General features: G+C 52.6%; 7 protein-coding genes and 1 long non-coding RNA gene across 13 annotated transcripts; 5 read left to right on the forward strand and 3 right to left on the reverse strand.

Annotated features, from left to right (window-relative positions):
• Window positions 1–1,137: 1,137 nt before the first annotated feature.
• On the forward strand, window positions 1,138–5,381 carry LOC103286018 (uroplakin-3b-like protein 1). Its single transcript, XM_008141451.3, has 6 exons — window positions 1,138–1,225; window positions 2,691–2,843; window positions 3,137–3,356; window positions 3,882–3,958; window positions 4,205–4,325; window positions 5,165–5,381. Exons 1-6 carry the CDS (start codon window positions 1,144–1,146, stop codon window positions 5,271–5,273), a joined length of 762 nt encoding a protein of 253 aa, XP_008139673.2. The 5' UTR covers window positions 1,138–1,143; the 3' UTR covers window positions 5,274–5,381.
• A 16,033-nt stretch (window positions 5,382–21,414) lies between these two features.
• Window positions 21,415–45,629, forward strand: RASA4B (RAS p21 protein activator 4B). Its single transcript, XM_008141449.3, has 21 exons — window positions 21,415–21,587; window positions 26,537–26,593; window positions 28,019–28,132; window positions 28,590–28,651; window positions 29,747–29,876; window positions 31,747–31,828; window positions 32,396–32,527; window positions 32,736–32,827; window positions 34,021–34,138; window positions 34,389–34,539; window positions 34,826–34,890; window positions 35,176–35,288; window positions 35,537–35,729; window positions 35,967–36,104; window positions 36,647–36,791; window positions 37,039–37,208; window positions 39,171–39,308; window positions 40,436–40,571; window positions 41,527–41,647; window positions 44,750–44,814; window positions 44,977–45,629. The coding sequence occupies exons 1-21, from the start codon at window positions 21,523–21,525 to the stop codon at window positions 45,096–45,098; spliced, it is 2,409 nt and encodes an 802-aa protein (XP_008139671.2). The 5' UTR covers window positions 21,415–21,522; the 3' UTR covers window positions 45,099–45,629.
• Window positions 45,630–49,067: 3,438 nt separating this feature from the next.
• Window positions 49,068–53,288, forward strand: POLR2J (RNA polymerase II subunit J). Its single transcript, XM_008141448.3, has 4 exons — window positions 49,068–49,214; window positions 50,436–50,525; window positions 52,165–52,339; window positions 53,061–53,288. Exons 1-4 carry the CDS (start codon window positions 49,162–49,164, stop codon window positions 53,094–53,096), a joined length of 354 nt encoding a protein of 117 aa, XP_008139670.1. The 5' UTR covers window positions 49,068–49,161; the 3' UTR covers window positions 53,097–53,288.
• Window positions 53,289–53,625: 337 nt separating this feature from the next.
• Window positions 53,626–60,346, reverse strand: LRWD1 (leucine rich repeats and WD repeat domain containing 1). Of its 2 annotated transcripts, XM_028145291.2 has the most exons (15): window positions 60,144–60,346; window positions 59,451–59,685; window positions 59,239–59,355; window positions 58,630–58,770; window positions 58,283–58,387; window positions 57,908–58,030; window positions 57,713–57,827; window positions 57,387–57,496; window positions 56,999–57,206; window positions 56,471–56,543; window positions 56,232–56,372; window positions 54,528–54,619; window positions 54,190–54,348; window positions 53,995–54,107; window positions 53,626–53,896 (listed from the first exon to the last, which is right to left on the reverse strand). In XM_028145291.2, the coding sequence occupies exons 1-15, from the start codon at window positions 60,221–60,223 to the stop codon at window positions 53,756–53,758; spliced, it is 1,953 nt and encodes a 650-aa protein (XP_028001092.2). In that variant the 5' UTR covers window positions 60,224–60,346; the 3' UTR covers window positions 53,626–53,755. The 2 variants fall into 2 exon arrangements, with proteins under 2 accessions (XP_028001092.2, XP_054570837.1); XM_054714862.1 differs by lacking the exons at window positions 59,239–59,355; window positions 59,451–59,685; window positions 60,144–60,346 and adding an exon at window positions 59,161–59,202.
• A 9-nt stretch (window positions 60,347–60,355) lies between these two features.
• On the forward strand, window positions 60,356–68,598 carry ALKBH4 (alkB homolog 4, lysine demethylase). Of its 2 annotated transcripts, none has more exons than XM_008141445.3 (3): window positions 60,356–60,588; window positions 64,054–64,251; window positions 67,687–68,598. In XM_008141445.3, the coding sequence occupies exons 1-3, from the start codon at window positions 60,466–60,468 to the stop codon at window positions 68,269–68,271; spliced, it is 906 nt and encodes a 301-aa protein (XP_008139667.1). In that variant the 5' UTR covers window positions 60,356–60,465; the 3' UTR covers window positions 68,272–68,598. The 2 variants fall into 2 exon arrangements, with proteins under 2 accessions (XP_008139667.1, XP_054570838.1); XM_054714863.1 differs by lacking the exon at window positions 60,356–60,588 and adding an exon at window positions 63,481–63,841.
• On the reverse strand, window positions 62,713–108,096 carry PRKRIP1 (PRKR interacting protein 1). 3 transcript variants are annotated; one of them, XM_054714865.1, is made up of 7 exons: window positions 107,917–108,096; window positions 106,928–107,006; window positions 106,039–106,139; window positions 103,694–103,779; window positions 102,491–102,558; window positions 93,620–93,701; window positions 92,644–92,725 (listed from the first exon to the last, which is right to left on the reverse strand). In XM_054714865.1, exons 1-6 carry the CDS (start codon window positions 108,040–108,042, stop codon window positions 93,625–93,627), a joined length of 537 nt encoding a protein of 178 aa, XP_054570840.1. In that variant the 5' UTR covers window positions 108,043–108,096; the 3' UTR covers window positions 92,644–92,725; window positions 93,620–93,624. The 3 variants fall into 3 exon arrangements, with proteins under 3 accessions (XP_054570841.1, XP_008139664.2, XP_054570840.1); XM_054714866.1 differs by lacking the exons at window positions 92,644–92,725; window positions 93,620–93,701 and adding an exon at window positions 62,713–62,788; XM_008141442.3 differs by lacking the exon at window positions 93,620–93,701 and having other exon boundaries at window positions 92,295–92,725.
• Window positions 73,820–84,242, reverse strand: ORAI2 (ORAI calcium release-activated calcium modulator 2). Of its 2 annotated transcripts, none has more exons than XM_028145294.2 (3): window positions 84,096–84,242; window positions 79,157–79,394; window positions 73,820–74,546 (listed from the first exon to the last, which is right to left on the reverse strand). In XM_028145294.2, the coding sequence occupies exons 2-3, from the start codon at window positions 79,382–79,384 to the stop codon at window positions 74,007–74,009; spliced, it is 768 nt and encodes a 255-aa protein (XP_028001095.1). In that variant the 5' UTR covers window positions 79,385–79,394; window positions 84,096–84,242; the 3' UTR covers window positions 73,820–74,006. The 2 variants fall into 2 exon arrangements, with proteins under 2 accessions (XP_028001095.1, XP_028001096.1); XM_028145295.2 differs by lacking the exon at window positions 84,096–84,242 and adding an exon at window positions 77,236–77,363 and having other exon boundaries at window positions 79,157–79,243.
• Window positions 84,729–97,422, forward strand: LOC129148815 (uncharacterized). Its single transcript, XR_008555784.1, has 3 exons — window positions 84,729–84,806; window positions 95,654–95,827; window positions 97,053–97,422. It is a non-coding gene; the product is annotated as an uncharacterized LOC129148815 (long non-coding RNA).
• Window positions 108,097–120,332: the final 12,236 nt, after the last annotated feature.

The following is a 120,332-nucleotide window of genomic DNA, read 5'->3' on the forward strand; positions in this document are numbered from 1 at the left end:
CCTCCCAGTAAGGCCCAGGTTCTGCCTTCAGGGAGCCTTCAGCGGGAGGAGGCACAGGTGCGCTTGATGTAGCAATACCCGGTTACAGTGATTAGAAAGGGGAGCCCAGCCCGCCTGGCTCAGTGGTTGAGCATCGACCTATGAACCAGGAGGTCATGGTTCAATTCCCAGTCAGGACACATGCCTGAGTTGTGGGCTCAATCAGGAGGCAGCTGATCATCTCATCATTGATGCTTTTATCTCTCTCCCCCTCTGCCTTTCTCTCTGAAAACAATAAAAATAGAGTTAAAGGAGTGAAAATGCATTATAATAGCTAGAAAATATTTATAATGGTTAAATATATTTTTTATTTTTACTATTCCTAAAAGGAGATTGAGTTTGGGGAGGGTATCTCTGGCCAGGTGCAGACACCCGGCTGAGAGGGGCTAGTGCCCGAGGCCGGAAACCCATGTGGAACGGCCGCTCCTGTCCAGGTGCGATGGGGTCCATCCATGCTCTTCCCACCCGCCTGGGCCCTATTCAGTAATCTGTGCTGTCCCGCCTGGGCAGTGGCCACAGTTGGAGAGAGGGCAGGTCATCTGGATGAGGAGAGGAGGGAGGGTGATGTCAGGGAGCCCCCTGTGAGCTTGCCTCTGGGTGTGATCCTCTAACTGGGGCTCTGCCTGGCTGGTTGGATGATCTTGGACACAGCTCCTTCCCCTCTCTATGCTTCATCTTGGAAACAGGGGGCGGGGGGACCCCTTTCTGCACAGGAGGGCTGTGGAGAGCTCTCGCTGCCAGGTTGGGGGCTGTTTGCATGAGAAGATTTCATAGGGTGTGGCAGGACTCTCACGGGGCTGCCTCCTCGCTCCACGGCCCCTCCCTGGCCCTCCTAGATTTGGGGTGAGGGTGTTCAGGCTTGTCTTGGCAGCAGCAACTGATTGTTCTCTTCAGACCCCTCCCTAGCAATGCCAAGTCCATGGGGCCAGCAGATTCTGCCCCAAAACCTGTCCAACCAGTTGTTTGGGAGGAGGGGGCACCTGGGAGGGGCAGCAGGAGGTGCCAGCAGCAGCCTCCCCCAGCCCAGCCCAGCCCAGCCCAGGAGCTCAGAGCTCTGGACGCTGCAGACAGACCCTCTGACAAACAGTTGGACTTGGCCGGGCCATGGGGCTCAGTGGGGGACAGTCTGGGCTGCTGATGCCACCGTTGCTGCTGCTGATCTGCCTGCAGCTGGGGACAGGCCTGGGTGAGTGAGAGGGGAGGTGGGGCAGGGGTGCCCACTGTGCCTCAGGCTTCAGGACAGACCTCACCTCCATGCCTCACGGCTGGGGACCGGGTCTTGGGTGGGTCAGGAGAGACAACCCACCAAAGAGGTCACAAGGAAGACCCTATCCCCCACGCCAAGATAGGGGAGTGAGCAATGCCTCCTCTCTCTCTGGGTTTCATCTCTATGCACCCTGAGCCCACACCCCATTTCTCACCAAATGATCCCCCTTCTCCCCTCCTTGCCCCCCTTCCTGTCCTGAGCAAAGGTTAAAAGAAGTCTACAAGGACAACCCCAAGGAAGCTCTCCGAGGGCGGCTGCAGGCATTGGTCACTGTGAGCTCTCAAACCAGAGGGGCTTAGAGACGCAGCCTCCCCGCCTTTTCCCTCATTAAGCAGCATGAAGTCCTTGCTGTGTGCACTGTGCACTGTGCACTGGGCCTGAGACAGAACTGGGAGCTCAGAGAAAGGAGGGTGCTAGCTCTGAACCTGGGGAGTTAACTGGAATAAAATAGAAATGAATTTAATTGAACCGAATTGAACCAAAATGGGGGGAGAGGGTCCTGGAGACTTGCATAGAAGCTCACCTCATTTCTCTGCGGCTCTCCGGTATTTGGGGCTGAAGAGAGGAGGAGCACTGCTCTCAAGGGGCCCAGGGAGGAGTTAGGGGTTCCGAGCTCCCCCAGCAGCAGGGCTGGACACGGGCATGGAGCCCAGGCTTCTTGTCCTTCTCAGCCACCCCTGCTTTTCCCAGATGAGACTGTGAGGGGCCAAGTTCCAGAGGGAAAGTGCCTGAGGGCGGGACGGGTGGTGGCAGAGCGCTGGGTGGGGAGGAGAGGGTGTCCTAGGCTCTGAGCCAGGACATAGCCCCCTTCTTGGTGGCCCACATCCAGGCTGAGGTCTTGGAGTGGAATTTCCTCTGTCACTGTCCCTGCCCCTCCTGCACCCCAGCCATTCATTTCTCTCATCAAGCAAAGCAATCTGGACCATGTGGGTGGAGCTGGAGGGAACTCACTGGGCACCAGAGGGTTCAGGCTCCCTCAAATCTGAGTGTCACCCTAAAAAAGCCTATGATCCCTTCCCCAGAAGAACTTCCTGCAGCTGGGAGGAGGGGCCTCCTGTCCCCTTCCCTGGACTCTGTCCATCACACAGAGGCCCCAGGCAGGGCAGGGCCAGGTGGGCCTCCCTGACCTCCCAGAGCCCGTCCCTCCGAGGCGCCCAAGGCAGGGCCAGGGCTGGACTCGTGGGCACAGAGCTGCCAGGCCCCTCCTGCCGAAAGCCTGAACAAAGCTCCCAGGAAAAGCCCCCAGTCTCCCTCAGACTCGGGCCCCCAGGGCGGGGCCGTGCCTCTCCCTCAGACTGGGCTCCTGGCTCCCGTCCTCCCCTCAGTCTGGGCTGTGGGAGCTTGGTTTTCTGGCTGAGCCTCTTCTCTGACCCACCGGCCCCAGAGCGCATCCACTATGTGCCCCAGCTCTCAAGTGCCACGCTCGCGGGGACACTCACGCAGTCCACCTTCACGCTGGAGCAGCCGCGAGGCCAGTTCAGTCGCCTCAACATCTCCGACTTCGACCCCATCTGGCTGGTGGTGGCCCACAGCAACGGTGGGTGCCCCTGGGGCGGGCCTTGGTTCTCCCTCTGTGAGATGGACGGGGCGTTGGAGGAGCAGCAGGGGTGGAGGGAGTGGAGAGGGTGCTGCCGGGGATGTGGCCAGGGGCTGCCTGGCCTGGTGGGATGGGCTGGAGCCCTGCCCATGTGTCCCCGCTACCATATGGGGCCAGGTGAGCAGGTCAAACACTAGGCCTGGGGACCTGCAGGCTCCTGAGGACTGGGGGTGGGCCAGCCCCTATTGTCAGAGCCATCATTCCCCTCCCTCTGACCTGAATGCCATCCTCAGCCTCCCAGAACTTCATCGCCCCACGGAGGGTGGAGGACACCCCAGTCCCTGCCGACTTCCCCCGGAAGGGCTACTACCTCACGCTGATGGCCAACCGGGCGCTCTATCCGGGGAGCCAGCCTGGCAACCAGCTCCGGGTCCTCCGAGTGGGCAATGACACTGGCTGCTCCCCAACCACAAGGGGCTGCAACCACCCCCTGCCAGGCCCAGGTCCCTACCGGTGAGCAGCTCTGCCTGTGCCCAAACCTGAGCTGGGGCAGCTCCCCGCTGGTGCCTGGGTTCCCTGCCCTAGTGCTGCAAGTGGGAGGAGGCCTGGGTGAATTCTCCTGTCTTTCTGGAGCAGAGGGACCCTGACTTGAGCCCCTCCCCTACGGGCAATTTGGATCCCTCAGGTGGAGTCTCCCCATCCAGGCAGGGTGCCCCTGGGAGGGATGGTCCCTCAAGCCATCTCCCCTCACTCAGGGCGTGACTCACTGATGTTCAGTGCTGGGGGATCTAGTCCGCTCCACACACATTTCCCAAGTGAGGACACCGAGGCCCAGAGAGGGTGAGGGACGGTGCACACAAGGCCACACAGCTGGGAAATGTCACCGCTGTCCTTGGAGTCCAAGGCTATGCTTTCAGCCTTAGTCCCCCTCCCCCACCCACCAGGACCTGGGCGTCAAGGGGGCAGACTGATAGGCACCAGGGTCCAAAAGTCCAGGACCCAGGGACCCTCACCCCCAATGCTGGGCCTTCTGTTCAGAGTGAAGTTCCTGGTGATGAGTGACAGAGGACCCGTGGCTGAGACAGAGTGGTCCAGTGACACCCGTCTGCAGCAAGGTATGGGGCCAGATGAGCAGATCACACACTAGGGAGATCCTGTCCTGAGGACTGGGTGTGGGCCAGCCCCCGCACGTCAGAGCCACCGTTACCATTATGCTGTCGGCAGGTACCCCTCCCCCAACCTGGGTGTGGGGTGGTTGATCTGGAGGCTGTTCCAGGCCCCCCTTCTCAGGTCAGATCGTATCTCTTTCCTCCCTGCATGGCCTGCCCTGCCTGCCTGTGGGGTCCCCTCATGCCCCTCAGCTGAGGCACTCCAGACTACCCCAGGGCTCCAGAGCGCGGGTACAGTGGTCATCATTGCCATCCTGTCAGTCCTGCTGGCTGTCCTCCTCACGGCCCTCCTTGGCCTGCTCATCTACACCTGGTAAGTGGACAGGGCCCCTGGGATGAGGTCCCTGACCTGGACCACCTTTATCCCCTTCACCCTCCCTCGATTCTTCCGTAGAAGCCCCCAGCCCAGCTCCCCCTTGCTAGGCTTGCTGGAGTGGCTTTCCCTGAAGGCCAGACATGGGTAACAATTATTGAGCAAGGAATCCCCAAGGTTCCAGAACCTCTTAACCTCTCCCTCCCTTGTCTCTCCCCGCTACCTGCCCAAGGGGTTCACCATTTCCAAGTGGGCGCCACTGCCCCCTGGTGGCAATAACTGGAATTGTGCATGGGGGTAGGCAGCGGACTCCAGTCGGGAGTCACCCAGGTGAATTGCTTTTAGGCCAAGTGCTAATCGTTGCCTCAAGCTTTTCATTCAGAGTTCAGATGGGGGCCTGGGGACGAAGGGGTGTCCAAATAGCCCTAGAGGAGAGGGGAAGCCTATCCCCGGGGAGGATTTGGGGAGGAGAGAGAGGGGGAAGTGCTGGGGCTGGAGGGTTGCGGGCAGCCAGGCAAGGGAATGGCTGTATCCTGAAGGCCGGAGGAAGCCAGTGGTGGGTTTTGATTAGGGGAGACAGGCATCCTGGGGTGTGGGGAGTGGAAGAGGAGGGCATGGGGGCTGGGTGCTGACAAAGGCCGGGGAGGGGAGAGCTGGCTTTGTGACGTGTGGAGGAATAGTCTGGTTTCCTTTGGTTAGTCCAGCCTGGCCAGTGGAGCCTCAGTTTCTCCGGCTCCTGTGCCTAGAACTCCAAGCTCTAGTCTAGGCAACAGTCAGGGGGCCTCAGGCCCTATGTTCATCATTCTCTCTCCTTCTCTCCTCCCTGTCCCCCGCCCAAGCTATGACACCTGTGGGAGCACCCCCATTTCGGGACCAGGGGAGTTGGCGTTCATGAGAAGATATAACCCCCACCACATGTTCAGCCGTCCAGCTGTGGGGGGCTCCTGAGTGGCTCCAAGGGGCTCCCCTCTATCCCTCAACCTCCTCCCTGGTCCAGGCTGCAGAGCCCGGGCTGGGAGCATGTCCTGCAGCTTCTGGACCTCAGAAATAAATGTCCCTGGCACTCCCCTGTACATCTGTGTCGTTGTGTACTCGTACCTGCATGTTTCCCAACCCGCTGCCCCCAGATCCTCGGGGGTGAGGGTCTTAGGAGGATGTAGTGCCAGGGCTGAGGCCCAGGGTCCCAGGCCAGCTCACCCATCTAGGGCAGAGCAAGCCCCTCTTCCGGCCTCGGTGTCCCGATGGGGATCTGTAAAATGGGGATGATCACACTGCCCACTGGGCCGAGGTGAGTCCAAACCAAGGAGGTGGATGGGCTGCCCCGGCTCTGCGTGTTTGACACTTGCTCCCCTCACCCCCAGCATCCTCCTGTGGCCCCTCTCTCCTGCTGGCCTCGCCTCCTGGCTGGAGGGCTGAGGGCCCTTCACCTCCCCGTTCTCCAGTTCCTGTACAAGAGGTGCAGCGTCTAAGCTTCACCCAGCCCTGTGCTTGCTCTGGGCCCGGGGACCGGAAGTAAATGTGAAACTCGGCTCCCAGAGAAGCCTGGGCTCAGCCCACGGCAAACTCCAGCCCTGAACCTAATCCCGGCACCCAGCATTCCCATGATCAGCTCCACGCCGGGTGGGCCCTGAGGGTGGAGATGACTCGAGCAAGGTTCCGCCCTCCTTGGGAAGGAGGAGAGGGGCTTATTACCACGCACAGTGATGGAGGGAAACAGGCACGGAGGCTCGAGGAGGCTTCCTAAGCAGGTGTGGCCTCGGGGAAGGGGCAGCACTGTCCCAGGTGGGCACGGGAAGGGTGCCCAGGCGAGAGCAACAGCATGTGCAAAGGCCTGGAAGTAGTTGGGGACTGCTGGGTGGGCAGGTTGGGGGCAGCTAGAGAGTGGGGTGGGGTGGGGAACATCCGGAGGCACCCCATGCCAGGTGGAGGGCCTCACCCACTGGGGCAGGGGATCGGGAAGGAGGGCGCTGGCTGGCTTTGCAGCTGCCTATCTCTGGGAGGTGCACATGGCCCTAATTGCTTTATTAGCCGGTGCAGACACATCCTGCTCCTGCTGTTGCAGGAAATGCTCACTTGGCCCTGGGGGAGCCAGGCGGGGAGAGGCAGGCAGGGGAGGAAACAAACAGACCTCCAACTTGTCCTCATCTTTCCACAGCCTTTCCAGAGCTACCATGAGCCCCACCCCTGGGGCTGGTGACCCTGGACAGACCACTCACCCTCTCTGGGCCTCAGTGTCCCTTGCTGTTAAAAGCGAAGGTTGAACTAGGTGACCCTAAGGCCTTGCACTCCACAAACCTACGCCTTGTGTGGGTTGGCCCTGGCAGGAAACAGATGGCATGCCTCTAGCGGGGCAATTGAGAGAGTTTACAGAGGTGTGGGCAGCGTTAGGGAACCAACAGGAGAGGGTGACCTAAGGCACTGATGGGGCCATAAGCACACCTAACCCGAAGGCTGACGTGAGGGGAGGGCGTGGTGTTTCAGAGCCAGTGAATAGGAGCCATGGGCAGGGTCCACAGGCAGAAGTGGGGGCTGCAGGGTGAGGGGCGCAGCCACTGGAGGGAGCTGGTGAGTACATACCCCTGCCTCTCTCCTGCCTTCTGATCGCATACTGGTGCCTCCACGGACCACACCAGACCAGAAGCAAGAGGGCAGAGGGGTTGGACGGTGTGGCCCATGGTCCATGGCCCAGCCTCCAGGGCCCATAGCAGGACAGAGAAGGGCCAACAAGGAACTGAGAGGGTCTGCAATCTGCTTTTACTCACAGCACTTCTGACACCAGATGTGTGGGGGTTTTCACACCAACTAGTTCTCCACCTCTCCAGACACCAACGGGGTGTCCTATAATTAAACTCACTCTGACACTCACTGCCTGGAGTCAGTGCAGACCCTACAGCTAAAGGGCCCAGTCCCACAAGACCGCCCCCTCTTCAGAGTAGTTGCAAGCAGTGCGTGCCCGGGGTACGCACACTTCCGTCCAGCTTGTTTATAGATCGGGGATTCCCATGACCACCTCCTCAGTTCTGATGGTTTGCTGGAACGCGCGCAGAACTCAGGAGAAACAGTTTACTGAGCATTACCGGTTTATGACAAAGGATGCAGCTTGGAATAGCATCCTAGGAGGGGTGCACGGGGCTGGGTCTGAAGGGGTTGAGCAGAGCTTCGTGCCCTCCTGGAGGGTGCCACCCTCCCACACCTCTATGTGTTCTGCGGCCTAGAAGCTCTCTGAACCCCATTGTCTGGTGTTGTTTTTTTCTATGGAGGTTCCACTACCAGGCATGATGGATGAAAGCACTGGCCATTGGTGACTGAACTCATTCTCCAACCCCTCTCCCCTCCCTGGACATCATTGGGATGGGGGTGGGGCTGAAAGTTCCAACCCCCTAATCCCATGGCTGGTTCCTCTGGTGACCAGCCTGCACCCTAAAGCTGTCTAGGGCTCACCCCATGAAGCATAACCTCAGGTAGGGCTCATTATGAACAGCAAAAGATGCTCCTCTCACCCGTACCTCTCAACATTCCCAGGGTTTTAGGAGCTCTGTGCCAGGAACCAGGGACAAAGACCAAAGACATGGGTACACCCGCCCCCCCTTATCCACAGGGCATATGCTCCAAGACTCTACCGGATGCCTGAAAACTCAGATGGTATCGAATCCTATATGCACTGTTTCCCCCATACATACTTACTTATGATAAAATTTAATTTACAACTAGGCACAGGAAAAGATTAACAGCGATGACTAATAATCAAATAGGACAGTCGCTCTGATAAGTGAGATGGCTACTAAGTGCTGAAGGAGTGAGGAGCAGAAGCAGGGAGGACACGCTGGACAAAGGATGAGTCATGTCCCAAGCAGGACAGAGCAGGACTGAATAATGCCACTCAGAACGCGGCACACTTTAAAACGTATAAGTTGTTTATTTCTGGAATTTTCCATGTCATATATTTGGGCCACCGTTGACTGCGGGTAACTGAACCTGTGAATAAGGGGGGACTACAGTGTTTCTTACGGTGTCACAGGGACATGGCTGTCTTTGTGCCGGTCCTGTGGCCTCAGACCCTCCCCTCGTGGTCTCCAGACTGGGGAGGGGTGGACAGATGACCACACAGTCCTGTCCCGGACAGAGGGCTGCCCGAGGCCTGGGAGGGGACCCTGCAGGAGCTGATCCCAGCGTGTTAGAGGACAGGGATCCTGGCTGCCTCTGACTGGATATCCCAGAGACCCCTCAGGCCGCCATGCCTCCCCACAGCCAAACCTAGAGCTGCCCCGGCCTGCACCTCCTGGTTCTGTGGTCCTCCAGCCCCCAGGCCGAATGCTGGAGAAGACCCCCATGAACCTCGCTCCCTGACCACATGCCCGCCCCCCTCCCCCGGGGACACGTGATAGACACAGCCTGGCCACAAAGACTTAAACCACTTTCTTGGGACCTGCCCGTGCTGAGTCCAGAACCCAACCTCAGGGGCTGGGGGAGGCCAGCGTGGTATGGGTGGTATTCTCCCCACCCCCGAATTCCCGCGGGGACCTGGCCATACCAGGGCTTGCTTCTCTAGGGGCCTGGAGCGCGAGCCGGTGGAGTGACACTGACCACGAGGTGTGGCTGCCACAACCCGCTCGGCCCTCCGGCCCTCAGGGGCACAAACCTGGGGAAACAGGCTCAGTGACAATGGTCTTGAGCCATGAGGTGACGTCCAGTGGGCCACATGTCACCTGATATCCGCCTGATACATGGACACATGCATGGGGCGGGGACCTGCTGCAGCCCTCGCTGCCTCCTTCTGCCCCTCTGTCTTCCTGGCTGTCTGTCTCTCTGTGTCCCCTTCTCCTATGTTTCTTTGCCTGTTTCTCACTGTCTCCTGCCTCTATTTTTAACTCGGACAAGCCATGAGAACTCACTTCCTGGGGGGAAGCCGTCTGAGCTGGCCCAGAGCTGGGCACAGCCCTTTCCCAATAAACACAAAATGAAATCAGAAGGCTGGTTACAGGTTTGGGCTCAGTAGGGAAAGGGGCAAAAATAGAGCAGAAAGAAGAAGAAAGAAAGAGAATGTATGTCAGGGACGGGACCATTCACAACCCATCACCCCAAACTGGTGATACAGAGGGGGTCACCCCATGCCCCTTTCCTGTTGGCCCGGCCCCCAATGCCCTTTGCAGCCACTAGTCCTCCTGTGCTGTCTCCATGCCCTGGCCCCTTCCCCAGACACCCCTGTGTCCCCTGCAGCAGGAGCCTAGGTGGCCAAGGGGACTGTTGTAGGAAATTAGGCAGCTCTGCTCCCCACACATGTGTATTTGCACCCCTTCTTTGGCATGGGACCCGGGGCTCTCCTGGGAATGCTGGCTCACAAAGAGGGGCTCTGAGGCCCCAGAGAGGAAGGAATCAGCTGGTCCTGGAGTCTGGGGGATGGGCTGCTTCTGGGGCTGACCCCATCAGCTCCCTGGGGGATGTGGCTACCTCAGGGCACAACGATGCAAAGGGCCTGACCCAAGAGAGCCACCCCGTTGGAGGCACCTCCCTAGGGGAACATTTCAGGCCAAGATGCAGGATATTTCTGGGGTCCCCCTAGGGACTTGCAGGATGCTGGGGACATGGTGTTACAGCGTCTGGAATTCCTGCTTGCTGGGAGGTTTGAGCTGCCCAGAGTCAGGCCCTGTGTTGTTAGGGTGATGGCCCAAGGGCTCACACATGTTCTTTTTTGCCCCACATTCCATCCCTTTTCTGGGGCCCAAATCCTCCTGGTCCTTCACGCCCAGCTCATATGTCACCTCCTTGTGGCCACCTGTGACCCCTTGCACTGCAAGTTACTGGTCCCCTGGGAGACTCAAGGACCCCAAGACCATCTCCTATCTGCCCACAAAGCTGGCTCTCCCTTGTCAGCCTCCTTGGTCACTCTCAACCCAACCCAGAGAAGGCCACACACAGAAGGACATGGTGACTCAGAAGTGGGGCTGACCCCTGTACAACACGTACTGGACACCAGGCACTGGCCTGAACAATTCACATGTGTGAACCCCAAAATCCTTGGGGCAATCCCATGATTAGCCTTATTTGCAGATGAAAAAATAGAGGCTTGATATGTGCCACCAGGGCAGAAAACACAGGGGATGGGGACCCAGCTGGGGGGTCAGGGAGGGGTCTCAGAGCTTGGCTAGAGGGGCAGGGCTGGAGGAGAGGGGGCTGCAGGGGTGCCCAGTTCTCTGACCCCTGCCCCGGATCTGGGCACAAGCCCAGGGTGGCCCCCTTACCGCCCCCCACTCCCACCCCCAGTTTCCTCTGTGGGAGGATGAGGCAGGGCGTTTCCACTCCTTTCTGGAAGGTTCAGAAGGTTAATGAGGGCAAAGCACGAAACTCCATTCAGGGGGATGAACTTCTGGGAAGAGAGGAACCTGGGTCTGGGCTGAGGGCCAAGGGCGCGGTGGGCGAGAGCACCGATGGACCCGGAGCTGACTGCCCACTGTCCCAGGGCCACAGCCCGGCCTCTCTGACCAGCCCCCGGCCCCAGGTGTCTGAGAACGTCCCAGACATTGAGCGAGGGAGGCCTTCTCTGTCTTGACAGGGCAGGAGACCCCTTTCCTTCCACTGGGGACCTGCTCCAGCCTGGGCTGTTGGGGGAGGTGTGGCCGATGTGGCCTTGGTCGTCCCCAAGTGGCCTGCTTTGAGTGTAAGGCCAGGGTGAGGGGAAGAAAGGATTCTGAATCCCACATGGACCCTGAAGGGACCCCAGGCCGGAGCTAAGGCCCTAAGAAGTCAAAAGCTGCCCCTGTGCTCAGGGAGACGGCCTTGAGCCGACATCTCCAGGCTCAGTCCCCAACGGGGGGCATTTGTCTATGGGCTATTCCTCCGCGCGCCCCCCCCCCTGCTCCCCGCTTCCCTTTCTGTGAGTCCTAGCTGCCTGCTGTCTTCCCCGGGCTTTGAGCTGTCCCTGTCCTATGAGGGGAAGGTGGCTAGGACACCAGGACATGCCCAGGTGACAGTCCCGAAGGGCCATGAGAGCAGGCCTCAGCCTCCAGGAAGAAAGTTCTGTGTCTCTTGGTTGACCAAGCCAGTTGGCCCTTCAGCTGGGAGAGGGAGGCCTGGCCCACAGGAGCGGCAGGAGCAAGGTCAAGACGGCTGTGTGGCTGAGGAATCTGGAGTTTCCGCTCCTCGGCTCCTGGAGGGGAAGGGAGGAGACCAGGTGGGCCACTGGTGAGGTGGAGGGGGCAGGTGTGAAACGCTGGGGGCGGGTGATAAGAATTGACCTGCTTAGGACTCAGCCAAGGACCCAGCAGCTCTGCTCATATGTTCCCCTGAGAGGACTGAGTCGCCTGTCCCCTGGAAGACTCACACTCAAGAATGTTAGCAGCCTTCTTCCTAACAGCCCCAAACCGGACACGGTACAGATGTCCATTCAGGATGAAGGGCCCAGCAGCTACGGAGGGAGCTGCCTCCACGCTGTAGCATACGCTCAGCAATGAGGACGAATGGACTGTTGCTACCTACCGTCACGTGGGGATGTCCTGGTCATTCTTACGCTACGGAGGAGAAGCTTGGCACGGAGGGACACACAGGCCTAGCTCGCTTTATGGCACCGATATGCGTTTTTTACAACTTGAAGGTTTCTGGCAGCCCTGCGTCAGGCAAGTCCATCCGCACCTTTCACCCACAGGCTCGGATGATGGTTGGCATCCTTTCGCACCAGGAGCTGTGGGAGTGGAGAAGGGGACGGCAGCTGGGGAGCCCTGCCAGAGGGGCTGTTGGATGTGAAGGGTGTACAAGAGCTGTGTGAGCAGGAGTCAGGCTGGGGACCGGGAGCCACTTCCACCTCCCATTCCCCCTCCCACCTCCTGTGGCTCCAACTTTCACCCCAAGGCTCTGGTTCCTGTCACCCCGGCCGGGTCCTGTCTGGAGCTGGAGCAGGGAGGCTGTGGCGCCAGAAGCCACCGCAGGTTTATGTTCCGGCTGCAGCTGCACTGGCCCCCGGCCAAGTCCCCTGTCTGGCACACGTACATCCTCTCCCCTTCGAGCCGGAGAGGCTCAGCATGTGCACGCGCCTCCTGAGGTCTGGTGACATCGACATGCTCTATTCACAGCTACTCGGGGTGGTGGGTGATGCAGCCGCCATTGCCCCACTTCACAGAGGAAGCAGACGGGGCCCAGAGAGACGGAGTGACTTGCTTGCAGCCACACAGCAGGCTCTATTGCAATAGAGGAGCCAGGATTTAAACGCAGGGGGCTGGTTCCAGGGCTCCCACTCTTCACTGTGGGCCTCGGTTTTAAAGTTGTATTTAATCCTGTCTGTCTAAATGGGACAGGGAGGGGTGTCAAGATTGGCAGGGCCGGGGGCAGCTGGGCACAGAATGCCCCTCAGCCTGCCCTCTCCAGGCTTCTCACAATTGCTGAGTCCAGACCTGTTGGCACACCGCTGTCGCTCAGCCCGGGGCCTGCCAGGGCTCCCTGTGGCGTTGAGTTCAGTGCAGCCTCCTGTGCCCAGCATTTGCAGGTCCATAGCTGGGCCCTCTGACCTTGGTGTGAGGGCTGCCATCGAGGCTTGGCACGGGCAGCCGCCGTCTGACAGGGAAGGGTGGAAGGAGGCCACGAGGAGGCCTTCCCTCTGGGCAGGGACAGTTCCCCCATGGGCATGGGCTTCCAGCTCAGGAAAATCCTTGAGAAGGGAAGCATTGGATCCAAAATATTAAAACCACAAAATGTTTAAAAATAGTCCGTGTTTACTTAAATACCTTCTAAATGTAGCACCATGTCGGCTTCATCCACGGTGAAGTTGAGTATTTTAAAGCGTGTCACTGTGCGTGAAAACAATTTGTAGGTCACATTTTCTCACTCGGTAAGAATCCCCAAGTTCCCAAGAATGCCTGATGTTTGCAGAGAAATCAAGGCCAGCAGTAAATCAAACTAGTTGCTTGTACTCAACCAGCTTCAAAAGCTAAGTTATAAAAATCTCTTCGAATATTTTTACAGCAAAAAAAAACAAAACAAAAACCCATATAAAGTTGGGATGTATTTGCATTTTGGGGGGTAAAAAATACATAATATAAAATTTACCATCTTAACCATTTTCAAGTGTACAGTTCAGCAGTGTTATCCATATGCACATGGTTGCGCAACAGATCTCCAGAACTTTCTCATCTTGCAAACTGAAACCCGATGCCCATTAAATAACAATTCTCCATCCTCCCTCCCTCAGGCGGGAACCCTGGCAACCACCACTCTACTTCCTATTCCTATGAGTTTTATTACTCTAGGGGTCACAGATAAGTGGAATCGGGCAGCATTTGTCTTTTTGTGGACAGCTTATTTCACTTAGCATGATGTCCTCAAGGTTAATTCATGTTGTAGCATGAACCAGGATTTCCTTCTTTTTTAAAGCTGGGTAGTAGTCTCTATTATATAGATGTGTGTATATCCCACATTTTCTTTACCCTTTCTATCTCTTGGCAACTGTGAAAAACATGCTGCAATGAATATGAGTGTGCAAATATCTCTTTGAGACCCTGTTTTGCATATATACTCAGAAGTGGGATTTATAATTGTATTTTTAATCTTTTGAGGAACCTAATACGAGTGCATGTTTATTTATTTCTACTTTTATTGAGATATAATTAATGCATAACATTGTGTTAGTTTCAGGTGCACAACATAATTTGGTATATGAATATTGTGAAATGAATACCACAAGTTTAGGTAATGTCCATGACCTCATACAGTCACTTTTTTTTTTCTTGTGATGAGAACTTTTAAGATCTACTCTCTTAGCAACTTTCAAATATACATTACAGTATTGTTAACTATAGTCACCAAGCTGTACATCACATCTCCAGGACTTATCTTTTAGCTGAAAGTTTATAACTTTTTAAAATATGTATATTTTATTGATTTTTTATAGAGAGGAAGGGAGAGGGAGAGAGAGTTAAAAACATCGATGAGAAAGAAACATTGATCAGCTGCCTCCTGCACACCCCCAACTGGGGATGTGCCCGCAACCAAGGTACATGCCCTTGACCGGAATCGAACCTGGGACCCATGAGTCCACAGGCCGACACTCTATCCACTGAGCCAAACCGGTTATGGCTGAAAGTTTATAACTTTTAAGCTTTTTTTTTATTTTTATTTTTTATTTTTTCAGAGAGGAAGGGAGAGGGAGAGAGAGATGGAAACATCAATGATGACAGGGAATCATTGATTGGCCTCCTGCATGCCCCACACTGGGGACTGAGCCTGCAACCCAGGCATGTGTCCCAACTGGGACTCAAACTGTGACCTCCCGGTTCACAGGTCGACGCTCAACCACTGAGCCATGCCGGCAGGGCTGGAAGCTTGTAACTTTTGACCCCCGTCATCCATTTCACCTCCTCCCCCCGAGCAGTGGTGCATTTTTAAATGTTTATTGGGGTATGGAGTGGAGCTCTTGCTGATGGGCAAGGCCTACAGTGTACAAGTTCAGGAGTTCCCAGGGTAAAACTTTATTTTTCTATCATTCACTGTAGTCTGTATTTATTTATTTATTTATTTATTTATTTCATTAAAGTTATTGGGGTGACATTGGTCAGCATGAACATACAGGTTTCAGGGTGTGGGGTCCTATGTTACAAGATCTGTATATTGCACCATGTGCCCACCACCGAAAGTCAAATATTCTGTCACCATATATTAGGGCCCCCTTCCCCCTCCACCCACTTCCCTCTGGCAACCACCACACTGCTGTTTGTGTTCAGGAGTTTCAGTTTTATATCCTGCATGTGAGTGAAATCATATGATTCTTAGCTTTTCCGGACTGACTTATTTCACTTAGCATAATATTCTCAAGGTCCAGCCATGTTGTTGCAAATGGCGCTATTTCATCCTTTCTTATGGCTGAGTAGTACTCCATTGTGTATATGGACCACGTCTTCTTTACCCAGTCCTCTATCGCAGGACACTTTGATTGTTTCCTGCACAGCAAAAGAAGCTGACAGCAAAACAAAGAGGCAGCCAACCAGATGGGAGGTAATATTTGCAAACAGTAGTTCTGACAAAGGTTTAATTTCCAAAATATATGAAGAACTCATAGGTCCAGCCGAAGTGGCTCAGTGATTGAGCATTGACCTATGAACCAGGAGGTCACAATTCAATTCCTGGTTAGGGCATAAGCCGGAGTTGAGGGCTCAATCCCCAGTGTGTGGCATGCAGGAGTCAACCAATCAATGATTCTCTCTCATCATTGATATTTCTATCTCTCTCTCCCTCTCCCTCCCTCTCTGAAATCAATAAAAAATATATTTTTAAAAAAGAATAGAGCTACCATATGACCCAACAATTCCTCTCATGAGTATATATCAGAAAAACTAGAAATCATGTATTCCCAAAGATATATGCACTCCTATGTTCGTTGCAGCATTATTCATGGTGGCCAAGACGTGGAAACATTCTATGTAATCTTGATTGAATCTTCATTTCTCATCTCAGGCAATATGGCATCTGACCCCCTTCCTGGAGTAGTACCCAGGGGACTCCCTCTTGTCTAAGGCTCTTCCCTGCCCCTGATGGAGGCTGGCGTGGTAGGTAACTAGTGCTTCCCACGCTCCTCCGATGCTCAGAGACCCAGACTCTGCAACTCAAACACAGTCTTCTTTCTGCGTTGCTAATCTGCTGTGTTGAAACTCAAGAGCTGCTCCCGTCCTGTGCCGGGGAGCATTATGATTTTCATGAGCCCCAGGCACTTTAGATTAGTGTGAATCAAGATATTAAATTTATATTTTACAACTACTCTGATATAAAGACGAATACAATCCAGGATGGGTTCATTGTTACATATTCATTACTATTATACTCATTTTCCTTTCTGATTCTAAAAGAAATGAAAACATATTTGTGGGTCCCCAAAAATATCATACGAGAAGGGATATTCCAGTCCATTGACCACATGGGTGAGGGGCACAGCATGTTCAGGGCGGGAAGGAGACCCATATGCTAACACTTCAAAATGCCAAGTCACTGCATTCCCAGCACCCAAGTCCATCCAGGTCACTCCTCTGCTCGAACCCTGGGCAGGAAAACATCCAAGCTCTTTCCTGGCAGTCAAGGTCCTTCATTGCTGGTTCCTATCTGTTTTTACCGTCTCATGTACCACAGGCTTTCGACACCTCCCTCTTGGATGTTTCAGAACACCCAGCCTTCATCACACCTGCACATTTCTGCCCAGGCTGCTCCCACCTCGACCACCGCATGCATATGTGCCACATCAGCTCAGATGTCACCGGCTCTCTCTCTCCTCTACATTCCTCACTCATGTCTCTGCTCTAGCACTTCAACACCCTGCTGCCTCCATCTCTTCCCTTCAACTACGATCCCCTTGAGGGCAGGAACCATAGTGAGTTTTTCTCTGGATCCCCAGTGCCTAGCACAGGGCCTGGCACACAGCAGTACTCAATGGATGCAGAATACATAAGCAGATGACTGAATTATGAATGAGGAGATAGAAAAAGAGGGCAGTGGTCTGCTGAGCAAAAGGATCCCTTCTGTTTACCTCCTCCCCCTCTCCCCCGCAACAAATGGAGGGGCTAGGCCGATGGTGGAGCCAGGGCTGAGCTCTCCTCCAGACCTGCCCTCTGACTCTCCCCCTCCCCAGAGGCTGGTTTCTGGGAACGTGCTGGCCGCTTGGCTCGCCTCCTGGCTGAATCCTCGGTGCTGACTATGTTCTGCCCCAGAAGTCCCCATGTTTAGAGGCTGTGCTTCCAAGCCACAGGGCCAGGGGTGAGCAATGCAGAGGTAAGGACCTCAGGTGTCACGGGGATGAGGTGGGGGCAGCAGCCTGAGACCCACCAGCAGCCTCCCTTCCTTCTAAAGTGGAGTTCAGTGCAGGATGCTGGGCACATCACAGGAATCTCAAGGAACTGGGATGACAGCACCTACCTCACAGGTTGTCATAAGAACCAACTGAGAAAACTATGTGGGTGCCTGGAGTCCAGGTGGCATCGAGTAGGTGCTAGACAAATGTCATCTGGGGTGCAACGGGGTGAAATTCAAGACCCTGCAGAGAATACTGTCCCTCTGGAATGCCCAGCACCTCAACCCCTTTCCTCCGCCCAGGTCTCCTCCCTTTCCTCCACCTGACCTCTGAGGGAGACCCTCCCACAGAACTGGCAATGCTGTCCCAGCCTCCCCGGGATGAGGAGTCCAGCAGTTGTAGGCAGCACCTGGTGTCCAGTGCTGGTGTGAGGTGAGGGGTCTGTGGCCAGGGCTGGCACCAAGCCACTTCTGGCATATGATTTGGGGCATTGTTTGTGGCCGGGTGTGGCCTTTGGCTGGTTCTTTGGCCCTACCAGAGAATCCCGATAGCCTTCTAATGAACCTCTTTCTGTTTAAATTAGTTGGAGCTGGTTTCTGTGTTTTAGAACCAGAAACAGGGAAGTGTGACCCAACAAAGCTAAGGGGATTGTGGGTATCACTGAAGGTCTAGTGCCCAGAAGAAGACAGGGTTTGATCTGTTCGTATCTGCTCCGTACAGCCCAAAGCACAGCAGGGAGGCCCAGCCCCCAGCCTCACTCCGGAAGCTACTACACTCCAGAAGGGAACATGACAAAGTAGAGGCTCCCTAGGGGACAACGACCCGGTCAGTGTGGGGTCTAGAACTCACGGCAGGGCAGGGAAAAGGGACATGGAGCTTGGAGCTGAGTAGGCTGAAGGCTTTGGAAGAACAGCCATGGTTCTTTGGTGTCGGCTCCAAGAGCCACTCTGGAAGGTCAGTGGGAGAGCGAACTTAGCAAAATGACGTGGGAGTCCAGGCCTTGCTCACAGCTGGGATAGTCAGAGGATAGACAGAGTTGCCTTTGGAGGAGGTAAGCTCGCCAGCACTGGAGATAAGCAAGACCTGCATCCTGAAGCAGACAGAAGAAACCCAGTCTGGGCTTCCCTGGCTTGGCCTTGGGTTGGGGGGGGGTGTCTCCAGGCCAGGTGAAGGGATAAGCCTGCAGCAACACCTGAACACACTAGTTTCTCGCAGAGGCCCTCCCTGCCCACCGTCCGCCTCATTCTTAGTCCACAGTGGGTGGAGTGAGCTCTCAATCTACAGAAGCTAAAAAGTTTCTTAATCCCCTGGTGGCCTGGCCCAAACCCAAAGGTTGGGGGGTGGGGTGAAAGAAGAACATACCTGAAGGACAACGAGGCAGAGGGCCAAATCTCAGTAACCAAGAATGACTGATAATGGCTCTGATAAAACACCTAAACAATTGCCCTAAGTACCCTGAGCAACCTTTATTTTCCCATCGCTTGGATGATGATCAGAGATTGGTGAGGACATGGGGGAAGGGGGTGCTGGCACACGCCTGTATATCGGTGGCTGTGTACAATCACTGTCGCAGGAAATTTGGCAAATCCTACAGAAGTCCCCCGCACACGTCTTCTGGCCCAGGGATTCCATTTCCTGGAATTTATCCTTTGCCTGCCCTCACTTACGTGCAAAATGATGTGTGAGCTGTGTGGTTTGGTGGAAGCAAATGATGACAACAACCTACCCATCCACTAACTGGGGACCCATCAAGTGACGATGGTACTGCCCTGGCTGGTGTGGCTCAGTTGGTTGGGTGTAGTCTCGTGCCCTGAAAGGTTACTGGTTGGATTCCCAGTCAGGGCACATGCCCAGGCTGCCATGATCCCTGGGAGGGGGTGTGCAGGAGGCAGCTGATCAATGTTTCACTCTCACATCGTTTCTCTCTCTCTCCCTCTCTCTCTAAAAATCAATTTAAAAAATCTTTAAAAAAAAGAAAGATGATGGTACGTCCACATGATGGAAAACTTGGCAAGTGGCAAAGAGCATGAGGGAATTATTTAAAAATTTTTTTTAATTGATTTTTAGAGAGAGAAGAAGGGAGAAGGAGAGAAAGATAGAAACATTGATGAGGGAGAAACCTCAACATTGATCAGCTGCTTCTGCACACCCCCTGCTGGGGACTGAGCCCGTAACCTGGGCATGTGCCTTGACTGAGAATTGAACCGGTGACCTCTAGGTGCATGGGTCGATGCTCAACCACTGAATCGCACTGGCTGGGCGAGGGTACTTTTTACGTATCGACATGCACCGCTCTCCAAGATAAAATAAGTGAAACCATAAGTGCAACCAGTAAGCTACTATCCTATATAATAAAAGGGTAATATGCAAATTGGCCCTAATGGAGGAACGACCGGTCGCTATGACATGCACTGACTACCAGGGGGCAGACACTCAACGCAGGAGCTGCCCCCTAGTGGACAGTGCGCTTCCACAGGGGGAGCTCCACTCAGCCACAAGCCGGGCTGAGGGCTGCAAGTGCAGCAGCAGGTGGCAGGAGCCTCTCCTGCCTCCTTGGCAGCACTAAGGATGTCCGACTGCAGCTTAAGTCATCAGTCAGACATCCCCCGAGGGCTCCTGGGCTGCCAGAGGGATGTCTGACTGCCAGCTTGGGCCCAATCCCCCGGGGAGTGGGCCTAAGCTGGCAGGTGGACATCCCCCAAGGGGTCCCGGACTGCTAGAGGGCACAGACTGGGCTGAGGGATCTCCCCCCCCCCAAGTGCACAAATTTTCATGCACCGGGCCTCTAGTCCTATATAATAAAAGGCTAACATGAAATCGACTGAACAGTGGAATGACCAGTCGCTATGATGCACACTGACCACCAGGGGGCAGCCGCTCAGCCAGAAGCTGGCAAGCCCAGCAGCGGTGGCAGACATCCCCTGAGGGCTGCTGGACTGTGAGAGGGTGCAAGTTGGGCTGAGGGAACCCCCTGAGTGCACGAATTTTGTGCACCAGGTCTCTAGTTTGTGTATAAAAGAAAAAAAAAAAAGTCTACTGAGGCCTTTGTAGACAGTCTGTCTCCAGGAGGCACAGGAACCAGGAATAGTGGGTGCCACAGGAAAGGGAATTTGTGTGGCTGGGAGAGAAGAGAAACTTGACTTCATTTTTTCATTGCAAACCATCAATATCTTGAATTTGGTAAAGTGTGCATGTGGAGTATAAGTAACAAAATAGGGAGAGAAAACTGAATGTAACAGAAAACAGAACTGTGCCAGCCGTCAGCACCCACCTCAGTGTCCCCTGGTATCTGTCTTTACAGGTGTCTGTGCTCCCTCTTTGCAGGGGGTGGGATGGAACCAGCTCACGGACCTTCAGGAAGCCTTCCAGCATCACTCAGCAGGGGAGTGGCAGAGCTGGGTCTGGGACCCAAGTGTGCCCAGCGCCATTTGCCCCTGTGCCAGCCCTAGGACTGTGATCTCTAAGTGTAGGAGGGAACCGCGAAGGGGGACAATTCTAGAAACTCAGCTCTGGACACAGTCTGGGAGAAGGATCGTGCCCCAGTGAAAAGACCGAGGTCGAGGTCATGGAGCACCGGGAAGGCCAAGCCTGGCCCAAGCCGTGACTCCAGCAGGTGATTTTCCCTTTGGACCTGAGCGCCTCCTCCAGGTTCTCCCCGCGGGGGATGCAGGAGGTGTAGCTGAGATGGTAACTGAGAAAGCCCCCACCTCTGAAGGGGGCTCTCAAAAATAATCCAGGTCTTTCAGGCTCAAATGCCCCAAAGGCTTGGTCCCCAAATCTCTGGGCTGCCCTTGCTCTCGCAGCCTCCTTTTGGGCCCAGGAGGCTCTGACCCAAACACGCATATTGTTTGCTAAATTCGTCCGACTGTTCATTGACCGGGCACCTATGCAGGGCCTCCCACGCGCCAGCCTCGGGTGGCCAGGGCGGTCCTCCTCCACGCCACCGTCCCGCGGGTCCCCACACAGGCCCACACCTCCGAACACACACTAGGTCCCACAGCCCCCGCGCGCCTGGGACTGGCACTCGGGCCACGCCCGCCGCCCACGCGGATCCGTGGCGCAGGCCGCCGGGCGCGGATCATCGCCGCCAGCCTGGAGGGGCACCCCTCGCCCCACCGCGCCCGCCGGGCGTCAATGCCTCGCTGAGGCCCCTCCCTACCCCGCCCCAGGCGGCCAATAAGCGCCGCCGCCCGAACCAGCCCCAGCAGCTGATTGGCCCGCCTGTGTGCAGTGTCCCCCGCACGTGGGGCGGGGGCGGGGGTGAATGAAGTGGAAGCGATTCCTCCGCCCCCGCGTTAACAGCCCCCCCCCCTGTCCCCCACGGGCCGACGCGGCCCGCCCCCTGGGCGCCCAGTCCAGCTCTTGCCCGCCCGCCGGCTGCGCGCTGCACCGGACCCTGGCGTCCGACTCCCCCCGGCCGGGACCCCGAGTCGCGGACCCACGATGGCCAAGCGCAGTTCGCTGTCCATCCGCATCGTGGAAGGGAAGAACCTGCCCGCCAAGGACATGTGAGCGCGGCCGGGGGTGGGAACCCCAACTTTCCGGGGAGGGGCGTTGCCCCTTATGCCTGACCTTTCCGGGGTCTCCACGCCCGCCCACAAGTAGAGCAGAAGCGAGGGTGTGGCGAGCGGGTCCGCAGGGGGAGACTGGCCGGGAAATGGGGACAGTGAGATTTGCTGCGAGCAGTCTTCAGGGGGGGACAGGGAAGGGCCGTGGGTTGGGGAGGGGGCGGGGTCTGTAAGGGGCCTCCGTGAACCCGGAGCGAACGGCGGCTCTAGAGGGGAAGGGGCTTTGATAGGACAGGAGCTGGGCGTGGGGCGACATCACAGGGGGGACGTTTCGGTGGGCTACCAAGGTCTCCGTCAACTGCCGGGGGCGTGGCCGGCGGGGATGAAAGCGCCCCCCTAGAAATGAGTTTTCCTTGGTAGTTTCTGAACACTTAGTACCTGGGAGTGTGCATCTGAAACACTCCTGGGACCCAGGGGCTGTCCTGGGGCTCCCTGCTGTGCACTTGGGCTTGAAGAGTTGACAGATAGGGCAGGAGGCCAGGACCCTTGCAAGATGGAGTGGCTGCAGAGTAGCTGTTGCTTGTGCCCTACGCTTTCCTGGAGCCGTCACTTCTAATCCTCACAAGCACCGGCAAGGCAGTTCTCATCATAACATTTACAGACGAGGAAAGGAGGCTCGGAGGCAGGAAACGCTGGCTCCAAGAGCAGAGCCAAGTCTTGGGTCTCGGGCCCCTAAGAGGCTCAGGCACCTAGGCTTTCCCGGTCCCTGGCCAGATCTGAGGAGATTTCAGGAGCCCCTTGTCCTGTCTTTCTCAGTAGGTTCCAGAGTTAAGCTGCTCCATTTGATCCCTGGTTCCTTTGTATGCAGCCTTAGGCTGCTTCCTGTCCCCTAAGCCTCAGAGATATGAGCTGTGGAAAGCACAAAGAAATCTCTCAGATATGAGCTGTGGGAAGCTCCGGGGGCTCTGGAGGAGGGGGCAGAGGAAAGGGAGCCCCGCCGGACGCAGCATAGGGTCCAAAGTCTGCTGGGCTGGAGCCTCCCCACACCCAGGCTCTTCATCTGGCTCCTGGATGCAGCCAGGTGGCTAGATGGGGAGGGGCAGGGGGGTGCAGGACAGGAGGAAGGGGCCGGCATCTCTCTTACATGGACAGTGGCCCATAAGAGTTTCCCAGTACACTCAGCGCCAGTTCCAGTTCAAGGCCTCCTGGGCCTGATGAGGCCAGGCTCAGCAGTTGCCATGGCAATGGGTGAGGGAGGGTAGTGGGGGACCATCTCAAGGTGGGTTTCTGTTTGTGGGGGGAGGCGGGGTGGGAGCTGGGATGGTGGTTTCTGGGGTGAGAAGGCAGATGATCTCTGAGAAGGGTCTCAGCCTCCAGACCCAGCCACGAAGCACCCCCCACGCGGGCACCAGTAACTAGGTCAGCTTGGCCTCCTCTGGCTGGTGGCAGCTGGGAGGAGCAGCTGGGAGGAGCGGCCCCTCTGTCTGTTGCCTCCCTCCCCATCCCCGAAGCGCTTGCCTCGTGCCTGGCTCCAGGCTCTCACCAGCGCAGGGAGCCAAGGTGCCCGGTTTCCTGCACAGCCCTGCCTCTGCACAGCTGAGGGCCTCTGGGCAAGGTGCCTTCATTCCCAGGGGTGGGGCCACCAAATCCTGTCGGTTCTGCCGTTGAAATCTTTTTCCTTGCCTTGCCCCCCTTCCTGCCCTACTCACCTCCTCTCCTCAGCCTTTCCTATAGTGGCTGGTGTACACAATTCTAACCTGTCAACTATCTTTTAAATCCAGCTGTGACCCCCCTCCCCCAGCCGCTCACCTTTGGGCTACTGCCCTTCACAGCCCTGCTTCTGCATGCATTTGGGGCCTTCTGCTTTCAAGCACTCCCCTTCAGAGTCCTCCAGAAAACTCCTATTCATCCTTCAGGACACTGCTCAGCTCTCTCGCCAGGGCTTTTACTGGTGCCCTTGTGCAGGCTTCATCGTCCCTGTTCTGCACCCTTCGGGACTTTGCGTCATCTGGAGTTAGGGCAGAGCCCTTGCTAGCAATCTCTCTTTCCTGGGTCGCGTGTGTCACGTGACTGTGAGGCTAGGAACCACGACTCATTTGACCTGACATTCTGGGTAGCCTGAGGGACACCTGGTCCACAGTGGAGGGCAGTAAGAGGTGTTGAGGACCTTCTCATTAGCCCTATAATATGCTCAGTTTGAAGACAGGGAAACTGAGGCTCAGGATGTGGAAGTCACTTGCCAAGGCCACATCGGTAGGTAGAGAAGCCAAGATTCAAGCCCACTCTGCTGCTGACAGGCTGCGTCCTAGCAGGACGAACGCTGCAAGCTTGCTGTGGGGCTCAGTGGGGAGAGCCTCACAAACGCCATGCTCCAGGGTGGCAGGCGCGTGGCTATCACAGGAAGCCCTCCCTGGATGCTGGAGGCAGGCGTGGTGGCGAGCCTACCTCACTGTGCCTCCTCAGCCTCCAGCCTGTCTCCTGAGCAGCAGCCCTTCCAGCAGGGCTTACACCTTTCTGAGGACAAGGAGCTCACCGCCTATCGTAGTGGCCCACCTTCACCGAGACAGTTCTGAGGAGGGAAGCCCTTCGGACAGAGCTGCTCCCTGCCTCCCTGCCACTTCACTCATGGGTTTTTGGTTCTCTTAAGGTTCCTCTCAGGGCCTGCCTGTTTCTGCCATGTTCCCTCCCGCTGTCTCCCATCCTTGGGTGCCTGGGTCAGACAGACAGGAGCTGAGTCTCATGGTGACCGGTGACCCACTGGCTCCCACGCCCAGTGACCCTGGGGACAGGCCCGGGGCTATTTCAGGGTTTGCCCTGATCCTTCCTCTTCCACAGCCTGGAAACTGCCAAGGCCCTAAATATAGAGGCCCTGCAAGTAGCCAGGCTGGGCCAGAGCCGGCAAGTGGCTTGGGGAAGGAGAAGTAGAGGAGGGGATCTGCCCTGGGGCCTCAGCAGGGCAGCGGCCACTAGGCAGGGCACAGGTCCCAACAGCTGGCCAGGGACCACGATTCGGTCCAGGTCCTTACGTCTGGCCTCAGACCCCTTGACCCAGCCACCTAGAGCATCGCTGTCCCTGCACACAGGGTCTGTTCCTGCCGCTGGGTCTCTGCCCACCTCCGTGGCCCTGACTACAACATGAGCCCCAAACCTCACTGGGCGCTCACAGTTCATCCATTGAGTGAGAGCTGAGCAGAGGGTAGTGCTGGGCTCACGGGGGTACACAAGATGTTCCCTGCCCCCCGAACCCTCAGGGCAGGAGGCAGAAGCAGGGAGAGAGGGACCTGAGGTGGGGGCAGCCGCAGAGGGCTAGCCCACACTGACCTGCCCCTGGTTTCTCCAGGCTTCTTGTTCAAACACTTGTGCAGCTCCTGGGCCCAATCCAGCATCTGGGGAACACAGGGACCTATTATGTAAGGCCTGGGGTCCCCTTGCCGTGGTGTGGGTGGGATGCAACCTGGGGTGTTCCCAAGGGGCTGAGGAGTGAGCTCTTAAATGCTGGGGGTGGGGGTTGCGGGTAGAGGAGCAAGGAGTCTAGGGCGGGGCTAACTTGGACTCCACACCTCCATGGCCTGGCCTTCACCTGTGTCGGGGACCAGGGCAACTACCAGGGAGCTGGGGGGAAGCTGAGTCTTGGCAGTCATTTTCTGTTGGCGTCTGAGAGCCTTTGGAGACGTTTGTGCCGAGTGGTTTCCTCAAAAGAAGAGCCTATTTGGAGAAGGGAAGCAGGGCTTGGAATTCCCCAACCTCCAACACGAAAATACACTTCCTTTTCTTTTTTAAAAATTATTATTTTTAAATCCTCACCTGAGGGTTTGTTTTTGTTGATTTTAGAGAGAGAGGAAGGGAGAGGGAGAGGGGGAGAGAGAAACAGTGATGTGAGAGAGAAGCATCAGTCAGCTGCCTCACGTACTGGCCCTGACCAGGGGATCCAGCCCACAACCTGGGTTATGTGCTCTGACCGGGAACTGAACCAATGACCCTTCTGTGCACAGGACGGCGCTCCAACCAACTGAGTCACACCAGCCAGGGCTACACTTCCGTTTTATGGATGCCAGGCCTGAAGGGCATTTCTGGAGACAGTCTTCAGCCCCTTCTTGCCCAGTACCAGCCCTGGGCCTGGCTGGGGCTGCCCTCAACCCCATAAATCCCCCACCAATGAGACAGGTGGGACTGGGCAGGCCCAGGTTTGCCTTCCTGGCCCTTTGTTCCCAGATGGCTGGGAGCTTGAGGACAGATGGTTATATTTGTTCATTCATTCAGCAAACACTCACAGGACTCTGTCTTATGGCAAGATTTGTCCTGGGCCCTGGGGACACAGAATGGTCCCTAACCTCAGGTCACTCAGTCAGGCGGGGGAAGCAACTGATGGGACATCACTAGCTTCCTGGGATGGAGAGAAACCTACTGAGGAGGGGCCAGCAGTGGGGTCACAGGGGAGACCTCACTCCCTGCCCCTGGGACAGAGAGGGCTCTTAGAGAAGGGGCTGAGGCTGGGAGGATGGGAGGGCAGTCAGGCAGGGGAGCAACAAGAGCAAAGGCTCAGCAGAGAGACGGAGAGAAGACAGGGCTGCCTGTGGTGTTGAGGGGAGGGGTGTCAGGGAGCTGGCCTGGGGCTGTTGTGACTTGTGACTGTTGAACCAAGGACCCTTACCCTTCAGTGCACAGGAAGGCACTGGCCTGGTGCTTCTGTCTTCCCTGAGGTGGCGCAGGGGTGGGGCCGAGAGCCCAGGTGCAGGTTCCTGCCTTCCCTAACCAACACCCCATCCCAGACTGAGGCTGAGGACACAGGTTTTGGCCCCAGCCCAGGACCCAGTGCCTCAGCCTTGACTGTCTTTTCCGGGGTCACTGAGGGCCCCTGGCAGAGGGATGGGAGCTGCCTGGGAGGCCCCGCCCTGACCCCACCTGCAGCATCACCTGCCAGCCCCTCCACTCGCCTGTTTGTCTTGCAGCAACGGCAGCAGCGACCCCTACTGCATCGTGAAGGTGGACAATGAGCCTATCATCAGGTACCGCCCCCAGCCCCAGCCCCAGCCCCTTTCAGCACACAAACCTCCGAAGGGTGTGGAATTGTGTGGAGATGGGCTCCACCACGCCCTGACACACCTACTAGGAGGTGGGAAAGATCCTCTCCTCTTGCTAATTACACCTTAACACCAGCATCTGCCAGAGGCCCCCTCTCACCGATTGTTCTGTAGTCTTTACAGCCCCCAGGAGTGACATGGTGATGATTTGTAACAAGACTGTCACTTATGGGAGAGCTGTCTCCTCCATACTAAACGAGTTTAGCTCATCTAATACTTACGATGAGCTACATATGATATTCAACCCCATTTATGGATAAAAACAAAAACTGAGGCTCTGAGAGACTAAGTGACTTGCCTAAAATCTCATACTTGGTGGTAAAGCCAGACTGGAACCCAAGTCTGGCTCACCCCAAAGCCTGAGCTCCTTCTCCCCTCCCTGGTCCTTGCTCTGACTTGGGGACCCCTCTCCCCTAGAGAGCCCCACAGTGGTTATTCCCCCAGAAAAACTGCTCCTCTCCAGGCTGAGGGTCCCCAGTCTGCACCCAAAAGGCCCAGTTCCCCTGGACCTCCCTTTCCCCATGGGCTTCAAGATTCTGGGCAGGGCCTTGGCTGTCCAGTCCCCTCCCTCACCCCAGCCTCTGCCTCCAGCTTCATGGCCAGAGCTGCTCCGCGGTTCTGTCCAGCTGAGTGCCCGCGGCTGGCGGCTGGCCAAGCTGCCTGACTTGTGGGACTGGGTTCATCCCCCAGCGAGCAGGGCCCATCTCTTTTCCAGACTCTCTCCCAACCACAGACAGCAAGTGAAGAGAGGGCGTGATGGCTCTGATGGTCTCAGTGACAGACAGGGAGGCAAGGTCCCCGAGTTCAGTACCCTCTCTGAGAAGTGGTTGGGTGAAGGTGGTCCCCTGAGCCTTAATCTGGGTCCTTGCGGCTTCAGCTTCCCCCATGCAATCCCTGCTGAGTCCCATGTGTTGAAGGCTCTGATCCGGGGGAGGGGGGTTGGCCAGAGCTGGGTGAGGCCCTGGGACCTTGGCTCCCAGGCCCCTCAGGAGGACGGTCTGGCTCCAGAGCCAGCTTGGCCATTACCCTGCTTCCACCCAGCAAGTCCGTTCAGCATCAAGAGCCGGGGAGTCCTGCTGTGTGACCTGAGTGCTGCCACCTGTGTTCTCAGTTTCCCCAAGTGTAAAGTGGCCTGAAGCGGCAGCCCTGTGCCCACCCAGGCAGAGAGGGAGACCAGGAGGGAGTGGCTGATGGTGGACAGGGGTTCTGGGATGTCATCAAACAGCAGGGCAGTTGTTTCTGGGAGTGGAAGGGGGTGTGGGGAAAGGTAGGCTCAAGTCACACAGCCCCACCTTGCCTCAGCCGGGGGCCAGCAGGCGGCTGGGCAGGTCTGAGGGTCCTCTCCTACAGGACAGCCACCGTGTGGAAAACCCTGTGCCCCTTCTGGGGTGAGGAGTATCAGGTGCACCTGCCGCCCACCTTCCATGCGGTGGCCTTCTATGTCATGGACGAGGATGCCCTCAGGTAACGTGGGCCCCACTCTTCAGCTGGGGCCTGGACCCCACCCCCTGCCCCTCCCTGGCCCGTCTCACTGCGGGGACTGCTGGCCACTCTGCATCCTCTTTATAGTCTGGAGGGTGGGGGACCCCAGAGGGGTCTGGAAGGGTGTGAGGTGCGTGCTGCGTGGATTCACCGTGCTTGTGCCATGTCATATGTGTGCACGTGTGGGAATCAGGCATAGGTGCGCTGTGTGAGTGTAGGGATGTGAGGTAGGAAATGGCACCCAGGGAGCATCTTGGCATATATGTGGGCACACAGGTTGGTCCATGTGCAGAAAGGTCGTGGGTCCTACTCAGAGAGGCCCCTGAAGTGACCCGTGTCAACCTCCCCGTTCCTCACAGGGGCCCTAAACTGGGTGGGAGGGGGGTCCTGGGCTCCCCGCAGAGCACTGCCCAGCTCTGGCTCTCTCTCCATCCTCCAGCCGGGATGACGTTATCGGGAAGGTCTGCCTCACCAAGGACACCCTGGCTGCTCACCCTAAAGGTAAGGTCCCCAGGAGGGAGCCCACTCCTGCTCCCCTCCTCTGGCCTTCCTCCTCTCTCTCCTCACTGGTCTCCCCAGTCCCAGCCTCCCCCCTACTCAGAGACCCTTGCTCTAGGCTCCTGCGGGCCCGATGCTCAGGGAAAGCCATTTCTACCCTCCCCAGAAGGGCCGCACACCCACCTCTGTGCCCTGGGCCCCATTCTGCCTCCAGGTTGGACCGCATCCCCCAGAGCAAAAGGGCTGCTAGTGATGGGATCTGAGGCCTCTGCCAGCAGCGCAAGGGGCCTCCTCAAGCTCCACTGCTGAGATGCAGGGCCCCCCAACACAGCTGGCTCCTCCGCCCCCGCTGAGGCCCTCTCAGCCTGGCCCCAGTGCCTCTCTGCCCTAAGTCTGAGCCGCTGGCCTCGAGCTGGGCTAGGCTGGAGACCCCTTGGATGGTTCCTAGGATGCTGACATGGCTTTGGGGGCCGGCCCTGTCGCGGCCTTGCTGTGTGCCCTGCGGCAGGTGTTGCTTCTCTGGGCTGAGTCCCCATCTGCCCATGAGTGTTCAGACCGGAAGCTCTTAGATGCTTCAGCTCTGCCAGCCCGAGCCCCTGCAACGAACGCTCAGGGGCCTCCCAGGCACACACCTGCTCCTGTCTGTGTGGCTGGGGCCGGCATGCGGAGGTGGGGGGAATCTGCTGACTCATGGAGCCTCTTGGCCCCTGGCAGGCCAGAGGCCTCTCCTGCCGGAGGCCAGCCCCTCGGGGTTCAGTGACCCCAATGATGCGATTCTCTAGTCGCTTCCCCTTCTGGGCCCTCCTTCCAGCATCCCTAGGCAAGAGCCATTCTCCCCCTGTTTTAAGACGGGGAAACTGAGGACAGAGGGCAGTGCCATGGTGTCTTTGGGTCAGAGCCACCCTGACACAATAGTGAGGATACAGGGGTCACAAGCCTGAGCCTCAGTTTCCCCATCTATCACTGGGGACAACAGCCCCTGCCTCACAGGAGCTGGAGAAGATTCTGAGAGGATGAAGGAGGGGCCACGTGGTGCCTGGGGGGTGAAGGGCGTGGGATGGAAAGAGCCAGGCCGCTGGCTGACCTGCAGCCTCACAGGTTTTAGTGGATGGGCCCACCTGACGGAGGTCGACCCTGATGAGGAGGTGCAGGGCGAGATCCACCTGCGGCTGGAGTTGGTGCCGGGGACCCGTGCCGGCCGGCTGCGCTGCTCCGTGCTGGAGGCCAGGTGAGATGTGGCGGGTGGGGAGCAGGGCCTGGGCCCCAAGAAACTAGAGAAACCCACTGTGGGTGCTGGGCCTCCTCTCCCCCATCCACCTCCTGGCCCCGGGCCTCCTCCCATCAAAGCCTGCTCTCAGGCTGGCGGGAGAGGTTCCCGGGGTGACCCCACTCAGGAGGGTATGACTGGCAGGGGAAGAGGTGATGTTCTAATGTGGAACTTCAGGCATCATAGACCAGCTGGGGGGTGAGGGGGTACCCTGAACCATGATCATACAGCCCCGGTGCCAAGACTGGCCTTCCCCTGGATCTAACACCAATATGCACTTGATCTGGAATGTGGTGATGGGGGGGTGCTTGGTGTGGTGGCTGGCGCGTGTGTGTGTGTGTGTGTGTGTGTGTGTGTGTGTGTGTGAAAGAGGTTGCTGAAAATCTCCAGTGGGAAGGGGGGGGAATGTCCTCGGAGTGACTGTGACTTGGGGAAGGTGGGCCTGAGTCACCTGTGACAGGGAACCCCCCACCCTGCGTATTTTTAGCTGCAGCCTGAGTGTGAGTCACACTCCATGAGAATCGCCTTCCTTTCTGGCTCCAGCCCACCTCCACCGGGTCCTTGCCTGCCTCTGGGCGGGAGGGCAGCCCCGGCCTATGGGAGCACCCCCCCCACCCCCCACACCCACCCCCACCCACCCCCCACCCGTCGCGGAGCGGTGGCCTCTCTGGGAGGAAGATCTCTCTCCTGAGAATGAGAACTGTGGCTTCCCTGGCTTTATTTTCTGTCCTGGGCTGGAATGTGGAAGAGGCACAGCCAGACGGAAAGTGATGGTGATGGACAGCCACAGTCCCGCCCCTCATGCTCAGTCATTCTCTCACACGACACCCACCCCTTGCCTCACCCACTTCCTTCTTCCTCAGCCTCACGGGCACCAGGCTTTCTGTGGCACAAGTGTGCATGCGTGCACACACACACACACACACACACACTCACACGCTGCCCAGACTGCTGGGGACACGGTGCCTGGGCCAGCCTGGCCTCCTCTTAGCAAGTCCCCCGATGGGGGAGTGGTCTGTCCGGGTCTCCCCTTGGAGTGTGGGGACTCGTCCCCCTGTCCTCAGCTCAGGCCCTGCTGGCGTTTGGAGACCGCACAAGAAGCTGCCTGTGCCGGGGAGGCAGAAAGAACATCTCCTCCTCTTTCTGGGCAGATTCTCAAGACCAACCTCTGGAATTCCAGTAGATGATTCTGATGTAGAAAGAAAAGCAGGCATGAGAGGCCCCAAACTCCAACTCTGGAAAGAGCAGGAAATAGTATTTGCAGCAAAGGAAGAGGGGTGGGCTTTGTTCTTCCACACGTCGCCATGCGGGGTGCCTGGGCCAGATTTGGGCTTCGGAATGGACCATCTGTGGAGAGAGGAAGGTCGGCTGAGCTGCTTACCAAGACCCCCTCACGTGGGGGGGTGTCAGAGCAAGCCTTCTAAAAGCTCAGTTCCTCAGTCATGGGGTTTGTCCTCGTCTTTTTCCTGATGAGGAAACCGCCGCTCCGAGAGGCAGCGCCTGCTCAGGGCTGCCCTGGGAGCAGAGGCGCGGGGACCGCGGCCCGGCTGCTTCACTGCCCCCCCCCCCCCCCGCCCCGCCCGCTCCTTCGCCCCAGTAGGTGCAGCTGCCTGGTCAGGGGCTGGGGCTCCAACCTGGGGCGTCCTGAGCCTGGTGTGGGGGCCCCTGTGGTGATCACTGTGGGAATTAGGGTCCAGAAAAGGGGGGGATGCTGCTCACAGTCACCCAGCTGGCCAGGGGCAGGGTGAGCTCAGGCCTCCCCAGCCTGGTGCGGTGACCCCCCAGCCGGGGCAGCTGAGTGACAGGGGATGCTTCGCTCCCCCCTCCCCAGGGACCTAGCCCCCAAGGACCGGAATGGTGCATCTGACCCCTTTGTCCGTGTGCGCTACAATGGCCGGACACAGGAGACCTCGGTGAGGAGGCCTGGGGCTGGGGAGGGGGCAGGGAGGCTGAGGGCCCCACCCATGCCCCTCACGGCCTCACCACCTCCTCGCCGCCACCTGGGAGGTGAGGCGAGGCTGCCCTCTTACAGAGGAGGCTCAGAAAAGCAGGGTGACCTCTCTGCGGACACGCGGCGGGTCCGGCCCTTCTGGCACCCACCCCTGTCGCCTCAGCCGTGTTTCCCTCCTGGCCCGGCCGGACCCAGACCAGCGGCAAAGCCAGCAGCTGCCTCCAGTGCCCTCCTCGCCTCCGGGAACCGCCAGGGGGCGGGCCCAGCCCTGCGGGGGAGGGTGCGAAGACCTGGCTCTTCCGTGCAATCTAGTGCTTTTTAGTTGAGTGGCCTTGGGCAAGTGCCTACTGCCAGGCCTCAGTTTCCCCACTTGAGAAATGGGTGGGGACTTGGGCAGGAAGTGTTTACCTCTGCTATTGCAGGGCCTCCGCCTGGACCCTGCAGGGAACCCAGGGGAGCTGTTTGGGGCGGCTCTGCCCTTGGCCGGGTGCGGGAAGCCCATGGAGTCAGCCCCCTGCTTTCCGGGCAGATTGTGAAGAAGTCATGCTACCCACGCTGGAATGAGACATTCGAGTTTGAGTTGGAGGAGGGGGCCACAGAGGCACTGTGCGTGGAGGCCTGGGACTGGGACCTGGTCAGCCGCAATGACTTCCTGGGCAAGGTGAGCACCCTGCCCCTCCAGGCTGTACCTGCCACCTTCACACCTGTCCTCCCAGCCACCCGTCCCCCCAACCTCCCCAGAGAAGGCACTCAGGAGACCTGGGGCTCCCCAGAACCAGCAACTCCCTGTCCCCAACTATCCCCGGTGCCCAGGGACCCTCCGAAAGCACAGTCCAGTGTGGCCCCGCCTGTCTCTGCCCTGCCCCCAGGTGGTGGTCAACGTCCAGAGCCTGTGGGCGGCCCAGCAGGAGGAGGGCTGGTTCCAGCTGCAGCCCCACCTGTCCAAGAGGCGGAGGGAAGAGTGAGTTTCTGGGACTTGGTGGCTGGGAAGGTGGGCTCTGGGCCTGGGGGAGGCTGAGCGTGGGCTCCTGCAGGCAGGCAGGTGGGCCGGTCAGGGGTAGGTGACGCAGCCCCAGGCTTCTTTCAGCTCGTACCCACCCCATCCCTCCCTCAGTCCTGGTCTCCGCTCAGTCCTCTGAGCTCCGAGGCAGCGCAGGTCTCCTCCTTTCTGGCATCTGAAAGTTTCGGGAACAAGCCTTCAGACCCTTTCCCTTTAAGAGTTTCTCTGCAGACCTCAGACTAGAGTTCAAGTCCTCAGGACCAGAGCTCTGGCTTGCCCCAAAATTCTCTGGGCATAAGGTTGCCAGATAAAATACAAGATGTCCAGTTAGAACCAAACTTCAGATAAGCAGTGAATAATTTTTTAGTGTAAGTATGTCCATGACATATTTGAAACAAACTTATACTAAACTTTGAGATTTAACTGAGTGTCTTGTATTTTCATTTTGCTAAATCTGGCAGCCCTATCTAGGGAGCCCTCTGGGGGAGGCTGAGGTGGCAGGTACAGCCTTGGATGGTTCAGCCATGTCTCTCTGCTGAAGGCCCCAGACCCCCATCCTCACCCTCAACGGGGCAGGGCAGAGCGACGGCTGTACCCTGCGCCCAGGCACCTTTGTCTTCCGGCGCCTGCGGCAGGCGAGGCCGCCGAGCAGCATCACTGTGGACTGTGCTGTGCTGCGGGCGGTGGGGCCTCAGAGACTGTTAAGCTCTGCTTGTGCCCCCAGTGGGAGGGGAGCTTGGAACTTAGATCTAATGGGGCAAGTTGCTGACCTGCTGGAGCCTCAGGGCCCTTGGCAGGTTGTGATGCAGGTTGGGGACTTGCTTCCGGTGTAAAGGGTATACGCGAAGGAACTGTTCTCCAGGAGTTTACCACAGGGAGCCCAACAAGTCCTGTGGGTCAAGCCCGAGTCCACAGGAGTCTAGAGGTGGCAGGGAGCCAGGCCTTGAGGACAGATGGAGTTCCCATGAGCACAGAGGCAGGAAGGGCTCTCCAAACAGACCAAACCACTCGGGCAAAGAATGGGAGGTGTGGCAGTGCGAGGAACCAAGGTGGAGGGGTCAGTGGAGAGACTGGGAGGCTGGCCCCACGCAGGGAAGATGGAGGGGGCACGGCCCAGGGTCCCTGGTGGAGAGGTCACATGCTGCCCATTCCAGGGGCAACCTGGGCTCCTTGCAGCTGGAGGTGCGACTGCGGGACGAGACGGTGCTGCCCTCTGGCTGCTACCAGCCCCTGGTGCAGCTGCTGTGCCGAGAGGTGAAGCTGGGCACCCAGGTGAGGGGGGCCCCCAGGGAAGGAGGGAGGGTCCAGGGATGGTAGGCCTGGCCTTCCTGTCCATCTAAACCCCCTCTGAGGAGCCAGAACCAGTTCTCAGGATGGCAGGGAACTAGCTGGTGTCCAGGGGCCCCTGCCATCTCTTGGGAAAACTCCCTCACCTCCCTGTGGCCCTCTAAGGTCCTCGGAGTGAAGGGTTTGGGTTCCCTCATGCACCTGCAGCCCCGCCTCTCCTTGCTGCCTCCCGCAGGGCCCAGCACAGCTGATCCCACTCATCGAGGAGATGACCAGCACCGAGTGCCGCCAGGAAGTAGCCACCAACCTGCTCAAGCTCTTCCTGGGCCAGGGACTAGCCAAAGGCTTTCTGGACCTGCTCTTCCAGCTGGAGCTGAGTCGCACCAGTGAGGCCCGGGAGGGAGTGGCCTGTCTGAGGGTGTTGCAGGGAGCCGAGGAGATGCTGGGATGGGAGAAATCTAGGAGGTCCTCCTGTAGGAGGTAGATGGATTCGGGTAGGGGAAAAGGGTCAGGTTAGGAAGCAAGGGAAAAAGCAAAAGGCAGAGGTGAGGCGATAGGTTTAGACATGGCAAGGAGGCTCTTTACTAAAGGGCCTTCTTAGCACCCCAGGGTCCTCTTCCCCAAAGCGTGTCCCTCTCCCAGCCCTCTCCCCACTGGAATTTCTAATTATAGGTGAGGCCAACACCCTGTTCCGGAGCAACTCTCTGGCCACAAAGTCCATGGAGTCTTTTCTGAAGGTGAGGTTGCATGGTATCTTGTTTTTGTTTTATAGATGAGGAGACTAAGGTTCAGAGAGGCCAAGAGACATAACTTAAATTCAAGGCTTCTGTTAGTTGTTCCTTCATTGATTGATTGATTGATTCATTCATTCATTCATGTAGCAACAGTTTGAGCTGCATTCCTTATGTGCCTGGCCAGTCCTGAGTGGATACAACAGGCAGAGGGTGCACAGGGTGGCTGGGAGGCCAACGGCGGGGTGATAGCCAGGAGACAGGACCAATGCTGCTCTCGGTCGCCCCCAGGTGGCTGGGATGCGGTATCTGCACAGCATCCTGGGCCCCATCATCGACCGGGTATTTGAGGAGAAGAAGTACGTGGAGCTGGACCCCAGTAAAGTGGAGGTCAAGGATGTAGGGTGAGATGGGGGGTGGGGAATCCTTGGGCAGGGGGACAAGGGGTTGGAGATGGGGGTCAGCGATGTCTGCAAGTATATGTTTATGACTCTTTTTGCCTGGATCTACCTTTCGTCTACCTGCTCACCCGTGTGTTGTCTCTGTGTCCCTCTCTCTGTTGATGGCCTTTGTATCTCTGGGAGTCCCTGCCTGTTACGTGTGCAGACGCTGACTCCGACCCTCTCTGACCGTCCGCATTCGGCCCACGCAGGTGCTCTGGGCTGCACCGCCCACAGACTGAGGCTGAGGTGCTGCAGCAGAGCGCACAGACGCTGCGCGCCCACCTGGGGGCGCTGCTGAGTGCGCTCTGTCGCTCCGTGCGAGCCTGCCCGGCCGTGGTCCGCGCCACCTTCCGCCAGCTCTTCCTGCGCGTGCGGGAGCGCTTCCCCAGCGCCCAGCACGAGGTGCGCCCCCTGCAGGCAGGGCTGGGAGAGAGAAGAAAGCGGTAGGGAACGGGGAGCGGTGGGGCCCCAAGGCCCAGTGGAGAGGGGTGGCAGGCGTGGCGGTGGTGGAGTTAGTAGCCACGGGCAGGAAGAGGGGCAGGGTCATGGGGAGAGACAGAGACAGCCTGGAAGGGAAAGGGGCTATCAGGAGCTCAGGCTTGGGGGAGTCCAGCCCACGGCTCTTCCGCACCCCTCCAGAACGTGCCGTTCATCGCCGTCACCAGCTTCCTGTGCCTGCGCTTCGTCTCTCCCGCCATCATGGCACCCAAGCTCTTCCACCTGCGGGAGCGGCACGCAGACGCCCGCACCAGCCGCACTCTGCTGCTGCTGGCCAAGGTGAGACTGCAGGCGGGATGCCCAGCTGGGTCCTCGCCTGGACTGCACTGTTCCCACCTGGCTCCAGGGAGTCCTTGTGACCAGGCTACTGAGACTCTCACGTGGCACTGCCCGGTTTACAAAGCTTTTCCACGGCTACCCAACCTCATGGATAAGGAAACAGGCCTGCGAGGGGAAGGAGGTTGCCCAAGGCCACACAGCCTGTTGGTGGTGAATCCTGGGCCTGTCAGCCCCATGTCTGCTTACTCCCAGGCTATGTGTCCAGCACTGGGCTGGGGCCGGCATACCCCGTGGGGCAGAGTCTGATATAAGACGTGCGAAGGAAGGGCAATAGGTTGGGCCTAGGTAGCATCAACTATCAGGCCCTAAATGTCTCACACTTAGTGATCTGTTTACCCTTGGTCCCCGGTGGGGTTGGAGTGGGCCTGAGAGCAGTGCCTATGCTGACTCTGCCTCGTTTCTGTTGTGGGAGTAGCACAGACTGGGGTGGGGGGGGGGGTGTTGTCGGTGGTTTGGGCCCCTGACCCTGCTGGCATCTCCAGGCCATCCAGAATGTGGGCAACATGGACACGCCGGCCTCCAGGGCCAAGGAGGCTTGGATGGAGCCGCTGCAGCCCACTGTGCGCCAGGGCGTGGCCCAGCTGAAGGACTTCATCACCAAGCTGGTGGACATCGAAGAGAAGGAAGGTGAGCCCTTCTTGGAGGCCCCACCCACAGGACCCTGTTTGCATTTGACCTGCCACCAGTCCCGTGGCCCCATCCACCTCTGTGCCTCTGGCTGCACCCACAGCTGCTAATCACGTTTGCTCTGCCCCATCCGTCAGTCCCGTGGCCCTGCCCCTGCCTGTGCCTCCGGAAGCTCCACCTACAGCCTGCTGGTGTTGCTAGGGACCCCACTGAGCTCACTTTTTGCCCTACGTTCCCTGCCTGGCAGAACTGGACCTGCAGAGGGCGCTAAGTTTGCAGATGCCGCCAGTGAAGGAGGGGCCACTCTTCATCCACAGGACCAAGGGCAAGGGCCCCCTCATGTCCTCCTCTTTCAAGAAGCTCCACTTCTCCCTCACCACGGAGGCCCTCAGCTTTGCCAAGACACCTAGCTCCAAGGTGAGTGAGGAGAGAGGCAGGCAGGTGGGGCTCTGAGGGGTTGTATCACCCTGGAGGCACCTGTCCCTTCCTCAGAGCCCGTCCCAGGGTCCACTAGGATCAGAGAAGAAAGCCAGGCAGGACTAGCCTTCTGGTGGCAGCTACAAAATCAGTTAAGACCTGTGAGAGCCCAGCCGGTGTGGCATCAACCCATGAACCAAGAGGTCGCTGGTTCGATTCCCAGTCAGGGCACAGGCCCTGGTTGTGGGCTTGATCCGCAATAGGGGGCATGCAGGAGGCAGCCGATCAATGGCGGAGATGTTTCTGTCTCTCTATCCTTCTCCCTTCCCCTCTCTCTAAAATCAATAAAAGTGTATTTTTTTTTTGTTTTTTTTTTGGGGGGGTGGTGGTGGTGGAGAGACCCATGAGAAAGAAGCTCCTCAGTGAAGGGGGAAGGGGACAGGTAGCTGATATGGTATCCAGCTCTGGCTTCTAGGTCAGGTGCATCCGTGGGATAGGAGGCTGAGAGGAGCATCAGTGGGAGAGCAGGGAAGCAGAGAGGGGCTAAGGGGAGTCCTGGGTTTCAGCCCTGTGTACCTAGGGGAAGTGTCTCCGCCTCTCGGGGCCTCGGTGTCTTGGCTGTAATTGGAGACAGTGGTCCCTACTTAACAGGTTTTTAAGGATCAGATGAGATGATCTTTCTCCAGGTGCAGAGCCAGGATCTGGCTCAGAGCAGGACCCAGATCAGTGGTATTGCTAAAGACACTGTGACCCTGGGCTGGCCTCCTTGGTGCACTTTTCTCCCAAGAAGGGCTTAGTGTACACTTTCTGGGTGGACCTGTTGAACCCCTGCTGGGCCAACCTGACCCCCAGTCAGCCAGGCTCTGGGGATGGCCAGCCAGGGGTGCCCAACCCAGCCCTGAGCAGCCAGGGAATACTGAGGGGGTGAAGGAGCTCCCTGGGGTGACCCCTCAGCGTGGGCCTCCCACTTTCTAGCTTTTTTTGCTCTGGGCAACTGCCCAGCCCTGGCTCCCCTCAACATTTTCTGTAGCCTCAGCAAAGCCTGGCTGCCTGGCAGGGCCCCCCCTCATCCTACTCTGGGCCCCTTTCTGGTCCTTGGAGATGCCTTTCTGTGGGCGAATCCTGTGTATCCCCTGTGCAGTGCCACCCTCCACTGCCTCCCTCCCGCCTCCTCTCTAGCAGGCCTGGCACCACACCCTCTGGGCTGTCCCTTCTGTCCTTTCGGTGGCCCCAACCTGAGACCGCTCAGACATGTGTCTGCAGGGCTCCCCACTCCTCCAAGGGATGGCACTGCCCCTCTCTGCTTGTCATGGAAGCCAGTGGCGGGGGCCGGGGCTTAGACGCCAGGCTGGGAGTGTGGGCATTCCCCCAAGGACCATGGGAACTGGTCATTTGGGTGGTGTGGGGCCTGGTGATTTCTGATGGGAGGGTGTTCCAGAGGCAAGGAGAGCAGGGTCTGGGACTAGTAGTGGCAGAGACTCGGCTTGAGCAGATTGGAGCTGTCTCAGGGAGTGGACATTCTACATCCAGAGCTTTTCTCTGTCCCATTTGTATCTCATTCGATTCTGTGATGGCGGGAGGGGTGTTAGGAGGTGGAATGTGACTTTTAGAGCTTGGGAAAATAAAGGTGAGCTGGGAAATTAATGACTGCAAAGGCACATGGCCTGGTCCATGGCAGGCATTACCTTCCAGCCCCGGGGAATGCTGGGTGTCTAGAAACTTTTCCAAAATTCACACCTCCCAGGACTGCAGGGAGCCTCTGGGAGGCTGGGCACTTGAGCCCCATCTGTCTGCGTTCTGTCCCGGCTGAGGTCACTCACAGAGCAGGCTCCTGGAGAGATGGGCACTCTGGGCCCCCCACGCCAACCCCTGGTGCTGCAGAAGGGGAAACTGAGGCCCAAAGATAGGAGCTGGAATGGCCTCAACGAAGACCCTGAGCCTCCCTTCCTCTCCCCTTCCCAGAAAAGTGCCCTGATCAAGCTAGCCAACATCCGGGCAGCAGAAAAGGTGGAGGAGAAGAGCTTTGGCAGTTCACACGTCATGCAGGTCATCTACACGGACGACACAGGCAGGCCTCAGACCGCCTACCTGCAATGCAAGGTGTGGCCACGGGGTGGGGGCCCCCCGGGGGAGGGATGCTGTGGGTGGCCCCTGGGTGGGCTGGAATGAATGAATCTCCCAGCCACATCGGGCACAGCAAGGTATGTGAGATGTGATGTGAGTGCGGTGCGTGTCTCTCCGTGGGCCGGCCTAGGCACCCCCATGTAGGTCCGGCTGCACATGGCACACATCTGTGGGAAACTGTACTTCCAAGTGTCTGAGTTGGTTGGTGCCTCTGTGTTTCTGTGTACATGCATATCGACACATAACAATCATGTCTATGCATGTGCGTGGCTCTGGGTGCATGCTCTCACATCCCCTTCTCTGTCCATGTGTTCTCTTTTCTGTTCATGGATTAACTCATGCATTCATTCATTCATTCATTCATTTTAAAAGTACTCATTGAGCACCTGCTAGGTTCCAGGCACTGTTCTAGGTGGTGGGCACAGGGCAGCAGACAAAACAAAGCCCTTGCCCTAATGGACCTTATATTCCAGGGAAGAAGATGGGCTGATAAATAATAAATACTTACAATGGCAAATAGTGCCTTGAAGGGAACCAATGGAGACTAAGAGAGATAGGGAAGGGCCAAGTGGGGTGCCGCAGGGAGGGGTGCTGTTCGTTAAGGGTGGTCAGGAGGGCCTCTGATTGGCATTTGAGAAGGGACAGGTGGAGGATGGAGCTTTAGGGGACGAACACATGGAGGAAGCTGGAGGGGCCTGGCTTTCCCAGGGAGTGACAGTCCTGGCAGGTGTTAGGTGGTCACAGACCTGTCTCATAGGCCCTGCCCACTACGGGCTCCCTGTTGGGTCAGACTGCAGAGCCACAGGGAAAACGTGGTGACAACAGGGCCACCGCATATGGTTGGCAGGTTGTGGACTACCCAAGTGCATGGCCATGGGGCAGTGGCAGCTGAAATCCAGCCCATGCTCTGTTCATCAAGCCAGGCGCTCAGGTGTGGGCTGGGCCCACTGGGAGAGGGCAGTCTTTCCTCATTCACTCAAAGCTGCTGAGTGTGCTAGCGGGGAACATGTCGTCCTGTGTGGCACAGGAGCTGCAGTGGGGAGGGCTTCCTGGAGGGGGTGGCCTCTGACCAGCCCCATTCCGCCCACCTCTGGTCCCTGCAGTGTGTGAACGAGCTGAACCAGTGGCTGTCTGCACTGCGGAAGGTGAGCATCAACAACACCGGCCTGCTGGGCTCCTACCACCCTGGAGTCTTCCGCGGGGACAAGTGGAGCTGCTGCCACCAGAAGGACAAGACAGGTGGGAGTGAAGGCCTGGGCCCTGCCGGGCTGCATCTGTCCACGGCGGGCAGCCTGTCACTGGAGCTGGTGCTGGGGACCCTGGGCCTTGGGCACTAGAGGGATGGCACAGAGGAGCTTCTACTAAATTGTCTGTGATGACGGAAACGGTGTGTATCTGTACCTCAAGCACAAGTGGCTGTTGAGCACTTGAACTGGGGTTAGTGCAGCCAACGAACTGAATTTTAAGTACTTTTAAATTTTATTTAATTTTAATTAAATGTAAACAGCTTTACTTTAGTGTGGCTAGAGGCCATTGCAACCTGACCCACCTGCACAAGCCCAGTCCTGGATCTGAGGCTGAACAGGGGGTGGAAACTGGCAGCTGTTTGTGAGGGTGTCTCTTGCTGGTTGGCCTTGCCTGCAGCCTCTGACTATCCCCATCCCAGTGATAACCCTGGTTGTTGGGAAGTGGGGCTCCCCAGGGCACTATGAGGCAGAGCCGGGAAGCCCCATTTTATGGAGGAGGAAACCGAGGCATAGCGAGGGCAGGTGCCTCTACCAAGGTGGTTAGGCCAGCAAGTGGTCGGCAGCTCATTCCAAAGCACAAACCCTGCTGGTTCCCTCACCATGATATTACCTTCCAGGTGCTCTCAGCTTGCTTCCAGGCAGGCGCTTCTAGAAAGTGGTCCAGCTCCCTAAGTGGTATCCTGGGCAACTCCCACGCTCTGCAGTCAGGCACCCCGTGGCTCAGGAGTGAACCGGGGAGAGGAGCTACCACCCTGGGAGTGTGGGGAGCCATGGGGAGGCCCTGGGCCAGACTTTCCAGACTGTGCTCCCAGCCCGGCCTGCACTGGGGCCCCCTGAGTCCGTCCCTTTCCCTCTCTAGGCCTAGTTCTCCCATCTGAACTGCCAGGAAGTTGGACAGGAGCACTCACAATGCCTGCCTGAAACTCGACCTTCTCTCCGCCCCCCAGGTCTGGGCTGTGATAAGACCCGGTCACGGGTGACCCTGCAGGAATGGAATGACCCTCTCGACCATGACCTGGAGGCCCAACTCATCTACCGGCACCTGCTGGGCATGGAGGCTGCACTGCGGTGAGGCAGCCTGTGCAGGGGCAGTGAGCCCCAAATGGGAGAGCTCGTGCCACCCCGAGATGTGCCAGGGAGGGGGCAGAGCTGGGGTTCAGGCTTAGGACTGCTCCACGGTGGCTGGTCACCTCCCTTCTAATCATGCCAGCACCTTTTGGCTTTGGCAGCCACACCTGGGGATGAGGGTCTCTACAACATGAGGCCAGCTCACGTCAGGATGAGGGCCCCAAGGGCAGGCTGACCAGACTCCCCATCTGTCCAGCCTTCTCGTGGTGCCCTCAGAGCACAGCATTGTCCTCAGCCAACTCCCCGAGTCCCACGGCCATCTCGGTTCATTCAGTGGTTCTCCACCCTGGCTACCGTGTAGGAAAAACAGGATGCTTTTCAAAAACGACTTGAAAACAGGATGCCCTGGCCCTGCCCCATGACTCGGACTCTCTGGGGGTCCAGCGTGGGGCTGGTGTAAAGAGGTGCAGTGCTTCCTGGTATCACTGCTTCCCGGGCAGGCTTGTCCCCTGCACTCCTACACCTGGGCCTGGAGCGGGGTGGCTGTCCTTTTCCTCATCTACTCCTCCAGGATTTACCTCTTCAACATCCTTCAAAGCCACGCAGTCAGACTAGACCCACTCACTTCCCTGTGAACTGCAGTCCCCAGTGGCCTCCAGGTCACTCTGCAGCCACCTCCTTTCTGACCCGGCTTTCTCTCCACCCCTGTTCTGGCCCCTTTGCTCCCCGACTTCATCCTCCACCCAAGGACGCAGCCACCACCCTGTCGCTCTGTTCCTGAGCTCCACACTCCAGAGACCTAACTCTTTCACCCACCTGGACCCTCACTCCTGTGACTACACCCTACAGCCTCTCCTGCCTCCTCCTCCTTCGCATCACATCATCATCGTCTAGGCTCCACTGAATTTCACTTTATGTCTAAACGCATTTAATATTCACAACCACTGAACCAAGTAGGTACTCTTATTATTATGCCCATTTAAGCCAGGAAGCAGTGGAGCTAAGATTTGAACCCAAGCCACCTTGGGTTCAGGTGGGTCCCACCATAGGACCAGCGCCCATGGTTCTAACCACCACCCTCTGCCTTAGGGGCCTCCCCACCTCCGGGACCACTCGGCCACCCCTCCCCTCATTCCAACTCACTTTCTCTGGTGCCCTTCTGCCCACCAGGACCTCAGACCCACTGACCCAACCACCTGCTGTATTAGTTTCCTGTGGCTGCTGTAACAAATTACCACACCCTTGGTGGCTTAAAACAACTCAGATTTAGTCTCTTCCAGTTCTAGAGATCGGAAGTCAGAACTCAGTCTCAATGGCTAACAGCCAAAGGGGCTCTGGCCCCTTCCTTCATCATCAAAGTGCATCATTCTAGACTCTGCTTCCATCAATACATCGCCACCTTCCTCCTTTGACCTTCTTGTCTCCCTCTGATTACAGTGGGCCCTCTTTCCTCACTTTCCCCAGCCCCACACCCAGCCCTTCAGCAAGCCCCGCCCCTTGTCTTTACTTTCAGAATGAGGCCAGATCCGCCCCTTCTTGTGTCTACGCTGTGACTCTCCCTGTCCGAGCCGCACATCTTCCATCGTAGGGATGACATAGGAGCCTGCTAACTGGCCGTTCTGCCTTTGCTCCTGCCTTGCTAGGATCTCTTCTCCACACGGCCCCCAGAGTGATCTTCTCAAACATAAGACAGATCAGCCCTAACCGGTTTGGCTCAGTGGATAGAGCGTCGGCCTGCGGACTCAAGGGTCCCAGGTTCGATTCCGGTCAAGGGCATGTACCTTGGTTGCGGGCACATCCCCAGTAGGGGGTGTGCAAGAGGCAGCTGATCGATGTTTCTCTCTCATCGATGTTTCTAACTCTCTACCCCTCTCTCTTCCTCTCTGTAAAAAAAAAAAAAAAAAAAAAGACAGATCACACCACTCCCCCGCTTAAAACCCCCACTGGCTTTCTACATCCTTAAAATCCAGTCTTTGTCCTGGCTGCAGTGCCCCAGTGCCCTGGCTGACCTGCTTCTAAGCCTCATCCACCATCAGGCCCTCTGTGCTAAGCTTGCTGATGCTGTCCTTGCCATCTTGCTGGCTCTGGGCCTCTCCACCACAGGACCTTTGCACTTGCTGTGTCTTTGCCTGAAGGCTGTTCCCCAGCTATTCACATGGCTTATTCCCTCACCTGATCCGGGCCTCTGCTCAAATGCCACCTGTCAGAGATGCCTTCCCTGACCACTGTTACTCTAGAACGTTATGGAACTCATCAGCACGTGTGGTTTACTCATATCCTTCCTGTCGCAGTTACACTGAGCTTGCTGAGGGCAGGCCTGTGGTGTTCACTGCTCTAATGCCAGTACTGAGAACAGTGCCTTTCACGTTTCAGCCCCACCATAAATGTGAATAAGAACACGAGAGGAGGAGCGAGGGAATGACGGTTGAGCCGGTCTGTGAGGCTTGAAGGGTCTCGTAGAGAGTGAAGCAGGGAAGGGCATTCTGGGCAGTGGGGGCAGCGTGGGCAAAGGCCAAGGTGACTGCCCTGAGAGGAGCAGGAGAGCAGGTGTCTGAGGAGGAGGAAGTCTGTTAGACCTTGGCAGAGGGAAACATCTCTCCCAAAATAGGTCGGGGAGACCGTCATAAGGGCTGAGCCAGAAGAATTCCTAAATAAGGAACTTCCAAGTATGGGGTCCATGCGGCCGCTCGCCCTCCCTCCACGTAGGCACACAGAGGATCAGACCTGACAGGACTGGGGACAGCCGGTTAGGAACTGTGCTTAAATGCCACGCTCTCCATGCCAGTTAACTCATTCCATGGCCAGTTAATACTGGAGGAATTGCAGGCGCCAACTGGCTCTTTCCCCAAGGGCCCTCCCAATCAGGAGCGACGTGGTCAAACTCGGTTTCCAAAGTGCCTTCTGTCGAGGCGCAGGGGGGAGGGTGGGGGACCAGAGGAGGAGGCTGGAAGAGGGAAGGCAGGAGGTGACCAGCGGCCAAGACCTGGGCCCAGGTTTCTTCCCCTTAGATTGAAAGAGTCAGCCCCTGGGGCCCAGGAGGCCCACCCTGGGTCACCCGGCCTTCCCAGCAAGGGCAACAAGAGCCCCTCTGTCCTCCCACAGGGAGAAGCACCGGGAGCTGAGTGCGGGCACAGGGGCAGGCTCCACGCGCACGGGCCCCGGTGAAGGTAGGTCCTTTCCATCTGGACTCCCTCGGTGGTTTGAGCCCCATTCAGGGATGCTGTACGTGGGGCTCCTGAGGCCCACTCCCAGGGGCCCTCTGACCCTTGAGACAAGCACTGGGAGGCGAGGCCCAGCCTGCTCTGCCCTCAAACTGCACCTGCCTTCAGCACCAGAGGACCCACTGGCCCAGCTGCTGCAGGTGCTGCAGGACCTCCGGGAGGCGCACAGCTGCGGCCCCGCCAGCTCCCCGCCCTCAGAGCCCAGCTGCCTCCTGGAGCTGCAGACGTGAGGCCTGGCCTGCGTTCCCTCACCGAGCCCCCTGCCGGTGCCCGGACACCCCCGGTGCACTCTCCGCCCTTCACCTCAGGCCCTCTCCTTGGGGTGCAGGGCCTGGGTCTCTCCTGGGCTGGGTGAGCTTGGTAGCCGGGGACCAGGGGATCCAGAAGTCCAAAGCTGACGGCGTTGGCCCATCATCACCCACATGGGGGACCGGGGCTCCTGCTCCTCGGAGAGGCCTGGCTGCTTCCTGCGGTCCCTGCAGCTGTCACCGCCACTAGCCCAGACTCTCCGGGGACCTCCACTCCTGCCCAGGGCAGACCCTGCCAGGAACTCCTCCTGAGATGGTCCACACCCAAGTGGACTGGCACTTCCTTACGCAGAGAGGTGGGAGGGAACACGGAGCCCAGGAGGGCAGGCCTTGACCTCAGCACCCACTTGGCTCTTGGCCACCAGTCCACCTGCTCTCCTCACAGCCGCTGGCCGCGCCCCTGGGAGAGCAGCGCAGTGCTCTGTCGCCAACAATAAACCTGCTGTAACTGTGTCTCTGGGGTCTCATGTGGGGGCCAGAGGAAGGAGTGGGCCTGGGGACCCAAACAGCTGCTGGGGTGCTGGGCAGGGGGTGGCCACGGACTGGAACCCCAAGAGCCTCTGCCGCCCCATCCCTTCTTTTTTGCTTCCCTCCCTCCCAGGGGGCTCCCTTGTTCTCCAGCTGCTGTCCTCACCATGCCCCTGGGTTCCACGCCTCCATCCCCACACGCCACATAGCCTGCCCTGGCTCGCCCGCTGTCCTCTCCTTGCAGCCCCAGCAGGCTTCAAGTGTCCTGAAGACTCATAATGCCGACGCACGCGGCCTGGCCCTGCCAGCGTTCCTTCAGCCAACCCCTTTCTTCAAAGCAAGGCTCCCTCTGGTCATCACCTCCCTGCCCTCATCCCGACCCATCTCTAGGTACACAGTAACCTCCAACATAATGAACAAGATGGGGAAGGGGCAGGAGCTTCCAATGCATTCTCTCAAACTCTTATCCCACCAAGCTCGGAGCCTTGCCTGTGGGTCCTAGGCGAGGGCAGTCCGCAGCTGACCAGCAGGGCCTGGGACAGGGCCGCCCGGGCGGGCTGCATACTGGGCTCTTGGAGGGGTGGTAGAGGAAGCCAAGGGGAAATGAAGGAACAGGGGCTGCCTCCTCCCCTCTGCCCTGTGGCTTTGGGGGCCATGCTGACCTTTTCTCCTGGCCACGGCCTTGATGGGGACAGTGGGCCTTCCGGGAAGCCCACCAGCCCACCCCCTTGGATGTTCATTGCCTCTTGGTTGCGATGCTGCCATCTATGGACCGCATGAGCCTCTTTGCAGGGCGAGGTGACCCTTCTCCCTTCCTGGCTCAAGGCGTGGGTCCAGGGGTGGCTGAGCTTGCTCTGCCCCTACCCCATCATGAACACCTGGTTCTCTGGCTACTTCCTGAGTGCCCCACACAAATCCTCATGCCTGTTGGATCTTCGTTGGTTTCAAGGACCTCGTGGTCAGGAAATATGGACCCCGGGTCTCCTAAGCCCTAGGGCAGGGAATGAAGGGGAGAGGTGTGCACGGGTTGGGGCTGCAACAAGTGGAATTCTGGATTTTAAGTGCACACATACAGCCAGCTCCCGGCAACACCCAGCGCCCTCTCCGTTAGTGGATCCTGGTACGGACATGGCCACCTCAGCCAGAAGGGGAGATAAAATGAATAAATGCCTGGCACTGTCCCCACCGTGTATGTACCCCCGCCCCGAGGGTCTCCTCTCAGCTCTGAGCAGAGCTGCCTACAGTACCATGTTCTTTTTTGAAGCCACTTGAGAAAAAGGAGAGGCACAGAAGAGACGCCTGTCTGCCCACGACCCAGGGAAATGCCAGAGGTCACACTTTCCCCGCCCAGGGATTCTACACCAACACCACACCCCATCAGGGTCGCCAGGCCTGTTATATCCCCGGGGTCCGGGGCAGGTCCCCCCGATGTCGCGAGGCCTGCAGCCCAGGGAGCTGGCAGTCGGCACAGGGCAGGCACCCTGGGAAGCCCTGAGTGGGTCCAGCAAACACAGAACATGCATCTTCCATCCCCTGGGCAAATTCTCACCAACTTCCTTTTGGAAATTCCTGTCAAAGTATAGTTTTCAAGTATATTTAAAAAATGACTCACACAAATACAGAACGAACATGTATCAAAGATTTATTACACGAGGAAATGAGTGTTCAGCAAAGCTGGCTCATAGAGCATTTTGAGAAGCTAGGTACATATTAGTAAGCATTCTGAGAAAAGAATGCTAGAATAAAATTGTGATGTTCTCTGTGGGATAGAAACGTACAAGTTCATAAATAACTTCAGTGTCTGGGTTCTAATAGAATAATACCAAAGTCAAACCCAAGTCCATTCCCCAAGATTAGGGATTGGCCAACTTTCTGAAAAGACCCAGGCGTGCAAGTTTTGGTCACAATTATTCTCAGAGCACAAAAGTAGCCACAGACAATGAGTAAACAAATGGGCTTAGCTTAGTCCAATTAAACTTGACTTATAAAAACAGGTGACAGGCTTGACTTGGTCTGCAAGCCCTCACAGGTTCTGTGCCCTAGACATTAAACAACCCTTGGTCAGGCCTGTTCAACAATGCCGCAGTCTGACACTGGCAGAACACGCCCCCTTCGCCTATTTCTGAGGTTGGATAATGTTTCTTAACACCCCTAGTCCCAGCAGCCCCTTTCACAATTGTGCCGGGCAGGCCTATCTTATCAGAAGATGGGGATGGTCACTTGGCCTCCTCTTGGGTCACACCAAAATCGAGCCTCTGAAGACTCGGGGGGCTTACAGCTTCTGGAGCCTAGGATCTCGTGTTGATTCGGGAATCAAAGGGCAAGTGTGAGCAGAACTCCCCAAGACAGGGCATACTTCCACAGGGGCAAGGAGGGTGGAGCCCCTGCTGGCTGACACTCCTCTCCCCACCCTAGCTCAGTTAAGGGCAGCCAGTCTTGACCTATCCAGGCCTCTGCAACCCTGGCAAAGGTAGCATCCTTGGCCCAAAGTTTGCCAGGATGACTCAGAAGAGAGGATTACAACCTCAGGGCATCATGACCTGAGGTTAATTGCTTTCTATTCCTCAGCAGTTACAGAGGTGCCCACCAGCTTGAGGTGGAGGGTCAAGGTGTTGGTGGGGGACTCGCCCCAGGGCTGGAGGCTCAAGTAGGAAATGGCCCTTCACAAAAAATGGCCGTGGAAGCTCAGATTTCCTTTGGGACTTCTTGGCTGCTGCCCAGACCTAGAGAAACAGCTGGGAAGCTGTTAGGGCTCTAGTAGCTAACCTGAGACTCCAGTCCCTGTGGCTTCAAACAGCTCAGGTAGGGCCTTTATACTAAACTGTAGTCTGCGGAATATCAACCAATCAAAACAGGGACAGATGCACTTATCCCTCCCAGAGTCTCTCACACCTATATACATACCTGCCTCCTGCCCAGCCCTCACCAACTGTACCCCTAACAAGAAGCTCACTAGGTCACAAGGCCACTTGGCAAACCAGTTACAACATAGCCACGGGTCTTGTAGCAATCTGCCCAGGCAGCTCTGGCAGGGGGCTTATCCATACACAGCCGTCAGGTTCACGGGATGGACGCTCGCGAGCCCCTGAGGCTTCTTCCGCCCTCTCCGGCCACACCCACCCATAACCCAGAGCTCCATTCATCCAGGGGCCTCTTGCTGTGTACTCCAAGGGCACATTTCCAAAGACGGATCAAGGGGTGTGGGGAGCAAAGAAAGGTCGAACTCAGGGTTGCCCCTCAGCCTAGACAAGGACATCGCAATACGCAGAGTAGCTCCCAGCTCTCCGAATGCGCTACGAAGCGAACCCACGCCTCCCTACGTCCCTCCCTTGAGTTCTAGCGCCTGCGCAAGGTCCTCCGTTCCGCTAGGGGGCAATGAGCCAGTCTTCACACGGGCTTGGCACCGTCGGCCAACTCCGGAAGAGGTAGCAGCCGCTGACCCGGAAGAGGTTGCGTTCAAGTGCTCTGGAGGCTGTGGTGGGGCCGCGGAGACTTTGGAGGCGGCTGCGACGCTAGGATGAACGCCCCTCCTGCCTTCGAGTCGTTCTTGTTGTTCGAAGGCGAGAAGAAGTAAGTGGAGGGAGGGAGAAGGGGCCAGCCGGGGCGTGGGAGGGTCGGGCGAGGGCTCGAGCCCTCAGCTGCCTGTGGGCAGCTCCTGCAGATTCTGGGGCTTCCTCTGCCCTCCTCTTCCGGGGGAGCGGCGGGGAGAGATGGGGGCGGGGATTGGAAAGCAGCTTTTGCTTGGGCGTCCGCTCACAAAGCATTTCGCACCTGTGTCTGCCAAACGTAAGGTAGTCCTTCGAGGCGGTGAGTCTCCCCTGTGCAGATGAGCACCCTGAGACTCAGAGGTAAGTAGCTTCCGGGCACCGGGGAGCGGTGGGTCTGTTTTGGAACCCGGAGTGCCTGCTCTGGCAGCCTTCTCCCTCGTCTCCTGGGCCGCCACCGTTATCCTCCTTGCTGCATCCAGAGGGATGTTTCTTAGACTCATATCCGATCTCCATCCGCCCGTGTAAAACCTTCAGACTCCTCATCGCTTGCGGGGCGAAGGGAAACGTAGTCTAGTGGTCAGAGAGCTTGGGCTTGGCTCCTGCACCCCCCACTGAAGGACTGTGTGGTATGTCTTTGGGCAAGTGACTCAAGTAACTTAATCGGCCTGAGGCCTACTTTCCTCTTCTGGAAATTGGGCTTATTACTGTATTCAATCACAGTAAGTAAATCTAGGGGGAGAGTAAATGAAGTAATTTATGTAAAGTGCTTAGTCCCGGCTAAGAGGATTTTGGCTTTTCAAATCTCTCTTCGCCTGGTATGCAGGGCTTTATGGTCTAGCCCTTGCCAGCCACTTCATTCTTCCTGTAGAGCAGGTTCTCACCTGGGGACCATTTTGCCCCCTAGGGGATGTTTGACAGTGTCTGCTCTGCAAACATTTTTGGTTGTCATAAAGGGGTGCTACTGGCATCTAGTGGGTAGAGGCCAGGAATACCGCTAATATCCTAAAATGTACAGCCACCCCTCTGCCAAAAAGGATTATCTGGCCTAAAATGTCAGTAGTGCCGAGACCAAGAAACTCTGCTTTAGGAAAAAGGAACGATCCAAAGCAGGCGAGGGTCCTACAAAATCGGGGCATAACTTGGGTCAGAGTATAGACACACTGAGCCAGAGAGGTCATTATAGGGTGAAGAGATTGAGAAAGGCTTCTAGGAGTAGGTGGGACCTGAATCTGCCTTAAAGGGTGGGGCTTAGACTCAGGGAGGAGGGGCTCTGCCCCCATCTCTTGCCTCTGTCTCTTCCTAGGATCACCATTAACAAGGACACCAAAGTACCCAATGCCTGTTTGTTCACCATCAACAAAGAAGATCACACACTAGGAAACATTATTAAATCGTAAGTTCCAAGTCAAGGGCTCTCGGGGGCTATGTCTCCCCCCCGCCCCCATGTTTAATGGTGTTCTTTGAGGCAAAGTACAAGTTCCGGAAGATTTTCTTTTCTTTTTTTGGTTAATCCTCACCTGAGGATGTTTTTTCATTGATTTTAAATAGAATGGAAGGGGGGGTGGGGGGAGGGAGTAAGAGAGAGGGAGAGAGACACATCGATTGGTTGCCTTCCACACATGCCCAGACCTGGCTGGGGATGGAACCTGCATCTCAGGTATGCGCCCTTGACTGGGAATCCAACCCTTGACCCTTCAGTGCCTGGGCCAATGCTCTAACCACTGCGCACAACTGCCAGGGCCAAAAGATTTTCTCGTCTCTCTCAGCTGCATGGAGTCCTGGTTGCTTGCTCTGCTAGTTTACTCATTCCAGTGCCTTTTCTTCAAAATGACACTGACCGATACCCGTTCACATAGCCACATTTCTCTGCATTGGCTCGTTTATCTGACTAAAGTAAGTGAATATGCAGGAAGCCACAGAAAAGGAGGCCGCCCTGTGGTTTTGTGCTAATGAGCACTGAGTAGTCAAGGTTAGCTCCCACCCTCCCTGCCCCACAATGACCTCAGTGACACCTGGCATCCTAAGATTGTAACTGAGTAAAATAAGGGGAAGAGGTAAGAGAGGGGATCAGTGGTTATCCCGTTCCCCTAGTGGGCATCTGATATTGGTTGATGGGTGTTTGTTTACACCAGTGAATGAAGTCCTGTTAACAGTGTGATTGATGTTCTGGCCCAGGGACTTGTCATTTCACTGAAAAGTACCATCAGTGCAGGAGGCCTTCCCCGGTTTGTGTGTTTGAGACGGGGCTGAAGCCTGCCTGGTCTCCTGGTGTAAGTAGAGGGTGGCGTTGCCCATCTTTTGGATGACTCCCATCCTGAACCAAGCCACTGGTGCACCCAGGCTCCTTTGGGGCCCTGCTGCTCCTCTGCTGTATGAGTTGTCCTCAGCTATGCAAGGGCTCTCCCCCTAGGTGCTCACACTTGGCTGAGCTGCTCTGGAGAAAACCCCGTGCCCAGCAAAAAACACCGCTTCACTTCACCACCTCACAGAACAGACCGCAGGGGGTGGACAGCAGCTGCTAATCCGTTGCCTAAAGGACATCCATTTCCCTAACTGCTCAGAGTCTGGCGCCTTCTCTCCCTACACCTTTATTTGCTGTCAGATGCTTTTTGAGCTGGGAATAGGGCTTTTGTGTTCTGGTTTACTGAACATTGACTGGATTTTTACTGCCTGAGGAAGTCTCTTTCGGCACATTGCAGGGTCTGACTTCCCCTAAGCTGGGAAAAGGTTATTGGAAACCTTGTATACCAGCTAAGGTTCTTGATCCTCATGGATATGGAGGGGAGGGTGTGTGTGGGAGGAGTTCCATATGGTATATCTTCTCCAAAGTATCTGTTTTACTTGTTTTGGGTGGGAAAAAACACACAACAAAGTCAAGGGCAAGGAACACCTGGTGTCAGCTGCCAGCTGCATTTGCTCACAGGCCTCAGCCCAATGAGAAAACCCCTGTCCAGAAGCCTGGTAAGCTCCAAGGGGCCAGAGCTCCAAGGGCACTAGGCTCAGCCTCCTCACTGTTCATCCCTGTTTCTCAGACAGCTGTTGAAGGACCCACAGGTGCTGTTTGCTGGCTACAAAGTGCCCCACCCCTTGGAGCACAAGATCATCATCCGTGTGCAGACCACACCAGACTACAGCCCCCAGGAGGCCTTCACCAATGCCATCACAGACCTCATTAGTGAACTCTCCCTGCTGGAAGAGCGATTCCGGGTGAGGAGCCAGCCGTTCAGGAGTGGGGTGGGTTGGTCTGGACGCCATCCTATATGTACCAGAAATGTGGGTTCTCATGCCCACACCTAGGATTGACCCCTTTTATTTGGGGGGAAGGGGCGGAGGTGATGACAGAGCAGGGACTTCCACCATGGCCTCCAGGAAGTGTGGATGAGGTTATGGAGTTGAGGCCTGCTGTCTGCATTCTGGTCTCTATGGAAGCAAGGGGCCTACTGTCCCTTAGTGCTGCTCCTCCAAGTCTGTTCTCTAGTGCTGGCTGCTCTGTGGTTGGTAAGGCCTGTCTGTGTCCAGGGTATTAGTCTATCTAGAGGGCAGCTCATCCTAAGATGGGGTCACACGTGTTCAGGCAGGGAATTTCAAAGTCTAGACAATTAGGGAAAGATCCAGTGTGTCAGCTTTCAGCTTACATCCCAGAAAGCATCTCAGATCCACCTGACTCCCATCCTAGGCAGCAGGATGTGTGCTGCAGAGAAGTGGTGGGGCTGGTGGGGCAGGCTCAGAGAGTCCCTAGGGTTACTGGCTGCCCAGCTCCCTGGAGCTGTTCAGGGCCTGGTTTACTGCCTTTTTTTTCCAGTTCGTGCTGCACTCTGGAGCCATGGAAGCAGTTTCCTGGCAGACCTTGTTTAGGGATGCTAGGGCTGAGTTTCCAACACCCTGACCCGCCATTCCAGCTAAGTGCACTGCCTTTCCTTTCCCTCAGGTGGCCATCAAAGACAAGCAAGAAGGAATTGAATAGTGGACTGGAAGCAGTCTTGCTTGGCCAGTTCCTACCCTGCACCGGGCCCTTTTCCAGGCACGAAGTGGAAGAGAGCTGCTTCTCCCAACTGTGGCCTCCTTGGAAATAGCCCAGAGATCCCCTCACCCCCGACACCGCTGTGTCCTGTACATAGATTCTGTTTCATCTTCCTAATAAAGTGTGGTAGGAGAAGACCCAGTGTGAGCTGAAGAAGAGGTAACTTAACAGCAAATAGATTGTCAGGCTCAGTGGAGGTAGATGACCTGTCTCAAGGCTACTCGGGCCACACTGCAGTGTGGACTGGCCCAGAAATCCGTATTTCTGTCTGAGGGTGGCAGGAACAAATGCGTTCTGAACTGCTTGGGAACCTGGGGTGCTGTAGGGAAGGCAGTCTTGAGCAGAAGGAAACTGCTCAAACCCATGTACTTCCATAAGTCTCTACTGTAAAAGCCCCAGCTGCCAGGTCAACCTGTCTTACTCAAAGTAGCAACACCCGAAGGGCCCACAAACAGCTCTCCCAGGCTTCTCTTATACAGTAGAGCGTTTAATAAAAATATTCATAGAAAGATCCCCATCCCATTTAGCCCAAAAAGTCAAATAAGTTAAGTTGTATCTCTGGTCTGGTACTTTGCAGTAGAGGCAGGAGCTCCTGCTGGAAGCTAGTATCTCTCCCAGATGGCTACAATGTTGGAGTCTGTCAGAGCGGTGAGGTAGGTAAAGGTGGGGTTGGCCACCACTGTGTTCACCATGGTCCTGGTCACTGGCTGGCTGAGGGCCCGGGGTTGGGGCCACTTAAGGATCTGGTAGGGAGAGAGAGAGAGGGGCTGGGTTCCTTCCTAGATGCCAGCCCCGCGTGCTGCGCCATCCCAGCAGGGAGGGAAAGGAGCAAGCTGCATACCTGTGTGGGGGCCTGCGGGGTTGCCGGCAGTGGAGGCTGCTGCATCAGGATGTGCCTGACATCGTAGATCCACACGCTGCCCTCCTCATCCCCACAGAGCACAATGCCCTCGTCTGCCAGGACACAGAAATGGGAACTAAGGTGGGGCAGAGCTCCATGGGGTGGGAAGCAGGGTGGAGTGTGTGGTGGGCTCACCAGGACAGGTGCTGAGTGAGAAGTAGGCCAACTCAGTTGGTGACCACTGCAGACGAGCCAGGACCACCACTGCCACTGTGGACTGGCTGCCCCGGCTCACCCAGGTCTGGCTCCAGCTCCACAGGCAGATGGTGCCCAGGCCACCATTCCCCTTGGAGGCTGTGAGGAATAATGGAGAACTCTGCCTAGGGGCCCTCTCCAGGCATTTCTTGTTCCACAGTGGGGACCCCTCAGAAGTTCCCAGACCTAAACCCCAACCCAGGGAGAAGCAACCCATGAAGGCCTTATCAGGGCCTAGCTGGGTCCCAGGAGGCCAGACTCCCAAGCAGGGCTCTCACCCACGACATCCTCATTCACAAACGCCAGCCCGTCCACTCTCTGGCCAGATGCCTGGGAGCCCTCAGAGAAGATGAACTCCACTTCACATACCCTGTGGGACCATAGGAGATGCTGGTAACTATTCCTTGCATATATAATTTCTCATGCATTCAATGAGAACCATTCATTGGGCCCTACTCTGGACCCTGCCCAGTGTGGAGGTCAGAAGATGCAACCAAGACTATCTGTTCTGAGTCCTGTTAGTGAGTATACTGAGTCATAGGTGACATGAGGGCCTGGTTCTTCCAGGATGGGGGGTGGTATGGCCAGGGAGGGTTCTGGAGAGGCAGCGCCTCTGGGACTGAGAGATGCGCAGGAGGAAGGCATTTCCAGCTAAGGGCCTGAGAAGGGAGAGACTGGGGAGGGGTTTGCTGTGACCCAGAGGATGGGGAGTGGCTGCATGTTTCTAAGCTGAGAGTGTGTAGGGTCACATTGCTTGGAAAGGCCACCCAGCAGATGCAGATTCCTGGAGAGGACACCTGGAAGCAAGAAAGGCAGCCAAGTACTAACTGTGAGGAGAAAGAGACTTGTCTAAGATGTGAGGAAGAGATGCCACAGGACTTGGGGACCAGGCAGATGTGAATGGGCAGGGAAGGAGGGAGGAGGCTGGCCCAGGGCTTCACTCCCAGATGTGGCACAGGGCCACCACCCACACTGCCACAGTCTACTGAGGCTTCCACCACTTCACTCCTGCCACCTAATCCTAAAATTCTTCCCAGGCTATTCATTGCACTTAAAGTGAAATTCAAAATCTTACAATGGCCGACAAACAACCTGGCCCAAGCAACCTTACCATCTTATCTCGCACCATTTCCTCTGGTTTTCCAAGCTGTGACCAGGCCTCCCTGATGAACCAGCTCTCTCTACAACTGGCCCTTTGAACATGTTATTTCTCTTGTGTATGCACCTTCCCTCCTTCTACCCATCTGAGTCATAGGGCTCATGTGGAGAGGATGAGTCTGAAAACTTACCCATCTGCCACTGGTCACCTCTTCAGAGTCCCCTTGGCCTTACTATTCCCCTCAAAGCACCTGATTCTCTTTCCTTCATAGTTGACATCATACTTCGTGGGATTTTAATTGGCCACCTTTGTTTAATGCATCTCCTACTAGGCTTATGGGCCCCAAGACGGCTGGGACTCCATGCTGAGCACTGTCTTGGGCCTTCCAGTTGGCACGGATGAGCCACAAGCCTCAACCTGGACCTTCTTTCTAGGGCCTCATCTCTGTCCAGACACCATCTCCCTTGTCCTCCAATAGCCCTAGGATGCAAGTTACTGTCCCAACTTTACAGACGAGCAAATTATGCTAGGGCAGGAAGGTCACATTGCTGGTAAGTGGCAGGACATGGGTGGTAGTGAGGACTCAGGTTGCAGGTGAAGTGATCCCAGCTCAGAAAGAGAACTAACCCAACCCAAGTCCCATTGCCAAACACCAGGGAAGGAAAGAGTCACAAGGACCTTTACTCAAGTGAAGTGGCTACTCATGGAAAACCAGCAGAAGGTGGGGACAGGCCAGCTCTGTGAAGACAGCCTCTGTGGCTGCCCAGGGCAGCATGCATGGTTTGGGTATCACCTCTGGCAGATGTGCCTGGGGCCAGACATCTGAACTGGCAGCTGCCCCAGCTCTGAGGCTTGGCTTTCAAGGCATCCCCATCCAGCTCACCTTCTCTTTTGAGGCTGGTCCAGTCGCACGTCCCAGCAGCAGCAGCCACCCTCACAGCCAGCCAGCAGATAGGCATCTGGGCAGGAGGCAACGGGGCAGAGGCGCAGGGGGGTGGAGGTGGTATCAAGTGTGAGCAGCTGGCTGCCGGTGGGTGAGAGGGAAAGCATCAGGCCACTGATCCAGATGTCCACCAGCCAGGCAGCCAGCCCTCCTCACACCAGCTCTGCACAAATCATCACCTGGCCTGGAATGTGTAATCTTCATTGGGAACCCCAATGTCCCAGAGGATGATCCGCTTGTCATAGGAGGCCGCTGAGGAGGGGATAGGGAGAGGTGGCTCTGAGGAGGCCCAGCTTCCTCCTGCAGGCTGCATCCAAGGCTGAGAGTGTGGTTCCAAGGCCTGCCCCTCTGAAGCAGGGAGGGCGGGCCACGGCCTACAAGCCCTGTCTTACTCTAACCTAACGAGGGCCACACCAGGCGGCCATCTTTTGTAGGCCTCTGCTCACACATTACCCTCATTGGGCTCACCACAACTGAGCCCAGGAGTATCCTCCAGGTCAGAGTGGCCCAGGTTGTCAGAAAGCTTCAAGGCCACAGAACAGGTTGGGGGAAAAGCCAGGATCTGCAGCATAGTCAGTTGTCCACAAAGCCACATTGCTTCTATCATGATTAGAGCCAACCTTGGCAGCCTGGAATGAGACTGCCAGCCACAGGGAGCACTGAGGCATTGGGCTGCAGGACAGGGGTGATGGGGGAGAAGGTCTTACTGAAGAGGTGGGTCTCGTGGGTGGGGCTGAAGCAGAGGGTGGCGATGGCCTTCTTATGGGCCCGGATGACCCCACAGCAGAAGCCAGCACGCACATGCAGCAGCCGGACCTGGCCCCGTAGGCCTGCAGCCGCCAGCACATTCCAGCGCTTCTTGTGGCCTGCCTGTGTGACCACCGTCAGGGCTGTCCAGGCCACGGAGAAGAACTCCTGGGGGATGGGGGAGTGGAGCAGTCACCAAGGGGCAGAGCTACATGTGTGCACATGCATGCAGGATCAAATCTGGGAAACAGGCCCAGCATCAAAGAAAAAGTCACCCGATGAATAGGTGGCACTTCTGCTCCCAGGGCTCTGCCCGCTGCCCTGCAGAAGCAGGGCCCTGGCACTCACCTCGCCAGGTGCCTTGTACTTGTGTAGAACGATGCCCGTCTGGCAGTCTATCACACACACAGCTTCTCCGCCACACGTGGCCACAGACTGGGATGTGGCCCCTGTATGCCCTGTTTTGAGGGGTCAGGTCAGCCTAGTAAGAACATCTGTAAAGTTATCCCCTGCAGTTCCCTCCTGGCCTTGACATTTTTGAAGCTCTCTGTCTATCCTAATTCCCCCATGGCCCAGGCAGCCCCACTCCAGGTGGCATTCTCACACCCCCACCCTGAAAGCTTGTTCTGTTTGTACCCTGTGGCCCTTGCCCTGCCTGCCCACCAAGGATGTACCCTCCTCGCAGGCCGGCTCGAAGGCGCAGGCCCAGAGCTGGGTGTTCAGGTCCTGGGGGCTGTTGTTCTTGCTGTGGCACTGCAGGAAGTACAGGGGCTCCAGCTTCAGGGTAGGCTGTGGGGGCAGAAGGGGGTTATAGCTGCCCCAATCCTTGCTCCCAGACACACACACTCCGCCACCTCGCTGTAACTTACCTGGCTGCCATCAGAGCCCGTGGGGCGGCCCTCCACCTGGGCCAATGGGGAGGTGCACACCCGCTTGTAGGGAGAACGGTTGAGTGGGACATCATCTGGCCGTTTGCAGGCCACTGGCCTGGCCTGTGTGGGGGAAGGGTGGCTGAGAGCCTGGTGACCACCTACCCAGGTCTTTCCTTTCTATCACAGGCGGGGCCGCACCCTCCCATGGGTGTAGGAGGTAAGGACTGGCCCAGGGTCAGAGGGAATTAGCTGGGGCATTGAAGGCTCTCCTGGGCTCATTTCCAGAACCCCCTGCTTCCCTGTAGCCTCCCTGGGAAGGAAGGGCCACAGCAGGCCCTCACAGCCCAGGGAGCCACAAAGAACCATACTCACCCTGGGCTCCTGGATAGCTGTGGCTTTTGGGGACTTCTCTGGGATGTCTGCCTCATGGACCTGCGTCCCACCAGAGGCCACCAGCTCCTCAGAGATCATCCGCACCTGGTGGAGCCAGGGCATCAAGAAGCTGGGCACAGCCCCTCAGCTCTTCCCCAGACACCCAGTCAGAGGGAGCTTGGGCCTCCTGAGTTGGGAAAGGGCCTTTCTAGCCGAGAATGGTGCCTTTCCTGACCTGCCCCACTGCCCACAGTGCCTCATGGTCAGAGACCTCCAGGGCAGCTCAGGACATGGGAGCCAGCAAGGAGCTGGGAGAACAGACTCTGTACAATGGGGTGAGGACATACCCGCCACCGCGTGAACTCGCTGAGGGACTCGGGCCCGTAGCGCACATCCCTGACAGCAGACCTCACGAAGTCCGCCTGGGCCTTCTCAGTCTCCTCCTCAGGGCTCAGTGAGGCCATGAACTTCTCCCAGTGAGCTGTGACCTGGTACAAGAGGGACCAGATCCAGGCCCAGCTCATCCCTGGACCCTCCATGGCCCCTCTACTCCCAATCTCAGGGCCACAGGTATTTCAACCTCACTGCCTCCTGGAAGCCTCTCTAAACCACACCCTTCCTAGCTACATGTTACACAAATCCAAGCAACACACACAGCCCCAGAGGGAGAAAGTGGTCTGTCCAGGGGAAAGTTACTGGGAAAATCTCTCAGCCTCCCCCGCCCCCCCCCCCCGGGGCCCTGCCCACCTGGAGGGCAAGACACCACCCAAGGACAAGAGGCCAAGCACCACAACCAGGCTCAGAGCATGTCAGGCTAGGGACGAAGGGCCACTGGGCGTCAGGGACGAGAGCCCCTGTAACCTCCCTCAGTGTCCTACAAATGTCCAAGCCTGTCGCTCGATCCTCAAGGCTGCCAACCGTTCCCCAGCCCCGGAGACACCTCTCAGTCCCCTTACTCTGCTGGTCAGCTCCCGGTTCAGGTTCTCCACCTGAGAGGAAGTGGAGGAAGCATCTTTGCCATTGACCTTACGGAGCTTGGGCAGGAGAAAGGCGACTTTCAGGTTGTCGTTGACCTGGGGAATGAGGGAAGAATGGCTTGAGGGCTGCTGAGCCCAAGCCCAACAGAGTGCTGGCCCCAGGCTTGGGGCCTCTGGGCGAACCCACTTACTGTCAGGAAGGGGTTGCCCTCCAGGCTGAGCTCCTCAAGCTGCGGGAACTGGCACAAGGCAGTGACATCCCCCAGCTGGTTGTTGCAGCAGCGGAGGATGCGCAGGTGGGACAGGCCCAGGTTGTCCGGCAGCATCTCCAGTTGGTTGTTGGAGAGGTCCAGCTCCTGCAGCTGCTTCAGACGGCTCAGGAGCTTGGGGTCCAAGTGCTCTGAGAGCAGCTCCAGTCCTGACAGGCTGGGTGGAGAGCAGACAGTGTGTGCTCAGGGCAGGCAACCTCCAGCCCCGCACCTATGGCAGCCTCTGAAGGCTTTGTCACCTGGCATTTGTCGTGTACACACAGCCTCTCTCCAACAACCTATTTTTAAAAATCTTGTAACTACTTTAAAACTCGGGGCAGCTGGCCCCCTCCAGGATGCTTTTCCTGAGCCTCTGTAGGGGACTCCTGTCTGTTCCCCAGGCCCTCTGTAATTCTCTCAACAGGTTCTCAATTCTCTTTCTGCACGACGGTTCTCAGCAGCCCGGGCCCTCTTCCCCTGAAGGAGGAGGGAGGCCCACCGGCCCATCTCCTGACGAGAGGATGGCATCTGGCCCGAGTGATTAGAGATTCCGCCCAACCGACATGGTGATAACGGGGCCCGGTAAGGGTCCGGGCCTCGCTTCCGAACCCCCCGTCGTCCCGGCCCGCCTCTTACTCCAGGCTCCGGATCCTCCCCAGTCGGCCGCTCTTGGGTCGCCCCCGCTCCATCAGCAGCTGCGGGGAGAGGGGGCCCATGGCGAGGAGGCGCGGCCGGCGCTGGCAGTATTGGCGGCGTCTACGTTCGGCGGAGCCCGCGACTCCGGAGTCGGCTGCTGGCGCCCGCAGCTGGCGGAGCCCAGGAGGTGGCGCCGCGCGAGCCCCTCACCGGAGATGACCGGAAGGAAGCGGCTCCGCGGGCCTCGTGCCCCGCGTATGGACTACAAGTCCCAGCGGTCCCTGCAACCCCGCGCCTGCGCCCTGGCCGCCGGGACGCAGCGATGGCGGCTGCGGTGGTGGCGGCCCCCGAAGTACTTCGGGAATGCGGCTGTAAGGGTATCCGGACCTGTCTAATCTGCGAGCGGCAGCGGGGAGGTGACCCACCCTGGCAGCACTCCCCACAGGTAAAGGCTGGGAGAGGAGGCGCCTGCAACTTTACTTTATTCTTCATATGGGGAAACTGAGGCCCCGACTAGCCGTCCCGGATCAAACCTTGTTAGGGGTCCTCGCAGTGGGATGTTGTGGGGGTGAGGAGATGCAGGCTTTGAGGAGTGGGGAAGGGATTGGGACGTGGGTGCAGTCCGACCACAGCTCACCTCGGACCTGGCGGGAGTCTGACAGCAAACCCCCACGTAACAACCCCCACCCCACCCCCACCCCTCTCGTCGGGGCCTGGGAGTTTCACGGGCCCGCGGGGAAACGATACGGAACGAGTAGAGGTTGCCGAAAACCAGGGCAAAAGTGCCCATAAGGCCTTGGATGGAAATGAGCAAGGAGGAAATTAATTCCAGTTAATTAACGAAAAACGACTCAGCTTTTGAACTGGGCCTGGAAGTATTTTAGTTGGTTGATAGGGCGTTCCACCCGGGGAAACTGCTTGGATATAGGCCTGGGGTAGAGGCGTGTGCTTGGAAGATGGGTGATGCTTCAGGTGAGGAAGATGAGGTCCGAGGGGCCTGACCCCAGAGGGCCCTGTGTGTGGCCACTGGCCAGGCTGGACTTGTCCTGGGGGCCTTGGAGAGCCCCTGAAGGGTTTTAAAGGAAATTACATGTGAATTGTAGAACAATCCTGGTGATAACCAGAACGGTGAGCTGAGGTTTTTTTTCTGGGGTCATGTCTCCCTACACAGAAGAATGAGCTCTGGGGACCAGAAGATTTAAGCTAAAGTGTGGAAAATTTATTACAAGCAGATTCAGACTCCCTGCACGGAGGGGTTGGTGGGGGTGGGGTGGGGGAGGACAATAATGGGCTGCCCCCAAAGCCTTGTAGTCCAGGGGTATATATTTGCTACAAGCCTGCTCTGTCCCTACCTATGTCCTCACCTGATTGATTCCCTCATTGTTCTTGCCCAGCAATGGACCTGAACTTTCCCTGTTTCTATGCGTTAGTACACCTTGTTGCTGCAGGCCCTCCCTTGGTTTCCCATGCTTCCGCTCTGTGTCCAAAAACATTCTGTTACTTCAGCATGGCTGGTTCCTGTGGTTAGGCTGCTCAAACTGCCGTGCCTGCCCCTGCCTGTGTTCCACCTGCCTTTGTTTTCCATTGGACCCCTGCCCTGTCTGCCTGCATTTCAAGCTAATTTCTCTCACTGGGACCTAATAGGAAGGTATTGAGGCTGGGAAGCCAGTGAAGAAACTGCAGTGTCCCTGGTAAAAGTGTGGAAGATCCTGTAGAAAACAGTATGAAGGTTTCTCAGAAAATTAAAAGTTGAATTACTATATGATCCAACAATTCTGGGGATATACCCACAAGAGTTGAAAGCAGGGTATCGAAGAAATATTTGCATGCCCGTGGTGGAAGCAACCTGTGTCATTGCTGGATAAATGGATAAACAAAAAGGAATACACACATACAATAGAATGTTATTCAGCTTTAAAAAGGAAGGAAAGTCTGATATATGTTACAACATGGATGAACCTTGAAAACATTATGCTGAGTGAAATAAGCCAGTCACAAAAGGACAAATGCTGTGTGATTCCACTTACATTAGTTAGAGTAGTCAAAATCATAGACAGAAAGTAAAATGGTGGTAGCCAGAGGCTGGGGAAAGGAAAAAGGGGAGTTGTTTAATGGGTACGTGATTTTAGTTTTGCAAGGTGAAAAAGTTCTGGAGATTGCACAACAGAGTGAATGTACTTAACACACTGAACTGTACACTGAAAAAAGTATTCAAGATGGTAAATTTTATGTTATTTATATATTACCACAAAACTTTTGTTTCGAAAGCACCAAAGGTCTGAACTATGTCCGGGACATGATTGCTGGGGGATGAGCAAGATGTCTAGGATGACTCCCACTTTTTTTTTTTTAAATATATTTTATTGATTTTTTACAGAGAGGAAGAGAGAGGGATAGAGAGTTAGAAACATCGATGAGAGAGAAACATCGATCAGCTGCCTCCTGCACACCCCCTACTGGGGATGTGCCCGCAACCAAGGTACATGCCCCCGACCGGAATCGAACCTGGGACCCCTGAGTCCGCAGGCCGACGCTCTATCCACTGAGCCAAACCGGTTTCGGCGATGACTCCCACTTTTAACATGTCCCATATGAGGCGCCAGAGACAGAGGACATGGTGGTTCAAGATGGGGTGGTAGCAATGCCTATGGAACATAAAGGGGGAGGAGGCAGAATTGATTGGTTAGGGAGGACCTCAGACTGCCATGTAGATCTGATAAAATCATGGTCAACTGTAGGGACCGGTTATAGGGTTAAGCCTCGGACTGACCTGCTGGCAAAGCCGCAAACAAGTCCCAGCTTAGAGGGCACATCCCTCTTAGCATAATTAAGCTTGACCTTATGACACTCCCTAGATCCTACCTGGGTAGCTAATGGGCTGTGGAAGGTGCAGCAAATGCTGCCAAAACAAGTGAAACTCATAAGAACATTGTAACTATGGTGACCACTACCTTGTTTACCTCTGACTATAAAATAAAGCATCAGCTTGCAGTCTGGATCTGTTCTGTGGCCTCAGCCAGGCACAGAAGATCCACCTAGACCCAGCTTGCTCTCCTTGTCTGTCTTTTCTTCATCCTTTGCCGGCCCTCCCTCAGGCTCGCCGAACCCTTGGCTGTGCTGGCGCGGCACAGTCAACCCAGTCGGGAGCTGCAGAGCAAAGACTGCCCATTAGAGGAAGCCCATGTTGGGCAGAAATGGCCAGGTCCGTGCTGGGTCACTGGCTGGAAGCTGCACGGGATGAAGATGGCCTCCGCTCAAAAACTGAGGCAGGTCTCGGAGACACTACAGCAGGAGATTGTCAGCCCAGCTGTCCTCTCGATGGCTGGCAAGTTCTGTTCTTTTTTAAAGGGAAATTCAGGCAGTGCCTCTGGCTGCCACAAAAGCGGGCAGAGCCCAAAGACATCCCCACCTGGACTGTAGAGGGCTTCTCCCCTCTGGACTTCCAGCATGTGCTGCTCACCCCTGGACAGCCCCAGGACCCCAGCTTTAGGGACAGCATATTTCTCAAACTTCTGGTCTGGGCTGGATCTTATCACACCATCTTCTCCTTTAATTCTCACAAGGCTGAGGACAGAAGATACCCTACAGTGACCCAGAAACTGGACTCGCAGGCTGATCCCCAGCCTCTGGCTAGTTCCTTAGCTTTGCTGAACCTTGGTCACCTCATCTATAAAATGGAGAACAACAACAACAAAATGGTTATGCAGATTCTCTTTCCTTTTATGGATGAGGAAAGTGAGAGGGTCTTTCCCAGGGGGCACCCCGAGCAGGGGTTTGGCCTCCCTCTAGATTTGATCTGCCTTCCAAAGTGGCTTCAGGGGAGGATGAATCATTGGGCAGGGGCTGCTCCCAAGAGGCCCTCCGGGAGGGCACGCTCCAGTGGCTCCAAGACCCTGTCTTTCTTTTATAGAAAACACATCGTTTCATTTACTATTCGGACACTGGCTGGGCTGTGGGGGCTGAGGAGTCTGACTTTGAAGGCTGGGCCTTCCCCTTCCCTGGCGTGACACTGATAGAGGACTTCGTGACCCGAGAAGAAGAAGCTGAGATGGTGCAGCTGATGGACCGTGAGCCTTGGAAACTCTCACAGTCTGGACGGAGGAAGCAGGTAGGTTGGCCCAGAGCTAGGGAGGAGGGTCGGCCTGTCAGAGAGGACAGTCACTTTGCTGGGCCCTTTGGCTCACCTCCTGCTCAGTGCCCTCCTCGTAAGCCATACCAGGTATATGCCCAGCTTACGTGGCCTGCCCACCTTCCCAGGAGAATGCCGTGAGCCAGGACTTAAGGAAGATGGACCCCCAGCTCTTTCTGCTCTCAGCCAGCTGGCCTAGTGCTGGTGACTGTCAGGGAGGGCTCCTTGAAAGGTGCCAGATGCTTTCCTGTCTCTAAGTTCTCTTCCCGCCAATTTCATGTATTTTCGGGCCTCCAGGTCCCAGACCTCCTCTTTGTCCGGGATCTCAGCCCCCTCTTCCTCAGTCCCACTCCTCTCTGTCTAGGTCACTCCTTCTATTCCTCATCTCCAGTAATCCTTGCCCCCACCAGAACCTGTGAACCATCCATCCAGCCACCTGTTTGTTTTTTAAAATATATTTTTATTGATTTCAGGGAGGAAGGGAGAGGGGGAGAGAGAGAAACATCAATGACGAGAGAATCGATTGGCTGCCTTCTGCATGCCCTCTGCTGGGGATCGAGCCCCCAACCTGGGCATGTGCCCTGACCAGGAATTGAACCATGATCTCCTGGTTCACAGGTTGATGCTCAACCACGGAACCACACCGGCCAGGCGTCCGGCCACGTTTTCACTTTTCCCCTCCCATCATCTCTCCTTACTTTGTACTACAGCCAGTTATAGTTACTTCCTTGGGCACCCCTCGACTTTTTGTGTTTGCTTCATCATACTCTTTCTGCTCATCTACAGCCCTAGTCAAGTCCAGCTTCCCTCTCCCTCGCACCCATGTGCAGCCTGCTGTCAGGTCTCCCAGCTCTGGGCCTTCCTGCTCCCACAGTCATACCTACCTCCCCAGGTCATCACTTTGCTGCTGTTCTCCCAAACCTCTTTTCCCTTCCATTGATGACCTTTCTCTCTGAGAAAACACATATCTGCACACCCGCCTGCCATGCGTGGGTGCGGTTCTCTTCTCACCTGTGCCCAGGGCTTCTCCAAGGCCCCCTCCAGCTGTGTGCTGGTCCCTTCTACTCAGAAGACCTTGTTCAGCATTGCTCCCCTCTCTCCCCAAGATGAATTTTGCCTCAACTGGATCTTTTCCCCCAGCTCCCAGTAAGCTCCATTTCTCTGCAACAGAATTCCTCAAGAGTTGTTCTCACTGTTTTTGATTCCTCTCCTCCCATTCCTGCTTCACCCACTCAAAAACTGCTCCCATCCCTCACCTCCATGCTCTGAACCCAGCAACTGGTTCTCAGGGCTCAGTCCTTGGGCCTCTTTTCTTCCTGCTCCAGACATCCCCTTGCTGATCTTAGTGAGTCATGGCCCTACACACCGTCGCTGTATTGTGGACTCCCATGTTCATATCTCCAGCCCAGGCTTCTGTTTGTCACACCCTAAACTGAGCTTTGGCTGTTTGCCCATACACGGCCCCCTGCAGTGTCCCCATCATGGCACATTCCATCTTCCACCTGTGCAGGCTGGAATCGTGGATCTTTCCAGGTTTCTCTTTTTCTCATTAATTCCTATTAGTTCATTCTTCCTTCAAAACCTATCTGAATCTGAGAACACCCTCCCCACCACTGCCAACACAGGCATCCCAGCCCCCTCTTCCCTTCCCAGGATTTCTTCAGAGGGTTCCTGGGGCAGCCCTGACCCCTCTTCAGTCAGTTTTCAATAGAGAGGAAAGTAACTCCAGTAACACCTCATCAGATCCTGCCACCACTTTGTTACAAACCCTCTGGGCCTCCCATCTTAAACAGAAGTCCTTACAATGCTCTGGAAGTGCTGTTAGTCAGCCCCTTTGTTTTCACTGCTGCTCTGGGGTGTCAGGCATAGCAGTCGCTCCAGCTTCCTCAAAGGCTCCATCTCCTCATGCCCTGCCCTCTGCACTCCTATGTCAGGCTCTCTGCCTGCTGCTCCTGGCGATGCCCTACAGGAGCCACTCACCCAGGCACTCTGAGACATGCCCAACCTGGAAGGAGGAGTCCCCCAGATGGAGCCACCCTCCACTGGAGGGGGACCAGAGAGGGTAGGAGTTGGCAAATAAATGCTCCCCTCTTTCATACCTCAAGCAAAAATCTGAGGCATATTTTAGACCATTCCTATTTTATTTTTATTTTATTTTAGATAGAAGCCACATACCATAAAATTCACCCATTTAAAATGTACAATTCAGCTCTCGCCAGTTTGGATCAGTGGATAGAGCATCGGCCTGTGGACTGAAGGGTACCGAGTTCAATTCTGGTCAAGGGCATATGGCTGGGTTGTGGGCTCAGTCCCGTTGGGGGTGTGCAGGAGGCAGCTGATCCATGATTCTCTCTCATCATTGATGTTTCTTTCTCTTTCTCTCTCTCTCTCTCTCTCTCCCCCCCTCCCTCCCTTCTTCCCCCTCCCTCCCTCTCCTTTCCTCTCTGAAATCAATAAAAATACATAAAAACTAAAATGTACAATTCAGTGGATCTGTTTTTAGTATAGTCACAATGGCAAGGTAGTGTAACCATTACCACTATCTAGTTCTGGAATATTTTTATCTCCCCAAAGGAAACCCATACTCATTAGCATTCCCTCCCTATTCCCCTGTCTCCTGGCAACCACTAATCTACTTTTTCTGTCTCTGTGGGTTTGGCTATTCTGGACATTTCATGTACTAGTAAACGGGATTATACAATATGTGACCTTTAGTGTCTGGTGTCTTCACTTAGCTTAATGTTTTTAGGGTTCATCGTTTTGCAGCATATACCCGTGCTTTACTGCTTTTTATGACTAAACTCTTCCATTGTATGGATATACTCCCATTAGTTTGTCCATTCACCTGCTGGTAAACACTTGGGTTGTTTCTACTTTTTGGCCATTGTGAATAGTGCTGCTGTGAACATTCATGTGCTAGGTTCTGTGTGGACCTGTTTTCATTTATCTGAGGTATGCACCAGGTAGAACTGCCATGTCACGTGATAATTGTTCTTCCTTGTGGCTCTGAACCCCGGTGTCCCCACCGTAATAACGCTGCCTTGATTAGCCATCCCTCCCTTGCTGCTCATTCGTCCCAGATCTCAGCTTCTCGGTATCACATCCTGGATGCGCTACCTGCACAGGGGCCTTTTGTCTCTAGCTCTGCTTTCCCGGGTATCTGGGCTAAGACAGCCCTAACACTTGGTATCCCCTTCCCTGCATTATTATTTCCCTTAGCACTTAGAGCCATCTGATGTTTCCAGTTCATGTGTATCTTTGTGGTGTTGCCTCTTCCTACTGGAATGTCAGACCCCTGAAGTCAGAAAGTTTTCTTTTCTTGGTCACTGTGATTGAATTCTTTAGACCTAGTGTGTGATAATATTTCTGTAAACGCAGACATTTCTCTACTTCTTTTTTGTTCTCATACTTTAGGACTATGGTCCCAAAGTCAACTTTCGGAAACAAAAGCTCAAGACTGCTGGCTTCCAAGGCCTCCCCAGCTTCAGCCGGGAGATAGTGCGGAGAATGGGCCTCTACCCCATCCTGGAGGACTTCCGGCCCGTGGAGCAGTGTAACCTGGACTACTGCCCAGAACGGGGCTCAGCCATTGATCCCCACTTGGATGACACCTGGCTGTGGGGGGAGCGGCTAGTGAGCCTCAACCTCCTGTCCCCCACTGTGCTGTCCATGTCCCGGGAGGCGCCCGGCAGCCTACTGCTCTGCCTGGCCCCATCCGGCTTCCCGGAAGCTCTGGAAGGTGTGATGGCCCCTAGTAGGTCCGTCCTGTGCCAGGAGGTGGAGGTGGCCGTCCCCGTACCCCGCCGCTCTCTGCTTGTGCTCACCGGAGCTGCACGGCACCAGTGGAAGCATGCCATCCACCGCAGACACATCGAGGCCCGCCGTGTGTGTGCCACCTTCAGGGAGCTGTCGGCCGAATTCGGTCCCGGTGGGAGGCAGCAAGAACTTGGGCAGGAGCTCCTGCAAATCTCTCTCTCCTTTCAGGGGAGACCCATGTGAGCCGCCTTCCTGGGGACAGGAGCTGGCACGGGGCCTGGCCCAGGGTGCCGCTCCAGACTTGACCCTTTGCCAGGATTGAAGGGGGAGCCCAGCACAAGGGTCTTCCTTCCCCCCTCATTAGGTTTCCAGAGAAGACTGCCGACACCCTGACGTCATGGCAGCGCACGCCCTGCCGGGAACTGGTTTGAGGGGATGTGTCTCAGGTCAGTCCCCTTTGAGCTGCACTGTGGCCACCTGTTTGGGTTAATTTGTCACATTTGAGGGAAGTGGCATAATTTGAGCTTTAAAAACTTTGGAATCACTTAAAACCATTTTCTCCTTTATCCATTTGTCTCAGCGAGGTTTCCTGGTGCCCCACCCTGCAGTCCCTCCATTTGGGTAGCATGCCAGATCAGAGCATGGAATTGGTAGAAGATCCGAGGCTATTAACTGAATGTCTACTGACATTCAGATTTCAGAGCTGGTGACAGTTTTCTTGACCCAGACTTGGGGTGCAGGATGCAGCTAAGGACAGGGAAATCTGAGAGATTTAGCCCACACATAGGAAAGCAGGAACAGCTACCTAAAATACGGGGGTGGGCCGGTGTCCAGCTGGACAGCAATAATGCAGAGCCCTCCCTCGGCCTGGCGGCACTCATAAGGAACCTCCCAGATTTTCCTCATAGCCCAACCCGCCTCCGCCCCATGTAATGATGTTAAAAAGGGGGAAAGTTCTCTTCAACTCCCAGGATAGCACAGGTGGCTCACTGGCTGGTGCTGGTGCTGTGTGGTGCTCGCCTGGATAGGTGGCAGCCCCTGTGCACCTGTGGCCGGGCGTGCTGGCTGTGGAGGTGGAGGGAGATGGCAGTGTTCCCTGGGTCTGCATGGCCAGCCCTCTCTCCTGTTGCTTATGTGACAAAATAGACTCAGCTCACCCGCCACATGTTGGGAGCCAGCCTTGAAGGACCAGTGCCCCCTCACAGCCTGGAAAGTTTCATGCTCGGCACTGGTCTCCATGGTCACATGGACTGGCCACCGCACTGCCCATGAAGTGGTGTCATAGCTGCTGAGCCACTGGCTTGGACTGGAGAATGCTGTGAGACTGCAGTGGACAGGCTGTGTGGGCTTCTAGTGGCTACTGAGTGGGGGTCGGTGAGCTCCCAGGTGCCTTAACTGCTGCTTCCTGGGTCAGCTCACTCAGTAGGAGGGTGAAGGACAGCTTCTTCCCAGGTCTGTAGTCTCCATGCCAGCCCTTACAGACCTAACACTGAGCATGTACTAGTAGATACAAGCGCAGCTGGAACCGATCTTGCTGCATCTGAGCCACCAAGCAGGCCTGCAGGCATGGTGGGCTGCTCCATGGTGCCCAGTGGGGAGCCTCTGCCCTGAGGCTGGGCCTTAGAGCATCCCACCCCTGGATGGAGTCTGCAAGGGGCTCTGCCAATAAAGGTGGGAATGGATGTTTGGGAATTGTTGCACCCCAAGACCTGTCAGGCAGAGACCTGTTAAGGCTGGGGAGTCACTCGGTGGGAAAGCCTGTTTCTCCTGGAATCTCCTAATGCTTGTCAGATGTTTAACATTTGGCCCTTACAATCCCGCAGAGCACGTTAGGGAATGCTTCATCACGTAGTCAAGTCGGTGATCCGAGTTAAGTCTGTCCTTGAAGCTGCTATGTGAAGACCTTCAGGCCCCAGGTGCTCACTGTCTCACCTAAGCCACCCACTGCCCATGGGGTGGGGCTGGGGTCTGGCCAGGCTGGGGTGCTTCCTCCGGAGCCGCTCCTGGGCACCACTGCACTGCTGCCCTGTTTCTGAAGGGCTGGTCCCAGCAGCCACGGACTGGGGCACAGCGTCTGCTTCACCCCGTATTTTAGGTAGCTGTTCCTGCTTTCCTTCAGCACCAGATGCTTGTCTGTGCTAATGCTCTTGCAGTCTCAGACTAGAAGGCAGGAGTCTGTGGGAAGATACTAATACGGAAGCATCCAGTCCAAGGGGGGTTCCTACAGTGCCCTCTTCCAGAGTAAGTTGGGGGAGCCTGCACTGTTGAGGAAACTTGGTGCTGGTTCCTGATCGCATGGTCCGATAGTGGGGCCCAGGTTGGTCCTAACGGGGCTGAGCTCAGTCTAGGGAGGACCCTCGGTTATTTCTGCTGAGACTTGTGCAGAAACTGCCTGTACAAGTCTGCATGTTTTAAATGGGCCTTGAGCGGAGTCTAGGCTCAGTCCTGTCCCACCTTACCCTGCTAGGCCCTGTCCAGGGCTCTGTGGACGCTACCCCTCAACCTTCTGGAAGCATCTGAGTCAGGAATGAGTCTTCTCTCAGCAGAATAGCTGAACGGTAAGTGGGCCTGGCCACGGGCTTGCTGGGGAAATGTCTACAGTCAGTTTGCTGGCCCTGAGCTCTGTCCTGAGCTCAGGCCTTTGGTGCCTCGGGGCCTGAGGAGTCCTCCCTCTGGGCTGCAGAGGCAGTCTGGCCCCCTGTACTGGGAGAACTTTTCATATAGTGGTGTCATCTGCTTTACACACCTAATTCCTAGGACTGTCTGGCTTAAACTGCCAGAAAATTAATAATGGACAGAAATTCTTTCCTAGAGCATCTACCTCATTGGGCAACTATTACAAAACAGAAAATCTGGGAGCTTCCTCGTGAGTGCCACCTGCCACCAGGCCAAGGGAGGGCTCTGCATTACTGCTGCCCAGCTGGACACCTGCCTCGGCCCAGAACCACAGGTTCCTGGGGTTGGAGAAAGCCCAGAGGGACTAGCGCTTCAGTGGCTCTTCTCCTGGAGGACTTCAAGCTGACCCTGTCCAGATGGCTCTGCTGGCACTCAGCTATACTTGGGGCTCCCCTTGCGGTGTTTCTGGAAAGGGAAGAGAAACACCCAAGTCCCCTGTCTATTCCAGAGAAGTCTCTGACCTGGGAAGCCTATTAAGACACTGGCCGGTGATCACCAAATAGGAGGAGGCAGGAGGGGCTTAAGGATCCAGGATGCAGCAGACACCAGGGAAGGACCAGCAGCTATCATGGCATTCCACCCAGAACAGAAAGAGCAGTGTATAGCTTGTTTATTCAGTTCAATCCAGGTCAACTTTTAAAAATCCATATCCAGGACTGTGGTCTGTACACCGTACATGACCTACACAGTGTCATGCATAATGAACTAATCACAAGACAGATAAGGACTACAGATGAACCCCGTCCACTCAGGCTTCTATGACTTCATCCTCCACAGACCTTCCTAGAAGACACTAAAATGTGTTCTGCCCCCAGTTTCTAAAATAGAAACACTTCAGTTTTGATACTTCTGGTCAGGTACTAAATGGAGACTGTGTTCCACTTTGGAACAGGCCTCAAGTATTTGCAGGCATTTGTTTTATGAGCACCAGGAAGGCTCTGCTCAGAGGGAAATAGGGCAAGCCCACGCTGGCCCCGGGGCGGCCCATGGCGCCTCACCAAGGAGAGGCCTGTACTGGAACAGTCCACAATCTCGTTAAACCTCCGGAATCCGAATTTCTAGCCTGTAATTTGCCTGCCCCTCCCCTAAACTGCCCTGCAGAGTTGTTCCCGCAGCTCAATGAGCAGCTTATCCTCCATCTCCAGACAACCTCCTCGGCTACCCTGAGGTTGTCCTTCCCCCACCCCGCCCATCACCAGTCCCCAGACTCACTCTCATCTCTGTTCCCACAGAAATTCTTTGCCTCGTGTCTCTAGAAAGGCTGGAGCTGGGAAAGCACTCTGGATGAGAACAGGAAATTACAGGAACGTTACTCTCCCACTGTTTTAACGTGGTACGTGGCGCCTTTCCTATTCATGTGGCACTGTCATTGCGCACCTCGTGTCTGACCTTGTTGCGGTCAGGCCAAAAGCTCTGCCCATGGATCAGGCATAATGGGCCCCCCCTGGCACTGGGGTGTGCTTTCTAGTCTGGGGAACGTGGGACTCTGTGGACTTGGCACACTTGGGGCAGTGGTACCAAATGGCCCAGGAAAGTGGCAGCAGGAGTGAGCTCAGCACGACCCCTCAAAAGGCTCAGGCCAGAGTAAGGGCTTGCTGCCTGCTCCCAGCTGTGAGGAAGAGCAGGCTAGTTTTGTCACTGCCAGGTCACTAAGTGGCTGTCTTGCAGTGATGCTGACATTCTTTTGCAAAGCAAACACATTAAACCAATTAAGCCTTTTCAACAAGGCTGTGGGAAAGAGGAAACATGCACTAGAGAGCAAGCAAGTCATGACAGATGTCTGCAGAAGGTACAAGGGACACGCCCTTTAGAAGACGCCAGGGCACTTCTCTGGCCTGGAGGGACACCATGTCCAGGCCCCTGTAAGTGTCACCAGTCAGCATTTCAGAGTTACAGGTTGAGGTTTATGTTCTCACCAATAGGTCACATTCCCAGAAACTTCAGCCAGGCCACCCAGATCCCACAGATATTAGGCTGTTGATAGAAATGCCATCAGAGCATGAAGTCCAATGAGGAAATGGCCTCCTTCTCCAGGTGGCTGCCAGCCAATGTGGTAAAGGTGGTTTTTAGAAGCAGCTTGGGGTATAGCATGCTCACACGTAAGCTGAGCTATAGCCTGTATGTGAACAGCCAAAGAACATGAGCTAGGGCAACCAGATCCCATGCTGCGCACGGCAGTAAACGCGCCGGCTGTGGCTGAGAGGCCTGGGGGCCCAGGGGAAGCATATGTGGGGTTGTGCATTCTCTGCATTTGTTCCATCTCTTGAGCAAGACTCACATTTGGCCAGGGCTGGCCCTTGGTGCTACCACCCCTCGACCAGACCAGGCCAACAGCCTTGTCCAGACAGGAAGTCCCCCAAGCTGCCCCTCTGCTGCCAGGCACCATGGGCAGCAGGGAGATGGGCAGGCTCTGCCACCTGAGCAAATTCCCCTGGCCTTCTGGGACCAGAGCCCGGAGGATCAGGCTCAGAGGGCATTCTGTGGCCAAGAGATGTGGGCCTCTGGACTGCGGGCTCTTCCCAACCTGGTAGCCTTGCTGGGTCAGTGAGGCCAGGGCTCCAGGCCGGCTGGGAAGAAAGAACGAGCCCAGTGTGCTTTGGAGTGCCCCTTAGTTAACAGCCTCCTCAAGTAGGCTGCCCCCAGACATGCCTCCCCAACTCTGCCAGGCCTCCACTCTTGGAAGTCTCCCCCGGGCCCTGACAAGTCTGCCTCCTCCTGGAGTACCCATACCTGCTGGGATGACATGTGCCCCAGGCTCCTGCCTTGCCCTCAAGCCAGGCCACCCAACCCCCTGCAGAGCAGGGGAGGGAAGCACCAGGCCCAGCAGTAATCCTGTGCCCATCTAATTGCCACAATTCCCACCTAATCATAGCAGGCTGGTACTATCAAATGTGCCACCCGGCTGCCAGGCAGTGCACCTGAGGAGTCATGGGCAATCCTCTGAACTCCCAGCCCTACCTACCCTGACTCCCTCCGGGCCTCCGCCAGGCTCCCTGCTCTGCTGGCCACTCCTTCCACATCTCTGGGAGGGCCACAGTGCTGGAGCCCTGCCTGAGTCCCCAGGGCCAAAGACTCAGTCTTTCTTTGCCCTAAGCACTTAGCAACAGAATCAGTCTCTCGTTTAAGGATTTCCATTTTCTGAGGGGAAATGAGCCAGGTTTTACGGCATTAAGACAGGAGTAAAACTTTGGTGTTGAACTATCTGGCAGTGTCTAGGCAGCCTCATGGCAATTTACGTTTTTAAAATTCCCTCAAAAGCAGGCTGTTTCTGCTGGCTCCCAGCCCCCAGGGGAGTCGCGCCCTTAGACGACCTGCAGGCTGCGCTCGTGCCCATCCAGCTGCACCTTGAGCTTGTGCAGCTCCTCGATCTCGCGGTTGTGCCGCTCGGTCTTGTGGCGCACCAGCGAGCGGTAGAAGTGGATGGTGAAGACCACGAAGATGAGACCCACGGGCACCATGATGATGGTGGACACGAGGGCGGCCTGCCAGCCTGTGTGGCCACCGGGGCCGGGTGCAGGGCCCGGCTGATGGCGTGCATCCACAGGCAGGAACTTGATCCAGCAGAGCAGCACGACCTCGGCCAGGAAGAGCAGGATGCCGAGTACGGTGGAGAAGCCCCAGGCCAGCTCAATGTAGGGGTGCATACGCTCATGCGGCGACTCGCTGATGGAGTTGAGGTTGTGGATGTTGCTCACGGCCTCCACGTTGGGCAGGATGCACGTGCTGATGAGCAGGGCGAAGAGGTGCACGGCCACCAGCACCGTGGTGCAGGCACTGAAGGCGATGAGCAGGGGCGGTGGGTACTGGTACTGCGTCTCCAGCTGCACCTCCACCATGGCCACCTGCAAGGCAGAGCGGATGCTGCTGGGCTGGGCAAACACCTGCCAGGCCCTTGCAGAGCACAGGACACCCTCTTTGCTGCTCAACTATTTTGAATTTGCCTTTTTTCTGATTAGCTAAAGAAGATCTCACTGAGAAAAAGTCTAAAAGTACAGAAGAGACTAAAGAAGCACCAAGCGGTGCAAGTCACCCTCCAGGTGCCTTCCCAGACATGGAACGTACGGTGAATCTGAGGTGCCAAGCTTTGAGCCAGGGCAGAGGCCACACTTCCCTGGGAACATTTGGCTTTGCTATTGAGATCAGAGCCAGGCTGCAGTGTGGCTTAGCTGCAAAAAAACCCTGTTGTTTTAAAAATAAAAATGGACCTTTTAAAAGATTTAAAAAAAAAAGTAAGAACAGAGGTTCCTGGTGGTGCCCAGACTCAGAGCTGCAAACCCAGACAGCCTCACACAGACCACAGGGTGCATCTCTCAGCTGACACCAAAAGCCAGAGAGAGAAACTGCATACATATCTAACGGCCAGGACACGAGGGCCAAGCGAGGAGGGGCAGCTGTGGGAAGGAGGGTGGGCTGGGAAGAGTGAGCTGAATCATCATCCACAGGCACAGGATGCCAATGGGTAACGTCCAAAATGGATAAAGAAACAGCAGTCTCCAGATGTCATTTGGAGCCATGAAGACAGAAAGCTGCGAGAGGCTGCCTCTGGGAGTGGAGAATACGGGTGGGTCTGCTGGGATTGTTGTAAGTCGACAGTACAGCTGGCCCTTGAGCAGCATGGGAGTGTTGGGCGCATGTGTAAGTGGACTTGTGCAGTTCAAACCCATGTTCAAGGGTCAACTGTATTTAATTTCTAAACTGTGTACATGTAATAAATGATAAAAATTATTTTTTAAATGAAAGGGAAAAAAACAGACACAGAGGGAACCAGAAGAAGCCCAGCTTATCTCTGTAGCACAGAATGCTTATAGCCACTTAGGTAGTACAGTGGTCGGTAAACCGTGGCTCGCGAGCCACATGCGGCTCTTTGGCCCCTTGAGTGTGGCTCTTCCACAAAAATACCACGGCCTGGGCAAGTCTATTTTGAAGAAGTGGCGTTAGAAGAAGTTTAAGTTTTAAAAATTTGACTCTCAAAAGAAATTTCAATCGTTGTACTATTGATATTTGGCTCTGTTGACTAATGAGTTTGCCGACCACTGAGGTAGTACATGCTCACCCCAGGCCCTACGTGGCTTTCAAACTACAGACTGAGCAACACTCCTGCCTCTGCCCCTGCAAGGTCAGACCCCATCCTTTCAGAATAGCTGCCTCTGAGGCCCAGCACCCTACCTCCCCACCATCCCAGCACGCAGCACTGTGGACCTCCCCAGTGGAGGGTTTAGTCCAGGCCCAGTAAGGGCTCTGGGGCTCACCAAGGGCCTTCTCCCAAGTACCCGAAAGTAAGAAATCAAACCAGGAAGGGGGTGGGGTGGGGCAGTAAGAGAGAAGCCAGAGGAAGGTTTTTCCACCCACTGTGTTTGCCTCCTAGATCTGAGTCATCCCTGTTTTTAAAAATTAACCAGAGCCCAGCTGGTGTGGCTCAGTGGTTGAGCACCGACCTATGAACTAGGAGGTCACAATTCAATTCTCAGTCAGGACCCATACCCAGGTTATGGGCTCAATCCCCAATAGGGGGTGTACAAGCGGCAGCTGATCAATGATTCTCTCTCATCTTGGATGTTTCTATCTTTCCCTCTCCCTCCCTGAAATCAATAAAATATATATGTTAAATTAACAAGAAGGATGTCACAACTTCTAGAAACTACCACCTCTTAGAGTGAGCACCTCATCTCCGCAGTGGAGATGGAACGTTTGGTAGTTAAAAAGAAGATACAGCAGTCCTAGTGGACCATACCCGAACAGAAACCCAGCAATAAATATTGCTCCAAAAAGATAGTAGCCCATGACAGAAGTTGAAGGTGGTCTTTTCTCAGTGCCCCTGTGGCCTGGGTAGGCTCTGGCCCAACAAAAGGATGTTGTAAACCACAGAGGGCACCGAGATAAGAAAGAGATGATTAAAAGGCCTACAAGGAAGCAGTTGTACTCTGCCTCAAGAGGAGAAAAAGCCAAAAGGCCATTTTTCATTTTGTTTATGTAAAGAGGTTTCAGATCACTGGTTCTCTGTGTTAGAAGAATAAACATGAAGAGATAAGCTTAAGGTTGGGCATAAGTACTTATTGTTTTGCAATTCTAATTAGGGAATACATGGTATAAAGAGGGGACTCCACCTAGCAAACTGCCTGTTTTCATTTGTCCATGTCCCTGCCCTTATTTGGCCATGCCAAAATGCTATCTGAGGATCTGCATTGGTCACTTCTTTCTCCCAAGCTGCACCACAGTCTGAATGGTTATCTGATTTACTGGTCTTTAATCTGCCCTTGACTTGGCTCCATGCTGTTTCACTGCTATGGCGGAATCTCAGTGCATGTTAGGCTGGGGCAGCCTCCCTGAGAGGGACCTTCTAGAAGAGAAGGCAAGGGTACTGTGTGGCTTCTATAATGTATCCCCAGGCTGCTTAACGAAGCACTTGCTGGTGCACAGTAGATACTCCAAAAACGCTGAAGAATGAATTACTACTGGGAAGTATGACCGCCGTTGCCAAGCTAATGAGAGCACTCTGGGGCCCACTATTCTCATCCTGAGACCACTTCATACCTTTGAAGGCTGCCAGTGCATCTCAAACTCCTCCTCCAGAAGTCACTCTGATAACTTATTCAAGGGCTAGTTTTCAAATTCTGAATGAGTGGTTTTAAAGCCTTCAACTTGGATGAGCATTTTGTTGGCTGGAAAACAGGAAAGCTGCCCTAAGTTTGGAAATCCAAATGTTTGGAAGGCCAGGGTCTAAAAAGACAGCTGCAGACAGGAAGTAATTTCCCAGACCCAAGCCCCACCCAGAAAGGAAACTGTCTCTCTGCATTATGTCATGCAATACTTCCCAGAGTTCATTTCCCAAAGTTAAATAAGTATAGGTGAGCAAAATGTAATGCAATACTGTATTTCTTCTGTGGTGTAGAAAACAAGTTCTAATTTTAATAGTGATGTTTAAACTTCTCACACACATTCCTTAAAATTAAGCTTGAGAAAATTCTGTCTTTTTTTAAAATTTTTTTTAAAAATTGAATTCAGAGAGCGGAAGGGAGAGGGATAGAAACATCAATAATGAGCCCTAGCTGGTTTGGTTCAGTGGCTAGAGTGTCGACCTGCAGACTGAAAGGTCTCGGGTTTGATTCCGGTCAAGGGCACATGCCCGGGTTGCAGGCTCAATCCCCAGTATGGGGCATGCAGGAGTCAGCTGATCAATGATTCTCCCTCATCATTGATGTTTCTCTCTCTCTCTCCCCCTTTCCCTTCCTCTCTGAAATCAATAAAAAATATATTTAAAAAAAAACACAAAACCATCCATGATGAGAGAGAAGCAATGATTGGTTGCCTCCTGTACTCCCCCTACTGGGGATCGTGCCCTGACCTGATCGTGCCGTGACCTGGTTCATGGGTCAAGGCTCAATCACTGAGCTACAGTGGCTGGGCAAAATTTTGTCTTTTTAATGTGATGGAAACCACAGGAAGAAAATCACTATGAGCCAAAGTTGTGCACCATGTAATTGCACACTTTTGTAATTATGTTTAAGAAAACAAAAACACAAGACCTAAATAAGCCTTTGCTTTAAAGTAGACCTAAACCCAAATTTACTGCCTCTCAGTTTGGTGACCTCTGCCTCACCCTGTATGAAGTCATGCCCTGACTGTGTAGGGTGTCATTTTTCCAAAGGTGGCCCTACTGATGACCAAGCATGCCCTTGTCAGAGGAATGACCACAGTGGCTCACTCTGACAGCTTTTTATTTTCTGCACTACCAATTTGACAAATGAGGCTCTGGACTACAGAAAAACAACAACTGTCTTTACATAAAAAATAAACCCCCTGCTTCCGGCCCAATAGGACCTCTGAACATACAACAGAGAGGGAGGTTGCCACAGCCCCAGCAGTCTGACTCCTGACACCTGCATCCTCACGACAATTCCCTAAAGGGATGTGCGTTGAGGCTTTGGAGTCAACAGTGCCCTCAGTTTTGCCTGAGATGGACTCTTGTCCTCGCTTGTCTTGGGGATGACTCAGAATGAAAGCCACAGGTGGGCAGCTGGGAGTGAGGCCAGAGGCTCTGATTAGTCACCCTGGAGGCCACATTTGGGGGCATCTGCACCGAATTGGGCTACACTGCATAAACCCAAATCAATCCACAGTTCCTGCCCAAGTCCTTGAGATTTCCAAACTCTTGGGTGGACCCTGAGATGGGCAGATGTGGGTACTTTTCTCCAGGAAATCTGTATTCTAAAGCTATTTTAATTACCACCCTAACTTGCTTGCCAGGCAAATACTTCTATGTGAATGTGAGAGTGGCTCTTTCTGTGGGCTCTGAGGCTTGGGAACTCCTCTGGTTGACAGAGCAGTCACAGTCACCTTGGAGGATGGGATGTGGGGAAATTTCCTAATGGTCCATCCTGGCTGCCAGTAGGGCCCAGTGGGAGTGCCAGAGCCCATTTTGCAAGCTACGTTCCCACCAAGTGTTTGCACTCACCATGGCAAAGCCTGAGAGGAGAGCAGAGGTGCGGCTGGAGGCTTTCAGTTTGGCCCTGCTCAGGTAGAGCTTCCTCCAGGAGAGGGCCTGCACGGAGTGGTGGTTGGAGGTGACCAGCTCTAGGTAGCTGCGGCGGACCCAGTCCCGGTAATCCATGCCCTTGTGGCCAGGCTCAGGGCAGGCGGGGGTGGAGGGGTCCACAGGCACATTGAGCTCAGCACTCATCATGGGAGCCAGGCTGGGGGCAAAAGAGAGACACACTCAGGTATCCCACAGGGTTCCTGGGGCCTGGAAAACCCAGTTTACCTTCTCTGGGGCCCCTGTCTACACCCCACACCAGCGCCATGGGGGCAGGGGTGTGTGAGTGGGGGGCCCTGGTCCTAATGCAGTCCCCACATGTGGACCATTTATAGGAGAGGAGGCTCAGGAGTGCATTTCCAAGAAGCACCACAGTGTTCAACATTGTTCCCGCCATCCCGAGCTCAGAAAGGTTCCAGTTGAGTGTGGCTCTGGGTGAATGGGATTCCAAGGTTGGCCAAGAGCACCTAACAACGTCCTCCAAGTTGCACCTATCTTTAGGGAGTAAGGAGCTGTAGCATTTAGAAAGATCCTAGGACCTCAAGTTACCAAGTCTGGATTTGACCCAACTGTGTGATGTTGAACATGCCACCTGACCTTGCTGACCTCCATCATCTTCAAATGAGGACATCCCCACCCTACAGGGCTCTTGAACAAGATACAGGACCTGTAGACTCAACTGCTTTTCAATATCCAGGTGTCTACGTGAAATACACTTTTCCAAGCAGCTGCTATAAATCCAACTTAAATTTTCTTTTTCTTTTTTTATAAACCCTCCTGCGGGGGGCTGACTTTCAATAGATCAAAGCGAAGGAGCTGCTCTGCTATATACAAACCTCCCACCCAGAAGCAGGTCAGGAACAACGTACAACGTGCGTTGCATGCTGGGCAAGAAGGCAGCCCCCTTTCTGGCTGTGCCCCATTTCACCGGAGGAGCGGCTCTCCCCACAGGACCCCATCCCATAGCAGCCAGCTGGGTGCCCATGTGGCTGCTGGGGGACCAGCTATGGGAGGGCAACCGAGGCTTGGAGGAGCTGCCTATCCTTCTGCCTGGGCAGGATTCAGAGAGAGGTTAGTCAACCCCACAGATGGCTCACTGGCTCCTTCGCCAAGCCATACACCAAATGTCTAAACCGGCAGTTCCAACTTAATGTTAATCAGCACGGTTCACCCCAAAAACACTTGGTTTATATGCCTAAAGTACAGACACATCCAGGCTGCAATGGAAACATTTAACAAAATGAAAAATTAAATCCAACTGAATCTATACATATATATAAAAAGCCAGCGACAGGAACGCCCTAACAACCGGTCGCTATGACGCCCACTGTGGCCAGCGAACCAGCCGATCAGGCACATATGTCTCTTTTTTCCCCATTGACCCAAGAGCTCTCCATGTGGTTTGCTGAGGCTGATCCCTGGCCAGCATTGCAGCTTTACTTATTCCTCTGCCCAAACCTGCTCTTTTCCCATTCTTCCCAGTTACTGTTCTCAAAAGTATCCTTTAATAAGGACTGCCCACTACCGGACTCTCCCAGGGTGGGGCTGGCAGGCCAAACACCCCACCACATTCCCCTTGGCCAGCCCCGCCCCCAACCGGCCCACCCCACCATGATAGGCCCAAAGCCCCGCCCCCCAGCCGGCCCTGATCACACCCCCCACCCCAATAGGAGGTGGGGCCACTGGCCAACCTCCTACAGCCCCTCCCCCTGGCAGCTCCACCCCTGATCGCAGCCCTCACCAGAACAGGGGGCAGGGCTGGCCACCCAACCTCCTGCAGCCCCTCCCCATGGTTGGCCCCGCCCCTGATGGGCCCCCACCACCCTGATCAGCCTACAGCCCCTTCCCCTTCCTGGCCCACCCCTGATCACCACCCCCCCCAATAGGGAGCTGGGCAGCTGGCCAGCCAACCTCCTGCAGCCCCTCCCCCTGCTTGGCCCCACCCCAGATTGGCCCCCTCACCAGATCAGGGGCAGGGCCTGCCAGCCAACCACCCATGGTCCCTCCCCTAGACTGCGGGCCCCCATTTGGGGGCAGGGATGGCCGGCCCACCGCTCCTCCCCATGGCTGGCCACGCCCCCAATCGGTCCCTCAACCCCAATCAGGGGCGGCCCCTCCACCCAGCCAGCCTGGCCCTGATTGGCCCCAATCAGGGCGGGCTGGCCAGCCAACCTCCCGCCATCTCTTCCTCCTGACAGGCCCAGCCCAATCCGCCCCAATTGGGGCTGGGCCGGCTGGACCCACCCGTGCAAAAATTCGTGCACTGAGCCTCTAGGGTTTTATAAAGAAACTAGAGGCCCAGTGCACGAATTCGTGCACGGGTGGGGGCCCTGCCCCGTGGTGGAGCTCCCAGTTGAACTCCCTGTCGAACTCCCAGTGGAGGGGACAATTTGCATATTAGCCTTTTATTATATAGGATAGAGAATGGAGACCCCTGGAGTTATCCCAGGAAGAAATCTGGTGTGACAATAACAGAATGAAGATCAGAAGGACTGATCTGTCAAGATTTGTGAATTTAAAGCCAAATCTCCACTAATCCCAATAGGGATTGGTGGTCTCCTGTGGTCCAAGGGGCTGGCCTGTTTAGCAGCATGCTGGGATCAGCTCTAATTAATCTGCAGGGCAAGTTTCAAGGACACAGGCACCTCACAGCTCAGTTAGCATCAGATATTAACTTGGACATTTAGGCCCTGATAGACCTCATGAAAAGCCTACTTAAGGCGATTACAAACAGATAAGGGTTTCTGGATCCCAGGGAGCATGGCTGGGGATGGGGGGTGGGGGAGTCAGGGGTGTTTACCAAGTGTCAGCAACTGAGAAAATGCCCCAAACCTGATCCATCCATGCCAATCTCTAAAAGGGTTCCATGGGAAGGTCCTGGAAGTTGGAAGAGTCTGTTTTGGGGTGCCTTCCTCTTTGTTCACTGCCAGGCTATGGAGACCAGCTTTTACTGGCCAATAGGACCCTGGGGAACAGTTCTGTGCTCTCCTATTCCTGCCAGAGATGTCAATTACTAGGAATGCCTACTTGGAAGCATCGAGGCCCCCTTGCCCACGTCTGCAGCCAGCAGCACTACTTTCAAGCACTTTAATAACTGGAAGGTCCCTTCCCTGGGGGAGAGTTCAGAGGAATGTTGCTTACTAACCAATCCCTTGGCTAGCTCCAAATAATTTAGGATGGCATCATTTGGAAATGCACTTTTTCTTTCATTTTTCTACATGTAACAGAAGTGGGCCTAGAGGTATGATAAAGACAGTGTACTGATGTGGAAGGGTAGAAGGCACAACCTTTGCCCTCCTCAGAGTAGCCGTCTCTCCATCCAACATCCTGCATCACAGAGATGTTTACTGGGCCCTAAAGTAAGACAGCATTTGGTATTTAGGCATCAAAGATGAAAAAGGCAAGAACCCTGTGAGCTCCTGTGCCCAGTGGGGAACAAGGTAACGGGTAATTCTCATTCGATGAGCTAAATGCTTCAGTGGAGGGGTGAGAGGGCCTAGGAAGCAGAGGAGGTGCTGGCTGCCTCAGCTTTGGGCAGGGAGAAGGTCCCTTCTAGGGAGCAAGGATGGGGGTAAGGACATAGGTAGTGAAGGCAATATTGGCAAAGAGGGACTCTCCCTCAAAGACAAAATGCTACCCACATGGGAGGGCTCTGAGAGGCATGGGAGGGCTCTGAGAGGCAGGAAGACTGGCTGCAGAGTGGGGGCGGGTGTGTGTGTCAAGGAAATGGGGGAGGGGCAGGATGCAGGGAGTACTGGAGCTCAGGGCAGCCCAGGCAGTGTGACTGCTGGGCTTTCTCTAGCAGGGCACAGTATGGGTCATGGAAGAAGCCAATCAGGGAAACAATCTAGTATCAGCCTGATCTGTGTGCCAAATGAAATGGCAGGAGGGCCTGGTAACCTCCAAAACACAGAGGTAAGTACGGGGTGAAGAAGAGGGAAGTTCTGGGGCCATCCGTGAGCAGGGGCTGGGCTCAAGTTCAGAGTGGAGAAGGTGGCCTCCTGGGAGTGGTCAGGGCAGCCCCAGCAGCCCTATGACCATCCTCAGAGTGGCAGGGGTGGGAAGGAAGGGCTGTCTGTCTGCTTGGGGCCTGGGGCCTGAAGATAGAGAAGCCACTTCCTGCAAAGGGAGCAGCCAGACCTGATTCAAATCCATCCTATCCCTGCCAGCCCCACTGTCCTCCCTTACACCAGGTGTCCCCTGCCCGACGGGGGGGCGGGCAGAGTCTGGTCCTCACACTCAACTGGGGCAGGGGGTAGGGTGGGGCAAGATGGAGCCCGACATTTCAGTCAGGTGTCAGGGGCTCCAAAGGATGCTCTCCTGGTGGAACCTGGGAGGGTTTTTATTTCTATATAAGGGAAGTCAGAAAAGGAGGTTTGGTTACACTAACTGGGACTCTCTCTACATTAGCTTTCTCCTAGGCAGGCCTGTTTGAAACACATCCAGGGGGTGGGTTGGGGGTTTGCCCATCTTAACTTCCTTTAAGCATCTGGGGCGTGAGCAATGCTGAGTGCCCGCAGAGAAATCTGTTTCTCATTCTCTGTCTCTGTCACACCTGTGGGGGACGGAGGCCCAGCAGTCCCCACAGGGGTCTCCCAGAAGAGTCCATCTGCATCTCCGTCCTTCCCCCAGGGAATCCCCAGACGCCCAAGACCGGGCTCGGCCCGCGCCCCCGACTTCCCCGTCCTTTCGGCGCCGCAACCCGCCCGGGGATCCGCGGAGTTAGGGTCACCTGGCCGCCACCCCACCCCATTCCGAGCCTGCCCAGGAGAAAGCCCGTCCCTCCCCTGGTGCAATTCCGGTCCCGCGGACGGGCGAGGACCCAGCTACCTCCTCCAGACCCCCAGCGACGCGCACTCACCGAGCTGCTCTGCCCGCCTTGCCCGGCCCGGCTCCGGTTTGGCTCCGGCTTAACCCTGTGGCCCCGTGGCCCCGTGGCCTGGCCAGGGCGCAGAGCGCGGCCCCTGCCTCCTTCCGCCGGTCCCGCGGGGTCCCCCTCCGCCCCGCCTCGCCGGCTGTCCCGCCCCCGCCGGCCGCCGCAGCGGCTGCCTGGGCAACGGCGCGCTAGCGTCACGTGACCCGCCCTCGGGGGAGCGGCGGGCCACGTGACCCTGTGGCCCCGGAGGGGCGGGGCTCGTGGCCCCTCCTTGGGGGTCCCAGGGAGCCCTGCCGGCTGGACTCGGTTCCCGCCCAGGCCCGAGTACCCTCAGAGGGAGCGCATCTCTCTGGCCCCGGGCGCGCCTCGGGTAGCCGCGGACAGGGATTGGCGCAGCGGCAGCTAGGCGAGCCGGAAGCCCGGGCATCCTTCGCTCTCCCGCCCCAAGGCCAGCCTCCCTGAGCCCCAGTGACAGGACAATAAGGCTGCGCTGTCTGACCCTTGGTCTGGCCAGCAAGTCCAGGGCAGGGTGGGGCCTGCCTTGCCCGCGGTGTGTGGGTCTAAGCGCAGAATGGGACCACATGGTTTCCAGGGTCAGTCCTGGAGGATGCCCAGGACCGATCGTTGGCTGTAAGGAGGATGCGGAGAGGCCAAAGGGGCGCATCCTGCAAAGAGAGGGAACAGGGATCCCGTTATGTGACTACAGGGCGGGCAGGAGTGAGGGGAAGAACGTGGGGGAAACGGGTGGAAGGGCAGACTGGGAAGGGCCCAGACAGCCACGCGCGAGTTTGCCTGGGTGGACGGTGGCATACGCAGATCGCGGGCTGGAGCTGTCAGGTGGTCACCAAAAGCTCACCCTCACCCCACACCCTCCCCCACCCCCGGTCTCCCAGACCCTGTGAAACCCGCGGGACCTAGCCTGGGTGCCGCACGCTCGGGATTCTAACCCTTGTGACCACGCGCGGAGAGCTAATCTAGTGTTCTCAGATGTAAGGCACCTGGGGTGAAAAGGTCTCTGCGTTGACCCAGCCACTTCCATCCGCTGCTGCAAGGAATCTCTCATCCGCAATGGTGAACTCTCCGATTTTACAATCTAGGTAGATATTCAAACAGGACGGTTCTTTTCAGGAAGTGCACATGAATGCTTTACCACCAGGCGAGATGGGTTCATATCAGCCTGCCTTGCCAGAGGGCCCCTCAGAGTCCTTCCTCCATGCCCTACATAGGATTTTTCCATCTGTCACACAGCACTGAACCGTGACACACTTATCCAAAAAATGATATCTTTTGGTCCAGTAGGACACTTACAAAACAAATTAAGCCAGTTCCCCCTCTGGTTATTGCCCTGACAAAGGTTATAGGAAAATCCTGGGGACTGATATACTGCCCTGCCTCCATGGCTACAGGAAAGGGGCAAAATCCTCAAAATGCAACCATACTGTGGCTTTCAAACCTCAAAGCTCTTCATAAAATGACCTGGAAAAAAACAGGAAGAAAAACACTAAACTGCAGTAGTTGTGTCATAGATGATACTTCTTTCAGCAACAGAGTCATTTGCTTGTTGAGTGCCTCAGTGCACATCCTTTGCAAAGATTCCTACGCTAGTCAGTGATGCCTCCACTCCAAGCACATTAATCCAGCATAACTGGACAGAGGCAAAATGTGTCATAATTACCAGTGTTTTTCAGAGTTAGTTTCCTACCAAACACATAAAATGGCTTTCCCTTGCCCCCTTCTCACCCCCAAAGATTGAGGAAGATGAAAGCACCAGGTTGAAATATTTTAAATATATATATTATCCTATATAATAAAAGGGTATTATGCAAATAGACTGAATGGCAGAACAACCGAACCACCAATCAAAGCATAATATGCTAATGCTGCTCAACCGCTCGCTATGATGTGCACTGACCACCAGGGGGCAGGTGCTCCAACAGGTAGGTTAGCTTGCTGCTGGAGTCAGGCTGATCAGGACTGAGCGAGATGGGCCAGACATGCCCTCACGTGGTCCCTCCCCAGCCATTGTGCACCGGTGGGGTCCCTCAGCCTGGCCTGCGCCCTCTCGCAATCCGGGACCCCATGGGGATGTCGGAGAGCCAGTTTCAGCCCGATCCCACAGGCCATTCCCCTTGGGAAGGCGCCAGATGCAGGACTCATGGCTGGCAAGTGCTGCTGCGACAGTACGAGCCTCTCCTGATAGGGACTGATTGGGTGCAAGCCCACGGCAGGCACAGTGGGGCTGGGATGAGCAGGAGCAGCAGGTAGGAGCTGCAGGTGGAGTTGGACTGTGGGTTTCAGCCTGATTCCTATAGGCCACCCAAAGGGACCCCACCTGTGCACGAATTTGTATATATATACACACACCTGTGCACAAATACACACACACACACACACACACTAATATATATTATTAGTATATATATACTAATAATAGCCTAGGTGGTTGTCACACCCTCATGCTGTGATGCCCTCATGCCATCACAATCCCGTAATCCATCACCAGTAGGCTGTGTGTGCAGTGGGCGCATGCGTGTGGGCAGGGACTTGACGCTGCGTGTGCGGCATGGAGGCAGGGCCCAGAAACCACTCCGCATGGCCAGGCCTGGGGGTCCTGCCGTGGGACCCCAGGCTCCGGCCTATCTCTTTGGGGCAATTCATCGAGGAGCCCCAGATGGGTGGGTGGGGCCTACATCTTTGGGACGATCGATCACAGGGCTCCCGCACTGTGAGAGGGCACAGGCCAGGCTGGGGGACCCCCCCACCACAGCCCTGAGTGCATGAATTTTGTGCACCGGGCCTCTAGTAATAATAATAAAAGCGTAATATGCTAATTATGTATAATATTATAATAAAAGCATAATATGCTAATTAGACCTGACAGCTGAATGACCTTCCCGACGGTCGTTCTGGACATCCTTCTGGATGAAGCCATGGCGGCAGGGGCCAAGGCAGGGGCAGTTAGGGCCAATCAGGCAGGTAGGCAGAGTGGTTAGGGGCGATGAGGCAGGCAGGTGAGTGGTTAGGGGTGATTAGGCAGGCAGGCAGGCAGGCAGAGGGGTTAGGGGCAATCAGGTAGGCAGACATCCCCCGAGGGGTCCTGGATTACAAGGGACCCAGATTACACGAGGGCTGAGGGCCCTCTTGCCCCCGTGCATGAATTTCGTGCACCAGGCCTCTAAATAATTTATTGATTTCAGAGAGGAAGGGAGAGAGATACATAGAAACATCGATGAGAGAGAATCAATTGGTTGCCTCCTGCAGGTGCTCACACTGAGGATCGAGTCGGCCACCAGGGCATGTGCCCTGACCAGGAATTGGACCATGACCTCATGGTTCATAGATTACATTCAACCACTGAGCCACACTGGCTGGGATGAAAGGAGATTGAATGATCACAGTACTAATCGTTGGAGGGCCCCTTAGATGCCCAGGTAGTTGAATGGGAGTTACATGGAGGGGTTAGGAGGTTCAGTTTAAGGTCCACAAGTACCAGCTACCCAGCAGAAGTTTGGGCTATTTTCCTACTTGTTTGACCCTGGCAAGTTGCTTCCTCCCCCAAGGCCTAAGTTACCCAAAAAGGCCAATTCTTTGAGGCATACCTCCAGGGTCAACCATATGCCAGTTTTCCTCTTCAACATATGCCCCTCATTCAGTGAAGACTGTGGTCCCTACTTTCTTCTCCACACCAGATCTTAAAATCAAGCATGGCCACTCAGCTGGAATAAACAATGTATCCCCTGACTCATTAGTCATCCCCCCTTTTTAAAAAATATATTTTATTGATTTTTTACAGAGAGGAAGGGAGAGGGATAGTTAGAAACATCGAGAGAGAAACATGGATCAGCTGCCTCCTGCACGCCCCCTACTGGGGATGTGCCCGCAACCAAAGTACATGCCCTTGACCAGAATCAAACCTGGGACCTTTCAGTCCGCAGGCCGACGCTCTAGCCACTGAGCCAAACTGGCTAGGGCTCCTCTTTTTTTTTTTTTTTTTTTTAATGTTTATTGGTTTTTAGAGAGAGAGGAAGGGAGAGGGAGAGAAATAGAAACATCAATGATGGAAGAGAATCACTGATAGGCTGGCTTCCTACACATCCCACACTGGGGATTGAGCCCACAACCCGGGCATGTGCCCTTGACCAGAATCAAACCCAGGACCCTTCAGTCCACAGGCTCTCTACCCACTGAGCCAAACTGGCTAGGGCACCATTCACTCTTATGGCCTATTCCTTGTCATCACCCTCTGTGAAATTTTACATTCAAATATCCTGCTTTCTCTTTCTCACTTAGTTCTCAAACCACTGCCTCTCTTCCTTGACCTGCTGGGACCCACTTTCGCCCTCTCAGCCTTCTTTCCTCTTCAGCTTGACCCCTTCCTGCCACCATCTTTTCCCACTTCATGCAAACTTGGTAAGAGAGCTGTCATCACCACTTCCTTCATTTCCTCCTCAGCCTTCCGAGGTTCACTGACCTTATATGGCTACATCCAGAAGGTATTTCAGCCATTGCCTTGTCTGTCATTGGGTACACCTCCCCCCCCCACCCCCCCCCATCTGGAAACACTCTCCTCTTTTGCTCCGGGGACCCCACCTGACTTTTCCCCTCTGTGCAGGATGCTCCTGTCTGTCCCCTAGATGCAGGTGTTCCTCAGTGTTGTCTGGGTCTCCCTTTCTATACTTCCTGACTGGTCTCTCCCACTGCCCCTGTTTCAGGAGCCTAAATCATCACCTCTAGCCCTGAGTTTTCAGCCTGGCAGGGGGTATCCCAAACTTCACCATGCCCAGAGCTGAATTCCTCCTTTCCCTTACATACTTGCTCTACTTCCTGGATCACCGATCTCCGGGGCTGTGTGACCATCCACCCAGCTAGTGACACTATAGATCTGGTGTCATTCCTGACTCCTCCCCTCCCCATCAAGTGCTGTGAATTCTCCCACCTAAATAAATGTCTCTGGAATTTCCACTACTTCTCCCTGCCCCCATGGCCTCTGTACTAATTCAGGCCATCATTACCTACAGTCTACATTATTCCAAGAACTCCCCACCTGTCTCCTCCCGTCCATTTTTTTTTTTTAAGAGTATGTTAGCTTTTTTTTTTTTTAAATATCTTTTATTGATTTCAGAGAGGAAAGGAGAGGGAGAGAACCATCAATGGCGAGAGATCAGCTGCCTCCTGCATGCCCCCCCCCCCCCCCCCCACCCCCCGGGGATCAAGCCTGCAACCCAGGCACATGCCCAGACCAGGAATCAAAACTGTGACCTCCTGGTTCATAGGTTGATGCTCAACCACTGAACCACGCCCAACCAGCCCCTTCTATTGTTGACCAGGAAGTAGAGGGTTGGGTTCCTGTGAGCCCCTGATGACATCAGCTGATCAACACATTACCTTACGTATGTTTTTGTTTAATGACACCTTTATCAACATATATTACTGATTCCTTAACATTGAACTCATAGCCAACAGCGCTATAACTCATGCCTGAATGAAGGATATCTAAGGCTCTTCGCAGCCTTCTTGTGCTTAAGAACACTAGCCAGTTTGGCTCAGTGGATAGAGCATCTGCCCGAAGACTGAAGCATCCCAGGTTTGATTCTGGTCAAGGGCATGTACTTTAGTTGCGGGCTTGATCCCAGGCCCTGGTCAGGGCATGTCCTAGAGGCAACCAATCGATGTGTCTCTCGCACATCGATGTTTCTCTCTCTCTCTGTCTCTCCCCTCTCCCTTCCACTCTCTCTAAAAATCAATGGAAAATGTCCTCAGGTGAGGAGTAACAAAATAAACAAGAACACCAGCCTGCACTTCAGCACCACATTTGGGGGCCATTTTAAACAGAAACCACCAACGATGAGCAATAAATGTAAAAACCTGTTATTAAGTCTGCGCTGAAACAAGAAGGCAGAGCACTACCTTGTTTAACCTCAGTTGGGAATGTGTGCATTGGGCAACTCAAAATTTTGCCGTTCTGTGAATGTCTGCAAATGACCACAAAAACATGAGTATTAATTTTGGGATTACAAATAAATTTTGGTGAATTCATAAACATAGAACTTGTGAAAAAATGAGAATCAATTATATTTAAAACTATGACATAGTGATATCCTGTATTACTATGCACACAAACGCACCAGGGGGCTTACTAAAGGAGGGTCCTATAGTCTACAGCCCTGGCACCAGACAGGTCTGGGCTCTGCAACAGCTTCTTTTTTTTTTTTTTAATATATTTTATCGATTTTTTACAGAGAGGAAGAGAGAGGGACAGAGAGTCAGAAACATCGATGAGAAACATCGATCAGCTGCCTCCTGCACACCCCCCACTGGGGATGTGCCCGCAACCAAGGCACGTGCCCTTGACCGGAATCGAACCCGGGACCCTTCAGTCCGCAGGCCGACGCTCCATCTGCTGAGCCAAACCGGTTTCGGCTGCACAGCTTCCTTCCCAGGGCAGCACAGTGCTGTGGTGCAGGGCTAGGGTGATGGACTCCAAAGTCACACTATGTGAGTCCAAAGGCCAGCTCCACCACTTATTTGCTGGGTGACCTGGGCTGGTTTCCAGACCTCTCTGTTCATAAACCTTGCTTGGTAAATCTATATGGGACTTCTAATAAAAGGGCAAACAGTATTCTAATACAAATAACTAGGCCTCCTAGCTCAGGGCTGCCAGTGAGTGCTCAATAAATATTTGGTGAGTGAACGAAGGTCTAATGTTTGATAAATCAGAATTCTTACATGAGACAGCCAAGTTATATATACCTTTGTTAATTTCTCCCTATCCACAAGCTAATCATAGGGCATTACTTATTGATTCTCCCCAATCATGGCCTTTTTTGGGGGGGAGAGCAGGGGTATCCTCTCAGTATCGCCCCCTTCTTTCTCACTTATGACATCTAATTGTTCCCCTTTCCCAAATAAGCAATATCCTGAAGAAAAAAAACGGAGTCATTCAACCCAAGGTATAAATGACCCCTTAAAAACTGTCAGAAACATTCTACCTAAACATCACCTTCGAAATCTGGTAAAGGTGCAAAACATAAACACCTGCCTGGTATCCCATTTGTTTAGTCTTCCAGCCACCTGTCCAACACACGTATCACCAAACTCTTGGCCAGGTGCACCAGAGGTAGGAAGTGACTTGCCTAGATTTCCCAGTCTCATCAGAGGCAGGGGCAGGGCTTGAACCCAAGTCTTCCAACTCCATACTCCACAGTCTCCAGTGAAAGACAACACCCATGAGATCCAGGCTGGATTCAAAGCAAGAGTTGTGACACACACTCTGGGGCGGGGGTGGCGGGGGGTGGGGTGGGGGGGAAGATAAGGAAAACCAACCAGCCAGTCCCTGAAAAGAGAAACATGGATTTCAAAATGTATGGCCAGGGTGTGTGTGTGTTAATTTATTAGGGTTGACTTTCCATTTCAGCTTCTGGCAAAAGAAAAATTCCTGTAAATCACTTATTAACCAGACTGATGTATTACAGTAAAATAGGGAAGTGTAAAAAAAAAATTGCTGAAAGGGTAGAAGTGGTCACAAATGCCACCTGGCTCAGGGCAGGGCCAGGGAAATCAATACTATAAAAGTGAAAGAAAACATTCACCCACAACCATGATCCTGAATTCCATCCAATTCTATAAAAGCCATAAGATATTTTTAGAAATTTGGAGTTGGAGATAATCCAAAAAGTGAGCAAAAGCTCTAATTAGAAACCATCTCTGTCCTTCCTGTTACCTGAAAGGCAACCTCAAATTTTCTGATTAGAACCCCCTTGACCTCAGGATGAAAACACAGCTTTGGGCCATGGATTCTCCCCTCCTCCCCCTTCCAGTTTGGCTAGGATTCCCCATGCCCACTACTCTGATTCAGCCCAGCCTGGATTCTCCACCTGCTTCTTTATTAGTCTCCAATTATTTTCCCTGGTTACATCCCACATCTCCCTTTGCATATGCCCAAGGCTTCCCAAAACACACCTGTGTACTGGGAGCAGCTGGGCAGGAGCATGTGTTCTGAGGTGCAGTCTGCACCCTCAGCTGAAGGAAATGGAGGTCAGGTGCCCTGCAGTGCAAGTCAGCTCCAGAACCAAGGCCATTTCCCTCAATGAGCCTGGGACAGGCTGGTGTAACAGGCCTCATCTCTATCACCCAATTTTCACAGCCTTCCCTACACTTCGACACTTCACAGGTCCAATCAAAACCTCAAGTTTTTCTGTTCTTTAATAAACATTCCTTTCACAGATACCAGCCCCCAACTCATCACTGTCCAGACATGTGCGAACAGACAGCAGGGGCAGAGGTTATACATTCCCCCCGTTAGCGGGAACATGAACGAACGGCTTGGCAATGCCTTGAGTGCCCAGGACAGTCCTGTCTCTACTGGCAGGGCCCAAGCAGTCAGGACGGCTTCCACTTGCTTCTACCCAGCGAGGCCTTGGGAGAGAAACAGTTCAAACACCCTCCTCTCTCCTTGGGTCACGTGGAGGGTTTTCTGAGGCCCTGGGCTCCAGAAAGCCACCGTGGCCAACACTGTCATCGCCCCATGACGAAGCTGGGCTCTTCCTCTTTCTCTTCCTCTGTCCCAGATGTTTCCTCAGAACTACTGGATGGCTGCTCTTGGTTCTGACTGGACCCTGTAATCACATGACATTCGATTAGAGATGTCCAAACTCACTCAGATAATCCAGGATGCTTTAGAAAAAGAAGTGCTGTGGAGACATTAGGAACTGCTCATTCCTGGACAGACAAGTGAGCCAGAAGAGGTCCTCTCATCTGTCAGTCCTCACCTCCACTGCCCAGTATAAAAGGGTCCATCACAGAACCGATCTACCACTGATGGTGGGTAGATCTCATCCTTATTAAAAGATCCTGCAGCATACACAAGAGCCTGATGCCCCATGCGTAAGGTGACCAAATTTTAACATTGGTAAAGTGGGACACAATTGACGGGGGGGGGGGGGGGGGGGGGGGGGTTCTTTTTTAAAAAATATATATTTTATTGATTTTTTTACAGAGAGGAAGAGAGAGGGATAGAGAGTTAGAAACATCGATGAGAGAGAAACATCGATCAGCTGCCTCCCTGCACACCCCCTACTGGGGATGTGCCCTCAACCAAGATACATGCCTTTGACCTGAATCGAACCTGGGACCCTTGAGTCCGAAGGCCAACGCTCTATCCACTGAGCCAAACCGGTTTTGGGCCAGGGGGGGGGGGGGGGGGGTTCTTGATTAAAAATTTTGGTTTTTGGCTTTTGGTTTTTGTAATAAAAGGAAATTCACTTCTTAGATCATCGTTGAATTTGCATGCTCTTTTTTTACACATTATGTTAAAAATCTAAAAAAAAATAATTTAAAATTATATTATAAATTATTATACACATATTGCTTAAAAACACAGTAAGTAGGTACATAATTACATGAACATATTTTATTGTTAGTTTATAAATTAAATTAATTTGATTGTTATAAAGTATACTTTTAAAATTATTTTAATCCTGTATTTCTTTCTAAATAATAACAATACTAACTTGTATTATTTTTCCTCTGAATTTGCCGTAACGTAAGTCGTAAGTGTCACTTTCAAGGCCGGCGCTAGACTTTTTGCCGCCACTATAAAATATAAATAATACGAGTACTGTCTGCCAAATTCAAGAAAATTTATGTATTTATGAAATAAATAAATTACTTACCTAAATTATCTGAATAGCTGATTTGTAATGACATCACTTGTTTAACTAGCTTACTAGCACGCAGTACGATGTGTATCGTCTGAGAGACAGTTACAAAATGTTTTTGTCATTGCCAATCCCAAAAATGCCATTGTTCATTAAGTCCAAACAATGGTGGTCGAATTCTAACAACTGATCAACAATGCGAACTTTGATAAGCGTTCTCAATAATCAGTTCTCAACAATTTTTTATTATTAAAGTTTAACATTATAAAATTAACAAAAATAATATAAAACTCATATCCTGGCTAAATAGCCAAATGGCCGCCGAAAACCGTATATTCATTCCCTTCCCGTTTTCCCGCCGTTCCCTAGCTTGTCGTGCATTCTTTCCAAAAATCGGGACTTTTTAAAAACGCCACGGGACGCAGGACAAATTGTTAAAAATCGGGACTGTCCCGCCAAAAGCGGGACGTCTGGTCACCTTACCCATGCGTCAAACCTCACTGTTTTTATATGGTCCTCACCACCACTTTGCCAGGGCAACATCCCCAATCAGCCCTTTAACATTTAGCATTTAATACTGACAATACTGCTGTTGATGTCTCAAGCTTTCACATTGCAGTCTGCAAAAGGATTTTTTTTTTCTTCCCTAAAGTGATCGGAGGGTTGCTTTTTTAAAATATGTTTTTTTAAAAATATATTTTATTGATTTTTTTACAGAGAGGAAGGGAAAGGGATAGAAAGTTAGAAACATCGATAAGAGAGAAACATCGATCAGCTGCCTCCTGCACCCTGCCTAGTGGGTATGTGCCCACAACCAAGGTACATGCCCTTGACCGGAATCGAACCTGGGACCCTTGAGTCCACAGGCCTACGCTCTATCCACTGAGCCAAACCAGTTAGGGCAAAATATGTTTGTTTGTTTGTTTGTTTAATTGATTTTAGAGAGAGAGAGAAGGGAGGGGGGAGAAAGGGGGGAGAGAAGGGGGAGAGAGAGAGAAACATCAACTGGCTGCCTCCTGCATGCCCTCTACTGGGGATGGAGCCTGAAACCATGGTATGTGCCCTGACCAGTAATTGAACCTGTGATCTTTGGTGCAGGGAGGACAGTCAACCACACCGGCCAGGGGCAAAAGGATTTTTTTAAAAATCTATAGCAGAGGGCTCTGCCCACACAAATATGTCAGCTTCCTGGCTCTTCCCACAGACTTAGAAACCCTCTCTTGATACTCCACGTGCAGCTCGGAATTCCAGTGTTTTCCCTGGCATGACTGCCAGCACCCACAGTGCCACTGAGCTGACCAAAAGCAGAGCACAAAGACAACGTGTTCCCAACTCCTCCTCCCTCTTTTGGGAGCAGAGGAGTGGGTGAAAGCCAGAACAAGGCAGAGACAGAGCCCTCAGAGGCAGCACCAGTCCTCCAGCTCAGCCCAGCCCAGGGGGCCACTTGCTGGCACAGTGGGCTCACCCAGGCCCATCAATGGGCCTCCTCCCTGCAGATATGCAGGAATTCCAGCACCCCCAGAGCCCACAGGCACCCAGAGATTTGCTCCTGCTGTCATCACAGGGCCAGACAAAGAGCTTCAAGGCAGGAAACCTTGGGGTGCCCAGGCACTGTATAGTCTAAAAATCACCTTCACACCCTAGGATGAGACACTTAAAAATACTCATGGCAATGGGTTAAAATCATCTCTAAGATTTAATTTAATAAATTTAGCATATTCCTCCTCCTCAACCTCATGCCAAAAAGACTAAGTAATTTCAAAAGTACAAATGGTGAGCATGTTTTAATAACTAATATTTGTTGAACAATTATTATGTGGCAGGCACTGTACCAATTTTTTACTGTCTTGTTTAACTCTAAATACCTACCATATATCCATTTTACAGACGAGGAATAAAGCTCAGAGAAGTTAATTTGCTACGAAGGTCTCATAATCACTAAAACAAGGATCCAGGATTCAGACCTGAACTATTTAACTCTCTAGGCCTCTAACAACCTTGTCTGAAGAAATGCGTAAGGAAACTCAGGCAAAAGAAAAACAAGGTGGAGACAGGAGTGAGGTGAGCATACTGAATGGATAAGCAAACTATGGTCTAGCCATACAATGGAATATTATTCTAACACATGCTAAAACATGGATGTAACTTGAAGACATTATATTAAGTGAAACAGGCCAGTCATAGAAAAACAAATATTCTGATTCCTTTTATATGAGGTATCTTGAATAGTGAAAATCAGAGACAGAAAGTAAAATGTGGTGGCCAGGGACTGGGGGAGGAGAAATAGGAGTTACTGTTTAATAGGTATAGTTCCAATTTTATATGATGAAAAGAGTTATGGGGATTCATGGTGGAAATGGTAGCAAAATGATTTGAATGTATTCAATACCAATGAATTGTGCACTTAAAATGGTTAAGATGGTAATTTAAAAATATATATATATATTATTGATTTTTTACAGAGAGGAAGGGAGAGGGATAGAGAGTTAAAAACATTGATGAGAGAGAAACATCCATCAGCTGCCTCCTGCACACTCCCTACTGGGGATGTGCCCGCAACCAAGGTACATGCCCTTGATCGGAATCGAACCTGGGACCTTTCAGTCTGCAGGCCCAAGCTCTATCCACTGAGCCAAACTGGTTTTGGCAAGATGGTATATTTTATATGTATTCTACTCGTCCCACCCTCCCCCCCGCCCATGCACGCACATACTAGAGAGATTGAGGGGAAAACTAGAGGAATAAGAAAACCTAGCTCTGAGCTCCCTGGACTCAGGGTGGTACTCCCCAGACTCTCTCATGTCATGGCACACATGGAAAAGGATAATAATTCTACGGCACATAGTGCAACTGGTCCGAGTCCAAGGCCTTCACTCAGCCTTTATCCACCCTGAAGGCCGGGGGGCGGCGGGGGGTGTCCAAGGTCTCACCTCTTGCAGCCCATTGACCCATATGCCAGCTGTGGAGTTCTGTTCTAGAACTTGGGCTCTAAGGCTGAAACTGCTGATTATTTCTGTTTTATTCCATAACTTAGCATATTCTGTCTCAGCCTCTCTAAGAACCATCAACCACACCTGCACAGGTCTGACCATAGGAGGACCAGAGCACAGAATTTGATCTTTAATTCTAATCTTAAAGAAACATAAAGCCCTGGCTGGTTAGAGCGTCATCCTGATATGCCAAGATTGCAGGCTCGATCCCCGGTTTGGGCATATACAAGAATCAATCAATGAATGCATAAATAAGTGGACCAACAAATCTGTTTCTTTCTCTCTCCCTCCCTAAGAAAGAAGAGAAGAGAAGAGAAGAGAAGAGAAGAGAAGAGAAGAGAAGAGAAGAGAAGAGAAGAGAAGAGAAGAGAAAGAGTAAAATACTGATCAACCTAGATGTTTGTGAAATGGGGGTTTTGGATGCTTGAGATGCTGATTAACAGGAGGGATCAAAGCATTCAATGTGATTGAAAAGCCCCTAAAAATGTAGCACCTCAACAGTAAACACAATTGATTCCTGTGTGTGGGAAACATGTTGTCAGGGCCTAGAAGTATCATTCTCAAAGAGGAGAAATCTAATGACCATTCAAGTCATTTGGTAACTCAGCAACATTATTTTACCCATTTATTCTTTCAACATAAATAAATAATAAATAATGAAGCACTTATTACTATTATGCTTAATGTTGAGGGCATAGGAATTTTAAAAATGCTGTCACAAATTATGAGATACCACAACACACATATATATATATATGGCTAAAATTCAAAAAGTTAACAATACCAATTGCTGGAAAGGATGTGGAGCAACAGGAATTCTCATTCATTGTTGATGGAAATGCAAAATGATACAGCCACTTTGGAAGACAGTTTGACAGTTTCTTACAAAGCTAAACTTACTCTAATCATATGATCCAGCAATCATCTTCCTAGGTATATATTCAACAGATTTGAAAACTTATATCCACACAAAAACCATCACATGTTTGTAGCAGCTTTATTCAGAATCTCTAGAAACTGGATATGACCAAGATGTCCCTCAATAGGTGAATGAATAAACACACTGTGGTATATCCAATACAATAAAATACTATTCAACAATAAAAAGGAATGAGCTAAAATCCATGCAGACATGGATGGATCTTAAATGCATTCTGCTATATGAAAGAAGCCAGCCTGAAAAGACTACATCCTGCATGATTCCAACCAAATGACAAAGGCAAAACTATAGGGATGGTAAACAGATCAGTGGTTGCCAGGGATTGGGGGTGGGGAGGAGGCTGAATAATGAAGCACAGAGACTTTTTTAAGGCTGGAAAACTATTCTACATAATATTGCAATGGTGGGTACATGATACTATGCATTTGTCAAAATTCATAGAACTTTATAGCATAAAGAATAAACTTTAATGTATGCAAATTTCAGGATGTCAAGGATCCAAGGATGAAATGTGAAATAAGAATTCAACTATATTACAAATGGATGAAACCTCTGTGAAGGGGATGAAGGAAAGATATTGACCTAAATAATTTTGGAAATAGCAGGATCTGTAAGACTAAAGGCAAAAAGAACTGTACATTGCACTGTATTCTAGTTGATAAAGTTGTTTCCCACAGATAACAGGTTAACAATTCTGAAACCACTATCTGTGTATACTGAAACTGAATAATTAAATAAAAGGATGGTGGATGGTGTTAGAAAGTTACTGGCAAACAAGCTGAAAAGGCTAGAATACATGTGGCAATGGATTAGAGTTTTTGTATCTCAAAAGATATGAATAGTTTTCCAACACATGTATAATAATTTTGGCATTGAAACAAACAGTTCTATCCAAAACATATATTGAGTGCTTTCTGAACTCCAGATACTAGTTGAGATGAGTTTTAATTGGGGTTAATTTTGTCCCCCTCCCCCACGAGATCATTTGGCAATGTTTGAAGATATTTTGCATGTCAATGACTGAGGGGAGGATGGGTGCTACTGGTATCTACTGGACAGAGGCCAGGATGTTATTAAACATCCTATAATGAACAGGATATAGCCTTCACAGCAAATAATTATCTGGCCCAAAATGTCATTCATTAATGCTGAGATTGAGAAACTTCTCTCAAGGTACCTAGTAACAAATCACCTTAAGGTCACCCTGGGTTTCTTTGGTAGGCAGGCCTATGTTAGGATAGTAAGACTAGTATTAGAAAAATTATATTGGGAGTTCATCATCTATATAATAAAAGCCTAAGCAACTGTTACAGCGGAACGATCAGTCACTATGATGCACACTGACCACCTGGGGCAGATGCTCAATGCAGGAGCTGCCCCCTGGTGGTCAGTGCACTCCCACAGGGGGAGCGCCACTCAGTCAGAAGCCGGGCTCATGGCTGGCGAGTGCAGCAGCGGTGGTGGGAGCCTCTCCAGTCTCCACCAAAGCGCTAAGGAGCAGCGAGCAGGCAGGTGGTAAAGAGCGAGAGGATGCAGGCTGGGCTGAGGGACACCTCCCCTCAGTGCACGAATTTCATGCACTGGGCCTCTAGTGACTTCATAATAATCCAAATGGGCTTAATACAATCCCATGGTGTCATTCAGATTCGAGTCCCACACTGCATGGTGTTTTCATTAAATTACTGGACCAGCACAGACAACAAGCAGGGATACTTCTTCTCCAACAACAGAACGGAACTCCTAGCCAGCTGCCCCTTACTGCTTTTTAGGAGAAGGGCCGAAAAGCTTGAGTGATTTACTCCAAGTCCATCAAGAACCCAGCAGTACACAGAAGCCACCTTATGGCACAATGGAATATCACAACATTTAAGTTTCTATTCATTTCAAACAGATAGCTGGAAAATCTATTTTCTCTTTCACAAAAGGAAACTGAGGTGAGGTAAAAAGCACATAAACCATTTTTGACAGTTATCCCTATAGCATTCCCTATCTTGCTCAACTATGCATGATCACTAATCATTTTTAAATATGTACAGATATTAACTTCACTATTAACTATAAGAACAGGCAGGGTCCATGCACTATAACTATGATTTTCAAATTTGTTTGACTGAAGCCCATAGCCCACAGCCGACACAGAAACGGAAAGATTCACAAAATATTTATTCTGAGTGTAATGTACTCTGATGGCTTCTTGTCTCTTTATTCATGTTTGAAAAAACAATAGCTGCAACCTCTAAAATGATTTCATGATCCAGTGAGTAAAGGATCATAACGCTCAGACTCTGGAAATGTTCCTTGGATGGTTTTGAGAAAAATGGCTGAATCCTGGTCAGAACAGCAAGCTTTGTGGTGTTTTAACTTGTCCTATTCCCTACCCTCTCCATAAACCCAAGGTAGTCACCAAAGCCAACAGCCTCATAATCACGGTACCTATGAAAAGCACCAGCCTACAAACCACCGGAGGAGGTAAGCTGCATTGGGAGTGCCTCAGAAGTTCCACACAGAGGTCTGTCCTTATTTGACCTGTCTGGCAGCTCCCTAAAAACTTACATTTGCAAGGATTATCTTCATTCAATCTGACTCAGTAGAAAACAGCCTTTTCCCCAGGCATCATAAAAGAATTTCTTCTAGTAAAAAACCATACCATATATAGTGTGTCTCAGTACATTTATAACTCAGAAGGAAACTGGTCCTTGAAGGGTCCAATCATATTGCAATATGCCAGTGAAAGTCTGACTTTATCATAAGACCAAAAATCAAAACTGTCCAATCAGGAAACATGCCTAGTCAATCAGGGAACTGCCACAGATTCAATAATGTTATGGAGAGTTGCCATTTTTTTTGTTTCTTAGCATCCTTGGTCCTTCCTTCCTATCTGGGATCCCTCTGTCCCTGACTCTCAGCTCAGGGGCTCCCAGGGGAGTGGCTGGTACTTCTGGCCTCGTGATGGTTTCAAAGGTAGGCAAGACCAGCAGCACTGTGGTATGTTGACACATTACTCACCTCCTATTTCTCGTAAACAAACTCAATTCTACCTAGGGATGCCATGTATCCAGCTCTCAACGACGGATCATGAGAGGTTAAAGATGATCATGACAATTCTTTTATCTATTCATCTAGCCTGATGGTAGCAAGAGATGGCAAAGTGACCTAGTACTGATCAATGACATATAAGATGTCAACAGTTGAGCATTTCTAGGGGATGTTTTGCTTTTCAGTTACAGAAAAAACACACCAGACAAGTAGCACTCTTTTCCCTCTTCTTCCTGCTTTGAACATAGGTATGATGCCAGGAGCTGCAATAGCCATATCATGCCCATAGGACAAAGGCCAAAAGAACTGCAGGGATGTTGGGCCTGACACTATTGAACTGCTGAACCATAAAAGGCTGCCACCTATCACCTGCTTTCCTGTTATGTAAGAAAAATGAATTCCTCTTTGTTTAAATACTGCTGGTTGAGCCTGTCTGTTTCTTGCAGCCAAAAGCATTCTTTTTTTAAAAATCCTAACCTGAGGCTGTATTTCATTGATTTTAAAAAATATATATTTTATTGATTTTTTACCGAGAGGAAGGGAGAGAGATAGTTAGAAACATCGATGAGAGAGAAACATCGATCAGCTGCCTCCTGCACACCCCCTACTGGGGATATGCCCGCAACCAAGGTACATGCCCTTGACCGGAATCGAACCCGGGACCCTTCAGTCCGAAGGCCGACGCTCTATCCACTGAGCCAAACCGGTTTCGGCTCACTGATTTTTTTAGAGAGTGAGGAAGGGAGAGAGAAATATCAGTTGGTTGCCTCTCATAGGCACCCTGTCCGGGCATTTAACCCGCAACCTTTTTTGGTGTACTGGATGACACTAAGCAACTGAGCCACCCGGCCAGGGTGCCAAAACTATTCTTTTTAAAAAATATATTTGTATTGATTTCAGAGAGGAAGCGAGAGAGATAGAAATAGAAACATCAACGATGAGAGAGAATCCTTGATCAGCTGCCTTCTGCACACCCCACACTGGGGATTGAGCCCACAACCCGGGCATATGCCGTTAGCCATGCTGGCCAGGCAACAATTTTTACTCTTCTTTTTTTTGTTGTTAATCCTTGCCTGAGGATATTTCTCCACTGATTTTGAGAGAATGAAGGATGGGGGAAAGACAGAGAAAGAGAAACATTGATGTGTCTCTTACATTGATTGGTTGCCTCCAACACCCCAACACTCCATCTCTGAGATGGAGCCTGAAACTGAGGTACATGCCCTTGACCAGAATCGAACCTGGGACCAGAGACTGATGCTCTATCCACTGAGCAAAACTGGCCAGGGTGGTGCCAAACGTATTCTTAACTGACTTGCCAAGTGATTCAATCAGAGACAAAGGAACACAAAAACACCTTTGCTAGGGACATCTCAATCTTTCCTATTGGACAAGAATGAGGCAGGGTACAGCCTCAGGAACCTTACAACCACAGGGATGACATAAGCCTGCCTAAGGACAGGATGCTAAGAGACAGAGGGAAACAGTGAATGCCAATAACAACTCGAAGCTCTTTTACTAGTCATGACTGAAGGAAGGTTTGTCCTGGACTTAACACGAGCTAGTATGTTCCTTTTGTGCTTAATCCAGTTTGGCTTTCTGACACTTGCAATTAAATGAGCCCTAACTAATAGAAATAAGCCCTCATTTCTTCACTGGTCAGCCAATCAGTTCCAAACTCTAAATCTCATTCTTGGCAGGTCAGCTTCTGTGCAACACCATGAAAGACCCCAACCAAGGAAAGTGGGTACTACTCACCTTCTTTTTGTTTCTTCTGTTCAAGTTTCATCTTCTTTGCCAATAATTTCTTCTCTTTTAACTTTTGGCTACAAATGTAATATAAATACATTAATCCCTTAGCTACCTTATTGTGTATGTTAGAAACATCTACTTATAGGACCTTTAAAAATGTTATAATCACACAAACACTACACTAATAAAATGAAAGAATACTTTATGATTCTGCTACTCCATCATCAACATTATCAAGCCGTTCTTCTTCACGAATCAAGAGAAATCCTCCTGAGGTGATTAAAGCAATCTCAGAAACAATGGAGATGGTTCTTCATCCCAAGATATTAGGGACGACTTTAAAAATCCTGTTCAGCACTCTAAAAGTGGGGTCCTACTGAAAGTAACCTCATAGGGTGACCTGATCATAAATTCCTAACTGGGCAGGTCATGATGGGCAGCCACGCCCCAGGCATATAACTTCTGTAAAAGGTTTATCTTTGTCTTAAGCAGGCCATTGTTTTAGTGCATCTAGGTTAACAGAACTTTGAAATGTCTTTTCAGAAGTAACCTCCTTCAAGAGAGCACTAATCTGGTCAACTATCCTGATATCCAGTCTCAGCCTTACTTTCTCTACCTTCATGTAACCTTCCTTACTTCCCTCAATTTCAAATGCATAAAAGCTGCAAACTGCCATTCTGGAGACTATTTAAGATCTTGATTCCCAGCAGCTGTCCTCAGTTTGGCTCAAATAAATTCTTAAAAAATTCCCTACAGGTTTAGATATTTCTTACATTGATAAGGGAGTATTTATTAAAACATATACACATGCAACCTGTATACTTATATAGTCTCTTAGGGAGATCACAGGCCCTAATTTAAGGAAGAAGCTAAATGAGAAGTTCACTCACAGCACCTCGTTAAACCTGAAGTTAAAATACAGAAGTGAAGAAGAGAAATCCATATGATCACGGAAATGCTGACCTCCAAGCTTTGAAGAAGTTGTAACCAGCTGGGGGAGGGGCACAGTAAATGTCTTGATCTCTCTTGGAGTATCTGAAGAAAAGCCATTCCTCTACTGGATTGCTCCATGGTGGGTTAAACACCCAAGACCTCTAAAGGTTATACAGGCAAACTTTTGACTGCAAGGACTCATTCACCAACCATGCATCCACTTTCCATTTCCTGCCCTTAAGTCTCATTAGTTATGAGATGCCACAAAGCCCTTACCGTTTTTTCCGACGCTTTGCAGTCTGCTCCTCTGCAGCAATTTTGTTCCTTTCCAGTCTCTTCTGAAACTCTACATCCAATTTTTGCTGCAAAAAACCCCACATCATTTAAACACACTGTGGGCTGGATATGAGAGCTCCAAAAGTCACACCAGTGGGGGTGCTACAAGCATATCTAGATCTCCAGGGCCACTTTAACTTTAAGTGGTTGCCCCACAGAGGGGGTGGGAAATCAATACAGGGCTCTCTGATGGTGAAGTCACTAAGATACTGAAGCAGGGTAGCAAGAAACTAGGAAAATTCTCCAGAAAGTGGAATGAGGAAACTGAGACAAAGGATGGGGAACAGCTGAGCAATTAACAGCTAGCTAATAAATCACAAGACCCTAACCTCCCTAACTGAAGATGCTTAAGAGCAGATGATTTAAATCACCATAGTCAGGAAGCCAGAACAAAAACCAATCAGAGCCAGACTAATCCAAGATAAAGGTAAAACTAGCCAGAAAATGACCCAGATCCCATTGTACACTTATGTTATTTTTTTAAATCCTTACCCAAGGATATTTTTTCCATTAATATTTTTTAGAGTGGAGGAGGCGGGGGGGGGGGGGGGGGGGGGAGAGGGAGGAAGAGAGAGAGAGAGAAACATTGACATGAGAGAGGACTGGGCCAGGATTGAATCTGCAATCGATGTTAACATGCCCTTGACCGGAATCAAACCTTCGACCCTTCAGTCTGTGGGCCGAAGGTCTAACCACCGAGAAAACCAGCTAGGGCTAAATCTAACTTTTTAAATCAAATTATTGGAAAATGAAATATCATTGAGTAGTCTCCTCTTTCATAAAAAGCAGACAAATAGTTTTAAAGTATCTGAATCTCTCAAAATGTATAAATGTATTCCATGAAATAATAGCCATTATGAGAAGACTTGAGGAAAAGGACTTTTCTAGTGTGTGTTGTAAGATTAAGAACAAGGGACAATCTCTCATGCACAATGTTTTATATTTTTGTTTGTCTGTTTTTAATCCTCACCCAAGGATATTTTTTTCCAGAGAGTGGAGGGGGTGGAGGAAGAAAGAAAGAGAGAAAGAAAGAGAGAGAGAAGGAAAGGGGGGAGGGAGAGGAGAGGGAGAAAGTGAGAGGGGAAGAGAGGAAGGAAGAGGGGAAGAGGGGGAGAGGGGGAGAGGGGGAAAGGGGGAGAGGGGGAGAGGGGGAGAGGGGGAAAGGAGGAGAGGGGGACACATCGATTGGTTGCCTCCCACATGTGCCCTACCAGGGTTGGGAAACCTGCAACTGAGGTATGTGCCCTTGACCAGGAATCAAACTGATGACCTGAGACCCTTCGGTCCACAGGCCGATGTTCTAATAATTGAGCAAAATCAGCTAGGGCATCATGTACAATGTTTCAGATTTGGAAAACCACAAAGAAACAGCCAAATACCTGATTTTTAAAAATAGTATGGTGGGCAAATTAGGAGCACTATACGAAAGTCAGTATTTTTTTTTCTGCATCTCAGTAATATCAAGTAATAAAATAGAGGACCACCTAGCATCACTGCAATAAAAAAATATCTTTGAACAAATGTGGTGAGATATATGCAAAATCTCCACAAATCATCAGAGATACAAAAAAATTTAAACAAGTGAAAAAACATAGTTTCTTGAGGGATGACTAACACTGTAACATCCATTCTCATTCAAATTAAGTTACAGATTCAACTCAATTCTAGTGAAAAATCCAGCAAGACTTTTGGTGTGGATAAAATAACTCCAAATTTTAATTAAAAAAATAAAACAAGTGATATGTTCAAAAGAGTATTTTTTAAATAGGAGAGAAACTTCTGGCCCTTCTAGTCAAGTAATGCTTAATAGTTTTTACAGTATAATTTCTAAAGCAATTCTCCATTTTTAATCAATTATTATTTGACACTTGTCATGAAGAGTTGCCAGCCGCCAAGCTAGAAAACTAAAAGAAGCAGACACATAGAACCACACTAGTATTCACAGAAAACACACCCTAACTGGAATTATTCAGCCAAAGAGAGAGAGAATAAGAGAGAAATAATAGCTCAAGTGGTGTGGGAGATCCTGCTTCCTATTAAATTTCATGGCAATGGCCTGAAGGGCTGTGCCCTTCTACTAGTATATATAGGTATTTATCTTCCTGTGCGAAGTCTGACCTAGGATTAACTGGGCTCTACTTGGTGTCTGTTTCTGGTGCTGGCTTTAAAAGGCAGTCCTTACACAAATCAGGTGTATCTACTCTGTTTCAAATGCTTTTTTCTAGAAGTTATTAAGTGCACACTGTTCATACCCAAGGGCTCAGTCAGCCTCCTTGCTCACTGACCTTCTCAGCCATGGCATCCATGTAGTCCTGTCGCTGATATTCTCTCCGGCGCAGATGCCTATACACATGGAACTCTCCACTGCCTGCGCCAGCGCTTGAACCTATAGCCAGGATAGTTCAGAGTTCTTGATGAGCTCCAGTTATCAACACAGGCTACCTTTAATTAACAGTGATCAAAGAAAGAAACTCAATAATGGAAGGGACGGCCTGTCCTACTCTCCACTATACTGCAGAATCTAGCACATCCTTCAATAAATATTTGTTGCATGAACGGTGAAAGTGGAATTCACTAAAAAGTCCACTCTAATGCAGTATTAAGAGGAGAAATAGAATGCAATTCAGTGACCGGGAAACCTAGAAGAGAGCCTATGACCTTTCCCTCTCCACCAGGTGATTTCACATGTTATATTTCTGAGCTAAAAATATATCCATGGTCTATTAAGTGAAAAAAGTTGGTTACCAAATAGTATGTGTAGACCAACCACATTTTTCTAAAAACATTTTTTTCTTAATCAGCAGTGGTTTTGTCTATAAAGAGGTTTGGAAGGCTATATCAGAATGTTACAAGTGGAACGATGAAATTACAGGTGGTTCAAACTTTTTAAATACTTCTATTCTTTTTCTTTTTAATTAGTATATGTTAATTTACAACCCAACAAAATAATAAAACTATTCCATGGATAAATAACCAATATGAGGCATTATTAAAAACAATGCACAAGAAAATTCTCTGATGCCAAACCCCTTCGTTGTAAGAGCAAAATATTGGACCAATGAACATTATTTTTTTCCTATTAGAAATCTAACTAACATATACTAACTGCAGGGTTTTATATTTATACTTCAAAAATCATATTTACACGCACACACACTCCCCAAAAGACATTACCCATTACATCTCGGACAAATTCTGGGGGAGGTCGAGGTGCCCATTCACTCATTTTTTCTGGAATTGGAACTGCTTTGTCCTGAAATATTTAAACAGGAAAGCATTTATTAAGTATAAACCTGCTGACAAAGTCACATCTCTTATAACCAAAGGGTTTTAACTAGAGTAATGAAATAAGGCTGCTTTGCTCCTTGGGCTTAAAAGCTGATTTCTTCCCTCTGTCTTAGCTTTACTTCATCCTGTATATTTTGGGGTCTATCACAGCCCACAGGCTCATCAAAGCTATTCTAAACTTTCCAGAGGAGAACTCAGAAACGTAAGTCACCATGCATGGCTGGAAGCCTCCAACTTTAACCCTACACTGCACAAGAGAGTCAACCCTTTCTAGTCTAAGATCTATGAGACCTGCTCATCCAATTGTTTTCATGACTGAGGGGCCTGAGGCCTGGAGAGGGTGAGCGACTTGCCCCATGCCTCTAACGAGGTGGTTTATTTAAAAAAATTTTTTTATTGGTTTCAGAGAGAGGAAGGGAAAGGGAGAGAATCATCCACTAGCTGCAGCCCGCAACATGGGCATGTGCCCTGACCCGGAATCAAACCGTGACCTCACGGTTCGTGGGTCGACGCTCACCCACTGAAGCACACGGGCTTGGCTAACGAGGTACAGTTTAGAAGAAAATAACCCTTGTGCTAAAATAACCCTTTACAAAAGTCTAACGCTTCTGTTTACAAAAAGTTAAACGGGAAAAGGTTGGAGCACGGAAAGCCGCCCCACAGCGCCCCCGTCCGGGCCGGGCTGTAACGTAAGGGCAGGAGGAAGCTCACCATCTCTGAAGCAGCCTGCTCCTCACTAAGGGACTGGCGCTGGGGTTCGGGGTGTGAATTCCTGAATTTGGAGGCGGGGGCAGTGGGCCCTTGGGCCCCTAGAGGCACCGGAAAAGGGAAGGGGGTGGGACTCGGAGGGCGGACGAGCCCACGCTTCGTCTTACCGGATTCTTCATGAGCCGCTCCAGCTTGAGCTTCTGCTCTTCCGCCGCATTCTTGGGGATGACGAGCGCTTGCGGCTCTTTCTTGGGCCTCGGCGGTCGCACCGAGGACGCGGCTGGACTCGCCATGACAGTTCTCCGGTTTCCCTAGCGAGCGGCGGCGGCAGCGGCGGCGGCGGCGGCGCGCACGTCTGACGACAGAGACGCGCGCCAGTGACGCAAGCGCAGTCTCCCAGCTGGGCGGGACTGGGGCGGAGTCGCCGGCTGCTGAATATTCATGAACCCGAGACCCGGCCGGTGGTTTTGATCAAAACTGCTTGATTTCATTTCCTGTTTCTGGGTAAATCCCGGCAGCTGAGCGTCCGCGTCCCTGGGGAGAGGAGTCCGCGTGCCCTAGGGTTCTGCCCCTGCTGACCTCTCCCGTCGTGCGCCTCACGGCTCCGCTGGCAATTCGCTTGCTAATGGCTCTCAGCCTCCCCTCCCGCCCTGAGCCTTTGTCCTGACTCTTCCTTGGGTCTGGTTCACTCCCCCTACCCATTTCTTTCTTTCCTTTATAATTCTTGTTTTTTCTTTATTGATTAAGGTATTACATATGTGTCCTTATCCCCTCATCCTCCCCCCCACCCCCAACCCCAGCCCATTCCCGTTCATGCCCTCACCCCCCTAGGGTCTGTGTCCACTGGTTATGCTTATATGCATGCATACAAGTCCTTTGGTTGATCTCTCCCTCTTACCCTCCCCCTCCCCTACCTTCCCTCTGAGGTTTGAGCATCTGATCCATGCTTCTCTGTCTCTGGATCTGTTTTTGTTCATCAGTTTATCGCAGGCGTCCTCAAACTACGGCCCGCGGGCCACGTGCGGGTGTTTTTGCTGTTTTGTTTTTTTACTTCAAAATAAGATATGTGCAGTGTGCATAGGAATTTGTTCAGAGTTTTTTTTTAAACTATAGTCCAGCCCTCCAATGGTCTGAGGGACAGTGAACTGGCCCCCTGTTTAAAAAGTTTGAGGACCCCTGGTTTATCTTGTTCATTATAATCCACAAATGAGTGAGATCATGTGATATTTATCTTTCTCTGACTACCCCACCCATTTCTGACAACTTGTTTATTTAAGATTTCGCAAACAACTTTCTAAGGACTGGGACCTACCTCTTTTGCCCACCTCGAATTACTCTGCTCCTGGCACCCAGCATATATACCTCAGCTGAGTGAATGAGACTATCTTACCAAGAAGAGGAAACTGCCCCTCACATCTGGAGCTGGCCTGGCACTCAAAAGCTAGGGGTTGGTGCTCTCCTGTTGCACATCAATTTCCCAGAGCACCAACATCACACTAGGCCATTCAGTGACCGTGATGGAGCAAGGATAAACAAGAATGCTTTGTATTCATGTTTGTATTTTTCCAAGATCTAATTGGCTTTATTAAGCAATTCATGAACAGGGCAGTTGTTAGAAGGGATGCTCTTTGTAATAATTTTTGATGGAAAAACATGAATATCTTTGGAACCAGAAAAAGACTGAACATTTTTGCCATTCTCACTAATATGAGTAACTGCTGCTTCTTTACAGCATTGGCCTCTCGAGTCATTCCTCCCACTTTAAATATTTAAGACATCCAATTAGAATTGTCTCTGCTTCCTGAAAACATCTAACCCTTCCCCAAATCACTTAGCCTAAACTTAAGTCCTATAAGACCTCTTTAACACCTACTCTCTTGCTGAAGTAAGGGCAGTCTTACTTTTAGAGAGGTAATAAACCCAACTTGTTCAGCTACAGGTATGTTCTTGGTGGTCTTCACAATTGTTGGTTTTCTCATTTATTATTTATTGCCTGCTAGAGAGTAGAAGTTCTGTCTTGTTCACTGCTGTATGCCCAGTGTCTGGGGTAAGGCCTGGCTTACAGTAAGGCACTCAAACATTTGCTGGATGACCATGGGACCTTGGGGGCCAGGTACTTCAGATACTCCCACTACTGCTGTCTGCTCAGCCTGCTCAGCCCACGATAGCTTGTCCACTGAGTGTCCAGGGGTTAGACAGGTGGCTCCTGTGACAGGGTCCTGTATTAACACTATCAGGCCATTCTTGACTGCCTGATAGTGGGTGGTTTTCCAGGGGCCAAGAGTGATGAATTAGGGGAAGTTCTTGAATGGCCCAAGTCTGTCACTGGAACCTAGGGAGGGCTTGGCCTGGGTATGGTCAGGGACACTTGGCCCTACATCACACACTCCAGCCATCCAAGCACCTCACTTTTCCCCAACGCCCCCCCCCCCCGCTCCCCCGCACACACACACACACACACAGAGTTTACTGGAGTGTCATTTCCTCCCTGGCGAACTCCCATACACCCTTCTTAGCTTGGCTTAAATGCTACTTCCTCCGTGAAACCTATGACTGCTCCCAGTCCCCTCCTCCAGGCCGACAGTTGCTTTCTTCTTGGTGCTTCCCCTGCTCTGGGTCCCACTGGCTGGCAGGGTAGGTACCACATTATATCCTCACCATCTCTCCACTCACCAGTCTGCGGGGAGAGCTGAGCCAGAATCCTGGCCTAGAGTAGAGTGGTGCTTCCAGAATGCTTGCAGAACAGGGGAATGAGGGGAGAAAAGGAGTGAGTCACAACTGACTGAACAAATAAAGAATGAACATGTAAACGAGATGATCAAGTGATGGGTGGATGGGTGAATGAATAAGGAAGTTAAATGAGTGAAAATATGAGGAAAATGGATGAACACTCTATAAAATAATATTGAATGTCAATTTTAATTGAAAACAAATGAACACAATAAATGAATGGATACACCATAATGAGTGAATGAGGGAAGGAAGGAAGGAAGGAAGGAAGGAAGGAAGGAAGGAAAGAAGGAAAAGAAGGAAGGAAGGAAGGAAGGAAGGAAGGAAGGAAGGAAGGAAGACACGAGACAGTGGAAAATTACAAAGCCAGGAGGGAGCCATATCCCTGGCACCCCCGGCTCAGGGTCTGGCACAGAGCTGGTGCTTGGTAGATAACTGCTGGAGGAAAGTGAAGTGAATGAATGAAGTGAGTTGAGTGTACAAAGGTGGGAAAGTTAAGGCATGTGGGTGTGAAGGAGCTGGTAATAATAACCTCAGTCTAAGCCTAGTCTAAGTGTATTGACGTGTTTATCATCCTGATTTATAGATAAGGAACTGAGTAAGGCCCAGAGGGGTGAGTGACAGGCTCAGGTCACAGGGACTCAAACCCAGCAGTCTGGCCCTGGGTCTGCGGGGCCTTAAATGATCACATACTCATGAATGGCTGGACCAAGGCTCCCAGTAGATACTGGTGAGGGCCACCCTTCCAGGGCTGAGGCCAGTTTTGAGGTCCTGCTCCCTGGGAGAAAAGGGTGCCTTACCAGCCTCTCTGCCCCATAAAAGTGGACTCAAACCTAGAGCGCCACCATATCTGCCACCAGAGGGCAGCAAAGCTCCACCCGGCCCACCTGCTGGCCTGTACTCCTGAGGCCCAAATCCCAGCACCTAGGGAAGACACCAGTGCTTTGGAGTCTGGTGGGCCTGTTGCCAATGTTTGGCTCCACCTTCTCTGGAGTGTGGGCTAGAAAGTCAGCTTAACCTCCCAAAGGCTGTTTCCTTATGCTCAGGATGGGACAAGCAAACCTACCCTTGACACTGACTTGTGGATAAAATGACATGATGGATATACAGTGCCTGGCACAGCACCTGTCCCAGTTTAATCCTAGGACTAAGGGTGTCCCAGGACATAAGACTTTCAGTGCTAAAACCTGGAGACTCTTGGGTAAACCAGAACAGTTGGTCCCTATGGAGGGATAGACACTCCTACCTCAATCCTTAGAGTTGTGGTTGGTACTTAAAGGAACTAAAACAGCCAAACTTTTTACAACTATTCAATAACTTGAGTTTCTCACTGAATTAGTTGTCTTTCCACAGTGGTCCTGCTGTTGATGATGAGAGAACAGTTCCACCAATGGGAACAAAACCGAAGATGGAAAATACCAACTTTGGTAAAGAGTTCGTGAGTGTCCTATAAAGATAAACACACATGTACCATACAACCCAGCAATCTCACTCCTGGGTACTTACCCTAGAGAAATGAAAATATGTGTCCACTGAAAGACCTGTATGTGAATGCATAAAGCAGCTTGATTCATAATTGTCAAAACTGGAAACAACCCAAATGTCCACCTAATTGTGATATATCCAAACAGTGATACACTACTCAGCAATAAAAAGAAAGGAATTATTGATACTTGCAACCACACAGATGAGTCTCAAAAGCATTATGGTCAGTGAATGAAGCCAGATTCAAAAGGCTACAACCTGAATGATTCCATTACTTGACATTCTGGGAAAGACAAAATGATAGGGACAGAACACCGATCAGCAGTTTTGGACAGCTGGTCACGCAGGAGGGGTAGGAGGAGAGGTTTGACTTTAAAGGGCCAAGGGAAATTTTGGGGTGACAGACATGTACATCTGGATTGTGGTTTCTTTTGCTATATGGACATACACATTTGCCAAACTCATTGAACTATATGCTTAAAAAGGGTGAATTTAATTATATAAAGATTATGTCTCAATACACTTGGCATAATAAAGGTTGCCTTTCCAGGTTACAGGGGAGCCAACCCCTATTGTGTGGGTGGTTTTGGGGAGCACTGCCAGCCTTTGGCCCATTGTGCCTCCCTGAGGCAGCTTACACCCTATACATTTTCCCTGCCCTGTCCAGTGTGGGCAAAAGGGTGGGGTGGCAGGAAGAGACTTTCTGAAGCCTGGAGGTTAATGTGGATGAAGGCCCCACACTTCTGCCTCTGGACCCCACACAACAGAGTCCTGGCTGTTCTGGCCAAGGCTGATTAGCACTCACAGGCCAGGGGCTCTTTCTGAACCAGGCCTCACTGAGTAATGGCAGGAGGTGCTTAGAGCTACAACTGGCATGACCCCATCCTCCAGAGCTCTCAGTCTGACTCACTAAAGTACCTTCCTATCCCTGGACTTGGACCCCCATGGTAGGGGGACTCCGAGGTCTGCTGGCTGAAAGACCCAGTGGGATATGTTCCTAGAAGTGGGATTACTGGATCAAATGGGAGTTCCATTTTTAGTTTTTTGAGGAAACTCCATACTGTTCTCCACAGTGGCTGTACCAGTCTGCATTCCCACCAGCAGTGCACGAGGGTTCCTTTTTCTCCACATCCTCACCAGCACTTGTCGTTTGTCCATTTGTTGATGATAGCCATTCTGACAGGTGTGAGATGGTTCCTCATTGTTGTTTTGATTTGCATCTCTCGGATTATTCGTGACTTTGAGCATGTTTTCATATGTCTCTTGGCCTTCTGTATGTTCACTTTCGAAAAGTGTCTATTTAGGTCCTTTGCCCATTTTTTTTATTGGATTGTTTAATCTTCCTTTTAAGTTGTATGAGTTCCCTATAAATTTTGGAGATTAATCCCTTATTGGATATAACATTGGCAAATATGTTCTCCCATGCAGTGGGTTCTTTTGTTGTTTTGTTAATGGTTTCTTTTGCTGTGCAGAAATCAGAAACACCAATCAGAAAGGATATATGCACCCCTATGTTCATTGCAGCACAATTTACAATAGCTAAGATTTGGAAAAAGCCTAAGTGCCCATAAGCAGATGAATGGATTAAAAACCTGTGGTACATCTATACAGAGGCATAGAAGCATGGAATAGAAGGAAGGGAGGGGAGGATGGGGGGCGGGGGTAAGAGATCAACCAAAGGACTTGTACGCATGCATATAAGCATAACCAATGGACACAGACAGTAGGGGGGTGAGGGCATGTGCTGGGGGGTGGGAGCAGCCAGGGAGAGGTCAATGGGGGAAAAAAGACATATGTAATACTTTAAACAATAACAATTTTAAATAAATTTAAAAAAAGACCCAGTAGGAGAAATGCATCGCCCTGTCCAGGCTGGCCCATGATCTCTCAGCCCCTGACATTGCCCACCCCACCTGTGCCTCACACACTTTCCAAGGGTGACCTCTTAGGAATATGTGGACCACCCACAAATCCTCGGCTGAGTTCCACATGCATGAGCAGGTCACACTCAAGATGCCCCAATCCAATGATAATCAGAGTCACTAACTTTAGTGGGCACTTTTGATATGCCACGCTCTTTGCAACTGGATCCTATGCATGATCTCACAAGAACTTTATTAGATACCATTTTATTTATTTATTTTTTTTACAACTATAAAGCAAGCATATTATATTTTACTGTTTGGATATGGTTTCAGATTTCTGGAGCAATGGTATATAGTAGGATTAATAATACTTTTAAGATATAATAAAGCATAAGGGTTTTTTTTTTCCTCCAGAAAACCAGAATGTTCATGTGTAATAGTTCTAAAAAATCTCTCCTACCATTTTCAGTTACTTCCCTTGTCTTCATAGTACCAGCACCTTGATTTCCATGGTTTTTAAACTTTTTGATCCATTGTACCATAATGAAGCTCAGCTTTTCAGCGATTGTGCTCCTTTCTGTTCTTAGTTGTCAGTCTTCCACTCAGCCAGCTTTCCCGTGGTTCTGGGTGGTAGACGTTTTTGTCTTTTAGTTGTGTTTTTGAAATTGTTGTGTGAGGCAGCAGATTAGTTGTTTAACTATGCCGCCATCTTGGTTCCTCTAGATACCATTTTAAACTTTTACATCATGAAATAAAATATACATACAAAAATGTACAAAAGCATATAGCTCAATGAATGACCACAAGCAAACACCTGTATAAAACCATTCTGGCCAAGAAATGAAACATGGCCAGCCCCCAAAGCCCACTCCTGACCCTCCAAACAACTCCTCTGTGCTTTTCCTCCAGAGGGATCTCTCTCCTGGCCGGAATGGTAACAGCTCCCTTGCTTTCCTTTATACTTTTATCTGTTTATCACCTAACCATGCATCTCTAATGCTCGTGTAGTTTGTCCTGTTTTTGGAACTCTATATACTTAGACTCAATCACAACGCATTTTAAATATTTTCCTTTTACTCTGTGGCTCACTTGTTTACTCTCTTACTAGAATCTGTCCTCAAAAAGAAGCTCTTCATTTGAATGTAATCAAATGTATCACTATTTTCTTTGTTTAGGGCTTTTTGTATCTTATTAAAAAAATGTATTTTCTGCCCTGGCTGGTTTGGCTCAGTGGATAGAGTGTCAGTCTGTGGACTGAAGCTTGATTACAGTCAAGGGCATGTACCTTGGTTGCAGACTCTATCCCCAGCCCTGGTTGGGGCATGTGTGGGAGGCAACCAATCGATGTGTCCATGTTTCTTTCTCTGTAAAAATCAATGGAAAAATATCCTTGGGTGAGGATTAACAACAAATATCCTATCTAATAAAGAGGGAATATGCTAATTGACTGCCCCGCCCTCAAAGATGGCGGCGCCCACAGCCACAAGATGGTGGCACCCAGTCCTTTCAGCCCTGCCGGGGCTGCAGGTGTGCGGCAAGCCCAGGCCTGCCCCCAGGCAACCCTCGGATGGTGGCTGCCCAGCTGCCCAGGGCCACCCGAGGCTCAGGTAACCAGGGCCGGCCGAGGCTTGCACTGCCGGCAGTGGCAGCAGCAGAGGTATGATGGGGCATCGCCTTCCCCTGATCACCGGGTCGCCTCCCGCCCCTGAGGGCTCCCGGACTGTGAGATGGGGCAGGCTGGGCTGAGGGACCCCCCTCCAGTGCATGAATTTTCATGCACTGGGCCTTGGCTGGCCCTGGTTGCCTGAGCCTCGGGCCGGCCCTGGGTGGCAGGCGGGGCTGAGGGGACTGGGCGCCGCCATCTTGTGGCTGTGGGCACTGCCATCTTTGAGGATGGGGCAGTCAATTAGCATATTCCCTCATAACTGGCTGTGGGCGCTGCCATCTTTGCGATGGCGTGAGGGTCAATTAGCATATTCCCTTTTTATTAAATAGGATATATATATATATATATAGCCCTTTTTTCTTACCCCAAGTTTATAAAGATGTATAATTTATCTTCAGTTGTTTGGGAGTTTGGTGTAAAGTAAGGGCTTAATTTAATTTTTTTCCGTATCAGTATCTAATTTTCCCACAACTATTTATTTTAAAAATTGCCTTTCGTCACTACTCTTGTGCTTCACTTCAAATCTTCTCAATGCAACTTTTATTCTGGGCATTTGTAACAGCAACTTGTTTCAGGTGCACTGTACACCTCTTGCATTATGACCTGGGATCCACTTGGTCCTCTCACATATCCAGAACTGGACATGCAAGGGAGTAAGCATTACATGTGGAGTGCTTAACCAATGGGCACAGGAATACTTCTCTCTCCCCCTCCTTGTGTGAAAATTCTGAAACATATTCTACATGGCTTCTCAAAGGGTCTTAGTTGGTTTGAGCCCCAGAATGCTCATAGCAGTGACCAGCTCAATAATTCCTTCTCGTATTGGGTTTTTTCCCTTCCCTGTTTCAATCTTTTTTTTTTTTTAACTAATATTTTTAAAAATTTTTTAATGATTTACTTTTTTCATTTAAAAAAATATATGTATATATATATATATGTATTGTTTAAAGTATTACATATAGTAGTACATATATCTCCTTTTTTTCCCCCATTGATCTTCCCCCAGCCTCCCCTACCCCCTGTCGCATGTCCTCATCCCACCCCCCCAGTGTCTTGTGTCCATTGGTTGTGCTTATACGCATGCATACAAGTCCTTTGGTTGATCTCTTTCCCCGCCTCCCCAACACTCCCCAGCCTTCCCGCTATAATTCAGCCATCTGTTCGATGCTTTACTGCCTCTATATCTATCTTTTTGTTCATCAGGTTATAATGTTCTTTATTTTCCATAAATGGGTGAGATCATGTGGTATTTTTCTTTCATTGCCTGGCTTATTTCGCTTAACATAATGCTCCCCAGGTCCATCCATGCTGCTGCAAATGGTAAGAGTTCCTTCTTTTTTTATAGCAGTGTAGTATTCCATTATGTAGATGTACCATAGTTTTCTAATCCACTCATCTGCTGATGGGCATTTAGGCTGTTTCCAAATCTTAGCTATGGTGAATTGTGCTGCTATGAACATAGGGGTGCATATATCCTTTCTGATTGGTATTTCTAGTTTCTTGGGATATATTCCTAGAAGTGGGATTACTGGGTCAAATAGGAGCTCCATTTTTAGTTTTTTGAGGAAACTCCATACTGTTCTCCACAGTGGCTGCGCCAGTTTGCATTCCCACCAGCAGTGCACGAGGGTTCCTTTTTCTCCACATCCTCGCCAACACTTGTTGTTTGTTGATGATTGCCATTCTGACAGGTGTGAGATGGTACCACATTGTCGTTTTGATTTGCATCTTTCAGATAATTAGTGACTTTGAGCATGTTTTCATGTGTCTCTTGGCCTTCCTTCTGTCTTCTTTTGAAAAGTTTCTATTTAGGTCCGTTGCCCATTTTTTTTTATTGGATCATTTATCTTCCTTTTATTAAATTGTATAAGTTCCCTGTAGATGTTGGAGATTAAACCTTTATCAGTGATAACATTTGCAAATATGTTCTCCCATACAGTGGGCTTTCTTGTTGTTTTGTTGATGGTTTCTTTTGCTGTGCAAAGCTTTTTATTTTGATGTAGTCCCATTTGTTTATTTTCTCTTTAGTTTCCATTGCCCTAGGAGCGGTATCTGTGAAGAAATTGCTTTGGCATATGTCTGAGATTTTGCTGCCTGTGGATTCCTCTAGTATTTTTATGGTTTCCCATCTTATGTTTAAGTCCTTTATCCATTTTGAGTTTATTTTTGTGTATGGTGTAAGTTGGTGGTCTAGTTTCATTTTTTTGCATGTATCTGTCCAATTTTCCCAACACCATTTATTGAAGAGACTGTCTTGACTCCATTGTATGTTCATGCCTCCTTTGTCAAATATTAATTGAGCATAGTGGTTTGGGTCAATATCTGGGTTCTCTATTCTATTCCATTGGTCTATATGTCTGTTCTTGTGCCAATACCAGGCTGTTTTGAGAACAGTGGCTTTGTAATACAGCTTGAAATCTGGTATTGAGATCCCACATACTTTGTTCTTTTTTTAAAATTTAATAAATCTTTATTGTTCAGATTATTATAATTGTTCCTCTTTATTCCCCCCTAGCTCCCCTCCACCTGGTTCCCACCCCACCCTCTGCCCTTACCCACCCCCCCCCCACTGTCCTCATCCATAGGTGTACGATTTTTATCCAGTCTCTTCCCGCACCCCCTACACCCCCTTCTCCCCGAGAATTGTCAGTACACTCCCTTTCTATGCCCCTGATTCTATTATATTCATCAGATTTTTTTATTCACTTGATTTTTAGATTCACTTGTTGATAGACATGTATTTGTTGTTCATAATTTTTATCTTTACCTTTTTCTTCTTCCTCTTCTTAAAGAATACCTTTCAGCATTTCATATAATACTGGTTTGGCAGTGATGAACTCCTTTAGCTTTTTCTTATCTGTGAAGCTCTTTATCTGCCCTTCAATTCTGAATGATAGCTTTGCTGGGTAGAGTAATCTTGGTTGTAGGTTCTTGCTATTCATCACTTTGAATATTTCTTGCCACTTCCTTCTGGCCTGCATAGTTTCTGTTGAGAAATCAGCTGACAGTCGTATGGGTGCTCCCTTGTAGGTAACTAACTGTTTTTCTCTTGCTGCTTTTAACCCTTTGCACTCGCTTGCTTTTTTCTCGATTCCTTTATTCTAATGCTAACCGTGTCGAGTCACACTCGACATCCGAGTGCAAAATGTTAATATTCTCTCTTTGTCTTTTGCTCTTGGCATTTCAATTATGATGTGTCTTGGTGTGGTCCTCTTTGGATTCCTTTTGTTTGGGGTTCTCTGCGCTCCTGGACTTGTAAGTCTATTTCTTTCACCAGGTGGGGCAAGTTTTCAGTCATTATTTCTTCAAATACGTTTTCAGTATCTTGCTCTCTCTCTTCTTCTGGCACCCCCATAATTCTGATGTTGGTACGCTTGAAGTTGTCCCAGAGGCTCCTTACACTATCTTCATATTTTTGGATTCTTTTTTCTTTTCCAGTTGAGTGTTTTTTGCTTCTTTGTATTTCAAATCTTTGACTTGATTCTTACGATCCTCTAGTCTGCTGTTAGATCTCTGTATAATATTTTTTATTTCAGTCAGTGTATGCTTAATTTCTAGTTGGTCCTTTTTCATATCCTCAAGGGTCTCGCTAAATTTATTGGCTTCAACTAGAAAATTCTTGAAAAACCTTATAACCGTGGTTTTGAACTCTATATCCAGTTGTTTGCTTTCCTCCATTTCTTTCATTTGTGATCTGTTTCTTTGTCTCCGCATTTTGGCTGCTTCCCTGAGTTGATAGAGTGGCTTTGTGTGCTAGGTGTCCTATAGGGCCCAGTGGCTCAGCCTCCCCAGTTACCTGAGGTGGACACTCTTGGTGCACCCCTTTGTGGGCTGTGTGTACAGTCATGTTGTAGTTAAGCCTTGATTGTTGTTGGTATCACTGTGAGGAATTGACCTCCAGGCCAATTGGCTGTGAGGATCAGCTGTGTCTACGCTGGGAGAACTTCTGTGCTGGAGACACCCTTATGAGACAAGACTTGCAAAAGCCTCTGTGCTCAGCTTGGATGGGGCGCAGTCTCAGGGTGGAGCAAACAGCATTGGTTTCCCATCAGCCCTGCCCTAATAGGCCCCTGTGTTTCAGTGTCCCGTGGTAATCACTGCAAGCACCTCTGAGAGAAAGCCGCCTTCGAGTTCCGCCCACTGCCAGACAGTCCAGTTTCTCCCCAAATGAGTCTGGGTCCCCAGAGTCTTGCCTGGAACTGGAGTTCAGTGCAGTTGGGAGCTTTTGTCTCCCTCCTGCTTGAGAAAGCCAGCTGCATACTCAGTTGCCCGCCCTCTCCGTGCACGCGTGCCTCGGTACCTCTGCCTTCCGCAGTTCCTCTGAGTCTCAGTGTGCTTTTCTTTTTCCTTCTAGTTGTAGAATTTCCACTCAGCCAGCCTTCCTGTGGTTCTGGATGATGTCCGTTTTGTCTTTTAGTTGTAGTTTTGAAATTGTTGTGCAAGGCAGCAGTTTAGGTGTTTACCTATGCCACCATCTTGGTTTCTCTACTTTGTTCTTCTTTCTCAGGATTGCTGTAGCTATTTGGGGTCTTTTTTTATTCCAGATGAATTTTTGGAGATTTCTTTCTAGGTCTGTGAAATATGCCGTTGGTATTTTAATGGGGAGTGCATTGAATCTATAGATTGCTTTGGGTAGTATGGACATTTTAATGATGTTGATTCTACCAATCCATGAACATTGTATGTTCTTCCATCTGTTTATGTCTTCCTCTATCTCTTTTTTCAGTGTCCTGTAGTTTTCCGCTTATAGGTCTTTTGCCTCCTTAGTTAAGTTTATTCCTAGGTATCTTAATTTTTTTGGTGCAATGGTAAATGGGATTGCTTTTAGTCTCTCTTT

This window comes from Eptesicus fuscus, chromosome 4 (assembly GCF_027574615.1).
Source record: "Eptesicus fuscus isolate TK198812 chromosome 4, DD_ASM_mEF_20220401, whole genome shotgun sequence".
NCBI classification, from domain to species: Eukaryota; Metazoa; Chordata; class Mammalia; order Chiroptera; family Vespertilionidae; genus Eptesicus; species Eptesicus fuscus.

What these genes read in the sequence shown, in the direction of transcription:
- PRKRIP1 (XM_008141442.3), bottom strand. Translation starts at nt 108,042, where the DNA reads ATGGCGAGTCCAGCCGCGTCCTCGGTGCGACCGCCGAGGCCCAAGAAA. An exon ending in AGCGGCTCATGAAGAATCCG is followed by an intron (nt 107,007 to 107,916) that starts GTAAGACGAAGC and finishes TAAATATTTCAG; the next exon opens with GACAAAGCAGTTCCAATTCC. An exon ending in TGGATGCCATGGCTGAGAAG is followed by an intron (nt 103,780 to 106,038) that starts GTCAGTGAGCAA and finishes GGTTTTTTGCAG; the next exon opens with CAAAAATTGGATGTAGAGTT.
- LRWD1 (XM_028145291.2), bottom strand. Translation starts at nt 60,223, where the DNA reads ATGGGCCCCCTCTCCCCGCAGCTGCTGATGGAGCGGGGGCGACCCAAG. An exon ending in AGTACAAGGCACCTGGCGAG is followed by an intron (nt 57,207 to 57,386) that starts GTGAGTGCCAGG and finishes CCCATCCCCCAG; the next exon opens with GAGTTCTTCTCCGTGGCCTG. An exon ending in CCCCGCAGGCCCCCACACAG is followed by an intron (nt 53,897 to 53,994) that starts GTATGCAGCTTG and finishes TCTCCCTACCAG; the next exon opens with ATCCTTAAGTGGCCCCAACC.
- ORAI2 (XM_028145294.2), bottom strand. Translation starts at nt 79,384, where the DNA reads ATGATGAGTGCTGAGCTCAATGTGCCTGTGGACCCCTCCACCCCCGCC. An exon ending in TCCTCTCAGGCTTTGCCATG is followed by an intron (nt 74,547 to 79,156) that starts GTGAGTGCAAAC and finishes TCTGCCTTGCAG; the next exon opens with GTGGCCATGGTGGAGGTGCA.
- LOC103286018 (XM_008141451.3), top strand. Translation starts at nt 1,144, where the DNA reads ATGGGGCTCAGTGGGGGACAGTCTGGGCTGCTGATGCCACCGTTGCTG. An exon ending in GCAGCTGGGGACAGGCCTGG is followed by an intron (nt 1,226 to 2,690) that starts GTGAGTGAGAGG and finishes CACCGGCCCCAG; the next exon opens with AGCGCATCCACTATGTGCCC. An exon ending in TGACACCCGTCTGCAGCAAG is followed by an intron (nt 3,959 to 4,204) that starts GTATGGGGCCAG and finishes CATGCCCCTCAG; the next exon opens with CTGAGGCACTCCAGACTACC.
- POLR2J (XM_008141448.3), top strand. Translation starts at nt 49,162, where the DNA reads ATGAACGCCCCTCCTGCCTTCGAGTCGTTCTTGTTGTTCGAAGGCGAG. An exon ending in TTGTTCGAAGGCGAGAAGAA is followed by an intron (nt 49,215 to 50,435) that starts GTAAGTGGAGGG and finishes GTCTCTTCCTAG; the next exon opens with GATCACCATTAACAAGGACA. An exon ending in TGCTGGAAGAGCGATTCCGG is followed by an intron (nt 52,340 to 53,060) that starts GTGAGGAGCCAG and finishes CCTTTCCCTCAG; the next exon opens with GTGGCCATCAAAGACAAGCA.
- ALKBH4 (XM_008141445.3), top strand. Translation starts at nt 60,466, where the DNA reads ATGGCGGCTGCGGTGGTGGCGGCCCCCGAAGTACTTCGGGAATGCGGC. An exon ending in CCTGGCAGCACTCCCCACAG is followed by an intron (nt 60,589 to 64,053) that starts GTAAAGGCTGGG and finishes TTTCTTTTATAG; the next exon opens with AAAACACATCGTTTCATTTA. An exon ending in AGTCTGGACGGAGGAAGCAG is followed by an intron (nt 64,252 to 67,686) that starts GTAGGTTGGCCC and finishes CTCATACTTTAG; the next exon opens with GACTATGGTCCCAAAGTCAA.
- RASA4B (XM_008141449.3), top strand. Translation starts at nt 21,523, where the DNA reads ATGGCCAAGCGCAGTTCGCTGTCCATCCGCATCGTGGAAGGGAAGAAC. An exon ending in ATGGACGAGGATGCCCTCAG is followed by an intron (nt 28,133 to 28,589) that starts GTAACGTGGGCC and finishes TCCATCCTCCAG; the next exon opens with CCGGGATGACGTTATCGGGA. An exon ending in GCCGGACACAGGAGACCTCG is followed by an intron (nt 31,829 to 32,395) that starts GTGAGGAGGCCT and finishes CTTTCCGGGCAG; the next exon opens with ATTGTGAAGAAGTCATGCTA.